Source organism: Urocitellus parryii, chromosome 11 (genome assembly GCF_045843805.1).
Source record: "Urocitellus parryii isolate mUroPar1 chromosome 11, mUroPar1.hap1, whole genome shotgun sequence".
Lineage (NCBI taxonomy): Eukaryota > Metazoa > Chordata > Mammalia > Rodentia > Sciuridae > Urocitellus > Urocitellus parryii.
The window spans coordinates 7,463,880-7,606,714 of record NC_135541.1 but is presented as its reverse complement, the minus strand read 5'-3'; the positions used below and the strand labels follow the sequence as shown (position 1 = coordinate 7,606,714).

Below are 142,835 nucleotides of genomic sequence, written 5' to 3'. Positions count from 1 at the left end.
GGTATCAGGAAAGAAAAAAGATTAGGAAAACAAGAACAAGATATAGCAGCACCAATTCAAATATCAAGGAACAGACAGACATGGGTTGGATTTTCAGAAGGGGTCACTGAGACAATCAAAATTACTGGGAAATCAGAAAGACCAGTGTGGGTTCCTCAAAGGCCCCTGACTAAAGAAAAGATAAAAGTAGTCCACGATCTGGTCAAACGACAATTAGCGGAAGGACATTTACAACCTTCCGTATCTCCCCATAATACTCCCATTTTTGTCATCAAAAAGAAATCGGGTAAATGGAGATTATTGAAAAATTTAAGAGCCATTAATAATGAGATGGTTATTATGGGACCTGCTCAATCAGGGATTCCTCAATTGTCTGCTTTACCAAAAACGTGGCATATTTTAGCTATAGACATTAAAGATTGTTTTTTTTTTTTATTCCAATTCATCCCGAGGATAATCTACATTTTGCATTTACTATCCCTGCATTAAATCATGAAGGTCCTGATGAGAGATATGAATGGAAAGTACTCCCTCAAGAGATGGCTGACAGTCCAACTATGTGTCAAATCTATGTTAATAAAGCAATCCAGCCACTTAGAAATCAAAATCCTGAACTAAAAATATTTCACTCTATGGATGATGTATTATTAGCACATAAAGATAAAAACACATTGCTGGAACGTTATGCCACACTTACAAACTTATTAAAAATTATAATCTAGAGATAGGAATAGACAAAGTACAATTAAATTTTCCAATTAATTATTTAGGAGTTCTATTATCCTCAACCATGGTCTGTCCACCTAAAATTCAAATACGAGTAGATCAACTCAAATCACTTAACGACTTTCAAAAGTTATTGGGAGATATAAATTGGATAAGACCTTATCTAGGCATACCAACAGGAGAGTTGGGACCTTTATTTGATATTCTAAAAGGTCCATCAGATCCAAATTCACCCCGAATGTTAACTCCTAAAGCTAGAAAGGCATTAAAAATTATTGAAACATATATGGAAAATATGCATTTAGATAGAATTGATATAAGTTTGCCTTTATTATTTATTGTACTACCAACAAAAAATATTCCTACAGGAGTATTTTGGCAAGAAGGTCCATTATTGTGGATACATTTATCTTATTCTCCTAACACTATTCTTACTAGGTATCCTGAGGCTGTAGGACAATTAATACTCAAAGGTATAAGAGCAGCAACGGGAGTGTTTGGAATTTCTCCCAATAAAATTATTACTCCATATACTATGGAGCAAATTGATGAGTTAGATAATGAGTTAAATACTTGGGCAATAATCATGTGTAAATCAAATGTTTCATTTGATAATCATTTACCATCTAATCCTTTGTTGTCTTTTTGGTCTAAGCATCCTGTAGTTTTTCCTAAAATGACAAGAAAAATACCTATTATGAATGCTCCAAATATATTCACTGATGGGTCTAATATTGGTACAGCAGCAGTAGTTACCCCTGATCAAACTTTTACATTTTTAGTACCCAAACAATCAGCTCAAAACGTAGAGCTTAATGCAGTTTTACAAGCTTTTGTGATGTTCAAAGATTCTGTATTTAATTTATTTTCTGATAGTCAATATATAGTTAATGCTATAATATCCCTTGAAGATGCTGGTAGGATATCCCCTTCCTCTACTGTTTTCTCTTTGTTTTCCATTATAGAAAGTCTAATCTGGGACAGAAAAGATCCATTCTTTATAGGACATATTAGGGCACATACAGGATTGCCTGGAGCCCTTAGTTTGGGCAATGATTTAGCAGATAAAACTACACATGACGTACATATTTTCTCTACGCTAGAAGAAGCTACAAATTTTCATAAGAGGTTTCATGTTAATGCTAATACTTTACAAAAGCGTTTTAAAATAACTAAGGAACAAGCCAGGCATATAATAAAACAATGTCAAAATTGTTGACCTTTTTACCGCAAGTTAATCTTGGAGTCAATCTTAGAGGACTGATACCTAACCATATTTGGCAGATGGAAATCACACACTTGCCAGAATTTGGAAAATTAAAATATTTACATGTTACAGTTGATACTTCTTCCAGATTTTTGATGGGCTCCCTTCATGCTGGAGAAAAAACTAAAGATGTTATAGCTCATTGCTTACAAAATTTTGCCACTGTGGGTGTTCCTAAACAGTTAAAAACTGACAATGGTCCTGGTTATACATCTAACTCTTTTAAACAATTTTGCTCATCATTTGGTATTACTCATATAACAGGAATCCCATACAATCCACAGGGACAAGGCATAGTTGAAAGAGCTCATCAAACTATTAAAACATACCTATTAAAGCAAAAAGAGGGAATTGGAAAGGGGTATATATCCCCCAAACATAAACTTAAAATAACCCTTTTTACTCTAAACTTTCTAAATTTGGATTCATCAGAACTTAGTGCTGGGGAAAGACATATGTTTCCAAAAAATGTACATAAGCCTAAGGTACTTTGGAAAGATATTCTAACAGGACAATGGAGAGGTCCTGACCCAGTAATAGTCTGGAGTCAGGGCTCTGTCTGTGTTTTTCCACAGGAAGAACAGCAGCCGATTTGGATTCCAGAGAGGTTAACCAAAACAATTTCTACAGAAAAAGAAGATGATTTGACTGAAATCCATAACAGGTGATATCCAGAGCTCCAGCTTGGCTATTCTTACATCTGCGACATTGATTAACCACGGTGCTTTTTTCAATATCTATTTTATTATTGCATTTTTCCCACATCATAAAGTTCATTTTATTTTTTGAGCTCATACAAACCTAGGTTAATGTTTTTCTGATCAGTTTTATTTTTTGACTGTGTTTTCTTTTTTGACTGTGGAGTTTTTAAACATTGCAATGGAAATTTCACCTAGGTATAGCTACAAGGCCTTTATTTACTATTGTCTTATGTGTTGTACGTTGTGTGCACACTTCTGTTTTGTGTTGTATGTCTGTATGTGTGTATGTCCATATTTCATATATGAGGCGCACTCATGAAAAAATGGATCCGAATTTTTTTTTATTCACGTGATTTAAGTGGTTTAATTTAAATTAGGTAAACAGCTGTTAATGATTGTTTTCAAAGGTGGTTAACAGATCTGTTTGCTTACTAATTTAAATTAGGTAAACAGCTGTTTAGGATTGTTTTTAAAGGTGGTTAACAGATCTGTTTGTTTACTTTCACCTTCCCTTTTCATTATATTTAATAAATCTGTTCAGGATAATGTCTCTTTAGCATCTTCGCCAGAATTCCCATCTCCATCCCAGTGCTGGTGAAGACAGACATAAAACCAAACTACAGCTTCTATGATAGCTATCACAGTAAACTGTATAAACTGATGCATCAATGAATATAACTCAACAAGTAATGCTCAATCAAGGACTTGATTTACTTTGGGAGGAAATGGACATATTGATATACTCCTCCGATTTGAACTGCTTGCAGAACTTGCCTGGACTATATATCAGTTGCATGCATTGTGAACTATCGTCTGGTGCAGCGAATTGTGGTACTGCTGGCATATCTTTGCTGATGGTGTCACCAGTGATGCAATTTCCTTGCCAGCGCACCCCATGTTAATTGTGGTAATGCTGGCATCTTTGCTGATGGTGTCACCAGTGACGCAATTTTTCCAAAGAAGCTGTCAATTGGCTTGGTGTCGTGGCATTTCTGTATCCTCCTCCCTTCTACTAGTGATGGTCTAAAATTTGGGGGCCAACAGAGGTGAGGCAAGAACCTCACCCCCCCACTGGTGCATAGGCCTAACCACAAGCATGGCTGAATGCTGGACCGGTAGTCAGTGATGGGTTGATCTGGTTGCAGTGGATTCAACCTAAGACAGGAAACTGACGCCTAAAGGTCAGTTCTCCCATGACAGGTAAGAACCATATGTTGAATTGGACAACCTACCAGGCACCGTCCTAAGCCACATTGCTTGTTGTTTAATTAATCAGAAGGGGGGAGATGCTGAGGGCCATTGTCAAGTAGGAATGACGCTTCAAAATTTCCTTGCCAGCGTACCCCATGTTAAATGGATTTCGCTGTTGACATTGCATGTAAGGTGACCTTGCTCAAGGACCAAGGCAGATCCGGGTTTAGAGCTGATCAGGTTTGAGGAAGTATCCCGCTCCTTAGGGTGTTCCCGGTTTAAGACAAAAGGAGTTTTAGGGAAGTGGGAGGTTGAAGATTATTGCTGCTGGGAGTAGGGCGTGCCTGCTGCCTGAGTTCCCGCTGAGTTCTCCTGGAGAAAAAGTATTTAGGACGTGTATTGTGCGGGAGATTGAGAATTTCCCCTGAGCATGTGTGGAGGCTGGTGTGAGATCGGGAATAAAGAATTTCTGTTTGAACCTACAAAGCTGTGTGGTGGCTCATGATCTTGTGCCAAGCCGAGACATTGGCATTTGGCATTGAGTGAGCACGGAGCCTCAGCGCGCTGGAATTGATCCCCAATAAATCCTCTTCTGCAATTGCATGAAGCCAGTCTCTTGTGTGGTCTCTCCCTCCGATGCTTCACCGGACCCTTACATTTGGTGCGTTGGCCGGGAACTGCACATCCTGAAGTCACCCTACTCCAATATGTGGATGATCTGCTGCTGGCAGCCAACACCAAGGATAACTGTGAGTCTGGGACCCAAGCACTATTATCCGAGCTTGCTCAGCTCGGATATAGGGCTTCTGCTAAAAAGGTCCAAATTTGTCAACAAGAAGTAATCTTCCTGGGTTATTCTCTTAGGGACGGCAAACGATGGCTTACTGAGCCTAGAAAATGAACTGTTGTGCAGATACCACCCCCATCTGATAAAAGACAGCTCAGAGAGTTTCTTGGGACTGCCGGCTTTTGTAGGTTATGGATTCCTGGGTTTGCCTCTTTGGTGGCCCCTTTATACCTATTGATAAAGGGGGATGTCCAATTCCAATGGACTCCTGAGCACCAACAGGCTTTTGATAATATCAAAAAGGCACTGTTATCTGCCCTGGCCTTGGCACTCCCAGATGTAGAAAACAACCTTCACTCTCTACATTGAGGAAAAGAAAGGAATAGTGCGGGGAGTGCTCACTCAGACTTTGGGACCTTGGAAAAGGCCGGTAGCATACTTATCAAAGAAACTGGACCCAGTGGCTAGTGGGTGGCCCCATTGCCTAAGGGCTATAGCAGCGGCAGCCCTTCTAATAAAGGATGCTGATAAATTAACGTTGGGACAGAAGCTAACCATCATAGCCCCCCATGCCCTGGAAAGCATCATCCGTCAGCCTCCAGACAGGTGGTTATCAAACTCCAGAATAACTCATTACCAGAGCCTCCTGCTTGACAAAGACAGAATAACGCTGGGACCCCCTGCTCCACTTAACCTGGCTACACTGCTGCTGGAAGAATCATCAGGACCTGTTGCTCATGATTGTCAACACATACTGGCAGAAGAGACAAGTGTACACCGAGACTTAAAGGATCAGCCACTGCCCCGCCCTGAGGTCGTATGGTTTACGGACGGGAGTAGCTTCCTCCAAGACAGTAAGCGGCGGGCTGGAGCAGCAGTAGTTATCTGGTCCTCTAGCCTCCCAGAAGGAACATCAGCTCAAAAAGCAGAACTAATTGCCCTTATGAAAGCACTGGAGCTAGCATCAGGCAAAAGAGCCACCATATACACTGATAACCGCTATGCTTTCGCCACTCTCATGTGCACGGGGCTATTTACCAGCAAAGGGGGCTACTAACCTCCGCCGAGAAGGAAATAAAGAACAAAGATGAGATCCTCCACCTTCTCTCGGCAGTAAAAGGCCCTAAAGAACTAGCTATAGTGCACTTTCAGGGGCACCAGAAGGGGAATGACCCCGTGGCAGTTGGAAACAGACAGGCAGATGAGGAAGCTAAGTTGGCAGCCCTAAACAGAGTGACCCTGTTAACTGTTTCCACACCAGGGGAACAACAACCGGGAAACTTGGCTGCACAGGAACATTCAGGCAGCTTATGGCCTGGGGACACAGACACCGAACTCCGGGATCCCACAGAGCCAAGTTCACAATTCCAAAAAGCCCAACTCTACTTCAAAGATGTATACCAGCTCACCCATTTAGGCTCAAAGAAGTTACAGGCACTCTTGAAGGACAAAAGAAAGGACTTATTGTTGACTGACTCGCAGAGGAAAGAAATAGCTGAGCAGGTGACTAGAGCTTGTCAAGTCTGCCAATTAGTTAATGCATACCCATCCAAGCTTCTAGTAGGAAAGCATTTGAAAGGGACCAGACCTGGATAGTTCTGGGAAGTGGACTTTACTGAAATCAAGCCAGCAAGGTATCAACTTAAGTATCTCCTAGTCTTTGTAGATACCTTTTCAGGATGGGTAGAAGCCTTCCCCATGAAGAAAGAAACGGCTCAGATGGTGGTGAAAAAGATTCTGGAAGACATCTTTCCAAGATTTGGACTGCCAAAGGTAATGGGGTCCAATAACGGACCGGTGTCTGGCTGGGCACAATTCAGGAGCCACTTGTCAAAAGAAACTAACTTTATTTTTAGAACTACAAACACCAAGCAAAACAGCTCCTCAGGAAAAAAAAAAAAACCTTCAGAGCCCAGCTGCCACCACCAGCTTCCACAAGCCTCTCACCCCCACCAACCTCACCACCTCCCACAATCCTCCTGCTCTTGAGGCCGATTGGCTGGGTCACGTGGGCGAAGCCAAAGAAGTCCCCCAATGAGCAGCTCCGTGGTCTGAAAGGGCAGGGAAACAGCCCAATGAGCAGCTCCGTGGAGGAGCCAATCAGCTAGATGTTGCTGGGGCCTCTGTGAGCCAATCATCAGCTGGCAGTCTGAAGGGCAGGGAAACAGCCCAATGAACATCACCGCAGAGGAGCTAATCAGCTAGATGTTGCTGGGGCAACTGTGAGCCAATCATCAGCCAGCAGCTGGAAGTTTGCTGGCAGCTGGAAGTTTGCTGGGGCCCCTTTGGCTGTGGCTCTCAACACCAGTGTTTGTGGCCCAGGTAAGTCAGGGATTGGCCAGGACCCTGGGGATTAATTGGAAGTTACATTGTGCCTATAGATCCCAGAGTTCAGGACAGGTAGAAAGGATGAATAGAACAATCAAAGAGACCTTAACAAAATTAAGCTTGGAGACCGGCATAAAAGATTGGACTATGCTCCTACCTTATGCCCTGTTTCATGCAAGAAATACCCCCTCCGTCTCTTTGTGTAACCTCACCCCCTATGAAATTCTCTATGGTGCCCCTCCTCCAATCAGGGACCTGACCTCAACCCTGAGACTTAATGATTCCTTTCACACCCCCTTGCTTAACAGACTTAAAGCCCTTGAACACACCCAGCGATACCTGTGGAAACGGCTGACCACTGCTTATCAGCCCGGAGACAAGGAAATCCCACACTGATATCAAGTGGGAGACTTCGTCTACGTAAGACGACATCAGGTGTCATCCTTGGAACCCCGCTGGAAAGGACCATACCAGGTGCTGCTTATAACGCCTACAGTGGTAAAAGTAGATGGGATCTCTTCCTGGATCCATGCCTCCCATCTCAAGCCTGCGCCCTGTCCAGACTCTGGCTGGAAACTGGAACAGACTGGTAACCCTCTCAAGTTGCGTGTCCGTCATTTGGTAGGGCTATGGATTCTTCCCCTGACCACCTGCAGCCCTAATCCCCATCAGCCTGTTCAACAACACTGGCAAATTATAAATCCCACTCGACAAGTAGTATGGTCTATTTCACATATAGCTCCCTTATGGACTTGGTGGCCATCTCTCCATCTGGACATTTGTCAACTGGCCATAGGCCTCTCTGACTGGGATCTCCTTGACATAGAGGACCCCACACAGATCCTGTTTGACCCCAAGCCAGGGCAACATTCCCCACGGGGTAACCATATGCATTATGGATGTCATCGCCCACATCATAGGTGTAGACTAGCCAGTCTTGATTATTATGTGTGTCCAGCTGATTTCTGAAGTTGCAAACAGGCACAAACCTGTGGAGGGCCTAATGACTTTTATTGCAAATCTTGGGGTTGTGAACAAACGGGAGCTGCATGGTGGAAACCAAATTCCCCAGACAGCATGATTCAGGTAGGGCGAAATAACACCTGGATAAACCCTAGAGACTGTGTAACTAGCCGAGTGTCGAACACTCACTGTGGAAAAAATAGTCTGTGTAACCCCCTCAACATAACTTTTACCTCCAAAGCAAGGGGCTACCTCAGGATGACATGGCTTATGGGTAATACCTGGGGAATGCGATTCTATGTTTATGGCCCACCTATGACATTGGTCTCCGGTTCACCATCAGACTTAAGCAGGAAGAAAATCCCATGGCAATAGGGCCCAATCCCCTTAAGCCAGGAATTAAGCATCCCAAACCCCCTTCGCTTAGAACTACTAGAACCCCTTTACTATCTCATTCCTCCCAGTTTCCGTCTTTGCCTACTTCCCCAGTCCAGAGTACAGCTGACTCCTCCCCCTGGGAATTAATTAAAAGAACCTTCGCGGTACTGAACTCCACACAGCCAGACCTCACCCAATCCTGCTGGCTATGCCTCTTGGCAGCGCCCCTTTATTATGAAGGGATAGCAGTTAATGGGACTTACACCATAAAGATGCAGAGTTCCACCTGCAGTTGGGGTGAAAATCCAAAGTTAACTCTCCCAGAAGTAATCGGGGCAGGTTTATATATAGTGTCCCCACCTAAAAGTAAACAACATATATGTACCCAGATAGGAGAAATTAATGTTACGCAGGGCTTTCTAGTCCCTGAGAAAGGAACCTGGTGGGCGTGTGACTCAGGATTAACCCCTTGCATTTCAGTCCAGGTGTTTGACAGCTCAGCAAACTATTGTGTGATGGTGCAAGTACTCCCCAGGGTGCTTTCTCATGATGGAGAATAATTTGAAGGTTTAGTAGGGGCACAAATAACCCATTTCCGCTGGGAACCAGTGTCCCTCACTCTGGCCATACTATTGGGGATAGGAGCTACTGCAGGAGTTGGTACAGGAGCTGCTGCCATGATCCGGGGGTTGCAACAAATGGCCCAGTTAGAGACAGCAATAGATCAGGACTTGAAGACATTAGAGACTTCTATCACAGCCTTGCAGGAGTCTTTAACCTCTCTCTCTCTGAGGTTGTTTTGCAGAATAGGCGAGGGTTAGATCTTCTTTTTATGAGGGAAGGAGGCCTCTGTGTAGCACTAAGGGAAGAATGTTGTTTTTATGCTGACCATACTGGAGTTGTAAAGGAGTCCATGAGTAAATTAAGAAAATGCCTTGAAGAATGCCAGAGAGAGAGGGAAACTCAACAAGGGTGGTTTGAGTCTTGGTTTGCCCAGTCCCCCTGGTTAACTACGCTCCTATCAGTTCTAGCTGGACCCCTGATCATTCTTATACTGTTACTGACTGTGGGTCCCTGTTTGCTTAACCGCATAGTTTCTTTCCTCCAGGCTCAGATTGGACAGGTGAAACTCATGGTAATCAGACAACAATATGCTCCACTGGCAGAAATGGAAAATGAGACCTCCAATAATTATGATTCAGTACTTTTAAGATTAAAAGTAGTCAGAAAAAGGAGTGGGGAATGTAAAGGTAAAATTTCTAAGCTGATTCTAAGCTGCAAAAGTCTGAGTTAAAGTGTAAAAGACCGGGCATTGTAAAGTTTCTAAATGGCAAGGCCTGGGCTAAAAAGTAAAGACTAGGTATTGTAAAAATTCCCCTGCTACCCTCGGAACCTGTAATCTCTGTAGCTGTTAGGACAATACTGGAACTGCCCAGTAAATATTTCCATTGATTCCCTGGTTGTTTAATAGCTAAGGGCTCCAAGTAGCTCGGCACATAAGCACCCAGGCCACAAAACCAATCAGTTTAAATGTGTACCCCACTTAGGAGTGACCAATCACCCCTGCCCAGACTGTTCCCGCCAATGAATGTACTAATCCTCAGAGTTGTTGTTCAATTTTCCTGTGCCTCATGATGATTTGTTCTGATGTATGCAAAGCCCCCCGCCCTCTCCAAAAAGTGTACTTAAGCTCTGCTTGACCTCTTCTCTGGGCTCTGGGCTGCTCTCCCTTCTTGAGTGAGCACGGAGCCCCAGCGTGCTGGAATGGATCCCCAATAAATCCCCTTCTGCAATTGCATGAAGCCAGTCTCATGTGTGGTCTCTCCCTCCGACGCTTCGCTGGACCCTTACAACATGTTGTTTAGCACATACACTCCTCATGGATTAAACCAATCAGTTCAAAAGAATCCCCCTCTTGAATTAACAATCACCCCTACCCAACTTGTTCCCACCAGTGATTGTGCTAATCAATGTTAAGAGTTGTTTGATTCTCCTGTGGTGTGTGATGATTTGCTGTGTGACATTGTGACACAGAGTATCCCCCAAAACCTATAAAATCTCACTGAACAAAGGACCAGTACTCACTCTCTGGGACCACAACGTCGGAAATGGTTGAGTCCAGGCTTGAGTTTGCAATAAAGACTCTTTTGTGATTGTATCTGGAAGTCTATTGGGGTCCCATGATCTGGCATTATACCTCTACTGTGACACATCAGTGTTATGCAAAATCCATAGTTGACTCTGGTTCTAGAGTCTACACTTCTGGGGTTAGAAATGCCCAATGACATGGTATTTACCATTATAGTGTCATGCAGAATAATTCACAGTTTACAGCCCCTGGGTGCTCCAGCTGTTCAGCCCTCTCTCCCACCCAAACCTGGCAACCACTGGGCTTTATCCTGTGCCCCTGATTTTGTGTCTTCAGGAATGTCTACAGTACACTACCCTCAGTTGGCTTCCCTCCCTGGTGACTGCACTTCAGGTCCCCTGAACCTTTTCACAGCTGTGTGGACCACTATGTGTGTCTCCATTCCCCAACTGCAGGACATCTTGTGCCACTGAACAGAAATGGGGTCCCCACCCAACCCCCGGGGCAGCTTCACTCATGTGGTGAATACCTGGAGCTCCAGGCTGGATCATGGGCTAAGGATGTTTTCCAGCTGTTTACTGGATAATCTCACCTGATAGATGGAGCTGCCCCTTGAAGGGCAGGGGCTGTGTCTCCATCTCCCTTGGAGCTGAGCATGGAACCTGAGGGCTATGGTCACTACATGAGTGCATGTGTGAGTGTGTGTGCGTGTGCGTGTGTGTGTGTGTGTGTGTGTGTGTGCATGTGTGTGTGTGTGTGTGTGTGAAAGTCCAGCAATCCTAAGGGGTCCATGTGGGCAACCTTCACTCGGTTTTTGTATGTTCTTTCCCCACGTAATGCAAAACCACACTCTCCCTGTAAAAGGTCCAGTAATGCAGACACCTTCCCTGGCCTTACCCTTCATCCTGTACCAAGCATGGGTACCTCTTGGCGTCCCAATGCCTTCTCCCTGTTTTTAGGTCCATCTCTCTTGAATCTTGTTTCATCTTCTCTCATAGATCATTTTTGCCAATTTAGAAACAATTTTCCATTGAAAACAAGGAAGAAAATGAAAACAAAGAAAAACCTTTCTCGATCTCCACGCCCCCCCCCCCCCGCCAGCCACCCATTCATTCCTGCCTAGGGGACCTTCTTAGTCTTCCCTTCTCTCTCTCTGAATATCCCATATATTTTTTGTGGGGTGGGTGGGTAGTTGGGATTTAATCCAGGGGTGTTTAACCACTGAGCCATGTCCCCAGCCCTTTTTATGTTTTATTTTGAGACAGGGTCTCACTAAGTGGCTGAGGCTGATTTTGAACCTGTGGTCCTCCTGCCTCAGTCTCCTGTAGCTGGGGTTAACAGGCATGCACCATCTTACCTGGCAGACAAATATTTCTCCCTGTGTCAATTGAGATGATTCTTATTTCTTTTTTTTTTTTGCTTTATTCCATTGATATGGTTAATCAATGAAATTGTTATTCAAATATGAAAGGAGATTTGCATTCCAGGTTTATTCCAAGTTTTAAGCCAATCTTGTAGGGGCTGGGGATGTGGCTCAAGTGGTAGCGTGCTCACCTGGCATGCGTGCAGCCTGGGTTCAATCCTCAGCACCACATACAAAACAAAGATGTTGTGTCCGCTGAAAACTAAAAATAAATAAATAAATATTAAAATTCTTTCTAAAAAAAATGTTTACTTATAAAAAAAAAGAACAATCTTGCATTCCTGATGGATTTTCAACCCCTAACCTGTCTTGCCTGGTCTTGGTCTGTATATTGCCAGAGACAATTTCTTTCTCCCCCTTCCTTCCTTCCTTTCTCCTCCCCTACCCTCCATTTCTTTCTTTCTCTCCTTTTTTCTCCTTTCTTTTCCTCCTCCCTCCCTTTCTTTCTTCCTTCCCTCCCTCTCTCCCTCTCTCTTTCCCTCCTTTTCTCCCTTCTTTCCTTTTCCCCTGTATGAAGGATTGAACTCAGGAGTCCTCTGTCACCAAGCTACATCTCTGCCTTTTTTTATCTTTTCATGTTTTATTCTGAGACAGGGTCTCACTAAGCTGCTGAGGCTAGCCTGGATCTTGCCATCTCCTGCCAGCTTCTCTGAGTTTCTGGGGTTACAGGGGGGAGCCACCTTGCCTGACTGTCAAAGGCAAGTTTACCCAGACCTCAAAGTCAGAAAAAAAAAAGAAAGAAAAAAAAAACTTGAACTCTACTTAAGAAGTTCTGCTAATATCAGAAACCTGCACTGGGACCCTCAGGCTTGTCTCAGGGCTGGCAGACTCCCAGCAACAAATCCAAATGTGAATCTGAAGATACTTCTGGAATCTGTAAGTCCCTAACTCACCACTTTCCCCAGAACTAACACAAGTGAAAGATTTAATGCTTGAGCCTCAGCTTTCTTCTTCAGTGATAAATAAAACTAGTGCCAGAGATTTTCTCTCCTTCTGGAGATAGCCTGAACTCTGCCTTTTTTATGCTTGATTTCAGGACCCCCCAAAGACCACCAGAGACCAAGATGAATGTAAACAGCAAAGAGGTGTTTTTTTGTGAGATAGCTTGGTCCTCTGCGTGCACACAGCAACTGGTGTCACTGAGAGGCCTCGAGCCCAGGGTTTGCAACAGTTTTATACATTCTTTGGAGAAGGCAGGGACCCCACATACATCATAGCATCTCTTAGCAAATCATCACACACCCTGGGAAAATCAAACAACAACTCTAAAACATGATTAGCACATTCACTGGTGGGAACAAGTTGGGTAGGACTGATTGGTTACTACCAGAGGGAGTTTCATTTGAACTGATTGGTTTAAGCCAAGAGGGGTGTTCATGCTGAATTACATGGTTTCCCAACACCATGGAGGGTCATCTGGCATCCCAGGTATTTCCCTGTCTCATGCTGATTGCTCGTTGCTAGGGGGTTGCTATGGGTCCCCACCTAGCCTGACTGAGTCAGGGACACCTGGCACAGCAGATCTCTCTTGTTATTTGTAGATAAACAACTTAGCAGGGTGGGAATGTGCCTAGGAGTGCTCTGTGGGTCTCTCCAAGGACAAAGGTCATGTCTTTTCCTTGGACAGGCTTTGCTCTGAGTTAGAGGCTGGTTTTTCAGTGTCTCTAGCAACTCTTTTCCAATTTCTTTTCTACTGAGCCACTTTTTGTATTTTATTTTGAGACAGGGTCTTGTTGAGTTGCTCAGGGCCTCACTAAATTGCTGAGGCCAGCCTTGAACTTGCAATTCTCCTGCCTCATCCTCTGGAGCTAGTGGGATTAGAAGTGTGTGCTGCCACGCCCGGCTTCATAAAGTATTTTTGTTTTTGTTTTTGAGATGGGTTCTCACCCTGCTGACCAGGCTAGCCTGGAGCTCCTTGCTTGAGGGATTGTCCTCCTTGATGGAAGTTAGGGCCCCACCTTCCTGTGAGGCTTGGAGGCAGAGGCCCCACCTTTCCTGAACACATGTCAAAGAGCTGGTCCCCAAGTCCTTGACAGAGACACACTTGAGTTGCAGGCATGAATTTCACACACATCTCAAAGGGCCAGAGGACACTGTGCTAACCCCTTTATGTAGATGCTCTGAGGAGGGTCGGCTTCCGGGGCAGGTGCTGTTTGAGTGCTCAGTGTCTCCACCACCCCTGGGCCTGGCCTCCCGCTACTGCAAGCCCTGCTGGAATCTGGCCATCTCCAGAGATTTCGACGGACCCCTTATTGCTGAGTATTCCACAGATCTCACCAGCGACTCTTTCCTGACCCCTGAGCCATGACCCTGGGATGGCTCCTGCTTTGGGACCCCTGATGTCATCATACCCGTGACAAGTGGTTGCTCCTGTCCTTGTCTTCTCTGGCAGGAAAGCACCACAGTGGAGGCCTGATGGCCTGCTGCCTGACCAGAGCCTGGCCTGGGGTGGCCACTTAACAAATCCTGAATGAATGAGCGAACCGGTCTTGCATACGAAGCCTCTAGGACAGAGAGGGCTTAGGCAGGAAAAGTGGAGGGAATGAGAGGAAAGAACAGACCAAAGAATCTGGTACCCGTAGGTAGTGGTACCCGCCCTCCACAGAAAACCTTAACTAAGCTTCTCCAGAAATCTTCACCATAATTGATTTTAGAACTATGGGCAAAAGAGTCTCTACAAAAGAGTTCAATGGAGGTAAACTTCCTATGTTCCTGCTGCTCTATTACTTGGCCACTGGCCTGGAAGAGATCAGCACCCAGGTCCTCGAGGCCTCTATACTTATTTTCCACAAACATGCATCCAGTAGAGTAGTACAGTACAGAAGTGTGTCCACAAATGCAAAATGTGATAATAAAAAGATAAATCCTTTCACAAGACCTCTGGCCTTGAGCTAGGCTTCACAGAGATGTCTACATTTCTAAGATCAGAGAAGTTACCACCTGGGCTGCATGGTAACAGCTGGCAGGGGAGGAGAGAAAAGGGAGAAGAAGCTCTCCCCTTCTTAGGTGTTGTCCTTGAAGGGTTAACCTGCCCAGCACAGGGAAAGAAAAAGCTGCTTTTATGTGAACTTCTGAGCTCCTCCCCTTACGTGCTGGGTATAAAGTTCTGAAACTGCCTGAACTCGGGGTTCAGGAAATTAATTGATTACAGTGAAAGCTGTGCCCTCTGAACCTGGCTGCAGCCAAATAAAACTGTTTCCTGCTATCTTTGGGGCCCTGCCTTTCTGCACTAGAGGAGGGGCCAAGATAGTAGCCCTGTGCATCAGGAGATGTTTGAGGGGTGGTAGGAGCTGCAGGCTTTTGTTCTTGTGAGTGTGTGTGTGAGTGTGTGTGTGTGTGTGTGTGTGTGTTTGTGTTGTGGGGAGAGTGCTGGGGATTGAACTCATGCATTCTGGTGAGTGCTCTACCACTGAGTGACCCCCCTAGGCCCAGCTGTGTCCCCCATGGACTTCTGTACAGGGTCAGGGCTGCTATAGGAGGGCCTTTCCTTGGTGGAAATCAGAGAGGGGGACCACAAGTAACAAGAGCAGTTAATTCCACACTGCACAGTGGACCGGGGCCTCTGCCCTCCCTCTCCCTCCTTCCCACTATCACACTCCTCCCCCCCTGGACAAGCAAATCAGTCACTTTAGAAGACACAGGATTAGCAGAGCAATGGGTCTTTGAGGGAGTCCATCAGACTACAGGCTGACCTGAGCCAGGCTCAGAATCTGCAAGAATCGATCTCTGGGGTATAAAATAACCTAAGCTGTGCCCAGTCACCTCTCTGGAGGGGCAGGTGGTGGACAAGGACAGATGAAGAACACTGATAGACCCAACCTTTCTTAAAATTGGGCATCTCGCCATAAAACCATGAAAAGATAATTTCGGCTTTACTATAAATTACTGCAAATTCTGAACCTACTTGGAATGCCTGCCCATGCCCTGAACTCACCCAGGTCCGGTTTTCCCTGACCATATAACAACCCTTTCCTAAACCTTAGTGACGCCTCATAAATTCTGGCCCTCCCTGGCCGGACAATGACCCTCTCTGAGTCTCTAAGATCTCCATAAATTCTGATGCCGGGGCCAGCAAAAATGTAAACTTGTGTTATGCTCCTCAGAGTTCTGTTATCTGTAACCCCCCCTTGTGTAACCTTTTGGGCTATAAAACTGGGCCACAAAGAAGCCTCGGGGCTGTCTTGTCCCCGCTGTTTTGGGAGGGAAAGGCAGCCCGGCCGGTCGAAATAATAAGCTTGCTTTAATTTGATTTTAATTGGAGTCAGTGGTCTTTTCTTGCGTCCTGGTCTAACATTTTGGAGTTCCCCAGCGAGATGACCCTGCCCGACCAGACCACAAAAGCAGACTGCTGGGAATTCTGAAGCCGGCCTTTGCTCCAGGGCTCCGGGCTGGAGAGCCACTCTAGGGGGTGCGCAACTTGAGAGGTTCCAAGGCCTTGGAGTGAGCCTTCGTCCCCGGAGCACTGCAGTGAACTGCCGCACTAAAACTATCAGCAAGCACCTGGGGGAGGAGGCCTCCATAGGTAAGTGGCGCCTTTATAACATCTGGTATCCGGTTAAGGGAGATCTCTTCTGATGACAGAGAGGTGGCCTGGCGAGGCTCACATATACTCCTGTCCGGACAGTAACGAGAAATCGTTCTGTCTTCTGTTCTGTTCTGTAGGGAATTCCTCTGGAAGGGTAGAGAGGTGCCAACGGGCACGCACGCGCTCCTACCCCGGAGCTTTGGCAAGACGTTGCATTGCTCCTCTGTTTTCTGTTTTGGCGCCGGGTTTCTGTTTTCTTGTGTTTTGTTCTGTGCTCTATATGTTTTTTGTTTGTTTGTTTTTGTGTGTTTCGTTGTGTGATTTCTGTGGTAAAAACTTTAGGATATTGGACGTGAAAATGGGTAATAAAGCAAGTAAGCCTGACCCCCTTTGGACTGTGTTTTAAGGAACTGCAATGAACTTTACCCTCCCCCCAGAACTTTTTGAGAACTGACTACTGAAATGTTAGGAGATGGAGTGTGCTTGGGGTGGAATCCTGTAAGTAAAAGGAGGGACTGAGGGATCCCCAGCAGCTGCCAAAGCCCTGTTGCTTCCGGGATTCCCTCCTTCCTTCCCTGTACTGTAAGGATTATGCCACCTCTGTCTTCTTGAAAAGAGAAAAAGAAAAAAGAGACACTTAATGCAGTAAAGTCGCCATGGAGACCCTTGATTTTATATTTCAGGTTGCCCCTCTGTGAAAACATCTGGTCCCCTTGTGGGGAAATCTATGGTGCCACTGGTGTAGGAGATTTTTCTCTTATCTGCTCTGTTTTAAATGGTTTCTGTCTGTCAGCCATAGTCTGGAGCTCCTCTCTGTCTGTCCTGTGTCTTTGTTTCTGACCCTTTAAGACATGTGCAATAGTGTGTTGATATTATAAATTGTTTCTTGGGAATGATCTTGGCTGAATGTGTGTCTAAAAGATGATGTTTTATTGTAACAATCTGGTATCTGAATGGGTTTTTAATGCATTGCACAATGCATTAAAAGTTGGGTTTAGGTAATTGTTTAGTTTATGATTTCAGATAATTCATGCCAGAGAACTTAAATACTTAGGATGGAAAACTAAAGAACTCTACTTCCAAGTTGGCAAGTAACTTCCTAATCATTCAGTCTTTTTTTTCACCAATTTTGAATTGGGTAGCCTGGGAAAATGTTACTGTGTGTACCAGTGCATTAATTTGGACAAGGATAGTAAATCATAGTATGGTATCTGTTGACAAAACAAGATGTAAAGATATAAAATTTTGTGAATTGTATCTTAAACTTGTATCATAATTTTCAACATTTGAACCTGAAAATTATGACTTATAGTTAAAATGCCTTAGGCCTGAGGTGTCTGCTCAGAATAGCAGTTTTTCCCTGCTCCTTCCAGACCTCAGCCAGGACTTATGTTGAAATGCAAATGAAAGAAGCCTGCAAGCTCAGTAGGAGACTGATCTGAGACCTAAGGGAAAAAAAAAGTAAATTATATGGTATTTACTAATTACTGGCCAGTCATTTTACTAGGACTCTTGTTTTTTTTCCTTAGATTCTGTATTTTTTTGAGCTCATGATTTTGACCCTACAGACCTAGGTTAATGTTTTTTCTGATCAGTCCTATCTTTGACCAACTGTGGAGTTTTTGAAACATTGCAATGGAGATTTCACCTGCAAAAAGTTACTAAGGCCTTTACTATTGTTATGTGTGCACACTTGTGTTATGTGTTATATGTCTATATATACATATGTCCGTATATCATATATGTGATATACAAATTAACATATATAAGGAGCGCTCATAAAAACAAATAAAAAAAATGGATCCAAAGATCTTTAATTCATGTGATTTAAATGGTTCAATTTAAATTGGATAAACAGATAAAAATAAATGTCTTTAAAATTTAAGCTTATAAGTTTTTCTAGGTGTTCAAAAAACTCATAAAATATTAATGTCTATAAAATGTCTAATATGCCTTGGTTCTAGGACTTTTCCTTCAACAAAAAAAAATGGTTTACACTGTTCAATACATTTGTCTAATATTTTGATAAAATAAGTAAAGTAAATTTGATATGGGATTACTCATTCATGAGTACTTTTGTTAGATATCTGATTGATTTACTAAGGTCTGTATAAGATTGTACTAAGATCTGTATAAGATTGTAAAAATCAGTCATGTGTTAAAGAGACAAAAATTTGTTAAAACATAAGTTTACCAATAACATTGTGTTTATTAAGTTTTATTTTTTTCCTAGAGCAAGCAACCATAAAAATTAAACAACTGGTTAAATAAGAACTGTTATTTTAGAGCACTGTACTTCCATTTCTTTAAAAGTTAAACTTGGTTAATGTAGAAACATCAATGTAATTGTGATACTATTAATGTGCTCATATCTTCCAGGTATACAAGTCTGTAAGGTAGAAACTTTGAAAGAGCATTATATCAAGCTGGTGTTCAGAAGTTGTATGGTAAAAATATATATTGGGGATTTATTTACCTGTTATCAATAAGATATGTAAAGCTTTGTTACTTCTTACATTGGGGAACAATTTAAATGTATTCTTAAGTTAATGAGAGCCTAATCTATGTAAAGGTTAAAAACTTTCAGCCTTTCTTTAATTCATGTTTTAAATGTGATATCATATGGTGTTAGCTAATGTTCATGTGACCTCAAACAATTTATGTAAACTTTGTAAAATGATAATTAAAAATACAAAGATCAGCTTTAGAACTAAAACACTTAAGATTTATAAAGAGCCCTGCCTTACCTGAGATGAGGCTCTGTGTCCCATCTTACTACATGTGAGAATGACTATGAAAACAGTAGGCCAGATTTTAGTTCATTTAAAGTTATGTTCAAAAGTTTGTTTTTTTGTTGTTGTTTTCTGTCAAGATTACTAGGATCTTAAACAGGGGATATAATGTATAACTCAGCCAAAAATTCAGGGTAGCTGTTACATGAACTAAGTGTTTTTATTCTTGTTAATTTTATTTTGTAATTTCCTTATAAGTGATCTAAAGATTCCCTGTTAGTGTTTTACAGAAGTGTTGCTTTAAGAACACAACATGGGTTAGTTTGAGATAATAAGCCATCAACTACAAGACAGATAGGATAATACAGATCCCAATTAATAAAAAGATGAATAATTATAAAGTTATAGACATTAAAGCCCAGTACTCTTAATATAAGGCTGTTAAAATTTATTTGCTGGATGTTTAAGATTAAGTTTTTAAATTAAAGTTAAATTAAAAGGGCCAGAAAAACCAATATTTGGCTCTTGCCCTCTGAGTCAGTCTGAATCCAGGGAACAGGGGACTTCTCTAAAGAGCTTTGCAACTCTGGGCCACATAACCTCCCCATCAGGGAGACTAATGAGACCACTGGAGAACAGAAAGCCAATCAGTGCATTTGCTATGAAGAGGAGGGTCATCAGAGAAGGGAGACATCCCTGATGCTTCCGAGGGAAGCCACATGGTCAAGCAAGGCCTGGACCCATCCTAGAGCAAATGGCACTAGCAGAACTGAGAAGTTTCCCCAGGAATGACTCCCATAAAAGCTCAGCTAACTGTTAATAATAGATAGAAACAAAAGTCAGTTTGACTGCTTCATCTTAAACACTTAGCAAAGACATTAAAACCAAAATACAGCCATTCCTGGGCATTTAAAATAATAATAATAATAATAATAATAATAATATTTTAAGGTATACACTTTATGTTAGCCTCCCAAAATAAGTAAGACTGGAGACTACAAAGAAGGATTCTCAGACAGAAATGCCTGATAACTATAAAAAGAGACTATGAAGAGTAGCTGCCAGAGACAGAAGTTTTTTTGTTTAAGGCCTACAGATATTCCTAACCTACACAGGTAGGCTTCATGTTTGCTAGTACGATTATCCAGCCCTGAGTAACAGAATTAAAGGTTTCTCTATTAGACACAGAGCTCAAACTAGTAAAAGAACTTTGCAAGATCAGATGACATTAAATTATTAAACTGTATCTTATGGGGAAGGACATCTGTAACACTAAAAGTTAAATGTTATGCTTATAGTCCTGATAACTGGAGATGTTAAAGCCTGGTGAGGGAACTTCTATACAGTGACACGTTCCAGCTGCTGCAACATTACTCAGTACTCAGTACTCATGGTTTTTGTTTTTCTCATAGAAGCACCCATCCCCAGATGACTTTACAACCTGTTCTTCCCCAACCAGACTTCAAACCGAACCGACTTCTAAAAGGCAACTCATGTCCCTCACGCCGTGCCCCCTCACATCACCCTCTCTCAGCTCAGAAGAAGCCAAAATGAGTGACGCCTCTCTTCTTACAACAATGGAGCCAAAAATAAAAAGATTATCAATATAAGTAATTAATTAAGTCAGGTAAAATCAGGGAGACCGGTTTTGGGTGAGTTCTAAAAATTTAGAGACTGTTACCTGAGGGATTAAAATTCTCTCAGTACTCTTCCCCTACCCTATCAAAGATTTGAAAGGGACACATAAGAAAAGGGGGGAATGATAGACCCAACCTTTCTTAAAATTGGGCATCTCGCCATAAAACCATGAAAAGATAATTTCGGCTTTACTATAAATTACTGCAAATTCTGAACCTACTTGGAATGCCTGCCCGTGCCCTGAACTCACCCAGGTCCGGTTTTCCCTGACCAGATAACAACCCTTTCCTAAACCTTAGTGACGCCTCATAAATTCTGGCCCTCCCTGGCCAGACAACGACCCTCTCTGAGTCTCTGAGATCTCCATAAATTCTGATGCCGGGGCCAGCAAAATGTAAACTTGTGTTATGCTCCTCAGAGTGTTGTTATCTGTAACCCCCCCTTGTGTAACCTTTTGGGCTATAAAACTGGGCCACAAAGAAGCCTCGGGGCTGTCTTGTCCCCGCTGTTTTGGGAGGGCAAGGCAGCCCGGCCGGTCGAAATAATAAGCTTGCTTTAATTTGATTTTAATTGGAGTCAGTGGTCTTTTCTTGCGTCCTGGTCTAACAAACACCCCTTCCCACTTCCCTAGGTTTTAAGCTGTAGATGGTCACAAATGAAAATCACCCAGTATCCAGCGCTGGTGCCAGGCCCGACAGTGCCAAGGGCGAGGGACTGGCCTGATGACGTGGCAGTCTGACCACGGCTCTGGGGGAAGGCCAGGTGTCCTAGCAGCCTGAGCTATGACAGAGAAGGGCACCTACCAAAGAAGGAAACAGAAGCAGCTCCCAGAGCCCCAGGCCCAGGGCCCTGCCCTTTGTAAGGCAGAGAGGGAAGTTTCCTTTAATGTCCTGAGTGTGAATCTCCCTGTCCCTGGGCCTCACACGGGATGTGCAGCTTTTAAATCCTTGAAAAGGGCAGGAATTTATCACCCATGCATTCATCCCACCCACCTGCCATCCACAACCCAGCCATCTGTTCATAACCCACCCACTTACCCAAACCCAAAAGAGAGAGAGAGAGAAGGAGGGAGGGACCGAGGGGTGTCAGAGGGATTCCTTGGGGGAGCTGGCTCAGGAGATCATGGAGGCTGGGATGTCCCATGATGTGCAGAAAGTTGGAGACACTGGGAAGCCTGTGCTTCAGTCCAAGGCCAAAGGCCTGGGGGCCAGGGGAGCCGGCAGCACAAGTCCAGTCCGGGGGTCAGAATGCTGGAGAACCTGGGGTCTGACGTCCAAGGTCAGGAGAAGGGTGTTGCCTCCAGAAGAATGTGCCAGTGAGTTCACCTTTTCTCTGCCTTTTTATTCTGTCCAGCCCTCGGCTGATGGGACAAGGCCTGTCCACACTGGGTAGGAGCCACCATCCACCAACTGAAAGGCCAGGCTCCACCAGACACCCCCAGAAAGGGCGCTGTTGCAGCCTGCTGAGTACCCCTTAGCCCAGGCAAGCTGATGCCTTAAACTATCCATCACAGAGGGTGACAGGGGAGGGTTTCTTTGCTGGGATTGGCAGGGAGGGCCTTTCTGAGAGGGTGACCTGGAGAGGAGATCTGGATGCCAAGACAGAGGAAAGACTTGAGGGAAAGCATCCCAGATAGAGAGGACAGCAGGAGCAAGGGTCCTGAGGCTGGGACCAGCTGGAATTATGCAAGGACCCCAAGGTGGGTGGGGGGCTTCAGGGTGCTAATAATGGGGAGAGGGACAGAAGCAGGTCCCTTTAGGACCTCAGGACAGCATCATGGGCTAAGGGCCACTGGGGTGAGCAGCCAGCCCCACTCCAGTGCCCCAGGTGCTCAGGTAGAGTGGAGATACTCTGCTCTGCTTGAATATTTTGTGACTCTAGCATCCTAACCCTTGGGTACAATATTCTCCCCACCAGTCCTTCACCTTCTATGGTTTCAGTTAGCTGTAGTCAACCATAGTTTGGCAATATTAAATGGAAAATTCCTGAGATAAACACTTCATGAGTTGTAATAACATTTACTCATTTGTTTGTTTGTTTATTTTGTACTGGGGATTGCTAGTACAAAATCTGGCTTTACCACTGAGCCTAATCCCCAGCCCTCTTTATTTTTTGTTTTGAGACAGGATTTTGCTAAGTTGCTTAGGGGGTTTCACTAAGTTGCTGAGGCTGGCCTCAAACTTGTGATCTTCCTGCCTCAGCCTCCTGAATCTCTGGATTACAGGCGTGCACCAGCACACCTGGCTAAATAACTTCTATTGTGGTATAATGCTAGACTGATTATATTTTATTTGGAGTATTGCTGACCTCTTACTGTGTCTAATTTATTTATTTATTTACAGTCCCGGAAATTGAATCAAGGGCCTCACCCATGCTAGGAAAGCACTCCACTGAGCCACATCCCCAGCCCTTTTTATTTGATTTTGAGACAGGGTCTCACCAAGTTGACCAGGCTGGCCTTGCAGGGGTGATCCTCCTGCCTCATCCCCCTGGGTAGTTTGGATTACAAATGTGTGGCCACTGTGCTGGGCACTATGACTAATTTATAAATTAAGGTTTTCCATAGGTGCGTATGTGCAGGGAACACATGGAATAAGTGGGGTTGGGCACCCTCTGTGGTTGCAGGCATCCCCTGGGGTCGCTGTGAACAAGGGTCTACTTCTCGAAGTTTCCCCAGATGCCCAGCTAGACGGCTGCGGTGCTTCTGAAAGGCCAGCACAGTGGGCTCTGCTGTGGACCAGCTGCACTCTGCCCCGCCTCCCCACTCCCAGGGACTCGCCCTCCAGCCAGGTCACTTGCTGTAGCTCTTGACCTGGGAACCCTGTGTCTGTGTCTTTGGGCCACAGTTCAGGGGCCCACCTGCCAGGCCTGGGCCAAGGTTGTTATTTAATGACGGGTGACCCCCTCAGTCTGGCCTCATCTGTGGGGACAGAGGATTCCACAGGGAGGAAGGGACCTGTCCCATGGCCACCATAGAGCCCCTGAGGAGGTCCCTGCGTTTCTCACCTCCGAGGCGATGGCTCGGGTGTGTGCCGAGTCCACAGCCTCCCTGGGAGCCCCAGGACTTTCCGGCTTCCTCGACGTCCATCCTGCGCCTGCTGCGGGGCCGCGGCTGCTCTGGCTGGGCAGCGGCAGCCCTGCCCCAGGGAAGCTGCTCAAGTTTCTAGACACGAGTGGAGGGAGCTGAGGAAGGGGAGGTCTTAGAGTCCAGGGAAGAGCCTGGAGGCAGACATTAGAGGGCTGGTCCTCAGCCTGTCCATGGGACTAGGCCTGGTCCCGGCAGCGGGCATGGTTCCCATTTCTGGGACAGGCAGGGTGGCCCTGTCGTTTGCTGGGGGCTGAAAGGAAGCTCAGTGTGTGAGCACCTCCAGAAACAGGCACTTCCCGATCAAGCTCCTGGGCAGGCAGGAATGGCCTGAGGAGGGCCCCCAAGGGGCCAGGCAGCGCCGGTGGCGGCCATGCTGTCCTGGGCCAAGCTGAGCAGACATGGTGGCCTCTCGATGGATGCCGTCAGACTGGCCTTCTCAAGAGGAAGTCTCTCTGTCCCCACCTATCACCTGAGGGTTGCAGCCTGGGCCAGGGGACTCTTGCATTCAGGCAGGAAGGGTGACGGTGGCCAGGACATTATTTAGGTGTTCGGCTGTCCTCATTTGCCTTCCTAGGCGAGTGGGCTCTGGGGGCGGGTGGGTCGCATGTGTGGAAGCAGCTCTAACATTCATCCAGATTCTGAGCGCAGAGGGGCAGCTGGGTCCTTAGGCCACCACAGCAGGGCTGGGACAGCTACGAAACGGAGAAGCCAGAGGCTGGTCTGCGGACTGACTCTGGGACTCTGCTCTGCTTCCCCAGAAGGCACTCTGGGACTCTCAGGGACAAGGGCAGGGAAGACAGTCGGCGGGCAGGGTGCACCCCTTGCTGCACGGGGCTCCTCCCATTCTGCCAAGAAGTCAGGGTCACTGACCCCCAAGGATCTGCAGCCCGCCAAGGCCACTTGGCTGTGAGGACCGGCTGGTCGCTCCCTGGGAGCTGCTGTGGAGACAGCTGGCATTCACTCACTCCACGGTGGGATTCCATTCAGAGGCCGAGGGGGCCTGAGCACGGTGGTCTGTGCCCGATGCTGAAGGGATGGTTCTTGGAAAACCAGCTCCTGGCTCGGCTTCCAACGGGACTCGGAGCAAAGCCTGAGCAGCAAATGGTCCCGACTGTGGGTGTGAGGATTTCCCCAAAAAGGACATAGTATTTTTCCAGGGCCAAAATATAAGTCACACCCTGGGAAGCTATGTTCATTAAAAAAAAAAAAAAATGATCCCATCTGCAAACAGCGGAGAACAGTGGTCTTTCTCATTTTTAAACTCTCTTTTTTCCACGGAAAAACATTTAAAGTTTGGACATGTGTTTATTAGCCTGGGGACTTAGGAACAAAGCTACCTTGTTGGTTGTAGGCAGGGTACACCCACAGGGGCCTGCAGATGTGGCTCAGGGGTAGAGCGCTGGCCTCACATGCAGAGCCCCGGGTTCTACCCCAGCACCAGAAAGAAAAAAGAAAAAGAAGAGAAGAACCCAAGGGGTTTCCTTCTCAGATCACGCACAGGGTTTGAACAGATCACTTATGCAAATAATGAGTCACTTCAACCTTGAGGCCGCTAAAAAGGAGTTTATAGCCAAGGTACAGAGATGGTGCCTATCTTAGTAAAAAATATTTTTTGACTGTGAGAGATTTTTATTGAATTTGTTGGTGTTTGGGGCTGGGGATAGGACCCAGGGGTGCTCTTCCACTGAGCTACAGCCCCAGCCCATATATGTACATACATACATAAAACATATATGTGTATACACACACACACACACACACATAGTTGTAGATGGACACAATACCTTTATTTTATGTATGTATTTTTTAATGCAGTGCTGAGGATCGAATCCAGCGCCTCATCCATGCTAGGCAAGCATTCTACCACTGAACCACAATCCCAGTCTCACCAGCCCTTATTTTTTATTGTGAGACAGGGTCTCGCTAAGTTGCTGAGGCTGGCCTTGAACTTGGAATCCTTCTGCCTCAGCCTTCTGAGTAGCTGGAATCACAGGCAAGTGCCACTCCACCCAGCTGTAATAAAAATAGTTTTAAGACAAAATATTAATACACTCTTAGAACATTGTTTTTTTTTTCACTTGACATTTTATCTGTCTGTGCCCGTTGTTATTACAAAAATCATAAATGTCAAAATTCAGTACAATATCTGCACCAGTAGTTGCTTAAACAAAAGTTAATTTCTATAAAACCATTAACTTAATGCAGTTCTATTAAAAGAGATTCAAAATTCCCTCAGTTAACAAGATATAAATAGTGGTATATATGTTTTAAAGCAGAAAAGCCCAAAAAAACAAGGAGAAAATGTTAAATATTTTGGTCTGACGGTTTATACAAGTGGTAACTTCCAATACGTATAAAGGAAATGTTCATGGTTAAAACTCTAGAGTGCAAGTAGAAAAACAGTCAACCAGAATTTACCCCAGGCTACATCGTTAAGTGGCATTAAGTGGGGGCACCATGTATGGCCCCATGTCACCGTGTTCTACATCGAAAGCCTTCCCTGCAAGGCAAGTTGCAAGTGTAAATGAGAAGACAGGAAAAAAGAAACTCTTTTTTTTTTTTAAAGCTGGGCATTGAGCCCAGGGGTGCTTTACCACTGAGCCATGTCCCCAGTCCTTTTTATTTTTTTATTCTGAGACAGGGTTTCCCTAAATTGCTGAGACTGGCCTTGAACTTTTGATCCTTCCTGATAGGAACAGGTGTGCTTTGCTTGGCTCTTTTCTTTGCACAAATCACTACTAGGCATCTCTGTGAGGCTACTCCGTGTGTTGGGAAGCAGCCACGTCATCAGGAACTCTACAGAGAAGAGCAAACCAGCTTTTCAAAACTACACCCATGTGTAAAAGGTAAATCACCACGCACCCCATTTATTGCCCCAGTTTATCGTGATTAGATATAACTCGAAAAAAGAAAAATGGCAATTTCTAGTGACAATATTAAATCATATATAGACACTGGCATAAGGAAAAAAATATGCATTTATTTTTTGTGGTAGTGGGGATGGAACCCAAGGGAATACCACTGAGCCTCATCCCCAGTTCTTTTAGGTTTTGTTTTGTTTTGTTTTGTTTTGAGACAGGGTCTTGCTAAGCTGCTGAGGCTGGCCTTGAACTTGCCATCCTCCTGCCTCAGCCTCCTGAGCTGCTGGGATGACAGGCGCGTGCCACCACACATGGCTTGTTCCCAGTTTTTCAAAGGAATTGTATATCCAGGAAGTAATGGTTTCACTGAGCATTATGTGAAAACCCCTCTTTTTCCCCCCAGAATAATGTTCATGCTAAAACTGTGGGATGTGAAAATACTGACCCTGCCTCACTCATGAACCCCTTCAGGGACTGCTGCACAGGGCTGGTACCATGACCCTCGGGAGGCAGGTTGAAAGACTAGAGGACACAAGGTGGGAACTTCATCCTCCAGAACCCACTAGAACAGGGCCTAGCACCATGTCCATTGCCTGGGCACCACCTCCTGAGGATTCTGGGAGAAACACACTCTTCAATGGGGCTGAGAAGGGTTCAAGCCTGCAGCTGTGACCCAGAGAGTGGTGCTCCTGGGGATGGGGAACAGGTGATGGCAGCTGCTCCACACAAGCCTGGCTGAGTGTGTGGCCAGGCTGGGAGCAGCAGGTGACCGAGAGGTGATGACATTAAGTAGTGTCTGACTCCCGGCTTCTGTGCTCCTCCACTGAGCTCTTCTAGACTCTTCTCCCCTCCCTGCATGGCCCAATGTGAGTGGAGCCCCCCTCTGTCCTGAGTGAATACCTTCCCCCAGGAGCCTCCATTCCCATCAGGGTGTAAGTGTCGACTGGAGCTTTCAGACAGAAACTCTAGCAGCGTCTCCTGGCTCAGGATGACCAGTTTCCGTGTGTCTACATGGTTTTCTCAATAGAAGTGCCACCTTCCCCGACATCAGAGCCCACTTGGCAGCTCCCTAAGGTGCTGAGGTGACCATGGAGACCAGGAGGAGGCTGCTCACTTCTCTACCTGCCCAGGGACTGTGAGAAGACAGCCCCTCTGAGCCAAGGATCTCTGTTGGCGACCATAATGCTGGACCGGGAGTCTCCTCAAGGTTGACAAGGGTAAAGAAGGGTAGGGAAGGAGAGTGGAAGAAGAGGAAAGAAAGGAGGGAGGGAGGGGAGAGAAGAGGGAGTCAGAACCCGGTTTGAAGGCTACTGATCACAGGAATACTGGGTTTATATATCAGCTTGACAGGGCTACAGGGTGCCCAGATATTTGATTAGTTCTGTGTGTCCACTGAGGGTGTTTCTGAATGAGATTAACATTGGAATAGGTAGAGTGACTTAGATGACCTTACCTTGTGTATTGGACACCATCCATTCCACTGAGGACCTGAAACGAACAAGAAGGTTGAGAAAGGGGACATTTGCTCTCTGTCCCCCTGACTGCTGAGCTGGGGCTTCTCCTACCCTTGGATCAAATGTCACCATTGGCTTCCGGCTCACCAGCCACGGCTCCTGCTCCTCAGCCTCCACAGCTATGTTAACCAATCTCTTATAGTAAATCTCTTTTTACACCTCCTATTGACTCTGTTTCTCTACTCCTCAGAGACCCCTGAAGAATATGCCCTCTACCTGCTCTACAGCAGCTCCCAAGTTACTCTCTATCACAGGAGTTCATTGATTTTCTTTGTGCAGAGTTTCTCTACATGCAATGATACTTTTGGCTCCTTGCTGGTCCTATGTCCTACCCATAGAAATATAAGGCCTTCCAAAGAGAGCAGGACTGTCTTTCTTAATTAAAGCAGTATCTGGCATTTAGCAATCACTCAATAATTACTAATGGAAGCAAAAATAGAGAGATGAAGGAAATATAGCAGATATATTATGAAGTTGGGCACATTGGTGCAGACTTGTGATCCCAGCTCCTCAGGAGGCTGAGGCAGGAGTTTCACAAGTTAGAGGCCAAACTCTGCAACTCAGAATCTTAAAAAGGGGTGGGGTTGTAGGTCTGTGGTAGAGCATTCCTGTATTCAATCCTCAGTGCTGCAAAGAGAAAATAAAAAGATATCTATTATGAGTAACAAAGGAGAAATGTTTTCCCCAAATATCCCAGGAGCTTCTTGAGAGCCTTCCATCCAAGACTCTGTCACAGCCCGTCCAATGCTGCTCATGTGATGTCTTGCATCAACCCGGGGACACAAAACCTCTCACATGGTCTCCAACCGAAGTGCTGCATTCCACATCCTGAAAAACGCTGCCTGTCACAGCCCAGTACAAGAAAAGTTTTCCAAAAGTTCCAGAGAGGACGAGTCGGGGTCTGTAGAATGGTCCAGTGGGACAGGCTGAGGAGGACTCAGGAGGGGCTGGGGGAAGGGGAGCACCGTGACTCCAAAGAGACAAAGTGACTGTCCCTCCTCTGCAAGTTGCTGCCTCTCAGGATGAGGGTCGGGGTTTGCGTTATACCAATGAAGGTTTTTCCAGTGACTTACCAAAACAACAGCACTGAACGTCCTGTGGCCAGTTCTCATTTCTTTCCTTGATAGCCATTTTTAAAAATTTATTTTTCAAGGTCCTAGGGATTGAACTCAGGGCACTTTAACACTGAGCTGCATTCCCAGCTCCACCTCCCTTTTTTAAGACAGGGTTGCTGAGGTTGGCCTCACTTGTGATCCTTCTTCCTCAGCCTCCCGAGGAACTGGGATTACAGGCATACACGTTGTTCCACCTGAGCTGAACGGGGTCTCCTAGTCTGCTTGGGCCACTATAACAGAACACCACACCCGGGGTGATTTATAAACAACACATTTATTTCCCACAGTTCTGGGAGCTGGAATTGGGAGGTGGGGGTGTCAGGATTGAGCTCCGATTCCTGGTTCATGGATGGCTGGTTTCTGGCTGCGCCTTACCTGCTGAGGGAGTGAGGGGTTCTCTGGCATCTCTACTCTGAGGGCGATCAGGAGAGTCCCACCCTCAGGACATCCCAAGGGCTCCACCCCCCTGGGGATGAGGACTCCACACAGGGAAGTGGGGGGGTGACAAAGGTCTATTGCACATAGGTTGATTTGTTCTCCATACAACATCCCAAGGCTGCGGAGGCCTATTATATGGAGAGAATCCTGCTTCCGTGGAGGAGGCTCTGAACTGGAGGCCCTGCTTGGGCAGCTTCCCGGCCTTGGGGGGAAGAGGTTGATGCTGGTCTCCAAGCACAGCTCGGCCCAGAAAGAAGGGCTGGAGATGCGGCTTGGCATCTCCTGCAGAGACCCCGGCTGGGTCCTCCCCGGCCCAGCAGCCTGCACTGAGAGTCGGCCCTGCTCAGGAGCGACCCACCCAAGCTCCCCGGCTTCTGGGCGCCGCGATGGGCGGGGCCATGGGCGCCCCAGTCCCCTTCACCGACGAGACTCTGTCCTGTTCACGGAGGGTGGCCGGTGCCTCCCTATCTTCGGTAGTTTCCCCTCCCTCTCCGAGAGGCTCCGCTGGCTGGGTGTTGGCAAGGGACGCGCCCGAGCAGGGGGCTCAGTCATCCTCGTCCTCGTCCTCGTCCTCGTCCTCCGCGTCCTTGTTGGGGGCGCATCTCTGGAAGCACTGCACGACGGTGGCCAGGAAGAAGCTGGAGATGATGGCCGCGATGGAGACCGCCACGCCCGAGAAGATGATGACGAACAGGTCGGTGAGCGACAGGCTGAACTTGCACTCGCTGAAGCTGGCCTCCGACAGTGGCCGCAGCGCCACCCTGCGGTTCTCCGGGGGCAGCGAGCACTGGATTTCGTCCAGGCCTGTGGAGAGGCGGTGGCCAGAGGGTCAGCCTCAGCCCTGCCCAGCGGGAGTCCCGCCCCACCCCAGACACGAGGGGACAGGAGCTGGACCGAGCGGAACTGGGACTTCTCTAGACCTCAGAGTCACCATCGTGGGGAGAATCAGGACACGGCTCTTCCCTGGGCTCCTGGAGGGTTAGGGGTCGTTTGGGTTTGGAGTTAGGGTGGCATGGGGGGCGCTACACTCCACTTAGGGTTGGGGACCTCTCTAGACCCGGTCACAGCCTGCCATGGCGGGGAGCAGGAGGTGGCAGCAGGTGCAGGGACTAGGAGCAAGGCCCACCCGGTGGCAGGACCCTCCAGGCTGCAGGGCCATGGCCCCACTGGATGCCACGCTCCTCTCCACCGTCCTCAGGGCAGACAGGAAGAGAGGCTTGCCACCCACCGTGTAAACCCCACCATCCCCACACAGGAGAGGGGAGGAAGAGGAGGCAGCTGGAAGGGGCCTTCCTGTGGCATCTGGTACTTTTTATTTTTTGTACTGGGGACTGAACCCAAGGTTGTCATCCACCACTGAGTTACAGGTTTCATAAGCTGCCGACTCTGGCCTTGAACTTGGGATTCTCCTGCCTCAGCCTCCTCAGCGAATCACTGGGACAACAGGCATGTGCCACCACCCCCCCAGATGGAGTATTTGGTACTTGGAACTTGGGTGAAGCTTCCATGTGCTGAAGAGTCACCAGAAGACTGTGCTTGGATGCAGGCTCCCCAGGGATCCTTCCAGAGGTCCTGGGGGGGGGGGGCGGGGGAGCTTCTCTGCATTTTTTTTTTCAGTACTGGGCATAGAAACTAGAGGTGCTTAGTCACTGAGGCACATCCCCAGCCCTTTTGTTTACATTTTACTGAGGGACAGGGCCTTGCTAAATTACTGAGTCTGGCTTTGAACTCCCGGTCTTCCTGCCTCAGCCTTCTGAGTCGCTGGGATTTCAGGGAGGCACCACTGCGCCAGCCCACTCTGCATTTTCTAATAACTGGGGGATTCTGTTGTGGCCGGAGGCAACTTTGAGAAGCTTCACTATCCAAACACCCAAGGAAGGGGCCTGAGCCCACCCCTGATACGACCAGAGGAGGCCTCTTGCACTCTGCTTTCTGTATTGGGTTGACTGTAGGATTTCACTTGAGTGTTTGACTAATTTAAGAAGAAGCCTCCAACCCTCCAGTCTCGAAAAATGTTAACAACAGAGCCCAAGCTGAGTAAGGGCTTGCTAATAATAGCCACCATCTCCACAAGGATGGCTCCATAGGACTCACCCAGGCTCTGTTCTGAGCACCTGACTTAGATGAACTCATTTAATCCTTACAACAACTAGAAAGGCCTCGATATCAGCCCCACTCTTCAGATGGGGAATGGGCTCAGACAGGTGAAGTCACTTCTCAAAGTGGGACAGCTAGTAAGTGGCCGAGCCCGGATTCAAACCCAAGCAACCTGGCTCTGGAGCCACTATGCCTCCAAAAGGAAGAGAAAGGGAGAGAAGCCAGGAAGAGAGGGCAGGGTGGGAACAAAAGACTCTGGCACTTCCTCCCCAGGGCTGCCATCAGGTAGCCACCTGGTCATAGGAGACGCAGTTTCCAGGGTAAACAGTTCATAGCATGTTTAGAGACACCTCTGATGACTCCCCCGCTTTGTGAGCTGTTTCTATTGGGGTCCCCCCGTCTGCCATCAGTGAAGTAGGAGGTGGTCAGAGTGGCAGGCAGGTGATGTCTGTCCATACCCTCAACTTAGATGAGGAAGGCAAAAATGAAAAAGGGAAGGATGGCACTCATGGTTCTGCAGTGTCCCCATGGTCCTCAGAGACCAAAGGAAGATTGGGTTTCAACCTTGGAGAGACGCAGCTTGAGAGGGACTGTGGGTCTCACTGTATAAGAGGGCAGAGAGGACTGTTTTAAATGGGGGTTAGGAACTCCATATGGGATGCCCTCAAGGTGGGCCACCAAACATGTGGTAAGAATGACCTGCTGGGTCCAGTCCATTTTGCAGAGAATTGAGAGGAGGTGGCTGGCTTTTGGGAGTGGGAAAAGTACCAGGTCACTAGAAGACAGAGTGGGAGAAAGAGAAGAGGCAGAATTGGCTTTGCCAGAACAACATCCCTGTGTTGCCAAAGAAGGATCCTAGTGTGTACAAGAAGGGGCCAGAAGAGATGAGGAGCAAGGGGTAGTGGAGAATCAGAGGGTGGTGAGCTGAGCAGGGAGGTCGGCTGTCCATATAGAAGCTCAAAGGGGAGGTGTCGAGTGGCTTCTTTGGGAGGGGCTGTGACAGAGGAAGAGCCAAGGAAGGAGTTTACTTCAGTCTAAATGTAATTCAAGGGGCAGTAGACATTGAGGGAAGCTCCCTTTGCCAAGTGAAGGCTCTGATGAGGGCCACAAGTTCAGCCTGCTGATATTGGGAGTGGAGGCTCCTACACAACTGAGGCTAGAGAGACTATTGCCTACCCTGCCCGTGAATTCCCTCCTGAAGGAAGAAGGAGCCATCTGGGAACCATGTGTAAGTTGCCTGGAGTGAGGGGCCTTCCTGTGTGTGGGAGGGGTGGGGAAGGAGCTTCTCCAGAGTTTCTAAGCATGAATGGGAAAGAGGAGAAGAGGTAGAAGAGTCCTGAGGAGGGGAAATAAGAGTCGCAGAGTTTAAGGGTGAGCAGGTGGGGAAATTAAGGGTAGGATCTTCCACCAGAAAAACCTATAGAGATATCTCTGCTTTCAGGGGCTAAGGAATGTCAGCCCTTGTAGGTGGGAAGTTCCTTTAGGTGAGGGGGAGCCAGGATGCTGAGTGGGGCCCCAACATTGAGTTTCTTTATCTCATTAATGAGTCCAGAGGCTGCAGCAACGAGGGGCCCATCTCCGAACAGTAGGGTCACGACCCTTCAATAGATAAATGATCAGGGGCAAAGGTTGGTCCCAGCATGTGTCCAAGGACATGTAGAGCAAACCCCTACTTTTCAACCATATAAAGGTGAAAAGGGAGTGTGAGGTCAGGGAGATGGGGAGAGAGAGAAAGTTTTCTCCTGTATTGTAGCCAAGGGAAAAGTTAAATTGACACTTTTTTTTTTTTTTTTTTTTTTTTAGTCTTAGGTCTCTTATCCAGCTGAGTCTGTCCTTTGTATTTCAATGTTAGCTTCAATGTGGCCTTGGCCAGGGACACTGCTGCCCAGGGCTTTACAATGTTCAATGCCAATAGAAGAAGGGAGGAGGTTTATGGGTCCTTGTTTGTCTAGAAGGAGGGTCTCTGGAGGAGTCCAGAGCTTTAGTGGCAAGTAGAAGCTGGGCGGGGAATCAAGAGGAGCCCGGGAAGGCTTAGATTGGACAGAGGAGAAACCTGCATAGAAGGGATTTCCTTCCATTTTCCTGAGTGCTTTCAAAAGTTATAAATATTCCATGAAATATTGGGCTCCAAGGTGCCATTAGGTGATCATTGTCCAAGTCATAAAAGGGCCAAGACTGAATGGAAGGTTGAAGTATTCAGGAGCCAAATGGAGTGGGGCTACGTGGGTGACGGGGCAGCCCAGAGGGGAGTCACATGGGATTCTGGACTAGGAGTTTCCCATGGCAAGTTGGATTGCTGGAGTGGCCACAGGGAGGTGTCCCCAGCTCTAGGACTAACCAGAGTGAGGGAGGGGACAGAGTGAAAAGGGGTCACCACCACACAATTCTCTGGCCCCAGAGCTGAAGCCTTCCTGGGACTGAGAGAAGGGAGTTCTCACCTGCTACTTCCCTAGTTCCAGGATGTGCCATAGAGAGTCTTGGTGCCTGGCCAGGGCTTTCATGAGCTCCACAGAGGAGCTGAGAACCAAGACCCAAGAGTGAACTCGCCAAGGGGAAGGGATGGGAAAGTCAAGAAACTTGGTGTTGGGCCAAGATCTAAGTTAACTTTCGTCTTTAGAGTGGAGACTTGTCAATGCCATCTCTAGGAAGTAGACTTGTGAGAAGGAAGGTTGAGGAAGAGCAAAGTCACTTCCCCAAGGGAGGCCAGTGTGTGGTAAAGAAGAGCCCTAGGTGAATGGAAGAAGGTGTGTGGTCATTGTCCTGGGCCCTCAGGCCAGGGACCAAAGCAGCCCAAATACCCAGAAGAAAGAGCAAAGCTGTTGGAAGAATGTGATCAAATCTGCTCTGAAAAGAGAGGGACAGCATCAGCAAGGAGGGAGAGCAGGTGTTGTGATTAGGCAGAAAATGGAGGAGGTTTTGAGACAGATGTGAATGGGCTCATGGTGTGAGGTGATAGAAGGACTGGAAACGTCCACCTCAGAAGCGGGTCATGGGAAGATACTGGCCAACAGAAGAGGGGATGGTCCTAAGGTAAGGGTGAAGGTCAGGGGACCAACAGGTGAGTCTGAATGGAAGCATCTATGAGGGGAGAAGCAGAGCATAGTCCCCAACTTTGTGAGGATGTCCCTTCCCATAAAGGGAACAGGACACTGTGGAATGACCAAAAAGGATTAAGTAAAAATTAGAGAGCCACAAGCACAAACAAGGCTAGGTGTCTCTAAGGGTTGGTAGTCGGCCCCAGAATACCCTGAGGACTGAATATGTAGCCCTGGTGTCTAGGAGGAAGGAGACGGGCCTACCTGACATACGCAGCATTACCCTGAGTTTCCATGGAGGGATGGTAGTGGTTGGGTGATGGGGACCTGGATCTTTTCAGTCCTCTACAGCCTGTTCTAAGACTTGGAAAGGGCAACCCAAAGGGCCAGGTGGCTGGGGCCCCCCATGTGCTCAGGGAATGTGAACAGCCCAGTGTCCCTCTTGATTACATTTAGGACAAAAATCCGAAATTATGAGGCTTGTGACATGTAGGAACCCAGTGACCCATCTGACCACATTTAAAACAGGGTCTGAGTGGTCCTGAGGAACAGTCCCATAGGCCAGTGACACCAGGGACAGATGGCTCTGCTTTCAGGCCTTCTCACCTCTCTCATTATACACCTTAAAGGTCACTTCCAGAACCTCAGCTTTGGGATTTAGAAGCCCCCTCTCAAAGCATCTGTCACAAGGAGACAAAATTCCAATGTATGCAGTCCAGGGGAGAAAAAAAGAATTTCCACGTGCTTCTGCCCCTTTGGATGCTTCATTTACTCAAATTACTCAATGCAATTTCACTCTATGGGTTCTTTTTTTTAATATTTATTTTCTAGGTGTAGATGGAAACAACAACATGCCTTTATTTTATGTGGTGGTGAGGATTGAACCCCTGTCTCGCCCATGCTAGGTGAGCACTCTATCACTGAGCCACAATCCCAGCCCTCTATAGGTTCTTAATGAAGAAAATGACAATCCTTAATGGTAGGCACCCCAATAGACATTATCAATTCACAGCAAACAATTTTAGATTAATTTTAAGCATTGCAAACACACTTAATCATGAGAGGCTAATGACAGACATTCCCTCTGCATGCTTATTCTTCTCAAGCCTCCTTGCTGTGCCAATCGCACCCAAACACCCTTTATCTTGTAGGGGAACCAAAGAGTCTTCTCCCTCCCTGTTCTCACAGGTAGGTTTTAGGAGTCTCTGCTGTGTCCAACTTTCTGTTTTCTTTTTAATACTTATAAAGTTCCTGGTTAGCACCCGGATGGCCATCTTAAATGACAGTTGCCATTTTAAGGAAAACATTTCACTTTCCTGACCAAAGGTGTTTCTGAGGAAGGCTCACCAGCATTCAAATTAAACAATGCATTTCATGGTGTTCATATGGGCTCTGTTCTCACAGTTAGATAATTTTCTTCAAATTAAAACTCCCCCCTGGAGTCACATCAGTATTGGATTTACTTATTCATTTATTTGTTCACATACATTTGTGGTTCTGGGGATGGAACCCAGGCCCTTCCACATGCTAGGCAAGTGCTTTACCATTGAGCTATATCCACAGGCCCTCAGTTATTTTTTATGAAGTTCACTGTTTCTGTAGAAAAGCATGGGTTCTGGGTCCCTAGATTGTACAGGTGAAATTGGCCAGTGTTCCAGAAGGGGATCTACACTGCTTGATGCAGATGCACAAAGAAATGTGCACCTTTCAGTGGCACTCCAGAGAGTGGAACCCAGTCCCCTTCTGACCCGGCCACGTTTACACACCCGGTCCTGTTTGTCATGACATCCTACAATTGTGGGCTGTCTCACAGCACAAATGAACCTAGAGTCAAAAGATGAGGAATTCAAAGAGCAGTCTGGGTGCTTTATCCCTAGGGCTGTGTGGGGACACATGCGGCTCTCAGTCCTTATACAAACCAAGGAGTCTGGACACACCAGAATATCTTCAAGTCCCTTTTTGTTCATGAAAACCCTTAAAACAACCAGTGCTGACACATCTCATATTGCAGATCTTCCTTGCCTTTATTTGATCCTAGAATCCAGCAGCAGAGCAGAATGAATGCTGTTCAGAACTCCCCACCCCACCCACCACACATGCAAGTTAGACATAGAGCCAGAAGAAAGGAAGTGTCATTAAGAGGGGTGAGGCACACAGATCCCTGTGTGGGGGACAGATGGGTTGGCTGTGTAGGACCTGGACTCTGCTACCTGTTCCAAGAGTGAGCTGCAGTCTGCATACACATCCAACTGGGTTCTAGTTCACTGTGTATGGAGAAGCCTTCAGGCCCAAATGAGAACACGTACACAGGCAGCTTTAGGATAACTCAAAAGAAGATTGGGTGGACCTCCTTCTCCTCCTTGGATGGGAAGCTAAGGCTAAGGTCACTGCATAATCCCACCAGCCTGAGTCCTCAGCAGGAGTCGTCATTTAGGGGATCTTGGTCTAGGACCAGGCAGCACAGGCTGGGCCATCCTTTTTGCCCACAGCCACCTCATCCTTCCTCATCCTCTGATCATCTGCTGATTGAAATCCTTGTGTCCCTGGGTAGGGAGAGATGGGAAGTGTTAGTGGATTTTCTGTCAGTTATGAGCAGCCTTCTCCTCCACCAGAAGGTGGTAATTTATAAAGTTTAATTTAGACACATTTGCAAGTGTGATCTACCTATATAATTCTACTATTTTGATGAAAGCTAATTTGGATGGTTTCATTGGCCATGATTACATTGTTTCAGGAAAGACTTTGAAGCAGGATGACAGGCAAGATTTTGTGAGGCGCAGAGACCCTAGTTTACTCTCATTCAATCCAAAGACCAAGTTGCCAACTTTCTAGGTCTATGTGGAGACCCACAAGGATGGGCGAACCTTGAGTGTCTGGGTGGCACTGAGAAGGGCTTTTTGAAATTTTACTGTCCACTTAGAATGCTCCAGGCCTCCTGTGTTCCCCTACATGGATAATGCCACAGTGTAGAAACAGATAATGACCTGATTTCAGTTGGATGCCTTGAGTTTCTGGTAATTAACCTCATTGATCACCAAGTACTTGGTGGTATTTCTCCATCAGACCCTGGAGAATTCCAGTGTCAAAATGAGAAAACTAGGTACAACCATCATGGAAGATGTCAGAGGACTAATCTTGAGATTCCGTTCTTTTCAGACTATTTCTTTATGCACCATCCATGAAACAAAATAGTTTCTTCATATGTGCATGAAGCCTAAATCCCATTCTAAAAATCCAGGCCCCTTGTGATGACTCTATACAGACACATATGGCTCTATACAGAAGGTCCAATCTTCAGGGGCTTCCTTCCAGTGTAGCCCCCAGCATCTGATTCCTTTCCCCATCCACACTTCAGGCAGTGTCTGAAATGCTGGGCTCTGAGTTTCTTTCATGATCCCTCTACATTCTGGTTATACATCCAATTGCATAGAGGGCAGCTTTTTATACACACCCAATTAGGAAGCTGTTCGACAGAAACAGTGATTGAGGCCCTGGTTGTAGATGAACATGTGGCCACATCGAGGACAGGGCAAAGTATAGAAAATAAGGACCTTTGGTTGCCTAAAGTCCTTCAATAGTGCCGTGAGCTCAGCACAGAGTTGGGAACATCTCCCTGGGTGGATGGCACCCTGGGCATTGTAGCTTTCCAGAGGGGCAGGGTATAGCTCTTTGCTCAACTGGCTCATCCTGGCAGTGTGACAGAGCAGGTCCCTGAGGACCGACATGGAGATGCCATTCCGGAATAAGCACAGGGTCCTGAGCTGAGAACAGTGGCTCAGGGCAGGCAGGATGGCTTGGAGCTGGGATTCCACGATCTCACAGGCTTCCAAGTCCAACCTGTTCAGGGTGGCTGCAATAGTCTCCAGCAGAATTTTGAGGGGCTCTGGACTGAAATTGGTCAGTTTGATGTATCTCAGATCCAGGTGTCTGAGCTGGCTGGTGTTTGGGCAGCGGGAGAGATAATTCCAGTCAGAATCTGAGAGCGGGCACTTGGTTATCGAGAGGGACTCCAGGGGTGTCTTCAGGTGCCTAAGGAGGAACCAGGCAGTTAGTTCTGAGGGAGAAGATGAATTGGCCCAAACCCAAGGTCACTGTGACCATCTGAACATGGTCAACATTTTGTAGAATCTGCTCATTCAGGTCACTCTATTTCAAACTGAAATTTTCACCACTACTTGTATGACCAGGTGGGTCCTCCATCTCTATGAATGTCATCCTCAATGACAAGCAGAAAGCCACAAATCTAGCCCCAGGAAGTTGGGAAGAGTCATGTGCCAAAGGCAAATCCAGGAAAGATGCATCAAAACACACTGGGGTTAACCCCTGCAGGGCTCACTCCCTGCCCCTCAGCAAGGTCTCACTCCCTGCTCTTCACTCACAACCCCTGAGTCCTCACCTGGAGCTCAGACCTGCCTTCTCCAGGAGGGCATTAGAAGTGGGCTCCTCTGCTCCCAGATGGAGGACAACAGGGCTTCCTTGTTGTACAGGTACAGGTGTGGGGGCTTCCCTCCTTTAAAATCCTTACCTGTACCCTGATTTGTACCCCTGTCGCTGGACAGGGCTCCCAGGGAAGGAACCTCACACTCATCTCACTACCTCCTGTCCTCATCAGCTGGCTTCCCAGCTTGATGTCACTTCCCAGACCATGAACCCTGGTTTAGCCCTTTGCTCTAACACAGGTTAGGAGATCGAGCTTCAGGATACAACAGGAAGAGATGATGGGTTATTTACCTTCCAGTGCCTTGTTCACCATGAGAGTGTCAGTGGCTGGCACACAGTAGGTGCCCTTTCATATTTACTGATACTGGTCTGCAGAGGAAGCTCATCCCCATTACTCACCCTAGCACCTGCTCCAGGTGGCCCTCGAGGAGGAGGACAGCATGCATACATAACTTCCTCAGGCAGTCCATCCTGAGGAACTGTGAGGTGAGCTGGGAAAGCAGCCGCTCCTGCTCCTCTGGGGAGGTTTGGGCAGGCATGCAGACCTCGGAGACAAGCAGCTTCCTCAGGTTCCTCATCTGGCCCAAGAAAGGAGCATAAGCAGCCAAGGTGGAGGGCGCCCAGGTGCAGTGCACTTCCACCTTCTGGACAGAGTCCAATTGCAGCAGTCTCAGGACCTTCCTGGTGTGGCCTGTGGGTTTCCCAAAGATCTTCAGCCTATTGCAACACAGGTGCAGCCTGTCCCTTCTCTGTGTGACCCATAGGAACAAAAGAGTTTGGAATTCATCCAGGGGCCCGTCTGTGAGGCAGGAGTCTATGAATATCTTCAGGGGCAGCTTAGCTGCCATTGCTGAACCTAGTTTCAATGTTCCATTCCTCTTAATGTCCTCTGGTGAGCAGGCATCGACCACGGCTCCAGACCATGTCCTCCAGAAGTTAAGTGGAAGCATCCGCAAATCCAGCACCTGTAGTTTCCACCTCCTGTGGGGACCACAGCAGAGTCTCAGCCCTGAGGCCCCTTCCTTCCCCTCTCAGCTGCTGCTCCCTGCTCCACCTCTTCCTTCTGTCTCACTTTTCTCCACCCACTTCCCTCCAATCCAGCCTGGTGCCCCCACTTGTACAGTCTGAGGCAGGGGCAGGTACAGCCTCATTTTGGGGTCAGCACAGCTGCAACAAGCACCTCCATATCTGGAAGCCTTTCCCAGATGGGGCTCAGCATGGCCAAGGCCTCTCCACCCCTCATTGCTGGCAGCACAGGAAGCCTATGGAGCACACTTCAGCACCCACTCTCCCTGCCTATACCCAATCTTTTCCTGGCACCGAGGGTGCTCCCTTCCAGGCCACATGGGTCCCCCTCACCTGGGGTGATCCTGCTGGGCAAGCAGCATGTCCAGCCCATCCAGGGCCACTCGGAGCATCTCAGGCTGTGGCTGCCTCATCAGGGCGCCCAGGGGCAGGCAGGTGAAGGGCCAGGCCTGCACCATTTTCTTCAGGACCTCAGTGTGTCCCCTGCTGAAGGCCTCCACAAAGAGTGGTGGGAAGAGTTCTATGGGCAGGTCCTCCAGATCCAGAATGGCCCTGGACTTGTTGCTCAGCAGGCTGCGCCCTGCCAGCTCCAGCAGCATGGGTGGGGACTGGATGCTCATCCTGGGGAGTCTGAAAGAAGAAGGATCCTGGAAAATGGCCCAGAGAAAAGGCCACTATCCCATCCATTGCCAGCCACTGGGAAGGGGGTACTGGGGATTCTAAAACTCACCCTAACCTTATTGGGGAAAGCCTTCGATTACTATTTTGTCCTTATAAAATGGGAATTTGGGACCTGTGACCCACCTGCAGAATAGGCCCAGCGGCCTGCTGAGGGGCACAGCCGCCCCCTGCCCCCGGGCTGCAAGGTAGGCGGAACTGTGACCACCAAAAGAACAGGCCCAGCGGCCCGCGGAGGGGCAGAGCCGCAAACGGAGCCTGCAAGGTCGGCGGACCTGCTACCGTCCGGCAGGTCAGGCCCAGCAACCCGCAGAGGGGCAGAGCTGCCCCACGCCTGCAAGGTAGGTGGACCTATGGCCCACCAAATGAACAGGCCCAGCAGCCTGCTGAGGGGCAGAGCCGCCCCCTCACCCTGCAAGATAGGCGGAACTGTGACCACCGCAGAACAGGCCCAGTTGCCCTTGGAGGGGCAGAGCAGCCAACCACGCCTGCAAGGTAGGCGGACTTGCGACCCTCCGGCAGAATAGGCTCAGCAACCCGCTGATGGGCAGAGCCGCCCCACGCGCCTGAAAGTTAGGCAGAATTGTGAGCCACCGCCAGAACACTTCCAGCAACCCGGGGAGTGGCAGAGCTGCCCCGCACCTGCAAGTTTGGCGGACCTGCGACCCACCAGCAGAATAGGCCCAGTGGCCTGTGTAGGGGCAGAGCTACCCCTCCCCCACACCTGCAAGGTAGGTGGAACAGCGACCACCAACAGAACAGGCCAGACCTGCAACCGACAGACAGAACAGGCCCAGGGGCCTTCAGAGGGGCAGAGCTGCTGCCCATGCCTGCAAAGTAGGCGGAACTGCGACCACCAACAGAACAGACCCAGTGGCCCGCAGAGGGGCAGAGCCACCGCCCACGCCTGCAAGGTAGGCGCACCTGCTACTAACTGGCAGAACAGGCCCAGCTGCCTGCCAGTGGGGTAGTCACATTGCCCCAATTGGAGGAGGAGCAGTGCCACCGCCCATGCCTCCACGGGAGACTTTGCAACCATACAAGAGCAATACAAATATATAGGGGGAAAATTCAATAACACAACAGTTTCACCAAGCAGAAAGAAACGCGAACAGTATGAAGAGACAAGGAAAGAAATGACCACAAGCAATTCAGGTCAACTCAATGTTAGAAGAGGTAATATCTGCAGCAGATGGAATGTCAGATAAAGAATTCAGGATATGCATGCTTCAGTTGATCTGGAGTCTCAAGGAAGACATTAGATAGCAAAATCAGACAATGAAAGATCACTTTGACAATGAATTACATAAACAAATCCAGGAAGCAAAAGATCAACTATATAGGGAGATAGAGGTTATAAAAAACAAACAAACAGAAATCCTAGAAATGCAGGAAGCAATAAACCAACTTAAAAACTCAATTGAGAATACTACCAGCAGAGTAGAACACTTAGAAGATAGAACATCACACAATGAAGACAAAGTATTTCAACTTGAAAAGAACATAGTCAGCTCAGCAAGACTGTTAAGAAACCAGGAGCAGAACATCCAAGAAATATGGGATAACAATAAGAGACCAAACTTAAGAGTCATTGGGATATAGGAAGGTATCGAGGTCCAAACCAAAGGAATGAGCAATCTATTCAATGAAATAATATGAGAAAACTTCCCAGACATGAAGAATGAGACAGAATCCCAAATCCTAGAAGCCTACATTTTGCCGAATGTGCAAAATCATAAGAGATCCACACCTAGACACATTATAATGAAGATGCCCAACATTCAGAATAAGGAGAGGATTTTAAAAGCTACAAGAGAAAGGAAGCAGATCACATTTAGAGGTAAACCAATCAGGATAACAGCTGATATCTCAACACAGACTGAAAGCTAGAAGATCCTAGAATAACATATTTCAAACACTGAAGGAAAATGGGTTCCAACCAAGAATTGTGTATCCAGCAAAATTAAGCTTCAGGATGGAAGATGAAATTAAAAACTTCCAAGATAAACAAAAGTTAAAAGAATTTGCAGCTAGAAAACCATCTCTCCAAAAAATCCTCGGCAAAACATTACAGCAAGAGGAAATGGAAAATAACAATGAAAGCCAATAGTGGAAGGTAGGACAGTAAAGGGGGGAAAAGAATCAAAGAGGAAAACAAACCATGTTTAGTAACATAAATAAACAAATATGGCTGGAAGTACAAACCATATCTCAATAGTAACCCTAAATGTTAATGGCTTAAACTCACCAATCAAGAGACACAGGCTAGTAGAATGGATAAAAAAAAAAGATTCAACAATATGCTGCCTACAGGAGACACATTTGATAGGAAAAGACATACATAGACTGAAGGTGACAGGTTGGGAAAAATCATATCACTCATATGGACTTCGGAAACAAGCAGGAGTGTCCATACTCCTATCAAATAAAATAGATTTCAAGCCAAAGTTAATCAAAAGGGATAAAGAGGGACACTACATACTGCTCAAAGTAACCATACACCAACAAGACATAACAATCATAAATATATATGCCCCAAACAATGGTGCAGCTATGTTCATCAAACAAACTCTTCTCAAGTTGAAGAGTCTAATATACCACCATACAATAATCATGGGAGACTTCAACACACCTCTCTCACCACTGGACAGATCTTCCAACCAAAAGTTGAATAAGGAAACTATAGAACTCAATAACACAATTAATAACCTAGACTTAATTGACATATATAGAATATACCACCCAACATCAAGCAGTTACACTTTTTTCTCTGCAACACATGGATCCTTCTCAAAAATAGATCATATATTATGTCACAGGGCAACTCTTAGACAATATAAAGGAGTAGAGATAATACCATGCATCTTATCTGAAATAATGGAATGAAACTGAAAATCAACGATAAAAGAAGGAAGGAAAAATCCTGCATCACTTGGAGAATGAACAATAGGTTACTGAAAGATCAATGGGTTATAGAAGACATCAAGGAGGAAATTAAAAAATTCTTAGAGATAAATGAAAACACAGACACAACATATCGGAATCTATGGGACACATTGAAAGCAGTTCTGAGAGGAAAATTCATTGCTTGGAGTTCATTCCTTAAAAAAAGAAAAGACCCAAGAAATAAATGACCTCATACTTCATCTCAAAATCCTAGAAAAAGAAGAGCAAAACAACAGCAAAAGAAGTAGAAGGCAAAAAATAATTAAAATCAGAGCTGAAATTAATGAAATTGAAATAAAAGAAACAATTGAAAAAATTGAGAAAACTAAAAGTTGGTTCTTTGAAAAAATAAATAAGATTGACAGACCCTTAGCCATGCTAACGAAGAGGAGAGAGAACTCAAATTACTAGCATACAGGATGAAAAAGGCAATATCACAACAGACACTTCAGAAATACAGAAGATAATCAGAAATTATTTTGAATCCTTATACTCCAATAAAATAGAAGATAGTGAAGGCATCCATAAATTTCTTAAGTCCTATGATCTGCAAAGATTGAGTCAGGAGGATATAGACAACCTAAACAGACCAATATCAATGGAGGAAATGGAAGAAACCATCAAAAGACTACCAACTAAGAAAAGCCCAGGACCAGATGGGTATACAGCAGAGTTTTACAAAACCTTTAAAGAAGAACTAATACCAATACTTTTCAAGCTATTTCAGGAAATAGAAAAAGAGGAAAAACTTCCAAATTCATTCTACAAGGCCAACATCACCCTGATTCCGAAACCAGACAAAGACACTTCAAAGAAAGAAAACTACAGACCACTATCCTAATGAACCTAGATGCAAAAATCCTCAATAAAATTCTGGCAAATCGGATACAAAAACATATCAAAAAAAATTGTGCGCCATGATCAAGTAGGATTCGTCCCTGGGATGCAAGGCTGGTTCAATATACGGAAATCAATAAATGTTATTCACCACATCAATAGACTTAAAAATAAGAACCATATGATCATCTCGATAGATGCGGAAAATGCATTCGACAAAGTACAGCATCCCTTTATGTTCAAGACTCTCGAAAAACTAGGGATAACAAGAACATACCTCAACATTGTAAAAGCAATCTATGCTAAGCCTCAGGCTAGCATCATTCTGAATGGAGAAAAATTGAAGGCATTCCCACTAAAATCTGGAACAAGACAGGGATGCCCTCTCTCATCACTTTTGTTCAACATAGTTCTCGAAACACTGGCCAGAGCAATTAGACAGATGAAAGAAATTAAAGGCATAAAAATAGGAAAAGAAGAACTTAAATTATCACTATTTGCAGATGACATGATTCTATACCTAGCAGACCCAAAAGGGTCTACAAAGAAACTATTAGAGCTAATAAATGAATTCAGCAAAGTGGCAGGATATAAAATCAACATTCATAAATCAAAAGCATTTCTGTATATCACTGACAAATCCTCTGAAATGGAAATGAGGACAACCACTCCATTCACAAAATCCTCAAAAAAAAATAAAATACTTGGGAATCAACCTAACAAAAGAGGTGAAAGACTTATACAATGAAAACTACAGAACCCTAAAGAGAGAAATTGTAGAAGATCTTAGAAGATGGAAAAATATACCCTGTTCATGGATAGGCAGAACTAACATCATCAAAATGGCGATATGACCAAAAGTTCTCTATAGGTTTAATGCAATGCCAATCAAAATCCCAATGGCATTTCTTGTAGAAATAGATAAAGCCATCATGAAATTCATTTGGAAAAATAAAAGACCCAGAATAGCAAAAACAATGCTAAGCAGGAAGTGTGAATCAGGTGGTATAGCGATACCAGACTTCAAACTATACTACAGAGCAATAGTAACAAAAACAGCATGGTACTGGTACCAAAACAGGCGGGTGGACCAATGGTACAGAATAGAGGACACAGAAACCAACCCATAAAACTACAACTTTCTTATATTTGATAAAGGGGCTAAAAGCATGCAATGGAGGAAGAATAGCATCTTCAACAAATGGTGCTGGAAAAACTGGAAATCAATATGCAACAAAAAGAAACTGAATCCCTTTCTCTCGCCATGCACAAAAGTTAACTCAAAATGGATCAAGGAGCTTGATATCAAATCAGAGACACAGCATCTGATAAAAGAAAAAGTTGGCTACGACCTACATACTGTGGGGTCAGGCTCCAAATTCCTCAATAGGACACCCATAGCACAAGAGTTAATATCTAGAATCAACAAATGGGACTTACTCAAACTAAAAAGTTTTTTCTCAGCAAAAGAAACAGTAAGAGAGGTAAATAGGGAGCCTACATCCTGGGAACAAGTCTTTACTCCTCACACTTCAGATAGAGCCCTAATATTCAGAGGATACAAAGAACTCAAAAAATTAGACAATAAGATGAAAAATAACCCAATCAACAAATGGGCCAAGGACCTGAACAGACACTTCTCAGAGGAGGATATACAATCAATCAACAAGTACATGAAAAAATGCTCACCATCTCTAGCAGTCAGAGAAATGCAAATCAAAACCACCCTAAGATACCATCTCACTCCAGTAAGATTGGCAGCCATTATGAAGTCTAACAACAACAAGTGCTGGCGAGGATGTGGGGAAAACGGTACACTTGTACGTTGTTGGTGGGACTACAAATTGGTGCAGCCAATTTGGAAAGCAATATGGAGATTTCTTGGAAAGCTGGGAATGGAACCACTATTTGACCCAGCTCTTCCCCTTCTCGGTCTATTCCCTAAAGACCTAAAAAGAGCATGCTACAGAGACACTGCTACATCGATATTCATAGCAGCACAATCCACAATAGCATGATTGTGGAAGCAACTTGGATGCCCTTCAATAGACGAATGGATAAAAAAAAAATGTGGTATTTATACACAATGGAGTATTACTCTGCATTAAAAAATGACAAAATCATAGAATTTGGAGGGAAATGGATGGCATTAGAGCAGATTATGCTAAGTGAAGCTAGCCAATCCCTAAAAAACAAATGCCAAATGTCTTCTTTGATATAAGGGGAGTAACTAAGAACAGAGTAGGGAAGAAGAGCATGAGAAGAAGACTAACATTAAACAGGGATGAGAGGTGGGAGGGAAAGGGAGAGAGAAGGGAAATTGCATGGAAATGGAAGGAAACCCTCAGGGTTATACAAAATTACATACAAGAGGAAGTGAGGGGAAACAGAAAAATAATACAAGGGGGAGAAATTAATTGCAGTAGAGGGGGTAGGGAGAGAAGAGGGGAGGGGAGGGGAAGGGAGGGGAGGGGGGATAGTAGAGGATAGGAAAGGAAGCAGAATAAAACAGACATGAGTATGGCAATATGTAAATCAATGGAAGTGTAACTGATGTGATTCTGCAATCTGTATACGGGGTAAAAATGGGAGTTCATAACCCACTTGAATCAAAGTGTGAAATATGATATATCAAGAACTATGTAATGTTTTGAACAACCAACAATGAAAAAAAGAAAAATAAATAAATAAATAAATAAAATGGGAATTGGAGTGTCATGTGACTTAAAGCACTAGGCTCCTCAGTTTCAACAACTACAGTGGCTCAGAAAGGAGTTGCGCTCACATGGGTGATGTCAATTTTAATTTCAAAAAAATTAAATGGGCAATTATAAAGCATGTGCCCATATTATAAAACACTTGGAAATTACAACAGAGTCTCATGGATGTCTGTTACACATGTGAGATTCTGCCACCTTAGGGGGGAGGTCAAGAGAACAAACAGATGAGAAGAACAGAGTCTGTGAAGTGTTGCATGAGATAGTTTGAAGCTTTTGGTTTATTTGTTTAAACCAATTATAAAATTACAAAACTACATAAGCCTTAAAGTATAATTTGGGGGATGAGGCAATATTGGGGATTGAATTCAGGACACTCAACCAGTAAGTCACTGCCCCCAGCCATATTTTGTATTTTAGTTGGAGACAGGGTCTCAATGGTTTGTTATCACCTCGTGCTGCTGTGGCTGGCTGTGAACTCTAATTCTCTGGCCTCCTCAAATTCTGGAGGTGTTGGGATTACAGGTGTGTGGCATCACACCCAACAAAACAGTATAATTTTAAGGGCACACAAAATAAATATTTTTATTATCAGGAAATAGTATTCCAATCAATTAGATGAAATAGGATTGCAATCCACTTCCTCGGTTAAGGACTTTTAGATTGGCTTTTCTGGAGCTCACTTTCCTAGGACATGTGAGGCACTGGGCTTGATCCTCAGCAGCAGGTAAGATTTATTAAATGTTGGGCTGGAGACATACCTCTGTTGATGGAGTGCTTGCCTCACATGCACAAGGCCCTGGTTCAATCAGCATACCACCAAATAAATAAATGGATAAATAAATTATACTGTCCATATAAACTTTAGAAAACAACAATTGAGAAAAAGAAAAAGTGCTGGGCGTGCATGCACAAGCCTGTAATCCCAGGGTCTCCAGAGAACTCAGACCTGGGGATGATGCGATCAATTCAGCCTCAGCAAGAACAGGCACTAAGCAACTCAGGGAGACCCTGTCTCAAAGTACAGCACAAAACATGGATGCGGATGTGGCTCAGTGTTTGAGTGCGCCTTGGTTCAATAGCCCATACGAAAGAAAGAAAGAAAGAAAGAAAGAAAGAAAGAAAGAAAGAAAGAAAGAAAGAAAGAAAGAAAGAAAGAAAGAAAGAAAGAAAGAAAGAAAGAAAGAGAAAGAAAGAAAGAAAGAAAGAAAGAAAGAAAGAAAGAAAGAAAGAAAGAAAACTGAAAGTAAGATAAACCAAAGTGTAAATCCTAGAGTTCAGGATCAAGGTAAAACTACATTAAGAGGCAAAATCGACGTTCTAAAGTGGTTCATGGGAAAAAACAGTGAAAAAAATTGTTTCTGAATCTGCACAGGTGAGGCAGAAACGGGGTGGTGCTCAGGGCAGTGAGGGACTTACGGGATCTGTCCAGGTGTGCAGGGTTCTCGGAGCCTCAGCAGGCCAGGCTGGTTCTCCTTGGGCTCCAGGACTCTTGTGTTTCTCCTCTGGCTCCACAGAAGCTTTTATGGACCTCTCTAGCCACGCCCCCTCTTCCATCTGATCGACTGGCATCCAATCAGAAAGCAGTATCTGATCAGGTTCTCCAGTCTCCACCCATTTAATCCTGATCCGATTTTCTTCCTCCAGATTGATTGATTGAATCCAATCTCATGAAAGTGCACAGAATCCGGGAGAGTGTGACAGTCAGGGTTGCGTCCTTCCAGGCACTGCACACCATGGACTCAATTTTGTCCATATGTGACCCTCCTGTTCCTCCCGTGAGACAGAAAAGCACTGAGTCCCTACGAAAAAACAACACCTGAAAATAGCTTTCAAATGGGTCTTTGGCCATATCAAAATTATTTGAATTTTTTTCCATAAAAACAGCTTTTTGAGGACAGTAGTGTCACCCACGAAGACCACAGAATGGGAACCATGTTGACAACAGTGACACAAGTGTCGAGTTACCTTGCAGCAAATCTGGGTACACTCAGAGAGGAAGAGCAGACAAGGAGGGTGGAATCAGTCTTCTAGACTTAGGGCAAGACTTCTCCTGTTTGTCTGTACTGTGGATTGAACCCATTGGTTCTCAACCACTGAACCACATCCCCTGCCCTTTTTATTTTTTGCTTTTATTTGGAGATAGCTTCTCACTAAATTGCGTAGGTCCTCACTAAGTTGCTAAGGCTGGCCTCAAATTTGGCATCCTCCTGCCTCAGTCTCCTGAGTTGCTGTGATTATAGGCATGGGCCAACATGCCCCTGATGGGGACTTGGAAAAGTCTGAAATACACCAAGGGTGGAAACTGTGGGCAACTGGAAACTGTGGGCAACTTGGGAATGGGAGAGAAAGACAGGGTTGGACAGCAGGTGTTCCTGACATCACGGAAGCCACCCACTGGAGACTCTTTTGCAGAATCAGGGACCCCCCTCAGGGCACATCTCCCAGGCAGCCTTTGCTCCAGGCAGTTTCCAGGGCCCTTTGAGAAGTTCACAGGCAAAGGAAAAATTGAAGAGCCTGAGTAAAAAGTGATTCAGGAATTGAGGAAGGAGGGACAGAAAGAGAGAGAGAGTGCTTGGATGATGAGCCATGTGAGGGGAGGACTTACAGGTAAGATGTAGAAGGAATGGTTTGATTGGCGGCAGATACAGAATTGCACATCTGCTTTGTTGTTCTGTCTTTGTGTTAGTCAGCTTTTTCACGCTGTCACTACAACACACAACCCCAACAACTACAAAGGAGGAAAAGTTTATCTGGGGTCTCATGGTTTCAGAGGTCTCAATGCACACACAGCAGATTCCATTTCTTGGGCCCTCACCTTCAAGGTGAGGCTGACCATTATGGTGGGAGATTGTGGCAGAGGAAAGGTGCTCACATTATTAGAGAACAGAGAGGCAGAGAGATGGCCCCTTGCCAGATACAAAATATACACCCCATATTCACACCCCCAATGATCAGCTTCCTCCAGCCACACCCCAGCTGCTCCCTGTTATCACCCAGTTAATCCCATTAGGAATTAACTCACTGACAAGGTTAAGGCTATACACCAATCATGTCTCCTCCCAAACCATTGTCTCACAGGTGAGCTGTTGGGAGATACAGCATCTAAACCGTGATGGTCTTCTTGGGTATCTTGTTGGAAAATATCCCTGCTCACAACACAGTTGAATACTTACAGTTGGCTGAGATGACCTTTGGTTTCTGTTTTACCTAATAACTTACCAAAAATGACCCACATTTAATCTCCTATGTGAGCAGTGAAGTAGGGCTAAGGCTATTTCATAGAACTCATTGCTTTTTAGGCTTACAACAATTGAAATCTGGTCTCTCAATTGAATTCTGAATTTCTCTGCCATTTGTCGGTGTGTATCCAGCTGAAAGGGTGACTTCACACCACAGCCCTGCCTTTTCTTACCACCCTTGACCTGGTGCAGGAGGCAGGTAGATGTTTCTGTAAACCTAAGTCACAAAAGACAGTGGCTCCCCAAAGAACAACGGTAGTCAGACATAATAGGGCAGGAATGCAGGACTCCCAAAGAAAGATGAGTTAGAGCCCCATCCAGGAGGCAAAGGGAGACAGGCTGTCAAAGGCAGCTTTGAGTCAATTACCACTGGCTCCACAGACTCAGTACCAAGGGTGGCCTCAGTTCAAGGACAACAGGCAGCGACTGGACAGGAGTCCTCCTAGAAAACATGGGGGTACAGCTTGGGATGGATTTTATGCACAGCTGAGGTTGTGGCTGAATGATTTGTGATAGTTCCTGCCATCAGACAGGGCTGCCCAGGGACCCTCCCTTCACAGCACCCTGCTTCCCCTTCATCAGGATTTGACACAGTTCCTGCCTGTTGATTTCAGCACCATTATGTTTCCCCCTTGGGATGAAGATTTTTTTCTCTGGATGCATCACACAATGGTTAGGGTTTGATTCTCTCTCGGTGCCAGGATGGACTTTTCCTGGTTGGTCCAGTCTCCCATTGGAGGGAATTAATAGATGAGTAGGAATCAATGTTGAAACTCATTCAGCCACATTTGAACAAGGTGGGTTTGGAGGGAGTGGCTCTCCACCAGGAAGTCACTGTTAAATACAATTTTGCCTGTTCATTAGGCCTTGGGTATCTCATCTCCAAGCTCCAGCCTTTATTATTCTATGAAGAGTTAGACTTTTGCAGAAATTTTATGAGTACAGGTGTTCATTTTTAAAAAATATTTAGGCCTAGAATTTATTTATTTTTATTTTTTATATTTTGGCATTGGGGATTGGACTCAGGAAAGCTTTACCAGTGAGCTACATCCTCAGCTTTTTTTCATTTTTTAATTCATTACTTAGTTAAATTATTAATTTATTCAGTTTGGGTACCAAGGTTTGAACCCATGGGAACTACACCACTGAGCTACATTCCCAGCCCATTTTTTAAAAAAAATTTTGTTTTGAGACAGGTTCTCACTAAATTACTGAGAAAGGCCTTGAATTTGAGATCCTTCTGCCTTGGCCTGCTAAGTAGATGGTGTTATGGGGAGTCCCTCCAGAAAGCACTCTAAGTCTGAATTTCAAATCAAAAGAGACCTCTACTTACCTGACTAGGGAATGTCACCCACCATAGAGACTCAGCTCTGTGAGAGGACAGCAGCTTCCTGGTCCATCCAAAAACAATATAAGCACAAAATCCACAACTCAGTGACTTGCTTATCGTCATGTAAGCTACCAATCATAGAAATTAAAACATGAATAATTGGGGCCTCTGGGCTCTAGGCAGGACCAGAATTTTCCAGTCAACAAGCCAGTACATTAGCTTTCAGTTCAGTTGAGCAGGGTTCTGGATTCAAGCAGGTGCTAGACCTTCACACCCTGAACTTGGGTGGGGGTCAGTGGGGCGAGAATGTACTTCAAATTCATGTAGACCCACAATAGCATTCAACCCCGGATGTAGCTCTCCACGACGACCACTACCTCCTGAGTAGGGTACAATCTGTGGGGTACAAAGGACAGAATGGCAATTTTTTTTTAAATAAGAAAACAGCTGTCATTTCAGTTTCTCAGAAATAGTTCTTGTAACAGTTGTTCATAGGAGGAAGCAAAATGGAGTCTCAGGCCTGCCTATGACAGTTCTTGCCTTATAATTGTCTTATCTCACTTGTCAAAACTTTATATCCATCATCCATATTTTTTTAATAATCTAGAACCTATAACTGACACACGTATTGATTATATTTATCAGTTCATACCATAGCAGATGGGATTACAAGTATTCACCACCACACCTTTTTTACATTATAATCTGTAAAGGTAGACAATTTGCCTAGCATGCATGAGGCCTTGGGTTTGATCCCTAGCAACAATCAATAAAGAATTGAATAAATAAATACATAGATAGATAGATGAGAGACCTGTGTTCAAGTAAACTTGTTAGAGGTTTTCTCTTCTTAATCAATTAATCTGATTTTAGTTATATTCAGGGAAAAAATCCAAATGATAGCTCTTGATGATAAAAATTTAGATTTTTAACATGGTTAAAAATCTGTTGGGAATTTACTATAACCAGCTATTAACAAGGTGATTTGATTTGCATACATTTTAATATAGAGTCCAGAATTATGTCTGAGAACATATGAGATATTTTATGAATTTTTGCCATTTTAAAGAAAATATTAATAAAATATCCAAATAAATATAACTTGAAAAAGTTATGTCATATTCAACAGGACTTCCTATCACATCAAATGAGGATAATTACCTTAATGTCTCTCTTCTAGAAATCCCTTGAGCAACTATGGAATTCTCTAGAACATACCAATGTTAGCTCAAGGTCAAGTGACAATCTAGACTTTGATCCTAGAGAAGTTACTAAATAATCTCCAAAGGTTTAAAGCACTTCATGAAACTTAGGGTCCTAGATCATTATAAAAGATAAGTCATTTAACCAGAGTCATGAAAGATATTTAAAGTGAATAAGGAAAGTTATGTCCTATGAAATAATACTTCAACTTTTAACGGAGATGATTCAGTTTTCCTTTTCCCATGTAATCAGAGAACTTGATAAAAATAACTTGAAGCCGAAAAACTTACTCTCCCCTCCTCCAGTACTGAGCATTGAACCAGGGGCACTCTACCACTAAGCTACCTGCCCAGTTCTCTTTGTTTTATTTTCAAACAGGCTTGCCAAATGGCCAAGTCTGGCCTGAATCTTGCCATCCTCCTGCCTCAGGCTCCTGAGAATCTGGAATTACAGGCATGGCCTACCTCACTTGGCTTAAAATGTACTTCTTAAAGAGCAGCTGTTTGAGAGATGTTCAACTGGAACATTCCACGTGGAAGCCATTACTGTTTTTAAATGTCTTTGGAATCATTTGCCCACCAGTTTCAAAATGTGCTTGAGAAGGAACCATAATAGACTCCTCTGCAGTGCAGAAGAAAGGCTCTCCTGGAGTTTCTTGGAATTTGCAGGTCCCATTCTGTGTTTTATTAATCTCTTGAGAGCCAATGATAAAAATCCTATGATCTTGTTTGGAGACTAAGCAGGTTAGAAGCATTTTTGTGTGTGTGTGTGTAATGTTGTGGTTTTGTCAGAGTCCTCCTGTAAGTCTATTATCAAACTTTCAAGCTCAAGGACCTTGTCCTGCATGGTCCCCTGCCCTCCACTTTTGTGAGGTTTTGGTACAAATAATTCCATTTTGATTTTGCAGTCTTTCACAGTAGCATCATCAGCTGGGACACTGTGGCCACAGAATATTCTAAGCCATTACATGGTCAGTATTGGCTCCCTTGAGTTGTCTAAATCTGATGACAATCACTTGGCATGCATGAGGTTGCTGGACTGTGTGTGTGTGTGTGTGTGTGTGTGTGTGTGTAGTACCAGGGATTGTGTTCTTGTGGCACTTTACTACTGAGCTACACCCCCCAAAACTTTTTATATTTTTATTTGAGACAGGGTCTCACTATGTTGCCCAGGCAGGCTTGGAATCTCTGATCCTCCTGCCTCAGCCTCCCAAGTTACTGGGATTGTAAGTGTGCACATTAGTACCTGGCCATAGAGCATTAAAAACTCTCAAGAGATTACATTGCATCAGGGATCAAGTGCCATAACTAAAAGGAGAATAATAGCCTCAGACTCAAAATTCCTCTGGATGAATGTTCTACCAATACGGAGACCCTCAAATAACTCTCAGACCACACATTGCCATTCCAATTAAGCCTTTATTGCTGGCCAGCAGCAGACACTCTACTCTCTAAAAGTGAGATGGTCAGAGTAGCACACCACTTTCAGTGATGCCTCATATTTAAGCCAAAAACCACAAAACGGAGATTTGGGGTCTAGCCAATGTAAGCAAGCACATTGAGTATGAAAAGAAGAGCAGGGCACTATAATGTTATTGATGTTTTTATACTAACCAGGTTTTAGACTCTGTAAGGTGGAACAATGTTCTAAAATAACAGTTGCTGTTTCACCAGAGATGTCCAAACCTTCATTTGTCCAGATAGTTGCCCTAGAGAGTAAAACTTAACAGATACAATGTAATTAATATTTTAAGAAGTGTTTGTCATTTTAATATGTAAATCAAACTTTGATTTATATCAGCATATTAATATTTGCTCTTAGGGAATAATCTTGAATACTTTTAACTATTTTTGTTACATATATAAACAACTTAGTATAAAGAAACATTGTAATATTTAACCTTTATTTATATATGTTTATATTCCTTACTTAGAGCCTATTGTTTACTTAGATGTATTATAATTATATATCACCACATAAAGATTTTCTGACCTGGAAACATGTTTTTTTTTACTAAATACGTTTTTTATATTTAGAACCTTTTAATAATTTTTAATCCATGGATCTCTCTTTTTGTTTATACCTTAAAATAACTCTTATCAATTTCTGACTTTAGATAAATTAATCCATTTTAATAATAGGAAATATATTTACAGTACTCTAATTGAAATGCAGTTGAAACCTCTTGACATTTTTGTATATAGAATTATACCCACTGGGACTTTTAACTTTTAGTAACCTTGTTTTTGTGATAACATAAAGTAATTTTAAATTTTTTAAATTTACCAATATATGGAAACACCAACAGTGCATAAATATTTTACCTTATGGAATTTAAGGAGTTAAGATTACTTGATATCATATTTAACAGTTAACATTTAAACTTTGTAAACCAATGAGATGTCTCTAACAACACATCCATGATTAATTTCATATAGGTCAGATGTTATTTGCATTTTTTTAAAACGTATAAGAGAAGTGCATAGAATAGCATTTGTAATTTTTTTCCATTGAAGAACAATCCTAGAAACAATCGATATTAGATACTTTATAGACACTAACATTTTATTAACAACTGTTTGACCACCTAGAAACAAATCTGTAACTTGTTTAAGTTGCATTAGTAACTTTAAAGACGTTTTTACCTTTATTTATTTACCCAATTTCAATTGAACATTTTAAATCGTATGAAGCAAAGGTATTTGGATCCATTTTTAAAATTTTAATTTATGAGGTCATATGTCAAATTTTAGTATCAAATATATGTAGACACGGCAATACATGTAGACGGAGAGTACACCGGTGCACCTACACAAAACAGACCGACAAAAGCCTTGTAGGTTATTTGTTAAAAACCTATTAGACTGAGAATAAACCCTTGTCAATTGGCCTTAGAACAAAGCAGAATGTAATCAGAAAATCATATTAACCTAGGCGTATCAGATCACAATTATTTAACAAATATAGACCTTCAAAAACCTTCCTGGCCTTCTTCCTGAGGTGGTCCTGCTGATTAAAGGTGAAAAGAATTCAGGGAACATAGACAAATGACAGGCCTTATTCCTCCCTGAAGGAACTTCCCAAAGAGGAACTCCATTGCTCTCCTCAGGAGAGTCACCCAGGTTGGGGTCCCATTGTATGGTTACATATGAGAGTCCAGTCTCCATTATCCACTGAGGGTGGGAACTGTGAGCTCTTTGGGAAGTTGGGGAGCAGAAGATATGAGTCAAAGGCAAGTGTCTCTGATATGGTTTGGATATGAGGTGTCCCCCAAAAGCCTCTGTGTTAAAGCAGGAGGTGAAATGATCAGATCATGAGAGATCTAATCCAATCAGTGGATTAATGCATCAAATGGGTATATTTCTTTCTCTCTTTCTCTCTCTGTCTCTCTCTGTCTCTCTCTCTCTCTCTCTCTCTCTCTCTGTGTGTGTGTGTGTATTCTGATAATTAGCATTTCCTCAATCCTAGATAACCATTGACAAAATGCGGTTTCAGAAGCCCTTTCTGGCTGCTGAGGTCGTCTGACAATGACTGGTTTTAGCTGGGTTTCCATAACCCAGGGAGGTGCCATTCCAACCAGAACACAGTTCAACTTTCCTCCTCAGGGGTCTTTTCCACAACATTACACACACACTCTCCAAACAAGATCATAGGATTTTTATCATTGGCTCTCAAGAGATTAATAAAACACAGAATGGGACCTGCAAATTCCAAGAAACTCCAGGAGAGCCTTTCTTCTGCACTGCAGAGGAGTCTATTATGGTTCCTTTTCAAGCACATTTTGAAACTGGTGGGCAAATGGTTCCAAAGACAGTAATGGCTTCCACGTGGAATGTTGAACATCTCTCAAACAGCTGCTCTTTAAGAAGTACATTTTAAGCCAAGTGAGGTAGGCCATGCCTGTAATTCCAGATTCTCAGGAGCCTGAGGCAGGAGGATGGCAAGATTCAGGCCAGACTTGGCCATTTGGCAAGCCTGTTTGAAAATAAAACAAAGAGAACTGGGCAGGTAGCTTAGTGGTAGAGTGCCCCTGGTTCAATGCTCAGTACTGGAGGAGGGGAGAGTAAGTTTTTTGGCTTCAAGTTATTTTTATCAAGTTCTCTGATTACATGGGAAAAGGAAAACTGAATCATCTCTGTTAAAAGTTGAAGTATTATTTCATAGGACATAACTTTCCTTATTCACTTTAAATATCTTTGATGATTCTGGTTAAACAACTTATCTTTTATAATGATCTAGGACCCCAAGTTTCATGAAGTGCTTTAAACCTTTGGAGATTATTTAGTAACTTCTCTATGATCAAAGTCTACATTGTCACTTGACCTTGAGCTAACATTGGGAAGTTCTAGAGAATTCCATAGTTGCTCAAGGGATTTCTAGAAGAGAGACATTAAGGCAATTAGCCTAATTTGAAGTGATAGGAAGTCCTGTCAAATATGAGATAACATTTTCAAGTTATATTTATTTGGATATTTTATTAATATTTGCTTTAAAATGGCAAAAATTCATAAAATATTTCATATGTTCTCAGACATAATTCTGGACTCTATATTAAAATGTATGCCAATCAAATCACCTTGTTAATAGCTGGTTATAGTAAATTCCCAACAGATTTTTAACCATGTTAAAAATCTAATTTTTTATCATCAAGAGCTATCATTTGGATTTTTTCCCTGAATATAACTAAAAATCAGATTAATTGATTAAGAAGAAAAAAACCTCTACAAGTTTACTTGAACACAGGTCTCTCATCTATCTATCTATGTATTTATTTATTCAATTCTTTATTGATTGTTGGTAGGGATCAAACCCAGGTCCTCATGCATGCTAGGCAAATTGTCTAACTTTACAAATTATAATTTAAAAAAGGTGTGGTGGTTAATACTTGTAATCCCATCTGCTATGGTATGAACTGATAAATATAATCAATACTTGTGTCAATTATAGGTTCTAGATTATTAAAAAAATATGGATGATGGATATAAAGTTTTGACAAGTAAGACAAGACAATTATAAGGTAAGAACTGTCATAGGCAGGCCTGAGACTCCATTTTGCTGCCTCCTATGAACAACTGTTACAAGAGCTGTTTCTGAGAAACTGAAATGACTGCTGTTTTTTTTTTTTTACTTTAAAATAATTGCCTTTCTGTACTTTGTACCCCACAGATTGTACCCTACTCAGGATGCAGTGGTGGTCATGGAGAGCTACATCCAGGGCTTGAATGCTATTGTGGTCACATGACTTTGAAGTACATTCTCGCCCTGCTGACCCGCTCCCCCCAAAAAAATTCACGATGTGATGGTCTAGCTCTGCTTGAACCCAGGAGCCTGCTCAACTGAACTGAAAGCTAATGTGCTGGCTTGCTGACTGGAAAATTCTGGTCCTGCCTAGAGCCCAGAGGCCCCACTTATTAAGTTTTAATATCTATGATTGGTAGCTTACGATAAGTAAGTCACTGAGTTGTGGATTTTGTGCTTATATTGTCTTTGGATGGACCAGGAGGCTACTGTCCTCTCACAGAGCTTGAGTCTCTGTGGTGGGTGACAGTCCCTAGTCAGGTAAGTAAAGCTCTCTTTTGATTTCAAATTCAGACTTAGAGTGCTTTCTGGAGGGACTCCCCATAACACCATCTACTTAGCAGGCTAAGGCAGAAGGATCTCAAATTCAAGGCCTTTCTCAGTAATTTAGTGAGAACCTGTCTCAAAACAAAATTTTTTTTAAAAAAATGGGCTGGGAATGTAGCTCAATGGTGTAGTTCCCCTGGGTTCAAACCTTGGCACCCAAACAGAATAAATGAATAATTTAATTAACTAAGTAATGAATTAAAAAAATGAAAAAAAAGCTGAGGATGTAGCTCAGTGGTAAAGCTTTCCTGAGTCCAATCCCCAATGCCAAAATATAAAAAATAAAAATAAATAAATTCTAGGCCTAAATATTTTTAAAAAATGAACACCTGTACTCATAAAATTTCTGCAAAAGTCTAACTGTTCATAGAATAATAAAGGCTGGAGCTTGGAGATGAGATACCCAAGGCCTAATGAACAGGCAAAATTGAATTTAACAGTGACTTCCTGGTGGAGAGCCACTCCCTCCAAACCCACCTTGTTCAAATGTGGCTCAATGAGTTTCAACATTGATTCCTACTCATCTATTAATTCCCTCCAATGGGAGACTGGACCAACCAGGAAAAGTCCATCCTGACACCAAGAGAGAATCAAACCCTAACCATTGTGTGATGCATCCAGAGAAAAAAATCTTCATCCCAAGGGGGGAAAAATGGTGCTCAAATCAACAGGCAGGAACTGTGTCAAATCATGATGAAGGGGAAGCAGGGTGCTGTGAAGGGAGGGTCCCTGGGCAGCTCTGCCTGATGGCAGGAACTATCACAAACCAGTCAGCCACAACCTCAGCTGTGCATAAAACCTACCACAACCTGTACCCCCATGTTTTCTAGGACCTGGCCAGTCACTGCCTGTTGTCCTTGAACTGAGGCCACCCTTGGTACTGAGTCTGTGGAGCCAGTGGTAATTGACTCAAAGCTGCCTCTGACACCCTGTCTCCCTTTGCCTCCTGGATGGGGCTCTGACTCATCTTTCTTTGGGAGTCCTGCATTCCTGCCCTATTATGTCTGACTACCCTTGTTCTTTGGAGAGCCACTGTCTGTTGTGACTCAGGTTGACAGTAACATCTACCTGCCTCCTGCACCAAGTCAAGGGTGGTAAGAGAAGGCAGGGCTGTGGTGTGAAGTCACCCTTTCAGCTGGCTACACACAGACAAATGGCAGAGAAATTTAGAATTCAGTCAGAGACTAGATTTCAATTGTTGTGGAGCCTAAAGAGCAATAATGGTTTAGATTCTGTGTCTCCCAATAGCTCACATATGACACTGTTTTCCAGGAGAAATGATTGGTTTAGAGCCTTCACCTACTCAGTGAATCAATCCCTGATGGGATTATGGATAAGTGGGGGTGGGTAGAGTGTGGCTGGAGGAAGCTGATCATTGGGGTGTGAATATGGGTGTATATTTTGTATCTGGCAAGGGGCCATCTCTCTCTCTCTCTCTCTCTCTCTCTCTCTCTCTCTCTCTCTCTCTCTCTCTCTCTCCTTTCTAATGAAGTGAGCCACTTCCCTCTGCCACACTCTTCCACCATGATGTTCAGCCTCACCTTGGAGGTGAGGCCACAAGCAATGCACTGCAGTCTGTGGATTGAGACCTCTGAAACCATGAGTCCCCAGATAAACTTTCCCTCCTCTGTAGTTGTTGGGGTTGGGTGTTTTAGTGACAGTGTGAAAAAGCTGACTAACACAAAGACAGAACAACGAAGCAGAAATGCAGTTCTGTAACTGCTGCCAATCAAACCATTCCTTCTACATCTTCCCTGTAAGTCCTCCGCTCACATGGCTCATCATCCAAGCACTCCCTCTCTTTCTGTCTCTCTGTCCTCAATTCATGAATTATGTTTTTCAGACTCCTTATATTTTCCTCTGTGTACTTCTCACAGCCCAAAGGGCCCTGGAAACTGCCTGGGGCCAATTTTACCTGGGAGATGTGTCCTGGGGGGTCCCTGATTCTAAGGGAATGCTCTCAGGTGGTGGCTGTCCTGAAGTCAGGGACACCTGGTATCCAAACCTGTGTCTTTCTGTCCAACATTCCAAGTTGCCCACAGTTTCCACCCTCTCTGCATTTCAATTTTTCCATCTGGTGGGGCATGGTGGCCCATGCCTGTGATCCCAGTGACTCTGGAGACTGAGGCAAGAGGATGGGAAGTTTGAGGCCAGCCTCAGAAACTTAGTGAAGACCTAAGCAATTTTGTGAGACCCTGTCTTAAAATTGAAAAAAAAGAGAGAGAGAGAGAAGCACTAGGATGTGGCTCAGTGGTAGAGCACCAACGGGTTCAATCCCCAGTTCAAACAGACAAACAGGACAAGTCTTGCCCCAAGTCTAGAAGACTGATTTCACCCTTGGTGTCCATTCTTCCTCCTGAGTGGCCCTGATCTACTACAAGGTAATGTCACACCTATGTGACTGTTGGACACCTGGTTTCCATCTGTTTTCTTCGTGCATAACGCTAGTATCTTCAAAAAGCTGTTTTTACTATGGAATCTTTAGGAAATATTTTTAAAAAATATTTTGGATATGGCAAAGATATCACAATGATATTTGAGGGTTTTGTTTTTTCTTACTGTAGGGATTCAGTGCTTTTCTGTCTTCCAGGCAGGATCAGGAGAGTCACATATGGGCAAAATTCAGACCATCGTGTGGAGTGCATGGAAGGCGGCAACCCTGGCCCTCACTCTCCCTGATTCTGCCCTCCTGCAAAAACATGGGATTCAATCAATTAATCTGGAGAAAGAAAATCCGATCAGGATTACGTGGGTGGAGATTGGGGAATGTGATTAGATACTGCTTTCTGATTGGATACTAGTCAAAAGGTGGAGGTGGAGGCGTGGTCTGGGGGGTCCATAAATGCTTCTGCGGAGTCAGAGGAGAAACACAAGAGTCCTGGAGCCCAGGGAGAACCATCACGACATGCTGAGACTCTGAGCACCCTGCACACCTGGAAAGATCCCGTAAGTCCCACACCGCCCTGAGCACCACGGAGTCACCTCCTCACCTGTGCGGATTCAGGAACAATTTTCTGTTTTTTCTCAAGAACCAAGTTAGGACTTAGGGTTTGCCTCTCAATGTAGTTTTTCGTTTATCCTGAATATTAAGATTTCCATTTTAGTTTATGTCTCTTTCAATTTTCATTATTTCTTTCTTTTTTTTTTTTTTTTTTTTGGTTCCAGGGATTGAACTCAGGGACACTCAACCACTGAGCCACACCCCAGCCCTATTTCATATTTTATTTAGAGACAGGATCTCACTAAATTGCTTAGCACCGCTCTTGCTGAGGCTGGCTTTGCATGCATGATCCTCCTATCTCAATCTCCGGAGCCCCTGGGATTATAGGCTTGTGCACGCATGTCTCGAATTTAAAAAAAATAAATAAATACATAAGTTTACATGGACTGCATTCTTTTATCTATCTATTTATTTGGAAGTGCTGGTGATTGAAACCAGGGCCTTATGCATATGAGGCAAGCATATACCAACTGACCTAATGCCCAGCCCACCATTTATTAATTTTTATGTGCTGCTGAGGATCAAACCCAGTGCTTCACACGTCCTAGGCAACTGCTCTTCCACTGAGCTCCAGCCCCACCCACTTTAAAACTACTTAAGTAGATTGCAATCCTGTTACAATCTAATTGATTGAAATTCTATTTTCTTTTATTTAAGGAAGATTGATTTATTTATTTGTATATAATATTTGTTTTTTTAGGTTTAGGTAGACACAATATCTTTGTTTTTTATTTTTATGTTGTGTTGAGGATCCAACCCAATGCCTCACCCATTCCAGGCGAGTGCACCACTGCTTCAGCCATATCCCCAGCCCTGGAATTCTATTTTCTGACAATAAAAATATTTATATTGTGCATCCTTAAAATTATACTTTTTGCTGTGCTTGGTAGCACATGCCTATAATCCCAGCAATTTAGGAGGTTGAGGAAGCAGGAGGAATAGTGTTCAAAGCCAGCCACAGCAAATTAGCAAGGCCCTAAGCAGCCTCAATATAAAAAATGATAAGAGCTGAGGATGTGGTTCAGTGGTTAAGTACCCAGAGTTCAATCTTTGGTATCAAAAACAAACAGGGCTGGGGATATAGCTCAGAGGTAAAGCACCCTGAGTTGAATCCTGTGCCACAAAGTTAATAAATACAAAAAAAACCCAAAAGGGGTAAGGGTGTAGCTCAGTGGTAAGCTACCCCTTGCTTCAATCCCTAGTATCACCAAAAAAACGAAAGAAGAGTATAAGTAAGCAAGTAAATTAATTAAAAATTGCTCATTTTAAAAATGAAAACCAATGACACCCACTTTAGTTATTTATTTACTGAAGCTAGGGATTGAACTCAGGGGCACTCTACTACTGAGCTACATCCCCAACCCTATTTTATTTTTCATTTTGCTACATGGTCTCACTAAGTTCTAGGCTGGCCTGGAATTTGTGATCCTCCTGCCTCAGTCTCCCAAGCCATGAGGTTATAGGCCTTAACCACCAGGCCTGGTTTGCCACCCAAAGAGTGAAATTGGATCAACCTATTGCCAAAGCATCCACTTGGCTGAGTGGTTTCCATGGGGTGGGTTTAAGGTAGAGCTATGGAGCTTGGCTGTGAATGATGTGTTTGGGTGGGGCATCCCCCAGGATCCCTCCATGCAGACTCCAAAGAATGAGCAGCGGACCCCACCCACACTGCAGGAGCTGGCAGGGCGCAGCCTCCTGAAGGACAAGTCCAGGGCCACCCTAGCTCTGGAGGACCTGCCCATACAGCTCTTCCCACCACTCTTCATGGAGGCCTTCAGCGGGGGACACACTGAGGTCCTGAGGAAAATGGTGCAGGCCTGGCCCTTCACCTGCCTGCCCCTGGGGGCCCTGATGAAGAAGCCACAGCTGGGGATAATCCGAGCGGCACTGGATGGGCTGGATATGCTGGCTGCCCAGCAGGATCGCCCCAGGTGAGGGGGACCCTGGAAGGCAGCGCCTGGGCTTCCAGGGAAGTGATGGCTGTGGGCAGGGAGAGTAGGTGCTGAAGTGTGCCCAGCAGGCTTCCTGTGCTGCCAGCAAGGGGGGGGTGGAGAGGCCTTGGCCATGCTGAGCCCCACCTGGGAGGGGCTTCCAGATGTGGAGGTGCTTGTGGCAGCTGTGCTGACCCCTGAAGGAGGTTGTGCTTGCCCCTCCCTCAGCTGGTACAGGTGGGGGCACCAGGCTGGATTGCAGGGAAGTGGGTGGAGAAAAGCAAGACAGAAGGAAGAGGTGGAGCAGGGAGCAGCAGCTGAGAGGGGAAGGAAGGGGCCTCAGGGCTGAGACTCTGCTGTGGTCCCCGCAGGAGGTGGAAACTGCAGGTGCTGGATTTGCGGAATGTTCATGGGAACTTCTGGAGGATGTGGTCTGGAGCCGAGGTTGATGCCTGCTCACCAGGAGTCATGAAGGAGAGGCAAACAGTGAAGGCCTCTCCAGACACAGGGCCTACTCTGCCCTTGAAGGTGTTAGTAAACCTGTGCTTCCAGCGAAGATCCCTGAATGCATTCTACTCCTTCCTCTTTCGCTGGGTGGATGAGAGGAAGGGTCTGATACAATTGTGCTGCAAGAAGCTGCAGATGTGCCCTTTGCCTGTCCGTACCATTGAGAAGATCTTGGAGAGGTTGGATCTGGACTTCATCCAGCAGTTGGACGTGCAGTGTCTCTGGAGCCTGTCCACCTTGGCTACTTTTGCTACCTATTGGGGCCAGATGAGCAACCTGAGGCAGCTCTTCTTCTCCCAAGTCTATGTGTCTGCCTGTGCTTCCCAGGAGGAGAGAGATCAGTTGATGGATGACATAACCTCACAGTTTGCCAAGATGGACAGCCTCCGGAGGCTGTACCTGGATGGTGTCTTCCTCCTAGAAGGCCGTCTGTGCCAGGTGCTCAGGTGAGGAAGCAGAGGGATCTGTCCTAGGACATCAGAGCAAACTCTTTGTCACATGAAACTTCAGCTGGCACCTGCTGTGTGCCAGCCATGGTGACTTAACATTGATGGAGATGTTAGAAAGTCAATGAAGTGTTTGTTTCCCTCTGTCCTGAAGCCAGGTCTCACCTAACCCCCCACACAGAAGCAGATCCTAAACAGGGGTCCGTGGTCTGGGGAGCAGAACTCTGCTGGGGAGCCCGTGGGGGGAGAGGAGCTAGTGAGTGGGTGTGAGGTTCCTTCCCTGGGAGGCCTGTCCAGCAAAGGTGGGGAGAAGCAGGGTGGAGGGGAGGGCGCTGGAGGAGGGAAGCCCCCACACCTGCACCTTTCAACAGAGAAGCTCTGTGCTCTCCAGCGGGGAGCAGAGGAGCTGCTGCCAATGCCCCCCATGGGGAAGGCTGCTCTGAGCCCTGGGTGGTGATTCTGGACTGGAGGGTGAGGAGCAGGGGTGGAGGGTACAGGTGTGAGCCCCGCAGGAGAGCAACCCCAGTTTGTGCGGCTCCATCTTACCTGGGTTTGTTATTTGTGCATGTCTCACCCTGACCCCCTCTGCTACAGCTGTGGCTTTCTGCTTGGCAGCCAGGAGGGGCACCTTAGAGGTGATGGACCCACCTGGTCACACAAGTGGGGGTGAAAGGCTCAGCATGAAACAGGGTGATGGGAAGGAGCAGATTCTGCAACAGGCAGAGTCCTGGATGGAGACCATCATCAGAAGGTCAGGGTAACCTTGGGCCAATTTGTCTTCTCCCACCTTGACATCACTCCTCAGAACTAACTGCTTGATCTTTGCTTAGGCTCCTGAAGACCCCCCTGGAGACCCTCTCAATAACCGACTGCCTGCTCTCAGATCCAGACTGGAATGATCTGTCGGGGTCTCCAAACCTCGACCAGCTAATACACCTGACGCTGTGGGGCAGCAAATTGACGAGTTTCAGTCCTGAGCCCCTCGTAATTCTGCTAGAGAATGCTGCAGCCACCCTTGAGACCCTAAACTTGCAGGACTGTGGGATCACCAACTCCCAGCTCCAGGCCATCCTGCCTGTCCTGAGCTGCTGCTCCCAGCTCAGGGTCTTGAGCTTCAATGGGAATGACATCTCCATGTCGGTCCTGAGCAACCTGCTGCTTCACACTTCCAGGCTGACCCGGTTGAGCCTAGAGAAGTACCCTGCCCCTCTGGAGAGCTATGATGCCCAGGGTGCCATCCACCCGGGGAGACTTTTCCAACTCATCGATGAGCTGATGGAGATACTGAGGGATGTGAGAGAGCCAAAGAACGTCCTTTTCTATACTAAACCCTGCCATAGATGTGGCAACTGGTTTATCTATAACCTGCCCTCCAGTCCGTGTCACTGTTGGCTGCCTGCCTAGTGGGATGCATATATGAGAAATGTTCTCCTGTGCACTTGAAAATAAAGATAAGACATGAGTGTCTCTCCAAGGGGAACTAGAAACAGGATGCCAGGGCACTTCTTAACATGAGTGGGTACAGAAAAGCTGATGCAGGAGGCCTGGGTCACAGAGGCTTGATTCCCGTCGGGAGACTTGGAACCCATGGGGACATGTGTCTTAGGAGTCAGAAACAGGAATCTGAATTTCTGGAAATACATTTGTGCTGAGAGATACACAGGGCATGACCCCTGCATGGATGGCTGCAAATGAGCGACTTGCAAATGAGCCCCTTGGGGAACTTGTGGCAGAGCCTCTGCTGTCCTCCAGGGGTTTCAGCTTTAAAAAGGTCAGGAAGCTAACTCAGTGGCTGATCAGTGCTGATCAGTGACAATGGAGCTGAGGACCTCATGGCCTCACAATAGTGCAGGGCCATTCTGAGTATACCCTCCATTCTTTACTTCTCTCTGGGTGTCATTCCTTCCAATGCATGTGGCTGTTCGATGGGGTAATGTGCCTGTGGTTCCCCATGGAACTGAGAACACTAACCTGCTCTCCAAAGGAGTTCATCTGAGGATAGTAGGAGACTTCCATCTGAGTTATTCAGGTCATAGTGGACCACAGCTTTATCCACAAGGGCTGAGGTTCTTGGAAAAATAGTCTGAGTCTTTGTGTGTGTGTGTGTGTGTGTGTGTGTGTGTGTGTGTGTCTGTGTGTGTGTTGGGGATTGTACCCAAGGGTGCCCTACTACTATAGAGAACTTCATAGAATACAACTTATAAATCCTTGTACAATTTAACAACCCATCAGTCAAGAAACCTAAAGGGAGGTTGGACATGTACACAAGAGTTAGGTGCAATAGATAAAATTATAAATGCAAGATTTCCTGCAATTCCAAACCCCAGCACCTGTCATCTAATGGGTCTGCAGACTCCAAATGGTTCGCAGCAGACACCTTCACTCTGCTGTCTCTGGTACCCAGGTGATAAGCAGAGCCAACACTGTTGCCTTCTGAAAAATCAGCAATAAACCCAGACTGGGAATCTACACGTGTGCCCTGAAACCCCACATCACCCCTCTCAGGCATCACGCCAAGACCTCTCAACCATACAATGTCCTAGAAATGCCTCTCACTCAATTTGCAAATGATTTGTTTTATGGTCTCCTACTGCACAGGATTCTAAAATAGTTTTTCTTCCCCTTTGAGAGTGGGTGGCAAATGAGAGCAATAAGACCTCCTTGGATAAACTTGTGTTCTCTGCAGAAGAAATCCATTATGCCTGGAGCAGTGGCACATGCCTGTAATCCCAGCAGCCCGGAGGCAGAGGGATTGTAGGTTCAAAGCCAGTCTCAGCAAAAAGTGAGGCACTAAGCAACTCAGTGAGACCCTGTCTCTAAATAAAATACAAAATAAGGCTGGGGATGTGGCTCAGTGGTCCAGTACCCCTGAGTGAAATCCCAGTACACCCCCCCCCAAAAAAAAAAAAAGAAAAAGTCTATTACTTAGGTTATGCTCTGATTATGTAGGAAATTTCCCTCTTACCTGAAGAAGAAAAGACATCCCAGGTCTCCCTAAACCCAGAACTGAGATAATTAAGAGGTTTCCCTTCCATCTCTAAGATTCAAATCCTCTACGATATTGTAACCCAGCTTTTATAATTTCTCTCTAAAAGTTTCTTTTTTCAGTTCTTGGGTTGGAACCCTGAGGCTTTCTAGCACTGAAATACAACCTCAGTCCTTTTAATAATTTTATTTTGAGGTAGGGTCAGTTGCCTGAGCTGCTCAACACAATGGCACAGAACTAAAAGCCCAGCAACTCAGGAGGCTGAGGCAAGAGGATCATAAATTCAAGGCCAGCTGCAACAATATAGGGAGACTTGCCTCATAAAAAAGGGCTGAGAATGTGACTCAGTGGTAGTGTACCCCTGGGTTCCATCCCCAGCACCATAAATGAACAAACAAATTGCACTTGCTATACCCCGGCCACTGGTGATGTCAGGGAAGGAGATACTGGAGAGTGACCGAGGGACCTCAGGGTCTGGTCCCCTGTTTAGTCCTGAAGGATGCACTCATCACCACCCACACAGAAGCAGAGGGCTAAACAGGGGTCTGTGGTATGCAGAACTCTGCTGGGAAGCCAGGTGGTGGGGACAGGAGCTAGTGAGGTGGGTGTGAGTTTCCTTCCCTGGGAGGCCTGTCCAGCGAATGTGGGGAGAAGCAGGGTAGAGGGGAGGGTGCTGAAGGAGGGAAGCCCCCACACCTGCACCTTGTAACAGGGAAGCTCTGTGCTCTCCAGCAGGGAGCAGAGAGCCACCTCCAATGCCCCCCTGGGGAAGGCTGCTCTAAGCATCATGTGGTGATTCAAAGTCGAGGGTGAGGAGCAGGGATGGAGGCCTGGCAGATGGTGGACCTACCTGGTGTAAGGCTTACCCTGAAATGGGTGATGTGAATGAGCAGATTCTGCAACAGGCAGAATCCTGGGTGTTGACCATCATCAGGGGTCAGGGTGACCTTGGGCTTGGGCCAGTTTGTCTTCTCCTACCTTGACGTTGCTCCTCAGAATTAACTGCCTGGTGTCTCCTTAGGCAACCCTTCCCACCAGATGCTCTCAATTACTAACTCGCTGTACTTAGAATCAGAGTTGAAGCATCTGTCCCTGGGCCTGGGTATCAGAAAGAGAACTGCAAATTCAAGGCTGACCTCACCAATTTATCATGGCCCTAGTAATTTGGCCAGAACTTGTCTCAAAGTAAATGAAAGGACTGGGAGGAAGTTAAGTGGTAAAGCATCACTGGGTTCCATCACCAGCATTTAAAAAGGGTGGGGAGAATGAAGATGGCAGGCCAGAGGGAGGCAGCATTCTGTGTTGGTCCCTGATCCAGATCTCACCTAGTTGGAATACTGCATCTCAGAGAGTGTTAGTGAAAAACCAGCCTCTACCTCAGAGCAAAGCCTGTCCAAGGAAGGGACATCACCTCTGCCCTTGGAAAAACCCACAGAGCACTCCTAGGCACATTCCCACCCTGCTAAGTTGTTTATCTACAAATAACAGGAGAGATCTGCTGAGCCAGGTGTCCCTGACTCAGTCAGGCTAGATGGGGAAGCATACCAACCCCCTAGCAGCCACCAATCAGCATGAGACAGGGAAATACCTGGGATGCCAGTTGACCCTCCCAGTAGTTTATGGTGGTTGATAACATGTTGGGAAACCATTTAGTTCAGCAGGTACACCCCTTTGGGCTTAAACCAATCAGTTCAAATGAATACCCCTTTTGTACTGACCAATCACCTTTACCCAACTTGTTCCCTCCAGTGAATGTGCTAATCATGTTTTAGAATTGTTATTTGATTTTTCCTCCGTGTGTGATGATTGGCTTAGAGATGCTATGATGTATGTGAAGTCCCTGCCTTCTCCAAAGAATGCATAAAACTGTTGCAAACCCTGGGCTCAGGGCCTCTCAGCTTCACCAGTTGCTGTGTGTGAGCGGAGGACCAAGCTAGCTCGCAATAAACACCTCTTTGCTGTTTACATCGATCTTGGGTCTCTGGTGGTCTTTGGGAGTCCTGAATTCGAGCATAACATTTGAGGACTCCTAAACAGCTGCTTTCCACAGAAATCACCAGCGCTGTGACCCCGCACAGGGCTCCAGGCCTCAGCATTGGAGCGGAATGAGTTAAAAAAAGTGCCCTATATACACAATGAAATTTTACTCAGCAATAAAAGAGAATAAAATCATGGTATTTGCAGGTAAATGGACGGCATTGGAGAAGATAATACTAAGTGAAGTTTGAAAATCCCCCAAAAAACAAATGGCATTCTAGTGTTTTCTGTGATATAAGGTGAGACACTCATAGTGGGGTAGGGAGGGGGAGCTTGGGAGGAATAGATGAACTCTACATAGGGCAGAGGGGTGGGAGGGGAAGGGAGGGGGCAGGGGATTAGCAAGGATGGTGGAATGTGATGGACATCGTTATCCAAAGTACATGTATGAAGACATGAATTGGCATGAACATAATTTATATACAACCAGAGATATGAAAAATCGTGCTGTATATGTGTAATAAGAGTGGTAATGCATTCTACTGTCATTTATTTTGAAAAAGCCAATTAAAATAAAAGAAGAAAAAAAGGGTGGGGGCTGGGGAGGCAGAGCCAAACTAAAAAAGCTTGGTTTCAAATGCCAGTACCATAAGTAAATAAATGAATCTAGTTATCATGGAGTTTTAAAAAGTAGTTACTATTATATAATATATGTTAAAAACAGTTTTTACCAGGTGCTGTGTCTTATGTCTATAATTCCAACAGTTTGGGAGGCTGAGGCAGGAGGATCACAAAAATGATCATCATTACCTCAGTAATTTATCAAGGCTCTCAGCACTTAGTGAGAACCTGTCTCAAAATAAAAAATAAAAAGGGCTAGGGTTGTAGCTCAGTGGTAAAGGCCCTGGGTTCAAACTCCAGTACCAAAAATAAATAAATAAATAAACAATGGTTTGTGTGGGTCTTGGTGGTGAATGCCTATAATCCCAGCTACAGAGGCTAGGGCAGGAGAATCCAGAGTTCAAAGCCAGCCTCAATAAAAGTGAGACACTAAGCAACTCAGTGAGATCCTGTCTCTAAATAAAATACAAAATAGGGCTGGTTATGGGGCTCAGTGGCTGAGTGCCCCTGAGTTTAATCATCAGTAGTCCCGCCCCGTTGCAAAAAAAAAAAAAAAAAAAAAAAAAACAGGCCAATTTGGGCAACTCAGTGAGATCTTGTGACTCGGTGTTAGAACACCCTGGGGTTCAGTCCTTGGTAGAGCAAACAACCAATCAGAACCAAACCAAGAAGAAACCAATTTGTTCTTGTACTGTATTTTATGAAGTTGTTTTTTAAAGGCTCAAACAGAAGTGAATATGTGAGAGAAGGCTGGAGACTGTCGGGAGCAATTATCATAGACCTTTCTCACTGCTTTAGGACTTAGAGCCAGTACCCCTGGTTGGGAGGGTTTTTTCCTTTCTTTCTTTCTTTTTGCTAAAACGTTTGATATTCAATGTACCTGAGCATGCCTCCTGCTTGCCCTGCTTCCAGAATGTTCTCAACTGAAGTCTTCCATTTCCCCTAACGAGGGCGAAACCTGCGAGGGAGATCTAGATGAGCTGCACAGGGGAAGCCACCGTGATCCCAGCAGCCGGGGACATGGCACCCTGTGTGTGAAGAGGAGTCCACTGTGGAAAGACATTGGTCTTCAAAAGAAGGCGGGAAGGGGAGGGCGGGGGAGGGGGCCAGGGGGTAGGAATGATGGTGGAATGAGTCAGACACCATTAGCCCAAGTACATGTATAAGACACGAATGGAGAGAAAATACTCTGTGTACAATCAGTGTCTTGAAAAATTGCGCTCTATATGTGTAATAGGGAATGACTGCATTCTGCCATTGTGTATAACAAAATAGAATTAAAAAATAATAAAATAAATGAACTAGACATTCCCTCAATATTTTCAAAAATTGTTCATAATATTAGCTTATTTAGAGAGTCTGCTGGGATTACGAGAGTCTGTACCTCAAGGTACAATTGACAGATATTTCTTTATAACTCAGGTTAAATATGCACAACTGGCTGAAATGCTATGAAATCAATTTTAAAAAGGCAGATCCGGGGGGAAACAGCAGAAGCAGCAGAGGCTGCGGCTCTGCAGAGAAAATAAATGCTTCCAAGGAAGGTAGCAGGAGCTCTGTGCCACCTGGCAGGACACTGTGGCTATGCCTCTGGTGGACAATGTGGGCTGCCACTGGGAAGGTTTCACATGGATTGTCCGAGGACTGGGGTGCACCAGAGATTCCCAGAACTGGCAGTAAAGTGGATGCCAGCCCCAGAGGCCGACCAGAGCACCCAGATATTTTCTGTAGTTCATTCAGGACATAAATTGTGATAAGGACCCATAGTTCCTGAGTTCCGCCCAGGTCCTTGAGCATTTTAATAATACTTTGGATGCTCTTCCAGCAGTGTGATCTGAGGTGAATAAATTGGGCTCATAGTATTTTTTGCTTTCTTTTATTTTATTCCATTCAACAGAAAGAAACTTGTACCCTAATTGATGAAAAGTAATGTTTTCCTGTCAACAAAGCAAGCATTACTACCCTCAATTTTATTTTATATTTTATTTCTTTTTTTTTTTTTTGTACTAGGAATTGAACTCAGGGGCATTCAACAACTGAGCCACATCCCCAGCCCTATTTTGTATTTTATTTAGAGACAGGGTCTCTCTGAGTTCCTTAGCGCAACAGCCTCCTTGCTGTTGCTAAAGATGGCGTTGAACCCATGATCCTCCTGCCTCAGCTCCCTGAGCCGCTGGGATTACAGGTGTGTGCCACCATGCTCAGCTTTTATTTTTTATTTTAAGACAGGGTCTTGCTAAGTTGCTGAGGGCCTCGTTAAGTTACTGAGGCTACCCATGAACTTGTGATCCTCTTGCCTCAGCCTCTCCTGTCTCTATGAAAACAGGCATGTGCCACCATGCCTGGCATCACCCCAAATTAAATCACCTTGAAGAACAAACTCGAGGTTTTGATCAGATAAGCAGGCCTCCACCATTGATTTATTAGTTGGTTAAATCATGTCATTTTTTTTAAAAAAAATTATAAAGTTGTATTTATTTGGGATATATTTTTTTTCTTTTTTGATATTATGGATTGAACCCAGGGGCTTGACCACTCTGCTACCTTCCCAGCCCTTTTTGCTTTATTTTGAGACAGGCTCTCACTAAGTTGCTTAGGGCCTTGCTAAATTGTCCAGGCTGTGATCCTCCTGCTCAACTTCCCCTGTTGCTGGGATTACGAGTGTGTGCCATCGCACCTGGCCAGGGAATGTCTTTCAATGTGGAGTTCCCCAGTTCATGGATTGCTTTTTACTCGAAGAAAGTTTTTTATCTTGTAAATGCATTCGATTTTAATATTGAACATTATGGCTTTAGGAATGTTCTTTCCTGAAACAAGAAAAGAGTGTTCATTAGATTAAAAGAAAATACCCATATTGGGTGGGGATGTAGCTACATTGTAGAGGAGTTGCTCACTGCAAAATGAAACAGAAAACTGAGCCTGATGGCGCACACCTCCCTGTAGTCCCAACCACTTTTGGAGGCTGAGGCAGGAGGATCACACACTCAAAGCCAGCCTGGGCAACTTAGTGACAGCTTTTCTCAAATAAAATTAAAAAGGATTGGGGATATAGCTCAGAGGTAGAGCACTCCTAGGTTCCACAAAAAAAAACAGTACCACAAAAACCCCCAAAGGCAGCAAGAGCAGAGCTTGAAGTAGATTGACAGTTTCAAACTTATTGTCCCTGTAAGGAGGGGCAAGAGGTGGAGCAAGAGAAAAATCACTGATTGGTTAACCCCAGACTACTTCAAGACACTTTTTTAGGGATTAAAAGATGAAGTCTCATACTCCCATACCCTAGACACCTCTTTTTCCTGTAGTTAAATGGAATTAAAGGTGTAAGGGTTTTCACACTTCTGCTTTTCTTAAAGCAATGAAGGTTTTCTAGTTTTGTTTTATTTTTTTTTCTGTTTATTTAGTTTACAGTGCTGGGGATCCAATCCAGGAGTGCTCCACCATTGAGCTCTCTATGCCCAGGCTTGAAAAACAAAACTGTTGTTGTGGGACAGGGTCTCCCTAAATTTCCCAGACTGTCCTCAAACTTGATATCCCCCAGTCGCAGTCCTCTCCCTGGACACCAATCTAATAACAAAGATAAGGTCTTGAGAAAAATGAAAAAGAAAGTTTATGGCTGTGATTTTACCTATTCACAGGAAAGGGGTAGGGGATATAGGTGATTCAGAGAAAAGGAGATTAAGGAGGAGAGATCAGGAAGAAGAAGGTCAGGGAGAAATTAAGGGAAAAAAAAAACATGTAGGTTTCAAAGCCCCAAGGGCTATATAGTCAAAGCATCAAGTGAGCCCCTGTTACGCTCCTATATAATTTAATGTGGCTACTTTGTGTCCTTCCCATATTTTCAAATAGAGACTGATGCAGTGGTGCACATCTCTAATCCCAGCAAACTGGGAGACCAAGGCAGGAGAATTGCAAATTCAAAGTCAGCAATTTAGGAAAACTCTGTTCAAAAGAAAACAAAAAACAAACTAGAAAAGGGCTGGGGATGTATCTCAGTGGTACAGCACCTGTGGATTCATTCCCCAGTATGAAAAATAAAAACAAACAACAAACAACAAAAAAGAATGAAAGGAAGGAAGGGAGGGAGGAAGGAAGGAAGAGAGGGAGGCAGGGAGAGAGGGAGGGAAGAAGGGAGAGGAGGAGGGAGGGAGGGAGGGAGAGAGGGAGGGAAGAAGGGAGAGGAGGAGGGAGGGAGGGAGGGAGAAAGGGAGGGAAGAAGGGAGAGGAGGAGGGAGGGAGGGAGGGAGAGAGGGAGGGAAGAAGGGAGAGGAGGAGGGAGGGAGGGAGGGAGAAAGGGAGGGAAGAAGGAAGAGAGGGAGGGAGGGAGAGAGGGAGGGAAGAAGGGAGAGGAGGAGGGAGGGAGGCAGGGAGAGAGGGAGGGAAGAAGGGAGAGGAGGAGGGAGGGAGGGAGGGAGAAAGGGAGGAAGGGGTATAACATTAAACTGAAGTCAGGCATGGTAGCCCAGTCCTATAATTTGCTCCCCCGAGGCTCAGCAGAAGGATTCCAAGAACACTGCCAGCCTGAGCAACATTGTGAGGCCCCTATCTCGAAACAAATTAAACTTAAGAATAATTGAATTATTTAAATGTGTCCGTACACAGGTGCACCATTTTTAATGATTCTAGACAGATGATTTTTCAGAAATTCTTTTTAATTTTAAATTATCTTTACATCTAGAATCAAGTGAAACATACCTTAAATACTGGACTTAGTTTTATTCCATCTGATAGGGCTTCATGAAACAAGTTGATCTAGTTAAAATAAACCTTAAATATTTCTGAGTGAGGAAGATATGGTAAAAAGAGTAGTTTGTTGGTTGGGCACAGTGGCACATACCTATAATCCTAGTGACTTGGGAGGCTGAGGCAGGAGGATGGCAGGTTTGAGGCCAGCCTGGACAAGTTAGACTGTCTCAAAATATGCTAAGAGCCACAGCCAAGTAATATGATGCATGGCATTTTTGGTTGAAAGGTGACACCAGCTAGCCATTGAGATGATATGATTATGTTAAGATTTGCATTCATATGGCTATTGGACTCCTGCTGTTCACCTTGGCCTGCTATGGGACTCCTGGAGAGTTCCCATTGGTTGGGGAAGTACAGTAGGAGGGAATTCCCGGGGAGGAACTTCCTCAGGGGTGCCAGGAGGTTAGGATTGTTCCCGGGCGTTGGGGGCATTGGCGGCATTTTCAAATAATAAAGTTTGTTCCTGCTTGAGTGGCTCGTGATTTTGTGTCTAGCCAGACTGCAGCAAAAATAAAAAATAAAAAAGGCTATGAATGTAGCTTAGTGGTAGAGCACCCCTAGATTAAACTCTAATAAAACACACACACACACACACACACACACACACACACACACACACACAGAATGATTTCTTTATCCATGTTCTTCAGTTATTCCCCTGCAATAGGTAATCTGTACATAAATGGGGTAGGAGACTAAATGTTCCCAGGAAACTGTGTTCCAAAATAGTGTGGAGGACCAGAGGGCTGCTGCTCTCCTAGTCTGGGCAACACAAGAGTGGTCATCAGTTTTTAAGAGTAGCCCTCACAATCCACAGAATTCTATCACAAAATAGATCATAAAGTTATATGGCTTTGGGGGAGGTACGGGAGATCAAAACCAGGACAGCACACATGCTTAGCACGTGCTCTACCACTGAGCTATACCCACAGCTCAAAATACTCATGATGTTGGTCAAATCTTATGAGACAAAGCCAGACATGATATCACACACCTATAATCCCAGCTTCTTAGAAGACTGAGGCAGGAGGATCATAGGTTCAAGGCCAGCCCCAGCAATTTAGCAAGACCCTAAGCAACGTTCTGACACCCTGTCTCAAAATAAAAAATAAAAAGAACTGGGAACATGGCTCATTGGTAAAGCACCCCTGGGTTCAATCCCCAGGATACATTAAAAAAAAAAGATAATAATTTTGCTAGCAGGTTTTTCTTTGTATATATATATATATACATATACATATTATTATTTTTTTTTTTGGTACCAGGGATTGAACCCAAGGTTTTACACATGCTGGGCAAGCACTGTTCCACTGAGCTTCTTCCCTATCCCTGTTATGGATTTTTAAAATTTATTTTTTGGTACTGGGGATTAAACTCAGGGGCACTCGACCACTGAGCCACATCCCCAGCACTATTTTGGTATATTATTTAGAGATATGGTCCCACTTATTGCTAAGAGTGCCTCACTATTGCTGAGGCTGGCTTTGAACTCAAGATCCTCCTGTCTCAGCCTCCTGATCCACTGAGATCATAGGCGTGCGCCACTGTGCCTGGCTTCCCCAGTCCTTTTCATTTTTAAACACGAACTTGATATGCTGCAGATGGTCTTACTAAATTCAAGTGCTGAGGCAGGCTCAAACTTGCAATCCTCCTGCCTCAGCTTCCCCAGTTTCTCAGACTACAGACCTGTACTACCATGCCTCGCTATTATCGAACACTCTTTAAAATGTCATTGTTCCTTAGACTTTGCTTTTATAGGATAAAGGACCCTGACACTGTGTGGGGCTCAGCATTGCCTGGGAAATGCCCCTGTAGGAAGAACCCTGACACTGAAAGGCTCCAGGTGGTGGCTGCCATGATGAGAGGGACCCACACTTTGACCTCCTTTTCTTGCTCCCCAACATCCTGAGAGGTACCCACAGCTACCACCCTCAGTGGCTTCAGACATGGAAAAGTGGCTTCCCAGGGCTGGAAGTTGAAGCTTCTCTCTGGTCTCAGGTCCCAGCTCATATTTGGTGACAATATTCTCAAGCCAGTTTGCTGAGCTGATCCCCCTGAAACACCCTTTACCTTGTAAGGGAACAAAAGACTGCTTCTCCCTCCCTGTCCTCCAGGGTAGCGAGAGCTTTTAGGAGTCTCTGTGGTGTCTCTAGCAACTCCTTTCCAATTTCTTTTCTACTGATCCACTTTTTGTATTTTATTTTGAGACAGGGTCTTGTTGAGTTGCTCAGGGCCTCGCTAAATTGCTGAGGCCAGCCTTGAACTTGCAATCCTCCTGCCTCAGCCTCCAGAGCTAATGGGATTAGAGGTGTGTGCAGCCATGCCCAGCTTCATAAAGCATTTTTGTTTTTGTTTTTGAGATGGGTTCTTACCCTGCTGACCAGGCTAGCCTGGAGCTCCTTGCTTTAGGGATTGCCCTCCTTCAGCCTCTGGGGCTGCTGGCATAGATGGGATTAAAGAAGTGAGCCATCAAACCTAAGAGGTTTTAACTCTAGAACATGTTCACAATATCAGTGTGGCCACGGACCCCTGAACAATGAGCTTTAAGGTCTTTCTCTGCGTCCAATATCAGATGAAGTCCTTTGGTGTCTCATGCTCAGAACTGAGAGTGACCCTGTGAATGAAGCTCTGTGAAAGAAATACAAGAGAGGATCTCCACCCCACCCAGAATCCCTTCCCCTTCCTGCCTGGAGATCTGCTAAAACCAATCAATAAGCTGAAAACCCAACCAGGATTAATTGGATGAGATTCAATAATCTAGTCAGATATGAGCTTCCGATTAGAAAGGAGGGGTTTGGAGAGGAGGAATAAGAGCTTCAGAGCAGCCAGAGATGATTCCAGAGAATCCTGGACCAAGAGTCACTGCCTGGATCTGTTGACACTTGGAGAGCCAGACGGTTCCATCCAGACGTGCAGAGAGGTTAAGGGACAGCCCCCCCTAAGGATGCGCCACCCTGTCTACCACAGCCAGTCTGCCCTGGTGACTGCAGTCCAGGTTGCCTCCACTGCTGCTGCCGAATCTTAGGGATTGAACCCAAGGATGCTTTACCACTGAGCCTCATCTCCACAGACCTGTTTTTTATTTTGAATCAGGGTCTACCTAAGTTGGTCAATGTCTTGCTAAGTTGCTGTGGCTGACCTGCAACTTGACTTTTTGTGCACTGGGGATTGAACTCAGGGCTGCTTAACAAATGAACCACATCTCCAGCACCTTTTACATTTTTTTTGACACAGGGCCCCAACAAGTTGCCTAGAATCTCCCTAAGTTGCTAAGGCTGGTGTTAAACTTTTGATGCTCCTGCCTCAGCCTCCTAAATTGCTGAGGTTAGCAGCATGCACCACTGCACCTAATATTTTTTTTTTTTTTGGCACCGAAGATTGAAATCAGGGGCACTCAACCATTTGAGCCACATCCCCAGCCCTATTTTTGTATTTTATTTAGAGACAGGGTCTCACTGAGTTGCTTAGTGCCTCACCATTGCTGAGGCTGGCTTTCAAGATCCTCCTGTCTTAGTCTCCCGAGCTGCTGGGGTTACAGGCGAGTGCCACTGCACCTGGCCCAGTGCAAAATTTTTAAATGAGAGCTATCTATTTGATTTTGAATTGTCTTGACAATTTTCATATGTAGTCTATATTCCTTTAAATGACACTGCATGGAATTTGTGGTATTGGGATTTTACAAGTTATTTTATATTTAGAGCTTAAAACAGGGTGAGGGTGTTGCTCAGTGTTTTTTAGAGGACTTGCCTAGTACGAGGACCTGGGTTCAAACCCCATCACCGTGAAACAAAAGGATATGTGTGCATGTATGTGATGTATACAGTTCATATCAATGTTTTATTACTGATTTCTTGTGTCACGGTTTGGATAGGATGTATTCTCCCAAAGGTTCAAGTGTTAATGCAAGGGATGAGAAAATTGGGTTATAAGATCCATAATCAGCACATTCAATTATTTAAAGGATTTGATAGGACTACATACTGGGTGATAAACTCTAGGCAGGTGAGGTGTGGCTGGAGGAAATAGGTCCCTGTGTGTATTTGGGTGTGTATTTGGGTTTATATTTTTTTATTAGTTGCTCAAGACAATACAATGACCTTGACATATTATACATTTGATTCAAATAGGGTATGAATTCTCATTTTTCCACATGTACAGATTGCAGGATCACATTGGTTATACATCCGACCAAAGGCTTGATCCCCATCCTCCATGCCAATCCAATAGCAATGACAAGATGTTGAGAAAAAGGTAAAAGGTTTATTGTTTTGCTAGCAAAGAAGAAATACAGGGACTAGTGTCCCAAAGCCTCTGCTTCTGCCTATCCTCAGGAACAGGGGGCTTTTAGAGAGGTGATTCAAGAAAATGGGATTAGGAAGGAGATCAGGAAGGACATCAGGGAGATCATGAAAGAGAAGGTTAGAGGAAAGAAGATGCGGGGGTGGGGGGAGAAACATGTAAGTTTCAAAGCCACAAGGGATATAGTGAAAGCATCCCGTGAACCCCTGTTAAAGTTTCTTGGCACTGTGCCCACCACCTCCAGGCTGCCCTGTACTGATCAGCTTTTCTGAGGCTCTGTTTGGTCATGTTCTTCTGCCTCTTGAGCAATGGAGCTGGCTGTCCATGGAATGAACCTCTGAACCCAGGAACCCCAAGTAAACTTCCTCTAAGTTCAGCAACCAAAAGTTCTGATTTTCATTTTTGGAGTCCAATGGGGATCTCACCCAAGGCTATATGTGGGCTCAGTAACCTCCTATATCACTGAGCTACCACCCTCAGCACAGCTCCTAAGCTATAGCTATATCTAGATTTACATCTGTACATGTCCACATATGTATATAGTTTTGTGTGTGCATGTGTGGTACTGGGAATTGAACCCAGGGCCTCACATGCTCAGCAAGCTCCCTACCACTGAACCACATCTTGAGCCTCAGACAAGGTCTTCCTCAGTTTCCCAGTCTGCCCTCGAACTTGAGGTTCTCATTTTTTAAAAAATCATTTTTTGGTAATGGGGATTGAACTCGGGGTGCTTTACCTCTTAGCCACATTCCAGCCCTTTTAATTTTTTTTATTCTGATTGGGTCTCTCACGAGGGCCTTGGGTCTTGTTAATTTGCTGAGGCTGAACTTGAACTTGTAGTCCTACTGCCTCAGTGTCCCAAGTTGTTAGAATTACAGGCTTGTGCCACCAGGCTGGGCATTGACCCTGTGAAATTTCTATTCTCTTTAAGGGGGGTCCTAAGTGAGGTTTAGGTTTGGGATGTGGATCAGTGGTAAGGCACTTGCCTGGCATGCATTCAGCCCTTGGTTCACTCCCCAGGATCTCAAAAGTGAGGATGAGTCACCTGTCCATAGGGGGACTGGTGAGCCTTCAGACTCCTTGATAACCAGTGGGATTGGAGTTGGGAGGACCAGAGGTGGATCTGGATACTGGGAATTTGATCCCCACCACCACAGAGCTGTGGCTTACCAGGATTTGAACTTCAGCTGGTTGAGGAGGGGTTTTTCAGGCTTGGCCTGAAAGGGAGCCTCTCTTCCCTGCAGATTCAACAGGATGAGCATCAGGATGGTACCCACACTCCAGGACCTGGTGATACAGAAAGTACAGCATAAGGAGGCCTTGCCCATCCCCAATCTGGAGTACCTACCCAGGGTGCTCATCCTGCAGTTGTAAAAGGAGGCTATAATGGGAGCCTCCTTCATAGATTTTGATCTGGAGATGCTAAAGAAGATGGTGCTGTCCTGCCCCTTGGCCTGTCTGCCTGTGGAGTACCTGCTGAAGACAAGAGATGTGAAGGCCTTAAAAACCCTACTGAATGGGCTAGACTTGTTGATTTCCCAGAACGTTTACCCCAGGTAAGGAAGAGACATCTGGGGGAGGCAGGGCAGGGTGAAGGGTGGACCAGGTGGTGCCAGGGAGGAGGCTGCCCTGCCCCCTCCACAGGAAGGGTCCCTGGCTGGATTCAAGGGAAAAGGGCAAGGAGAAAAATAGGAGAGCAGAGGAGCAGCCACCCAGAACAAGGGGTTCACTGGGGTCTAATGCACAGGTTGAAGTCGGCGGGTCTTTGTCTATTTTTTGAGCCTTCATTCTCCAGAAGTAACTCTTTGCTTTCTCTCCAGGAGTCGGACCCCCTTGAAAACACTCTCGCTGAGAGGTTGTCCGCTCAAGGAGAAGGATTTACAGCATCTGTCCATGTGTCCGAGCACTGATCAACTGAAGTGTCTGGATCTCAGCTCTTTTTGCATGAAAGATGTGAGTCCTGAGCCCCTCCGGGTCCTGCTGGAGAAGGTGGCACACACCCTTGAGACCCTGGTCCTAGAGTTTTGTGAGATAACAGAGTCCCAGCTAAATGCCATCTCAGCAGCCCTGGGTCACTGTTCCCAGCTCAAAACCTTCAGTTTCTGTGGGAACCAAATCCCCCTGACTGCTCTTAAGAACCTGCTGAGCCACACCGCTAGCCTGCCGCTGGAACAAGCGAAGTACCCTGCCCCTCTGGAGAGCTTTGACGAAATTCTCAGGGATTTTTGGACTGAGATCAACCCCATGAAATTTGACCAGGTTCAGAAGGAGCTGATGCAGCTGGTGAAGGACATAAGGCCTGTCCACGACATCCAGATTTATTCTTATGATTGTGTTCTTCACCTCAAACATACAGATTTTATTGCCTGAAACCCAGTGGCAATTCGGTAGGCAGGGGATTGTTGACATGCACAACATATTAGCTTTCTTGGGCTGGGGGTGAGGCTCAGGTAGAGTGTGCCCTTCAGGCATGAGGCTGTGAGTTTGATCTCCAGAACCTCAAGAAATGCTTCTTATAAATTTCTGATGGGGTTCATGTGTGCACATGGCCTCCAGTTTGAGTCCAGTCTTGACAACTCAGGAAGACCATCTCAAAATAAGGGCTGGGGATGTAGCTGTGGTCAAATACCCAGGCTTCAATCCCCAGTGCCCCTGGAAAATGGGTTAGGTTGGCCTTCAGGAAGATAGGTATAAGGGCCTTCATTTTATTATGCTACTTGGTTTTGGGCTCTATTATTTCATAATAAAAATGTATTAAATTTTCACTAATATGATGATTTTTGTGTGTGGGGGGGTATTGAACCAAAGGGTGCTCAACAATTAGGTCACAACCCCAACCCTTTTTAAGACAGTTTCCAAGTTTCCCAGGACATAATTAAGTTGCTGAGGGTAGCCTTGAACTTGATCCCCCTGTCTCAGTCTCCCAAGCTGCTGGGACCACAGGTGTGTGCTACCACACCCGGCTGCTAATTTGAAATCCTTTGGAAGCATGGGACATAACTGCCATACCTGCCTTGCTGGATTTGAAGCCCTGCTTTTTTTCTGTGCCTCTGCTCAGGGCCAAGAAGCAAGTCTGAGCTACCAAGACACACCAGCATTTCTGTAAGCCTGGTGCTGCCTGCAGATTTGTTCAGGGAAGTGAAGGGGGAGGTTAACTCAAAAAGATAGACAACCGTAGCCAAAATCAGAGGACAGAAATCGCAGGTACTTTAGAATTTTAGTCTGCACCGTGTTGCCAGGCTATTTAAAAGGACTTCCAGTTGCCTAATTCAGACACCACTGGAGGTTCAAGGCTACCTTCTGGCATAACTGAGGAACAGGATTCAAGACTAGGATTGTTTTCTGTTTGGTGGGAACTCAAAATAGATTTTTTTTATTTGGTCATTTGCTGACAATCTGCCCAGTGTGATCAATAAAGCAGGACACTCCTGGACCCCATTCCTGTGGATTTAACCAAACCATTTCTCGACTGTTCTTTTTGCCATCAAATAACTCTCTCCTTGCTCCAAGCATATGCAGCTTCCAGAATGAGTGGACGAGTGTTCTGAAGGGGCTCAGATCTGCAGAATTGTGGCCAGGCTGCCATTTGGGAGGAGTGTGGAGAAAGATCAAAGTGCTGTCACCTTCTGCAGCCAGCATGTTGCCAAGGTCACTCTCCTTCAAGCAGACTGGCTCTCTCTCCCTCTTGGGGTGAGAATCTGCTACTTGCCAGGCAGGAGCAGCAGCTGGAGAAGGGGTTCAACCGCTGTGGTGACTGGCTCTGGCTGTGGAAGGGGCAGGCAGGGGGCTCTCTGCTCTCCCCATATGCCCCCTACTCCCCAATACTAGACTGGCTCCTCCTCCAGGTCTCAGTTGGCATCACCTCAGAGGCCCTCCCTGAACACCCCGTCAACCACACCATGGTTGTTCCATAGAAGGAATGGATCACAGTTGGCCACATTGCACATTCTTGCTTCTTATAGGTGGCCAGCCCCAGAGACAGGGACTCACCTGCCATCTTCATCCATGTGGACCGTACCTGACCCCCTGCCTAGCCACAATGGTACTTAATACATAGAGTTACGACTGACCTACATCCCATTCCTTATTTTTTATTTTGAAACAGAGTCTCAAGTTGCTAAGGCTGGCCTGCAACCTGTGATCCTCGTGCCTCAGCCTCCTGAGTTGCTGGGTTTACAGCTATGTACCACAGTGCCCTCTGGTCTTCTCTGTATGTGGCCTATTGCCCACCAGGGCCACCCCCTGTTGGGTGCACTTCTCAGCCTGGTGGTCTCAGGAGGGCTGAGCTTCCTACATGACAGTGGCTCCCAAAGGACAGGAAGCACAGCCTACAGGAGTGTTAGGCTCCTCTCCAGGGCCCAGTTCAGCAGCACTCTGGCATATTCATATTCTATTCCTCAGAGCAGGGCTGGGGATGTAGTTCATTGGCAAATACCCCAGTCTCACTCCCTTATAGCAAGCTCAATCCCTTATAAATTAATAAATAATAATAATAATAAGGAGCACTGGGTGTGGTTGCACATGCCTGTAATCCTAATGACTGCTGAGGCCAAGACAGCAGGATCTCAAGTTCAAAGCCAGCCCCAGCTATTAGCATGGCCTTAAGCAACTTAGGGAGATCATATCTCATTAAAAATTAAAAGGCCTGGAGATGTGGCTCAGTGGTAGAGAAGCCCTGGGTTCAATCTCCATTACAAAAAAATGAAAAAAAAAAGTCAATTTCCTGTGGATGCCAGGGAACCACTGTGAAGCTTCCTGCCCGTCCCATCCAGAGCCCTTGGACTGGCTGTGTCTCACTGGGCACATGACTTCCCTTGTGAGCACCAGTGTCCATGAGGGAAAAGCAGCTAGTAGGACCAGTCTGGCGTGGAGATTTGAAAACTATAGAAAGTACTTGGCCTGTGCTAGGAGCTTATCAGGTCACCTGGTCACTGGGTCATCGTCAGCCTGACTCTGTTCATCCTCCATCCTCTCAAGGTTGGAAAGACCCCAGGGCACATCTGTAGTCACTTTCCTTGAAGGAGCCAAGGGTTCAAAGCCATCTGGATGACAGAAGTGCAGAGACCAGGATCTTACCCCCACTCCATGTGGACTTCTAACACTGGGCCCAGGGACTCTGCTGCCTTGCAACCTAAGGCTGGGGGTGCTCTTGCAGGAACTTGAACCCATGGCTGATCACTAGTGGCTATTCCCCTTGCCTGGGGAAACTCAGCCCACTCACTTCCAATGGTTAGAAATACCTAAAATCAGTCTGCACCACCTTGTGAGTGGGGAGAGGGAAGGGGCTGGAGATGGAGCCTGGGCCTTATGCAGGCTAGGCAGGTGCAGCACCCCTGAGCTCTGCCTGCAGCCCGGAGCCCTCATTTGCTACTTTTGGTTCTATTCTAATTTGTCTTCTGTGTCAATGTGTCTTTTTATTTTTATTTTTATTTTTTTTTACTTTTGAGGTGCTGGGGCATGCATGTCACTGCTGGACTCTGTGTGTGTGTGTGTGTGTGTGTGTGTGTGTGTGTGTGTGTGTGTGTGTGTGTGAAGTACCAGGGATTATGTTCCTGGGATACATTACTACTGGTGATGCAAATCAAATCAAGATGGCGTCTGGCAGTTTGCCAGGAGGAGTGATTTGTGAAGTAATGCCAGGGAGCCATTAAGATGATGAGGATTCCTTAATGACTGACTGCTGTATCTAGATGATGTTAATTAAGTTAAGCTGTGTGTAATTAGTTGGGTATATGTACCTCTGCTGTCCCGCAGAGAAGCGGCTCCTGCTACCTTGGGTGCCCGCTACTTTGAGTTTGCACTCAGTTCCCACAGAGTTCACTCACAATAAAGTAGTTCCTGTTTCAACCTTCAAGTCTCTGGTCACCTCCTGGTTATTTGTGCTCAGCTACACTGCAGCACTATACCCCCAAGACATTTTATATTTTTATTTGAGACAGGGTGTGACTATGTTGCCCAGCCTCACTTGAAATCTCCAATCCTCCTGCCTCAGCCTCCCAAGTTACTGGGATTGTAAGTGTGCACCTCAGTACCTGGCCATAGAGCATTGAAAACCCTCAAGAGATTACATTGCACTAGGGAGCAAGTGCCATAACTAAAAGGAGAATAATAGCCTCAGACTGCAAAATTCCTCTGGATGAATGTTATACTGATACTGAGACCCTCAAAAAACTCTCAGACCACACATTGCCATTCCAATTAAGCCTTTATTGCTGGCCAGCAGCAGACACTGTACTCTCTAAAAGCGAGAAGATCAGAGTAGCACACCACCTTCAGTGATGCCTCATATTTAAGCCAAAAAAAACACAAAAGGGAGATTTGAGGGTCTAGCCAATGTAAGCAAGCACAATTAACATGAGAAGAAGAGTAGTATACTACAATTGTATTAATGTTTTTTATATTAACCAAGTTTTAGACTCTGTAAGGTGGAACAATGCTCTAAAATAACAGTTGCTGTTTCACCAGAGATGTCCAAACCTTCATTTGTCCAGTTAGTTGCCCTAGAGAGTAAAACTTAACAGACACAAATATGTAAATCAAACTTTGGTTTATATCAGCACATTAATATTTGCTCTTAGGGAATAACCTTGAATATTTTTAACTATTTGTGTTACATATATAAACAACTTAGTCATAAGGAAACATTTTAATATTTATCCTTTTTTAAAAAACATTTTATTAGTTGCTCAAAACATTACAATGATCTTGACATATCATACATTTGTTTCAAATGAGGTATGTAATCTTATTTTTCCACATGTACAGATTGCAGGATCACATTGGTTATACAGCCATGTTTATACATAAGTTAACTCTGAGCACAGCAAACACTTAATCATGCCAGACACATTACAGACATTCCCTCTGCATGGCTCTCAAGAGATTAATAAAACTTAGAATGAGATGTGCAAATTCCAAGAAACTCCAGGAGAGCCTTTCTTCTGCACTGCAGAGGAGTCTATTATGGTTCTTTCTCAAGCACATTTTGAAACTGGTGGGCAAATGATTCCAAAGACAATTAAAGAAAGGCTCTCCAGGAGAGCCTTTCTTCTGCACTGTAGAGGAGTCTATTATGGTTCCTTCTCAAGCACATTTTGAAACTGGTGGGCAAATGATTCCAAAGACAATTAAAAACAGTAATGGCTTCCACGTGGAATGTTCCAGTTGAACATCTCTCAAACAGCTGCTCTTTAAGAAGTACATTTTAAGTCAGGTGATGTGGTCCATGCCTGTAATTCCAGATACTCAGGAGCCTGAGGCAGGACGATGGCAAGATTCAGGCCAGACTTGGCCATTTGACAAGCCTGTTTGAAAATAATACAAAGAGAACTGGGCAGGTAGCTTAGAGGTAGAGTGCCCCTGGTTCAATGCTCAGTACTGGAGGATGGGAGAGTCAGTTTATAGGGTTCAAATTGGTTTTATCAAGTTCTCTGATTACTTAGGAAAGGGAAAACTGAGTCATCTCTGTTAAATATTGAAGTATTATTTCATAGGACATGATTTTCTGTATTCACTTTAAATATCTTTTAACACTCTGGTTAAATGACTTATCTTTTATAATGATCTAGGACTCCAGGTTTCATTAAGTGCTTTAAAACTTTTGAGATTATTGACTAACTTCTCTATGATCAAAGTCTACATTGTCATTTGACATTGAACTAACATTGGGATGTTCCAGAGAACTCCATAGTTGCTTAAGGGATTTCTAGAAGAGAGACATTAAGGCAATTAGCCTAATTTGATATGATGGGAAGTGTTGTCAAATACAACATAACTTTTTCAAGTTATATTTATTTGGATATTTTATCAATATTTGCTTAAAATGGCAAAAATTCATAAAAAATCTAATATGTTTTCAGACATAATTCTGGACACTATATTAAAATATATGCCAATCAAATCACCTTGTTAATAGCTGGTTATAGTAAATTCCCAACATATTTTTAACCATGTTAAATATCTAAATTTTTATCATCACGAGCTATCATTTGGATTTTTTCCCTGAACATAACTAAAATCATTTAATTGATTAAGAAGAAAAAACATCTAACAAGTTTACTTGAACACAGGTCTCTCATCTATCTATCTATGTATTTATTTATTCAATTCTTTATTGATTGTTGCTAGGGATCAAACCCAGGGCCTCATGCATGCTAGGCAAATTGTCTACCTTTTCAAGTTATAATTTAAAAAAGGTGTGGTGGTGAATATTTGTAAACCCATCTGCTATGGTATGAACTGATAAATATAATCAATAAGTGTGTCAGTTATAAGTTCTAGATTAGAAAAAAAATACAGACGATGGATATAAAATTTTGAAAAGTGAGATAAGACAATTATAAAGCAAGAACTGTCATAGGCAGGCCTGAGACTCCATTTTGCTGCCTCCTATGAACAACTGTTACAAGAGCTGTTTCTGAGAAACTGAAATGACAGCTGTTTTCTTATTTAAAAAACAATTGCCATTCTTTACTTTGTACCCCACAGATTGTACCCTACTCAGGATGCAGTGGTGGTCATGGAGAGCTACATCCGGGGCTTGAATGCTATTGTGGGTCTACATGACTTTGAAGTACATTCTCGCCCTGCTGACCCCCACCCAAATTCAGGATGTGATGGTCTAGCACCTGCTTGAACCCAGGACCCTGCTCAACTGAACTCCAAAGCTAATGTGCTGGCTTGCTGACTGGAAAATTCTGGTCCTGCCTAGAGCCCAGAGTCCACACTTATTCATGTTTTAATTTCTATGATTGGTAGCTTACATGACGATAAGCAAGTCACTGAGTTTTGGATTTTGTGCTTATATTGTTTTGGGATGGACCAGGAAGCTGCTGTCCTCTCACAGAGCCTGAGTCTCTGTGGTGGGTGACAGTCCCTAGTCAGGTAAGTAGAGGTCTCTTTTGATTTGAAATTCAGACTTAGAGTGCTTTCTGGAGGGACTCCCCATAACACCATCTACTTAGCAGGCTAAGGCAGAAGGATCTCAAATTCAAGGCCTGTCTCAGTAATTTAGTGAGAACCTGTCTCAAAACAAAATTTTTTTTTAAAAAATGGGCTGGGAATGTAGCTCAGTGATGTAGTTTCCCTGGTTCAAACCTTGGTACCCAAACTGAATGAATGAATAATTTAATTAACTAATTAATGAAATAAAAAAATGAAAAAAGCTGAGGATGTAGCTCAGTGGTAAAGCTCTCCTGGGTTCACTCCCCAATGCCAAAAAATAAAAAATAAAAATAAATAAATTCAGGGCCTAAATATTTTTAAAAAATGAACACCTGTACTCATAAAATTTCTGCAAAAGTCTAACTCTTCATAGAATAATAAAGGCTGGAGCTTGGAGATGAGATACCCAAGGCCTAATGAACAGGCAAAATTGAATTTAACAGTGACTTCCTGGTGGAGAGCCACTCCCTCCAAACCCACCTTGTTCAAATGTGGCTCAATGAGTTTCAACATTGATTCCTACTCATCTATTAATTTCCTCCAATGGGAGACTGGACCAACCAGGACAAGTCCATCCTGGCACCGAGAGAGAATCAAACCCTAACCATTGTGTGATGCATCCAGAGAAAAAATCTTCATCCCAAGGGGGAAACATAATGGTGCTGAAATCAACAGGCAGGAACTGTGTCAAACCCTGATGAAGGGGAAGCAGGGTGCTGTGAAGGGAGGGTCCCTGGGCAGCTCTGCCTGATGGCAGGAACTATCACAAACCAGTCAGCCACAACCTCAGCTGTGCATAAAACCTACCACAACCTGTACCCCCATGTTTTCTAGGAGCACACCTGGCCAGTCACTGCCTGTTGTCCTTGAACTGAGGCCACCCTTGGTACTGAGTCTGTGGAGCCAGTGGTAATTGACTCAAAGCTGCCTCTGACACCCTGTCTCCCTTTGCCTCCTGGATGGGGCTCTGACTCATCTTTCTTTGGGTGTCCTGCATTCCTGCCCTATTATGTCTGACTACCCTTGTTCTTTGGAGAACCACTGTCTGTTGTGACTCAGGTTTACAGAAACATCTACCTGCCTTCTGCCCCAAGTCAAGGGTGGTAAGAGAAGGCAGGGCTGTGGTGTGAAGTCACCCTTTCAGCTGGCTACACACAGACAAATGGCAGAGAGATTTAGAATTCAGAGACTAGAGTTCAAATATTGTGGAGCCTAAAAAGCAATGAGGCCTCTGAAATAGCCTTAGCCCTACTTCACTGCACACATAGGAGATTAAATGTGGGTCATTTGTGGTAAGTCATTATGTGAAACAGAAACCAAAGATCATCTCAGCCAACTGTAAGTATCCAACTGTGATGTGAGCAGGGATACTTTCCAAGAAGATACCCAAGAAGACCATCACGGTTTAGATGCTGTGTCTCCCAACAGCTCACCTGTGAGACAATGGTTGGGAGGAGACATGATTGGTGTATAGCCTTAACCTTGTCAGTAAGTTCATTCCTAATGGGACTAACTGGGTGATAACAGGGGGCAGCTGGGGTGTGGCTGGAGGAAGCTGATCATTGGGGGTGTGAATATGGGGTGTATATTTTGTATCTGGCTAGGGGCCATCTCTCTGCCTCTCTGTTCTCTAATAATGTGAGCACCTTCCCTCTGCCACAATCTCCCACCATAATGGTCAGCCTCACCTTGAAGGTGAGGGCCCAAGGAATGGAATCTGCTGTGTGTGCATTGAGACCTCTGAAACCATGAGTCCCCAGTTAACTTTTCCTCCTCTGTAGTTGTTGGGGTTGGGTGTGGTAGTGACAGCGTGAAAAAGCTGACTAACACAAAGACAGAACAACAAAGCAGAAATGCAATTCTGTAACTCCTGCCAATCAAACCATTCCTTCTACATCTCCCCTGTAAGTCCTCCCCTCACATGGCTCATCATCCAAGCACTCCCTCTCTTTCCGTCTCTCCTTCCTCAATTCCTGAATTACTTTATACTCAGGCTCTTCAAATTTTCCTTTGCCTATGAACTTCTCACAGCCTAAAGAGCCCTGGAAACTGCCTGGAGCAAAGGCTGCCTGGGAGATGTGCCCTGGGGGTCCTTGATTCTGCAGGAAGAGTCTCCAGTGGGTGGCCTCCCTGATGTCAGGAACACCTGCTGTCCAACCCTGTGTCTTTTCCTCCCATTCCCAAGTTGCCCACAGTTTGCATCTTTGGGGGAATTCAGACTTTTCCATGTCTGATGGGGCACAATGGCCCACATCTGTAATCATAGCAACTCAGGAGACTGAGGCAGGAGGATGGCAAATTTGAGGCCAGCCTCAGCAACTTAGTGAGGACCTAAGCATTTTAGTGAGACCCTATCTCCAAATAAAAGCAAAAAATAAAAAGGGCAGGGGATGTGATTCAGTGGTAGAGAACCAATGGGTTCAACCCCAGTACAGACAGACAAACAGGAGAAGTCTTGCCCTAAGTCTAGAAGACTGATTTCACCCTCCTTGTCTGCTTTTCCTCACTAGTGTTCCCAGATTTGCTGCAAGGTAACTCAACACTTGTGTGACTGTTGTAAACATGGTTTCCATTTTGTGGTCTTCGTGGTTATCACTACTGTCTTCAAAAAGCTGTTTTTACTATGCAATTTTTGGAAAAATATTTCAAATAATTTTGATATGGCCAAAGATCCCTTTGAAAGATATTTTCAGGTGTTGTTTTGTCTCAAAGGATTCAGTGCTTTTCTGTCTCATGGGAGGAACAGGAGGGTGACTTATGGACAAAATTCAGTCCATGGTTGGAATGCATGGAGGGAGGCATCCCTCACTCTCATCCTCTTCCTGATTCTGCACTCCTGAATGAGCATCAAATTCAATCAATCAATCTGGAGGAAGAAAATCCAATCAGGATTAAGTGGGTGGAGATTGGAGAACCTGATCAGATACTGCTTTCTGATTGGATGCCAGTCAATCAGATGGAGGATGGGGCGTGGTCAGAGAGGTCCATAAAAGCTTCTGTGGAGCCAGAAGAGAAACACAAGAGTCCTGGAGCCAAAGGAGAACCAGCCTGGCCTGCTGAGGCTCCAAGAACCCTGCACACCTGGAGAGATCCGGTAAGTCCCTCACTGCCCTGAGCACCACCCTTGTTCTTTCCTCACCTGTACAAATTCAGGAACAATTTTGTTTCTGTCTTTTCTCATGAACCAATTCAGAACTTCGATTTTGCCTCTAAGTGTAGTGTTACCTTGATTCTGAACACTAGGATTTCCACCTTGGTTTATGTCACTTTCAATTTTCTTTCTTTCTTTCTTTCTTTGGTTTGGGCTATTGAACCCAGGGGCACTCAAACACTGAGCCACATCCCCAGCCCTATTTTGTGCTTTATTTAGAGACAGGGTCTCACTGAGTTGCTTAGTGCCTGCTCTTGCTGAGGCTTAGTTGGATCCCATGATCCTCCTGTATCAGTCTCCGGAGACCATAGTATTACAGGCTTGTACACACATGCCCCACACTTTTTCTTTTTCTAAATTGTTGTCTATATGTTTTTTTTTTAAAGGATTGTGAGTACTTTATTCAACAAGAATATGAAACTGGAAAGTAGAGTTGTACAGTCACTTATCAAAGACTAAAGGATGCATTTGGTTCTAAGTTCAAAATAGGAGTCCCCCACACCCTATAATGGAAAATGTTTACATTATGTTCATTAAAAAACAAAACAAAAAACCATGCACATATACTTTATAGTTTTTAATTACTAAAGCTGAAAGAAAATACTTTGAAGTGATGTTCAGAACCCCAAAAGTTTTTTTAAGGCTAATTTTTTTGGGCTGGGGATGTTGCTCAAGCGGTAGCGCGCTCGCCCGGCATGCGTGCGGCCCTGGTTCGATCCTCAGCACCACATACAAAGATGTTGTCTGCCGAAAACCAAAAAAAAAAAAAAAAAAAAATTAAAATTCTCTCTCTCTCTCTTTAAAAAAAAAGGCTAATTTTTATTTATGTAGTCTTCAGTTTTGAAGAAAACTTCCTTTGCATAACTCTATTTTTTTTTTTTTTTTGGAATCAGGAATTGAACCCAAGGATGCTTAACCACTGAGCAGAATCCCTGGCCCTTTTTATTTATTTATGTTTTAATTTTGAGATAAGGTCTCTGTAAGTTGCTTAGCGCCTTGAACTTGCTGAGGCTGGCTTTGAACTTGCAATCCTTCTGCCTCAGGCTTCCAAACTTCTGGGATAAAATGTGTACCACCACCACTGTGTCTACCTACAATTCTAATTTCAAAACCAAGTTTCTCCAATATTTTTCTTTTTTTCTGGTACTGGGGATTGAACCAAGGGATGCTTAACCATTGAGCTACATTCCCAGCCCTTTTTTATTTTTATTTAGAGACAGGGTCTCACTGAATTGCTAAGTGCCTCACTAAGTTGCTGTGGCTGGTTTTGAACTCACAATCCTCCTGCCTCAGCCTCCAGAGCTGCTGGGATTACAGGTGTGTGCCAACACACCCAGCAAGTTTCTCCAATTTTGATGAAACTGGAAAAATTTTCCAAATTGGTGATGGAAATGGATTGGTGCTACATGCATCTAGTTAAACTAGCAGCGACATGTCAAAAACAAATAGATAAGAAGAAAAAAAGCCCATAATGGTTATTTTTTTTAAGAGAGAGACAGAGAGAATATATTTTTTAAATATTTACTTTTTAGTTTTCTGTGGACACAACATCTTTATTTTATTTTTATGTGGTGCTGAGGATCGAAAAGAGCACCCTGTACATGCCAGGCGAGCGTGCCACTGCCTGAGCCACATCCCCAGCCCAATGGTTAATTTTTAATTTTACTTTTTATAAAAAGTTTCTTGCTACTCACAATAGGGTATCATAAAGAACTATAACTTTTATTTTCAGTAACCATCTTTCTTTTCCTGCTCCTTTGTTTCTAATATTTCCCTCTTTCTCTGGGGAAGTTTCCTCTCCTGATCAGCTCAGAATGTGATCCAATAGAGGCAAAATCAAAGTAGATCTCCAAAATTTTATATAGCTTACTGTTATGACTTAGTTACTATCAAGAAGTAAATCTGAAACTGTCACTTACTATCACCTTCACTGCACTATCCCTTACTCCAAACAGAACATCCCCAATGAGAAAGTATTCATGGAAGAGAAAACCAATCTAGAGAAAAAAAACAAAACAACAACAAAACCAGAGTCAAGTGTGAGGGATGGCAAGATGTTTGTTTTTTTCCTCTTTTTTTTTATTAGTACCAAGGATTGAACCAGGGGTGCTCTACCACTGAGCTACATCCTCAGCCCTTTTGATTTTTTAGTTTGAGACTGGATCTCGTTTTGCTAAGTTGTGTAGGGCCTCAATAAATTGCTGAGGCTGGCTTTGAACCTGTGATCCTCCTGCCTCAGCTTCCTAGTTGCTGGGGATTAGAGGCATGTACCACTGTGCCTCACAAGTACAATAATTTCTTTGGGTGTCTGGATATAGTAATGTCTGTACTTCCCTAAAAATAAGCCAACAAGTTATTCTTTATGTTGATAATATTTTGAGTTTCTATAACTTACATCTGAAGGAGGATTGATTAATAATCAAAAATGCCTTAATGGGCTGCGAGTATAGCTCAGTGTTACCATGCTTGCCTAGCATATGAAAGGCTCTTGTTTGACCCTCAGCATAACCCCCTACTTCCAAAGTGCATTAACATCTACATGAAAATAAACTTAACACATTGTAGTACAGTAATGTACAATTAAATAAAAAAATATATCTTTATGTAAAACTTAGGAATATTAAATCAGGTAAAACATGAGATAAAACAGTACAATATACTGTGTATTTCAACCTAATTAAACATAATATATAAAGGAAATTTCTGGTGCAACAGTTATATGCTTATCATTTTATCATATTTTTAAAAACATGGATCCCACTATTTGTACAGGGAAACAAATTAGCTTCATTGGCTCAATGATACTTTAGAATCTTAAATATCTATTATAGTAACTCTGTATTTATATTTATAATAGGAACAGATGGAAGATTTGTATAATTTATGGCTACTAATCCTATATGAATAATTAATGATTATGGAGAGCCTATTTTCCCTTAGAAAATCACTGTTTAAAAATAAAGATGAGGTGAAGTTTTACTCATCTTAAAATGTGATTAACAAATAAAATGCAGGAGTTGAACTTAACGTGTGTCAAGGAGTTTGTTTACTCACTAGAATTTGTCAAGAATTCAAAAGGAGGGGCTGGGATTGTGGCTTATCAGTAGAGTGCTTGCCTAGCACGGGTGGGACCCGGGTTGGATCCTCAGCACCACATAAAAATGAAGGCATTGTGTTGTATCCATCAAAAAAAAAAAAAAAGAATTCAAAAGGAGAAGGCCTCTTTAAAAAAGAAATTGAGTCTTAACACTACAAACTTGCAGGACTCTCAGTGAATTATTTAAATTCTACCCCCTCCAAACCTTTGATACCATCATTCACTAAAACCATGTTTATTATAAAACCTGCAGGAATAAATGTGTATATTAATCAAATGAGTTGAGAGTTATATTTAGGTGAACTCTGATAGCTAAATTCTTTCCTGAGAAATAGCCTATTGCTGGAAAGGTCTAATTCTAGAAAACCGAGATGGCAAAGATGCGAGCAGGGGGATTTTCTTTCTTTTTCTTCTTGGGCTAAAGGAAATTAGATGATAAATTCTTTGGGTTTTGTCTAGTTTTCAATTTAAAATCTAGCAGAGATGGAGCTCAACATTTTTCTTAGAAATGGGACTGTACCTTAATAGATTCACCTTCTGGAAATTCCTTTCCACCCCAATATTCAGATCAGGTTTTTTTTTTTTTGGGGGGGGGGGTACTTTGTTCCACTTTTCCCCAAAACTGTGTAACACATTTGATTCAATTCATCCTATCTCTTCCCTGCTTTAATAAGACATATTACACTTTTGGATAAAACTGAATCCCTTAAAATTCAATTTATCTGTCTATCTAGTAATATCATAAACAACACAATTCTATATAAATCTTTTATCATATCAGATTTCTGAAGTTGCTTTAGAATGTAAATATTTTTCTCAAAATGCATTTTTATGAAGCACATTTCCACTGGTACTTTTATACCAATGGTCTTTTTGGCACTATTGTTTTTGGATTTTCTTCTTTAATTTCTATGCCAGGTTATATGGACATTTGTGTTCTTCTAATTTTTCCTATACTCATTACCTTTTCATATTTCTAATCCTTCAAAGTCTCTTTAATGCCTCTGATTTCTTTCTGGTCTAAAACTTATTTCAACTGTAAAATAAAAATGAATTCCATTAATGTCCAATTTTATCATTGTTTTTTAAGCCATATATATATATAAATACACACATATATGTTTTAATAGCACATCAAAGAATTTCAAGTGATTCTCCCCTTCTTTACTGCTAGATGTAGCAAAACATAGCATCAATATGGTCATCATAACACCCACTTATGTGGTAATGAGAGTGGACTGGGACTGAGATGAGGCATGGAATTCATGAAACATAGCTCATTGAGTGAATAGGTGGCAAGTTCATTTGCACTGAGCACTGACTGTTCAAACAATGTGGAGATGCTGATTTTATGAACTGAATATAAGAAATAGTAGTTAACAGTACTTATTTAAGCCTTTCCACAAGACAACATATTGGGAGTTTCCCAAGTATAAAAGCTGTCTTAAAGAGGTGAAAAATGGCATGTATATTCCAAAGACAAGAATGGCAACTAATGGAAGATCAGTTTTCCTTGACTAGACGGTACGTAGCACAGCGGTTCTCTTTAGTGAAGTTCCACTAGAGAGAATGCCAACTTTCAATGCACTTGATGAGTCCGGTGATCTTAGGTGCGGTCATGCATCAAACTAATAAAAAGTTTCCAGGCTATAGGAAGGAGTAAACATATTAAAATTTGAAGCCTAATAAAGTCTATGTTGATCAGGCTCAAGAGGGGTTCATACTATGAAAAAAAGGGTCCTTACATAAAGTCAACAAAAGGTTTAGATTGTGTACTTGTCAGACAAATCAAAAAATTCCAACTGCCCATTAATAATACCCCAATTATCCAAAAGCCCATCAATGCATAATTCTCTGCAACTGTTGGAATTTTCACCTTCTTCTTCCAGAAGAAGTGCTCAATTTTCACTGCCAAGGTTCTTGGTAGATTCATTTTTCACTCGGTGAAGAACTTTCATGTCATCACTAGATCCTTTCAACACAACATATAACGTTGGGTATTCAATGATCACTTTGTTCTTCAAATTGTCTAGGAGACTTTTATAAGGATCCAGTTCATAATATTTTACTAGGTTTTGCTGCATATATTCAACCTTCATTAAAATTTGGACCTCAGTCTGAGAGTGAGTGTAGGCTTTCAACCTTTGACGAATAACAGGATCAGACTTTTCAGGATCAATGTAAGGTTTTAGAATTTCATTAGTAGTTTTATCCTCTGGTACTCGTTTTTCTATGTATTCAGCTTGACTTTGAGGAAACTGGAGCTTTACATGCCAACAAAACTTTTGTTTTTTCTTATCAAAAATTGTTGAATTCTCTTTCCTCTTGGTGAATCCAGTAGGTAGAAGTTTTAAGTCAATACCTTGCTTTCGAGCACGATTTTTCAAAAAGCACATATGTTTATTGCTTATTGGTCTTTTCAAGAAAACATCTCTAGAAATATAGTCTGCTGTTCTTGCCACATCTTCTAAGAATCGGTAATCACTTAGGAGATTCATTTCAGTAAACTGTTGTATTGAAACAAAAGCAGTTTTATTTCGAACTCCATTACAGGTCAGTTCTGCTTTGTGTTTCTTTACACAGGGCATACTGCAGGAGTATCGCATACAACGTGGACATCTGTACTTTGCTTCTTCTGTACCACAAGTTTCACACCTTGACATGGCCAGTTTCCTCTTGCAGCCCAATGGGGGACTGATCTCAGGCTCTTCTTTCACTTTTGTGTCTTCCATCATTTCTTTCTTCATGAAATCCTTCTCTTCTTTTACACAGGCTCCATCCATCATCTCCTCCTCTTTTATATCCTGACCAACAAATACCTCCTGTTTTATCTCCAAGTAATCCTCCGTCTCTTCCTTCACTTCTGGCCAGTCCATTACTTCTTCCTTCACCTTCACCTTCTCTTCCTTTACCCCTAGTTCATCTACCTTCTCTTCTTTTACCACCAAACTACTATTATCCACTTCCTGCTTCACCTCTAATATGCCAGTTTTCTCATCCTTCACCTCAGGTCCATCCTCCACCTCCTGCTTTACCCACTGGCCATTCAACAAGCCGCCTTCTATATCCGACCAGTCCATGACTTCTTGCTTTACAATTGTTAAGTCCATTCGCATCTCCTCTGCTTTTTGCCCACTTCCTTCTTTTGCATTCTCTGTCTTCTTCCTTCCTGTAAATCCTTTCCCCTTCTCTCCACCACTGGCCTCCTCCATCCCTGCTAAGTCCCTGACTCCCTCCCTACCGGACTCGGGACTCAGGCGCACCCCCTCAGCTATCCTCTGGAGAACTCCTCCCGAAGTCTCTTCAGCTTCCACGGCAAACTCCATCAGCTACGCTGCCACTCTGTTCTTCGATGTAGCTTAGCACCACGCTACCAGTAAGAATTACTGGGCAGAACTACAACAGCACCACACGTGTGGAGAAAAGAAGTCGGAAGCTGCGAATGCAGCCTGGCTCGCTGGCCTGTTGTCTATATGTTTATATGGACAATATAATTTATTTATTTATCCATTAATTAATTTATTTATTTGGTGGTATGGTGATTGAACCAGGGCCTTGTGCATGTGAGGCAAGCAATCTATCAACAGAGGCATGTCCCCAGCCCATCATTTAATAATTTGTACCTACTGCTGAGGACCAAGCCCAGTGCCTCACATGTCCTAGGAAAGTGCTCTTCCACTGAGCTCCAGGCAATGCCAATTTAAAATTAGTTAACCAGGGAAGTGGATTGCAATCCTATTTATTCTAATTGATTGGAATTCTATTTTCTGATAATAAAAATATTTATTTTGTGTTCCCTCAAAATTATACTGTTTTGCTGGGTGTGGTGGCATACACCTGCAATCCCAACAACTCCAGAGTTTGAGGAGGCCAGAGAATTAGAGTTCAAAGCCAAGCCACAGCAGCACAAGGTGCTACACAAATCAGTGAGACCCTCTATGATTAATATCCAAAATGTGCTGGAGCAGTGACTTACTGGTTGAGTGTCCTGAATTCAATCCCCAATATTGCCTCATGCCCCAGATTATACTTTATGGCTTATGTAGTTTTGTAATTTTATAATTTTTTTAAACAAACTAAACAAAAAGCTTCAAACTATCTCATGTAACAGTTTACAGACTCTGTTCTGATCTGTTTGTTCTCTTCAACTTCCCACTAAGGTGGCAGAATCTCACATGTGTGAGAGACATCCGTGAGACTCTCTTGTAATTTCCAAGTGTTTTATAATATGGGCACATGCTTTATAATTGCTCATTTAATTTTTTGAAATAAAAAATAACATCACCCATGTGAGGGCAACTCCTTTCTGAGCCACTGTAGTTATTGAATAAGAGGATCCTACTGCATTAAGTCACATGACACTCCAATTTCCATTTTATAAGGAAAAAGTAATAAGCAGAGGCTATCCCCTTTAAGGATGGGGTGAGTTTTTGGACTCCCCATTACCCTCTTCCCAGTGGCTGGCAATGGATGGGATAGTGGCCTTTTCTCTGGACCATTATACAGTATCCTTCTTTCAGAATCCCCAGGATGAGCATCCAGTCCCCACCCACACTGCTGGAGCTGGCAGGGTGCAGCCTGCTGAGCAACAAATCCAGGGCCATCCTGGATCTGGAGGACCTGCCCATAGAGCTCTTCCCACCACTCTTTGTGGAGGCCTTCAACAGGGGACACACTGAGGTCCTGAAGAAAATGGTGCAGGCCTGGCCCTTCACCTGCCTGCCCCTGGGCGCCCTGATGAGGCAGTCACAGATGGAGATGATCCGAGTGGCCCTGGATGGGCTGGACATGCTGCTTGCCCAGCAGGATCACCCCAGGTGAGGGGGACTTAGGTGGCCTGGAAGGGAGCACCCTCAGTGCCAGGGAAGGGATGGGTATAGGCAGGGAGAGTGGGTGCTGAAGTGTGCTCCACAGGCTTCCTGTGCTGCCAGCAAGGAGGGGTGAAGAGGCCTTGGCCATGCTGAGCCCCATCTGGGAAAGGCTTCCAGATGTGGAGGTGCTTGTGGCAGCTGTGGTGACCCACCCAGGAGGGTGTACCAGTCCCTGACTCAGACTATAAATGGGGGGGAACCAAGCTGGATTGGAGGGAAGTGGGTGGAGAAAAGTGAAACAGAAGGAAGAGGTGGAGCAGGGAGCAGCAGCTGAGAGGGGAAGGAAGGGGCCTCAGGGCAGAGACTCTGCTGTGGTCCCCACAGGAGGTGGAAACTGCAGGTGCTGGATTTGCGGAATGTTCCCCAGAACTTCTGGAGGATGTGGTCTGGAGCCATGGTTGATGCCTGCTCACAAGAGGACATTAAGAAGAATCAAGCATTGAAACTTGGTCCAGCAATGGAAGCTAAGCCACCCTTCAAGATTTTTATAGACTTGAGCCTCAGACAAAGACCCCTGGATGAATTCCTGACCCACTTGTTCCTGTGGGTCACACAGAGAAGGGACATGGTACACCTGTGTTGCAATAGGCTGAAGATCTTTGGGAAACCCACAGGCCACACCAGGAAGGTCCTGAGACTGCTGCAGCTGGACTCTGTCCAGAAGGTGGAAGTGCACTGCACCTGGGCACCCTCCACCTTGGCTGCTTATGCTCCTTTCTTGGGCCAGATGAGGAACCTGAGGAAGCTGCTTGTCTCCCAGGTCCGCGTGCCTGCCCACACCTCCCCAGAGGAGCAGGAGAGGCTGCTCTCGAAGCTCACCTCGCAGTTCCTCAGGATGGACTGCCTGCGGAAGTTCTGTGTGGATGCTGTCCTCCTCCTCGAGGGCCACCTGGAGCAGGTGCTGAGGTGAGTAAGTGGGATGAGCTTTCTCTGCAGACCAATATCAGTAAATATGAAAGTGCACCTACTGTGTGCCAGCCACTGACCCTCTCATGGTGAACAAGACACTGGAAGGTAAATAACCCATCATCTGTTCCTGTTGTATCCTGAAGGTCTATCTTCTAACTTGTGTTAGAGCAAAGGGCTAAACCAGGGTCCATGATCTGGGAGGTGTCACCATGCGGGAAACCAGCTGATGGGGACAGGATTTAGTGAGATTGGTTGTGGTTCCTTTCCTGAGAGGCCTGTGTAGCTACAGGGGTGCAAAGCAGGGTAGAGGAGAGGGCAGTGAAGGAGGGGAAGTCCCTACTCCTGTACCCCCAACAGGGAAGCTCTGTGCTCTCCAGCTGGGAGCAGAGATACCCACCTCTTACACCCATGTAAGGAAGGTTGTTCTGAGCTCCAGGTAATAATTCTGCAGTCCAGGGTGAGGAGCAGGGATGGAGGCCTTGCTGAGGGGGGTTAACCTCAGTAGATTTTGTTACATCTTGCCTGGATTTGAACTCCTACATGACTCCCCTTGACCTCCTCTGACCAGAGGTGTGGCTTTCCCCTTGTTATTGAGGATGGGGTTCTTAGAGATGGTGGATCCACCTGGTCAAAAAGTGGTGGTAAAAGTCTCAGATGGAAATGGGGTTACCTGAACTGGAAGATTCTGCATAATGTCAGCCATGTTCTAATGGTGACATTGGATTAGGGACAATTCATCTTCTCCCTCAGAACTAACTGCCTTGTTTCTCCTTAGGCACCTGAAGACCCCCCTGGAGGCCCTCTCAATAACCAACTGCCCGCTCTCATATTCCGACTGGAATTATCTCTCCCGATGCCCAAATACCAGCCAGCTCAGACGACTGGATCTAAGGGGCATCAAACTGACCAGTTTCAGTCCAGAGACCCTCCAAATTCTTCTGGAGACAGTTGCAGCCACCCTGAACAGGTTGGACTTGGAAGCCTGTGAGATGACAGACTCCCAGCTCCAAGCCATCCTGCCTGCCCTGAGCCGCTGCTCCCAGCTCAGGATCTTGTGCTTTTTGGGGAACTGCATCTCCATGTCAGCCCTGAGGGACCTGCTGCTTCACACTGCCAGGCTGAGTCAGTTGAGCATAGAACTATACCCTGCCCCTCTGGAGAGCTATGATGCCCAGGGTGCCATCCACCCAGGGAGATGTTCCCAACTCTGTGCTGAGCTCACAGCAATAGTGAGGGACTTTAGGCAGCCAAACGTCCTTGTGTTCTGTACTGTCTCATGTCCTCAATGTGGCCGCATGTTCCTCTACAACCAGGGCCTCATTCACTGTTCCTGTCCAACACCTGCCTAGTTGGGTGTGTGTAAAAAGCTGTCTTCTAGGCAACTGGAGGTATAACCGTGATGCAGTGTGATTGTGAAGGAAACTGAGAGCCCAGCATTTCAGACACTGCTTGAAATGTGGATGGGGAAAGGAAACTGAACCAGGGGGCTACATTGGAAAAAGCCCTTGAAGATTGAACCTTCTGTATAGAGCCATATGTGTCTGTATTGGGTCATAACTAGGGATCTGGATTTCTAGAATGGGATTTAGGCTTCATGCACATATGAAGAAGCTATTTTTTTTCATGGATGGTCCATAAATAAATAGTCAGAAATGAACAGAATCTCAAGGTGAGTCTTCTCATGTCTTCTGTGATGGATTTACCTGGATTTCTAATTTAAACCTTGGGATTCTCCAGGAGCTTATGGAGAAAGATGGCCCTGGGTTCTTGGTATTCAATTAGGTTCAGCCCTGGGAACTCAAGGTATCAAACTGAAATTTGGTCATTATATGTGGCAGCTATTCTGTGGCTTAAGGCATACAGGTGCCCACAGCAGGCCTGGAACATTCTAAGTGGTCAGTGAAATTGGAGGAAAACCATCCCTCAGGGGACTTCAGTGCCATCCAGACACTCAGCGCTGGCTCCTCCTTGTGGGTCTGTGTAGACCCAGAAGTCTTGGATCCCAGGCTTTGGCTGCACTGGCAACAGGCCAGAGCCTCTGGGCCTCACCAAACCTTGCCTGCCATCCTGCTGGTAGTCTTTCCTCAATTAAACTAGCAATGTGTACCAATACAGGTATCCAGATGACCCCTGCTGTGACAAATCTCCCCTATGAGGTTCACGGAGTTTTCCTGGGCCCCAATCTGGATTCCATTATGGAACCTGCTTCTTCATTCTGCCGAAGGCCCTCATTGCCCCCAACAGCAGACATTTCATCTCCAGTCAACCTAAAGGACCTACAGTTCCCAGGAAGTGACGGTTGATCATCTGGCACTCTATGTGGTTGGGGGCACCCCAAGGCACAACATTCACAGCTACTGCTGATCCCTCCTATCAACTCAGTGTATAAGTGGTCATTTATTTGGGTCCTGGGTTTTGATAAAACACCACCAAGGATGATTGGGAGCTGTTCCTGGTGAGACTACCTCTCATCCTTGGGTTATTCTCTATGGACTTTTCTCCCATCTATGGGTATCTGTACCTTATAGAGGCTTTTGCCCCAAATACACTGTCCTGACTTGGTCCCAAGTACCCCTATGGGATCCTGGTCTTACGCTTACCCAGCGGGGTTGACAACCACTTGAGCATCACCATGCTCTCAATAGGTGATACTCAAGACTGGGGGATGGCCCATGTTTAAATTCACACCCTATGTCTCATGGGTGGCTCCTCATCTATTCCCTCCCAGAGTCCTCTAGGCTGCCTCCTGTCTGACCTATGGTCTCTCTCACCCCAGATCTAAACCCCGCAAAACTTATCTGCTTGTGCAATCAGATCTGGCTTCAATATCCTTTGAATGATGACTCTTAATTGCCACTTGAGGGCACTCTAGAGCCCAATGTTATCAGGGATCTCTTCAACTATTGTGAGTGTTCAGGGAAAATGGAAAGAGATGTCATATGCTCAGGCCTTCTCCTTTCCATGTCCTAATCCCTCTCTCTCCAGCTCTTGCTCTCCCACACAAGTTCTCTCAGGCCTCACCTCCCCTACACCTTCTTCCAAAGGGACAGAGGATTCTATCCAGGACTTCTCCTTTCACCCACTTGGTGAGACACCCACCATGACACAGTTCTCTTTCTGATGAAGCTACCACAACAACTGTCCCCTCGGCACCTCCACCTTCTCTTCTCCTGCCACACGCTCACAGGCTGCCACTGCCCAACCCACATCTCTGTGTCTGATTCACGAGGTGGCTGGGGTAGATGGTATAACCCGGGTTCATGTGCCTTTCTATTTGTCAGATCCTTCCCAGACATAAAAGTGGGTTAGTTCATACTTCAATCCCCACCACATATATCAAAGAGTTTCAATATCTGGCTCAATCATATAATTTGACCTTCCATGATGTCCATATGTTCTTGTCTACCACCCCCCTGCCTGAGGACCATAGGCGAGTTTGGGAGCAAGCTAGAAATTATGCTGATGAGGTACATCAGACCTCCCCTGCCCATCTGATTGACATTGAATTGTCCCTACTGGGACCCCAACTGGGATTAGAATTTTCCTGGAGGAATAACTAGTAGAAACCAATGCATTACTTGCCTCATGGCAGGACTTAGAAAGGCAGCCATAAGGTTTTCAAATATGAAACACTCCAAGAAGAATTCCAAGATAATAATTTAAAAATTCAGCATTTTTTGATCGCCTGACCAAGGCTTTATTACACTATATTAATCTGGACCCTGAGGGTCCAAATGGAAGACAACTACTGAGGACATAATTTTTCTCCCAGATTTTCCCTGATAATAAGGCCAAACTAAGGCACATTGAGAGGCAGCTCCTGACTCCCCAAGAGAGGCTCTGGAAGTGAACCCTTTAAGGTGTATAATGAGGGAGACAAGAAGGCCTGAAAGTAGAGATACCAGATGCTCCCTCAAGCCATCTATCTGGCCTCAGCATCTATGTTTGGTTCCACTGGCCCAAGGAAGTGTCCCTCAGGTCTGCTCAGACCCTGATTTAAATGTGATTAGATGAGTCATTAGGCTTGTACGTGTCCTAAGCCTTGTAAGTCTCTGGGTCTTTGTCCTAAATGCCATCAAGAGGGACATCGGGCCATTGACTGTCCCCAAGCTCATAGGAGCTCCCAGATATCCAGCCTTCATGGTTCCCCTTTTCAACTCGTGGAGTGGCTGCATAGGATTCACAAGACCCAAATCCCCATCACCCAACCCCACTACCATCACTCCATGGAAATTCATGGCACTCTAGATCCCAATGTTATCAGGAATCTCTTCAACTACTGTGTTTTTAAGAGATTACTTCAGGGTAACTCTGCTTATTTCAGGTAGGCCCTTCTCCTTCCTCCTAGACACTGGGGCTACATATTCAGTCCTCAAGGTGTTCTGGATGCCAACTACCAACCCTTATAGACACCTAGCCTTGTTTGTGCTTGTGGCTCTCTAATTTTTACTCATTCCTTTTTGGTCATTCCACAGTGTCCTGTTCCGCTTATGGGAAGGGACATACTCACAAAGTTGTAAGCCTGTGGGTCTTTGTCCTAAATGCCATCAAGAGGAACACATGGCCATTGACTGTCCCCAAGCTCATAGGAGCCCCAAGACATCCAGCCCTCTTAGTTCCCCATTTCAACTCTTGGAGTGGCTGAAGAGGATTGACAAAACCCAGGTCCTCATCCCCCAACCACTACCATCACTCCACGGAAACTCAGGGCACTCTAGATCCCAATGTTATCAGGGATCTCTTCAACTACTGTGAGTGTTGAAGAGATAACTTCAGGGTAACTCTGTGTATTTCAGGTAGGCCTGTCTCCTTCGTCCTAGACACTGGGGCTACATATTCAGTCCTCAAGGTGTTCTGGATGCCAACTACCAACCCTTATAGACACCTAGCCTTGTTTGTGCTTGTGGCTCTCTAATTTTTACTCATTCCTTTTTGGTCAATCCACAGTGTCCTGTTCCCCTTATAGGAAGGGACATCCTCACAAAGTTGGGGGCTATGCTCTCCTTCTCCCCTCATAGTCTCTTCCATGCAGACTCACCTGCTGCTCCCCTGACCCTCACCCTTACCTTAGGGCCATCCCCTACTCTGTTGGCCAGTACCTTCCCATGACCCACTTCTGAGGTGGACGTTTCCAGTCCTTCTATCACCTCACACACGAGCCCATTCACATCTGTCTCAAAACCTCCTCCATTTTCTGCCCAGTCACAACACCTGCTCTCCCCCCTTGCTGATGCTGTCCCTCTCTTTTCAGAGCAGATTTGATCACATTCTTCCAACAGCTTTGCTCTTTCATTTGGGTATTTGGGCTGCTTTGGTCCCTGGCCTGAGGGCCCAGGACAATGACCACACACCTTCTTCCATTCACCTAGGGCTCTTCTTTACCACACACTGGCCTCCCTTGGGGAAGTGACTTTGCTCTTCCTCAACCTTCCTTCTCACAAGTCTACTTCCTAGAGATGGCAGTGACAAATCTCCACTCTAGAGATGAAAGTTAACTTAGATCTTGGCTCAGCACCAAGTTTCTTGACTTTCCCATCCCTTCCCCTTGGCGAGTTCACTCTTGCGTCTTGGTTCTCAGCTCCTCTGTGGAGCTCATGAAAGCCCTGGCCAGGCACCAAGACTCTCTATGGCAAATCCTGGAACTAGGGAAGTAGTGGGTGAGGACTCCCTTCTCTCTGTCCCAGGAAGGCTTCAGCTCTGGGGCCAGAGAATTGTGTGGTGGTGACCCCTTTTCACTCTGTCCCCTCCCTCACTCTGGTTAGTCCTAGAGCTGGGGACACCTCCCTGTAGCCACTCCAGCAATCCAATTTGCCATGGGAAACTCCCAGTCCAGAATCCCATCTGGCTCACCTCTCGGCTGCCCCCTCACCCACGTAGCCCCACTCCATTTGGCTCCTGAATACTTCGACCTTCCATTCAGTCTTGGCCCTTTTATGACTTGGACAATGATCACCTAATGGCACCTTGGAGCCCAATATTTTATGGAATCTTTATAACTTTTGAAAGCACTCAGGAAAATGGAAGGAAATCCCTTCTATGCAGGTTTGTCCTCTGTCCAATCTAAGCCTTCCCGGGCTCCTCTTGATTCCCCGCCCAGCTTCTACTTGCCACTAAAGCTCTGGACTCCTCCAGAGACCCTCCTTTTAGACAAACAAGGACCCAGAATCCTCCTCCCTTCTTCTATTGGCATTGAACATTGTAAAGCCCTGGGCAGCAGTGTCCCTGGCCAAGGCCACACTGAAGATAACATTGAATTACAAAGGACAGACTGGCTGGATAAGAGGCCTAAGACTAAAAAAATAAGTGTCAATTTAACTTTTCCCTTGGCTACAATACAGAAGAAAACTTTCTCTCTCTCCCCATCTCCCTGACCTCACATGCCCTTTTCACCTTTATGTGGTTGAAAGGCAGGGGTTTTCTCTACATGTCCTTGGACACATGCCGGGGCCAAGCATTGCCCCGGATCATTTATCTATTGAAGGGTCATGACCCTACTGTTCGGAGATGGGCCCCTTGTGGCTGCAGCCTCTGGACTCATTAATGAGAAACTCAATGTTGGGGCCCCACTCAGCAACCTGGCTCCCCCTCACCTAAAGGAACTTCCCACCTACAAGGGCTGACATTCGTTACCCCCTGTTGCCTTTAATGTCTACAGGTTTTTCTGGTGGAAGATCCTACTCTAATTTCCCCACCTGCTCACATTGAAACCCTGCCACTCTTATTCCTGCTCCTCAGGACTCTTCTACCTCTTCTCCTCTTTCCCATTCATGCTTAGAAACTCTGGGGGAGCTTCCTCCCCACCCCTCACACACACAGGAAGGCCCCTCACTCCAGGCGACATACACATGGTTCACAGATGGCTCCTTCTTCCTTCTGGAGGGAATTCACGGGCAGGGTAGGCGACAGTCTCTCTAGCCTCAGTTGTGTAAGAGCCTCCACTCCCAATATCAGCAGGCTGAACTTGTGGCCCTCATCAGAGCCTTCACTTTGGCAAAGGGAGCTTCCCTCACTGTCTACTGCCCCTTGAATTACATTTAGACTGGACTAAACTCCTTCCTTGGCTCTTCCTCTGTTACAGCCCCTCCCAAAGAAGCCACTCGACACCTCCCCTTTGAGCTTCTGTATGGACAGCCCACCTCCCTGCTCAGCCCACCACCCTCTGATTCTCCACTACCCCTTGCTCCTCATCTCTTCTGGCCCCTTCTTGCATAAACTAGGATCCTTCTTTGGCAACACAGGGAAGTTGTTCTGGCAAAGACAATTCTGCTTCTTCTCTTTCTCCCACTCTGTCTCCTGGTGACCTGGTACTTTTACCACCCCTAACAAGCCTGCCTCCTCCTATCAATTCTCTGAAATATTGACTGGACCCTATCAGGTCATTCTTACCACTTGTTTGGTGGCCCACCTTGAGGGCATTCCATATCGAGTTTCTAACCCCATTTAAAACAGTCCTCTCTGCCCCCTTATACAGTGAGACCCTCAGCCCCTCTCAAGCTGCGTCTCTCCAAGGTTGAAAATCTAATCATCCTTTGGTCTCTGAGGACCACAAGAACACTGAGTGCCATCATTCCCTTTTTCATTTTTTTAAGAGAGAGAGAGAGAATCTTTTTTAATATTTATTTTTCAGTTTTCGGTGGACACAATGTCTTTATTTTATTTTTATGTGGTGCTGAGGATCAAACCCAGCGTCCCACACATGCCAGGTGAGCGCGCTACCACTTGAGCCACATCCCCAGCCCCCCTTTTTCATTTTTGCCTCCTCCCTCACTCTGCACTCACCTCCCAGGGGTGCTGCCACCAGGGATTACCATTCCAGTGTCCAGGAGACTTACAGCAACTTGCTCAAACCATACTAGCCATACAATGCCAGCTTGATTCTTTAGCTGCTGTGGCTCTGCAGAATCCAAGGGGCCTTGACCTTTTTGGGGCCAAGAAAGGTGGATTTGTCTGAACCTACAGGAGGAATGCTACTAACATGGCAATCAATCTGGTCAGTAAAGGACAAGATAAAACAACTCCAACAAGACCTTGAACATAGGAAAACACAGCCCTCCTCTGCTGAAGGAATACCAATCCCTCACCAAAACTGGGCCCCCTGGACAGCATTGCACCACCACTCAACCTCCCTCATTGTCCCAGTGATTCAAACACTGCCCCTTCCCAGCAGGAGGCAGTTAGAGAAGATTGACCTACATCCCTGTTCCCCATGGGGCCCAACAAAAAACAAAAAAGAGGGAATATAAGGTCCTTCCTTAGCACCTCCATGGCCATCTTAACTGCCAGCTGCCATTTCAGGAAAAAGCTTCACTTTCCCACCCAAGGGTGTTTCTGAGAAAGGCTCACCCCCCACACACACCAACCCGACCCTTAACCACCAGCTTTGGGACCCGCTCAGCTCTGATTTCCTGAGCCTCCCCCATAAAGGACCCAGAACTCAAGGCTGTTTTGCCCTCTCTCCATAGAGAGATGGCCTTTCCTTGTCAAGTCTGAAAAGTAAACTCCCTTATGTATCTCTGCCTGGTCTCCATGTTTCACTTCTAACTTACCCTTCAATCTCTTCCATTAGGTTGTATTTCCTGAATTGAAAAAGACTAGAAATATGGTTCAGTGGTTAACTGTCCCTGGGGTCACCCCTGGTACCAAAAAAAAAGAAAAAAAATAGTGACTTGTGGGCTAGGGATGTGGCTCAAGTGGTAGCACGCTTACCTGGCATGCATAGGGCACTGGGTTCGATCCTCAGCACCACATAAAAATAAAATAAAGATGTTGTCACCAAAAACTAAAAAATAAATATTCAAAAATTCTCTCTCTCTCTCTCTCTCTCTCTCTCTCTCTCTCTCTCTCTTTAAAAAACAGTGACTTGTGTCATATTCTTTTACTGAATAAAATTTGGGGGTGGGTGTTTAAAAACAAGTGGTTGTAGTGGACACAGTGGCACACACCTGTAGTTCCACCAACTCAGGAGTTGGGGCAGGAGGATTGCGATTTAAGGACAGCTTGGGCAAGTTACTGAGACTTTGTCTCATAATAAATACATAAAGAACTGGGGATGTGCTCAGAGATCAAACAACCCTGCATTCAATCCCCAGTTCCTCCAAAAAAGAGGGGGTTGGGAATGTGAAACAGAGGTTCCCTTGATGCTCTTTTACTATTGATATGCTCAAGTTTGTGACCCCCAAAAGACCGCCAGAGACTGAGATCGATGTAAGCAGTAAAAAGGCATTTGTTGTGAGCTAGCTCAGTCCTCCATGCACACAGCAATCGGTGACTCTGAGAGGCCCCAATCCAAGGGTTTACAGCAGTTTTATATACTCTTTGGGGAAGGCAGGAAGTTCACATATATCATAGCATCTCTTAGCAAATCATCACACACCAAAGAAAATCATAAAACAACTCTAAAATATGATTAGCACATTCACTGGCGGGCACAAGTTGAGTAGGGGTGATTGGTGAGTACAAGAGGGGGATTCCTTTGAAACAATTGGTTTAAACCACCAGGAAAGTAAGTTCTGAACTACATGGTTTCCCAACACGTTATCAACCACCATAAACTACTGGGAGGGTCATCTGGCATCCCAAGTATTTTTTCTGTCTCATACTGATTGGTGATTGCTAGGGGTTTGCTAGGGGTCCTCACCTAGCCTAACTGAGTCAGGGACACCTGGTGCCTCAGATCTCTCCTGTTATTTGTAGATAAACAACTCAGCAGGGTGGGTATGTGCCTAGGAGTGCTCTGTGAGTTTTTCCAATGACATGGGTCATGCCCCCTTCCTTGGACAGGCTTTGCTTTGAGGTAGAGGCTGATTTCTCAAAATTGGAGTCACATCAGTTTCTCACTATATCCTTGTGGCTTTGAATCTTACAATTTTCCCCAAAAAATTTCTCCCTAACCTTCTCCTCCCTGAACTTCCTTTCCCTGATCTTCTCCTTCCTGGTTTCTCCTCTCTAATCTCATTTTCTCTGAAACACCTTTTTAAAAACAACCTGTTCCTGCTGATGGGCAGAATCACAGCCTTTGGGACAGGAGTCCCCTGGGTTCCTCCTGTGCTAGCAAAGTAATAAACATTCTTTTTCCTTTTTCTGAAACCTGTGTCCTGTTTATTGGATTGACACTGGGGAGACGGACCTTTTACTAACCCTTATATAGTGCCCCTGGGTTCAATCTTCAATACTAAAAATAAATAAATAATCAGGCAAGCAAGCAGGATGAGCATGCCTATCTCTCCATCATTGGCGATTATTCCTTTTATAGTCCCCATGCTTGCCTTCCTGGCTTTAAAGGGTTTTAAACACTTTCCTACAACCACAAGCACTCCAAACTGTTGCCATCAGTTTCAGACAACTCAAGGAAACTGGTTGTGTCCTTGCTGAGGATGTCTATCAGCTGTGAACTCCTGTACACTTACAGGTGGAGCTAATGGTGAAAGTTTTCCATCAAAATGACACCATTCCATGTCAAACTCTGACAAAACAGGGCTGAGGGAGGTGCTAGGAAGAGGGCATCTTGAACTACCCAAGTAGCTGGGATTTTAGGGGCAGGTCACCAAACCTGGTACTACACAATATTTTTAATAGGCTGGGCTCTTCTGTTTATTTCCCTGGATTTCACTCTAGTGACATGCTTTCACATGTACAAGACACACATGACCATCGATCCTCATCTCAGAATTAGCATTTTCCATCTCTTATTTCCAAATGCTCTCAAATGCTATATGTGGCTTTTAGCATTGTTTACATTTTAAACTGAGCATGGTGGTACCTGTCTATAATCCAGCTATTCAAGAGGCTGAGCAGGAGGATCATGAGGTTGAGGCTAGTCTGGAAAACTTAGCAAGATCCTGGCTCAAAATAAAATATGACTGGGAGCCAAATATGGTGGCAAGTGTCTGTAATCCCAGTGGCTTGGGAGGCTATGGCAGAAGGATAGTGAGTTCAAAGCCAGGCTCAGCAACTTACCATGGCCCTAAGCAGCTTAGTGAGAACCTGTCTCAATAAAAAATAAAAAGAGCTGGGGATGTGGCTCAGTGCTTAAGCACCCCTGAGTTCAATGGCCAGTATGAGGAAAGAAGGAGATGAAGAAGGGGGAGGAGAAAGGGTGGCAAAAAATAATAAGGAGGAGGAGGAAGAGAAGAAGGTAAAGAACAATAAAGCTAAGGGCAAATGGACAAGCCAGACCAGAGGCAGAGTCACCCTCGAGCTGACCATTCCCTCTACTGGGCACAATGAAATCTGGCTCTAGAACCCAGCAGTGGGAAATTGCTTGGAGGAGATGGGACACACTGGAACAAGCCTGCCCCCTAGTGGCTGATTTACAGGTGGCTCTGGCTTCAGATTTCATTTTTCTGTGTTTGGTGCTCACTCTGGAGAGCAGACTTGAAAATTAATTCAAAGAAGGAGGAGACTCAACATGGCAGTGGGCGGGGAGGCAGCGCTTTCAGTACCTCCTCAACCACGGGGACAGAGAGACGCATTACAACGTTCAGATTCTACCTGCTGAGAAACTCCTAGAAAAATTCCACTGAAGTAAGACCTGCTGGGGAATTTGGGGATTATTGGAGGTGACAGTTTGCCCCAGATGGGTGAATCTCTGCCTCGTGGCGCAGAGGTCCGGCCCACCCGCCCGCCGCTGCCTGGTGACCAGCACAGTAGGAGGCAGTTCAGCAAGGTGGGCATAGAGACCCTATGAAGAGGTTGCTAACCAATCCTTCATGAAACAGCGAACCAGAACTGAAATCAACCGAGACTGGGTCAGACCAGAGACAGGCCAGACCCACCCCTCCCATCGGACACTCTGGCAAGGAGCCTGGGGCCCGCCATAGCAGAGAGCTGACATCACCAGATTTCAGCGGATGGGATCCCTTCCCAGCAGAATCGGCTTTAGCAGGTGTGTGACTCCCACCTCCACCAGATACATACAGCTGGGAAACCTCAAAAATCTCACCCCAGAGCTCCGTGGGCGTGACTGTAGCGGCCAAGGGAAGCAGAGGGGACACCCCACCCCCAACTCCCTCTACCGCCAGCAGCATGGGCGTGACTGTAGGGGCTGAGGGAAGCAGAGGGGACTCCTGACCCCCAACTCCTACTACGGCCAGTGGCGTGGGCATGACTGTAGGGGCCAAGGGAAGCAGAGGGGATTCCCGATCCCCAACTCCCCCTACCACCAGCGGCGACACCCAAGGTCTTAGCCACCAGTTCCCGGGGGCGTGCCCACCAAAGGGGTCCGGACAAATTAAACTGTCAGTTCCCAGATCACCCCTCCACGGCCCTGGGGTTTGGATGAATGACAGAGAGTGCTCAGTCGTTCAGGAAATAGGTCACGCAGTGGGGCTGCAAGTGTAACCAGATCCTTGGAGATCAAGAGCTATGTAATGTTTTGAACAACTAATAAAAAAAAGAAAATTAATTCAAAACTAGATCTCCCCCACCCCAGAAAGTGATTTTCTGTTTGTTTATTTTTGTTATTAGACACAGTGGTGGGGGAAGAAGCACTGTTGGTGCACCTAGGTAGTGTCCTGATGCTTGGAGAGCTTGAACTTGAATGCAATCTGATGTTGGTCTTCGAGTCTTTTAGGGCTCACTTGAGGTCTCTGTGAGCTAGATATGAAGGTGCTGGCCCCAAGGCCTTGGTTTCTGCACCTGAGATATGGGGCATCTTGGAGGTCGCTGGGTAGATGAAGCTGGAAAACTGGATCCTAGTTGCTGGTGAATCTAGCTTTCCTGCTGAGTTTTGCTTTTCCTGGACTAGAGATCCCCTGAGTCCTGCTGTAGTCAGAGCCTGGCCTCATGTCATCTCTGAGAATCAAGGGCCTCAACTCCCCATCTGCCTGCATGGCCAGTCTTGCTACCCTTGTCACTACAGAAATATCCCTGACCCAAGAGAAGCTTTACTCCTCTGTGTAGTGCAAATCATCAGCCTTCAGTCAAGTTGCCCAGGGTGCCAAGCTTCCCAAGGTCACAAGTGCAAGCCAGTCTTTCCCACCTGGTGCCACTGAGTCCTCTGATAGTGTCCCTATTTCTTGTTAATTCACTCTGGGGAACTTGGTCCTCTCAACAGCCTTCTGGAAATGAAAACGACCTCAGGCCATTTGCAACATTATGCAAGCCTGCCAACTGGCTCTTGGCAAGCCCTGCCCTGGGGGCACCTCTCCAGCCCCACCTCCCTGCTCTCCCTAGTTCAAGGTGATGAGTTGCCATTACCCCACCTAAAACCAGTCTTGTCAGAGGACCTTAGCAGGCAGAGTCCAGTCTCTATAATCCACTGAGGGTGGAAGCTGTAAACTCTTAGAGAAGTTGGGGAGAAGTGGACATGGGTCAAAGGCATGTGTCCCAGTCATGGTTTGGATATGAGGGAGGTGTCCTTTAAAAGCTGCTGTATTAAGAAGGGTTACTCTCCCTTTACCTGGGAAGGACGAGGTCACTGAGAAAGCCCAGAGGCCCCGTTAAGTCACCAACCCCCGGGCAACTTCAGTGTTTAGGGGAGGATTCCTCTCCCTGCCTGGGCGGAGAATTTAGGAGCTTGTAGGTGCTTTCTATGGCTCATCCCTTGGCGAGATGCCTTGGTCCCCTAAATTTAGCATGCCTGAAAAGCCACCAAGGAAATTGTTCAACAAAGATTCCTGGGTTCCACTCTCACAGACTCCGGGTCGGAGAGGAGAATTCGCATCTCCAGCAGCTCCTAGGCACTGGGATCTGTCAGCATTGATGGCTCCCCCTATGGCACTGCCCTGTCTGCTCCTGGGGCCCCACTTCCTTCGAGGTGGACAATGCAGGAGCCGCCTCAACACAAGCTCTTTTTGTGCATTGTGATTTCTGGAACAAGACCTTAGAAGGGCCCTGGATCCCTCGGACTAGGGAAGCATGGAAAAAGTTGGAGAAGCTGGCGGGGCGGGGGAGGGGTCAGAGCAAACCTGGTGGAGAGCCAGGAAGTGCCCTTCTGTTCTGATGGGGAAGCTGTCTGTCCTTGCAGGAGGCACAGACTTCCTCAGCTGCCCCAGAAAGCCACCTCTGACTTCAGAACGCCCAGGTCTGCAGGGAGAGCTGGTGGGGAACCCAAGGGCACACCACAGAGAGCGCCCCTGGGAGGAAAGCTACCTGCAAGGACTGGCATCTGCTCCCACTGTGCTTTGGGTGTTCCCCTCAAGACCTTGGTCACTTTGCTCCATTAGAAAAAATTTACAGGAAATTTACTTACAATTTTAGGGGCCGTTAGCAAAAAGCCTGATTCCATCTGAAGATTGAGAACCATCTTGTCACAAAGCCATGAAAAGTTCATTTCTGTTTTACTATAAATTACTGTAATTTCTAAACCTGTTTGCAATTCATGCCTATGACTTGAACTCACCCATGCCTGGCTTTCCCTAACCAGACAACAACCTTCTCTGGAACCTCAGTGGCACCTCATAAATTCTAATATTGGGGTTTAAATTTACACCCTACTTTGAAATATCATGCCCTGTAGATCATTAACCTAATATCCACCTTTGTATTATACTTGTCAAAATCCTGTTAGCTGTAAGTTCTCAAGACATCCCCTTTGCAACTTTCTGTGCTATAAAACTTTGTTCCTGGATGCTGATGCGCTGGTCTTAAGCCTGTGTTCGGAGAGACAGCCGCTGATCAGTCTCATCATGTACACAAACACAAGCTTGCTTTAATTTAATTTAAAATTGGAGTTGGTGGTCTTTTTTGTGTCAGAGTTCAATAATAGATGCTCAGGTTATATTTGTAGAGGAACTCAATCATGCTTAGTTGGAGATAACATATGGGGTTTACTTTATCAAATTCATAGAAATGCTTTTGTTTGTATCTAACTTAAACTACACACTCCTCCTGTCAATGTGCAGAGGCAGATTTGGTAAAGGACTGTGACATCCTACCACCACCAAGGGTTGGATAATGGGATTCACTTTGACCCTTTCCCTCATGAATGCTAGATGATTCACCTTGTATGTAACAACAACAAAAATTAAAAATAAAATAAAAGTTTCCACCTAAGTGGGTCCAGCCCAGTAGCTCAGCCTGTCTCCTACCTGAAAAGGCCAGAGACTCTGAAAGGGTAAAGTTTCTAAGCTGCAAAGCCTGAGTTAAAATGTAAAGGACCAGGCATTGTAAACCTGCTTCTAAACTGCAAAGCATGGGTTAAATTCCTGAGGCAGTTAGGACAAGGCCCTACTGGCCATTTAGTTGATTTATAGCCTAAGATCCTGTGCAGCTTGTCATGTAGACATTCAGGGCCTAAACCAATCAGTTTAAATGTAACCCCCTCCTTGGGAATGACCTATCACTCCAGCCTGCCCTGTTCCCACCATTGAATGCACTAATAAAGTCTAAGAGTTGTTGTTTGATTTTCCCGTGGTGTATGGTGATTTGTTAAAGGAGACTGTGATGTATGTAAAATCCCCGCCCTCCCCAAAAAGTGTACTTAAGCATTGTTCAACCCCTGCTCTGGGCTCTGGGCTGCTCCCCTTTCTTGAGTGGGCACGGAGCCCCAGCATGCTGGAATCTCAATAAATCCCCTTCTGCCAATTGCATGAGTGGTCACTTGGTGGTCTCTTCCTCTGACGTTTTGCCGGTCCCTTACAATGCCTCTTAAAAAGCTGGTGACATCCCTAACGGAAGGTCCTACATAAATTGACCTCTGATTAATTAGTCTGTCATGTGTTCCCAAGCCCAACTGCTTTGTGCTTCAGAGAAATGTGGCCCTGTACTACACTCCAGGACGCTTGTGGCCCTTGATAATTGTCTCAAAGCAACTTATGTAACCTTCCCAAGGAAGGTGGGTCAATGAGACAATGCTAAGGACAGATAGACCCAGGATTGCATCCAGTGCTATTTATTGGAGTCTAAAGGACAGAAGCATGTCTCAGGCAGCAGCAAGACGCTGGACTTCCACTGGGATGATACCTGGACATTCTCAAAAGCGATAATGCGTCTGACACGTCAGTGGATATTAAGAAACAGGTCAAGACAGGCCTGGTGGGGGCCCACCTGTAATCCCAGCAGCAGGGGAGTCTGAGGCAGGAGGATGGCAAGTTCAAGGCCAGCCTGGGAACTTGGAAAGATCTTCAGCAACTTAGAGAGATCCTGTCTTAAAATTAAAAAATATAAAGTAATGGTGAGTAAAACATCCTTGGGTTACATCCCCAGTACAAAAGAAATGGTGAAAGAAAAGTAAAGTTCTGGGTATCAGAGACTGGGACAACATGTTTCTGTGATTGTTAACAACCTTGTTGGCCTCTAGGGCTTGGGATGTGTGTCAGGATCAACTGGTGGGTAAAATGGTGGTTATGACTGAGATGGCTCTGGTCACATCAAGCTGTATCCCTATGCTATGGTTTGGCGCAGTTTCATGTATTAGAAAGATTCATGTATAGGAAAGATAAGCCTCATTGTGGTGATTTTAGGAGGCAGAATCTCCTGGGAGGTCGTTGGGTGTGTGTTTTTAGAAAGGAATGGCTCTCCTGGGATGCTGCGTCAGTCCTCCTGAGAGCTGTTTAGAAGCCTGAGCCTGAGCCTCTGGGTCTCTTGCCTGTCATCCACCTAGGTAGTCTGTCCTCAGTTAAACTAGTGGTGCCCATTGAAGGTATCCAAATTCCCTTTCAGCAAAATAGTAGAATCATTTGGGTGGATAACACTTGCAAATATTTCAAAATGAAACTGAACAAATTACAAGCTCTGGTGGCGGGGGTTGCACATAACTGACAGATCTTCCCCTAACACTTCCCTCAGCTGAGGACTGGGCTAATGGGATTGTGCAGTGACCTTAGCCTTAGCTTCCCAACCAAGGATGAAGCGAGATCCATCCAATCTTCATTTGAGGTGTTCTAAAGCTGCCTGTGGACGTGTTTTAATTATGGCTTGAGTAATTCTCCACACACAGTGAATTGAAACCCACTTGGATGTGTAAGCAGACTGCAGCTCGCTCTTGGAACTGGTAGCAGAGTCTGGGCCATGCACAGCCAGCCTATCTGTCACCCACAGAGTGATCTTTGTGCCTCACCTTCTCTTCATGGAAGTTCCTTTTCTGTGGCTCTAAGTCTAACTTGCTCATGTGGTGGGCAGAAAGTTCTGAGCGGCATTTGTTCTGCCCTGCTGCTGGACTCTAGGTTCAAATAAAGCCAAAGATCTGTAAAATGAAATCTGTCATCATTTGTCCTTTTAAGAGTTATCATGACTAAAAAGGGACTTGAAGATATCCTGGTGTCTCCACACCCCTTGAACACTGGAAGGGCTGTGAGGGCTCTTAGTCTTCCCAGAGCCCTGGGGATAATATCACTCACCTCTCTTTGAGCTGCTCATTTTTGACTCTAGGTTCATTTGTGCTGTGAGACAGCACACAAATGTAGGACGTCATGACAAACAGGACCGGGTGTGTAAGGGTGGCTGGGTCAGGCAGATGGGACTGGGTTCCACTCCTTGTGTTATAGTCCAGCCAAAGTGACTCCATATTGTTTTGTGACTCCATCTTGTAAAACAACCATGCCAAGTAGAAGGTCATGACAAGGGCAAGATGTTCTTTTCCTTTTGCTATAGAAACCTTTAAGAACATGGAACTACCTAATGGGGCATTGTTTCTGTAATTAGGGGAATGGGGCTCTGTTTCTGTAACTGGGGTGACTGGGCTAATTGTGATTGGTTGAGCGTCCCTCCACCTGACTGCATTCTCCTGCTTCTGTAACTTGGCTTGCTTGCATTGGCTGGACCCCCAAACACCCCTTTTGTGGTTTTCAGGCTTATAAGGAGCAACCTTGCAATTGTTCGGGGCTGATCAGGGGAACAGCTTTATGTCGTGGTCAGTCGCCATCTGTGTGCTTCCATAAAGGCTTGATTCAATCACATGTCAGTGGTCTAGAAGTCAATCTGTGAAACCCCGGGATGATGCTTTAACTATAACACTTGGAGCGGCTACTGAAAGATGCAGAGTCCTTTGTGCACCTGCATCAAAACAGTGTAGAACCCCTTCTGGAACACTGGCCAATTTCACCTGTACAGTCTAGGAACCCAGAACCCATGCTTTTCTAGAGAAATGAGTGAACTTCATCAAAGCTAATTCAGGGGGCTGGCAACATTGCTCCGTGGTAGAGCACTTGCTAGCATGTAGAAGGGCCTGGGTTCCATCCAAGGCATCACAGAAAGAAGTAAACAAATAAATAAGTCCAAAAATGATGTGAACACATTGGGAAGGTTTAATTGGAATAGAACTATCCACCTGGTAGAAATATTCAAAAAGAAAGAACCAGAACCCACATGAAAACAATGGAATGCATTCTTTAATTGGTCTGGACAGGTGGATCAAATTGATGTACTGAAAGATTCTCTTCCAAAAACGACTGCAAAAGATGGCTTGGTGGTGTTCAGCTGTAGTCCCCGCAGCCCAGGAGGCTGAGGCAGGAGGATGGTGAGTTCAAAGCCAGCCTCATCAATTTAGTGAGGCTGTAAGCAAGGCTACAAGACCCTGTCTCAAAATCCCCCCTGAGGGTGTGGCTCAGTGGCGAAGCACCCTTGGGTGCAATGCCTGGTCCCCAAGACAATAACAAGTAGGAAAAGCTGGTTGAAGTGGCACATGTCTGGAATCCAGCTACTTGTAAAGTTTAATTAACTCATATCTTCTCCCAATTTTACTAATTGGGGGCATAGTCCATGCTTATTTTTTCCAGTCCCTTGACATGCAGCACTGGGCCATTTATTTGAGATTTTTTCCTAATGTAGGTATTTCTTGCTGGAAACTTCCCACTTAGAATTACTTTTGTTGTGTCCACAGGTTTGAATATCTTGTGTGGCCCTGTTCATTGGTCTGCAGGCATTTTACACTTTCATTGTGATTTCCTCAATGACCCATTGTTTGTTGGGGAGCACGCTGAAGAATCCCCATGTTTTGTAACTGCCCGGGGGTTCCTCCTGCTATGGACCTCTCATGATATTCTGTTAGGATCAGGGGAGAGACTAGGAATGATTCCATTCCTCTGAAATTCATTGAGATTTATTTTGAGAATAAATGGAGAATGTGTCATGTGCTGTTGGAAGGCTGTTTGCTCTGCAGTGTTGGGTAGGTGGTCTGTAAATGTCTACTGTGTGCAGAGATGATCTGTCCAGTGCTGAAAAGGGGTGTTGAAGCCCCACTGTTATTACTGTGTTGTCGTCGACTTCGTCTTTTACATTCCAGTAATATCTGTTTTGCACATGTGGGTGCTCGGGTGTCTGGTACATGTACGTGTACAATTGCTGTCTCATGTTGCTGAATTGACCCTTGATCATCGTGTGATCCCCTTGTCTCTTTTTATTGTGTTTTAGTCTCTAGTCTATTTTATCTGACAGGAGTCTAGCCATTCCTGCTCTAGGTTGGTTCCTTCATGTGGAATATCTTTTCCATCCCTTCACTGTCACTCTGTGTGTGTCCTGAGGTGAAGTGACTTTCTTGTAGACAGCAGGTAACTGAGTCCATTGAAACAGAAAATCTATTCAGTCACTTTATGTGTTGTGATGGAGAGTTTTATCCATTTACATTCAACATTTATGTTGAGAGATGCAGGATTATTTCTGACTGGTCTTACTTGGTTTGTTTTTCTGATTGCTCTTTAGGTCTCTTTCTCTCTTTTCCTCTCTCACTCTCCCATCTGTCTCTGTGGGTTGGTGTTTTCTTCTGGGATCAGCTTTGATTTCCTTCTTTGTCATTTGGGAACATGCTGTCATTTTTTTTCTTGGTGGTTACTCTGAGCTTTAGAAATATTTTATAGTTTTAAAGACTCTTTTGAGCTGAACACAGCCTAATTCTGTGCACACACAAGTGCTCTGGATATGGGCCTTTCCCCTGCAATCTGTGCTCTGGTTTCCTTGATTTCCTCCTTCTGTTTTTGTGCATTGTCATCTTCTTACTGTGGCTCTGCTTAACACTCACCGTTTTGCCTTTAACACTCACCGTTTTGCCTTTAATTATCCTATTAGTGATTTGAAAGTCTAAATAACATTGTTATTTAAGCCAGGCACAGTGCTGTATGCATGAAACCCCTCAGGAAGCTGAGGCAGGAGGACCCTGAGTTCAAAGCCAGCCTCAGCAATGGTGGGGTGCTAAGCAACTCAGTGAGACCCTGTCTGTAAATAAAATACAAAATAGGGTGGGGATGTGGCTCTGTGGTTGGGTGCCCCTGAGTTCAGTCCCTGGTACCCCTCTAAAAATAACCATGGTTGCTGGGTGGAAATATGGAGGGCTCCAGCTCCCCAGAGGTGAAACCCATAAGTGGAAGATATAATCCATAGCCCCAACACGCCCCAAGGCCAGTCTTGAGACCCTTGCCGCTGCAGCAATTTTCTCCTCCCAGGAGAAGCTTTACTCCTCCGTGTGGTGCAAAACACCTGAGAAACTGCTGTGACTCCATTTCTGAAAACAGCTTCTACTCAAAGCCTGTCCAGAGGGAGGGGGTGTGACCCTTGTCCTTGGAAAAACCCACAGAGCACTCCTAAGCACATACTCACTCTGCTGAGTTGTTTGTCTGCAAATAACAAGAGAGATCTTTGTTGCCAGGTGGCCCTGACTCAGTTAGGCTAGGTGAGGACCCATAGCAACCCCCTAGCAACCACCAATCAGCATGAGACAGGGAAATACCTGGGATGCCAGGTGACCCCCCAGTAGTGTATGGTTGTTGATAACATGTTGGGAAACCATGTAGTTCAGCACGTACTCCTCTCGTGGCCTAAACCAATCAGTTCAAAAGAATCCCTCTTTTGTATTAACCAATCACCCCTACCCAACTTGTTCCTGCCAGGGAATGTGCTGATCAATGTTAAGAGTTGTTTGATTTTTCACGGTATGGAATGATTTGCTGTGTGATGTTGTGATGCATAGAGTATCCCCCCAAAACCTATAAAATCTCACTGAACTAAGGACCGGGACTCACTCCCTGGGACTGCTGCACTGGGAATGGTTGTGAGTCCAGGCTCCAGCTTGCAATAAAGACTCTTGTGTGGTTGCATCGGATTCAGCTCCTGGAGGTCTATTGGGGTCCCAGGAATCTGGCATTACACACCAGCCTCGGGTAACATTGCCTAGGGCTACCTCCTGGGTGTGTCAAGCTGCCCAGGGTCATTCAAGTGCAAGCCAGCCTTTTCCACCTCAGTGGCAGAGTCCTCTGATGGTGTTCTTGTTAATTTCTTATAGTGAACATGGTCCTCTCCACAGCCTTCTGGAAATGGAAAGAGGTCTCAGGCCATGTTCCAACACTACCCAAGCCTGCTGGTGGTTTCTTAGCAAGCCCTGCCAGGGGCACCTCTACAGCCCCACCTCCCTGCTCTCTCTCTCCCCTAGATCAAGGGGATGAGTTGTCTCCCACCTCCCTTCTGTGGAAACCTCCAGCAGAAAATTCTGAACATCTCCCCACACCCCTTCCCACTCTAGTGGCTTGCTCATAAGATTATTCCGAGAGACCTGACAGAATGTCAGACTGAAAGACTGTAGGACAGAAAGGACAGGACTCTTTGAATTTGGAAAAGCCCTTGAAAAAGGAAGACCATTGAGGAGGAAAGTTGATCTGTGTCCTGGTTGGGATGGCACCTCCCTGGGTTATGGAAATCCAGCTAAAACCAGTCATTGTCAGAAGACCTTTGCAGCCAGAGAGGGCTTCTGAAACTGCATTTTGTCAATGGTTATCCAGGATTGAGGAAATGCTAATTATCAGAATATACTTGGAAAATACTTGAGTATGGGGAAAAGGGCTAATTAATCCATTGGATGGATTAATCCACTGATTAGATTACAGCTCTCATGATCTGATCATTTCACATCTTGCATTAATACAGGAGCTTTTGGGGGACACCTCATATCCAAACTATGACATGCCTTGGACCCATGTCTACTTCCCCCAACTTCCCCAAGAGCCCATAGCTCCCACCCTCAGTGGATTATGGAGAGTGGACTCTCTGGCTACTAAGGTCCTCTGACAAGACTGGTTTTAGCTGGATGGAAAGGAACTCATCACCTTGAACTAGGGGAGAGCAGGGAGGTGGGCTGGAAAGGTGCCCCCTGGCAGGGCTTGCTAGACAATTGATAGGCTTGGGAAGTATTGGAACATGGCCTGAGCTCTGTTTCCATTTCCAGAAGGCTGTTGAGAGGACCATGTTCCCCAGAGGGAATCAACAAGAAGCTGGGACACCACCAGACGACTTGTTGCCACTGAGGTGGGAAAGACTGGCTTGCACTTGAGTGACCTTGGGCAGCTTGGCAGACCCTGGAGGTGGCCCTGGGCAACTTGACCCGAGGTTGCCCTTTTGCACCACACAGAGGAGTAAAGCTTCTCCTGGGCAGGGAAGAAACCTGCAGTGGCAAGGGTGGTAAGACTGACCTTGGGGGAGTTGGGGAGTTGAGGCCCTGGGTTCCCAGGGGCCACAGGCAGCCAGGCTCTGCCTGCACCAGGGGTCTCAGGAGCTCTAGTCCAGGAAGAAACAACACCCAGCAGGAAAGCTAGATTCACACACAGCCGGGGTCCAGTTTTCTAGTTTCTTCTCCCCAGAGCCCTCCAAGATGCCTCATTTCTCAGATGGAGAAACCAAGGTCCAGAGGCATGGTGAAGTGTGCCAGCACCTTCATATCTGGCTGAGACAGACCTCAAAGTGAGCCCCACAAGAGTCAAGGCTAACAATGGTTTGCCTTCAAGTTCAAGCTCTCCAAGCATCAGGACACTGCCCAAGTGCACCACCATCACCTACCTGCTGTCCAACAACAAAAACAAACAAAATCACTTTCGGGGGTTGGCGAGGTCTGGTTTTGAATTAACTTTCATGTCTGCTTTCCAGAGTCAGCGCCAGTCACAGAAACCAAATCTGAAGTCAGAGCCACCTGTAAATCAGTGTCAAATGAGCCACTAGGGGGCAGGCTTGTCTCAGGGTGTCCCCTCTACCCCAAGCAATTTTCTACTGCTGGGTTCTAGTCTAGAGCCAGATGTCATTGTGCCCCTAGAGGGAATGGTCAGCTCGTGGGTGGACTCTGCCTCAGGTCTGGGTTGTCCACTTGCCCTTAGCTGGTTTATTTTTCTTTCTCTTCTTCTCCTCCTCCTCATTCTCGTTCTGTCCCCCTTTCTCCTCCCCACCCTCTTTTTTTTGGTACTGGGGAATGAACTCAGGGGTGCTTAACCACTGAGCCACATCCCCAGTCCTTTTTATTTTTTATTTTGGACAGGGTCTCCCTAAATTGCTTGGGACCTTGCTAAGTTATTAACGCTGGCCTTGAAATTGCAATCCTCCTGCCTCAGCCTCCCAAGCCCTTGACTGCTCTCATGCCCACTCTGTTGTCTTTGAATGTCAAACAATAGCAGTCACCATGCACGGAGGATATATTGTGCATAAAGTTGGGGCTTATTATTTTTATCTGAATTCGACATTGCCACATTACCATTGTACCCATTTGATAAGAGGAAGAGACAGATTCAGAGATGGGCAGTGACTCCTTCAAGGCCACACAGCCTAGGAGGAGTGGGACTGAAATTCCCACGTCTGTCAACACTCTTGGCTGTTACATTATACTGTCCCTGTCCTCAGCGAGGTCCAGTAGCAGCACCACCTCCTCTGGGAACTTGTTAGAGAAACCATTTCTGTGCCCACCTCAGACCTGCTGATCCACTCCGGTGGACCAGTGACCCTGGGTTAACAGGCCCCCGGGGGGAGTCTGGTGCTGACGGAGGCTGAGTGAGGTGGGACGTAGAAAAAGCTGCCTCCTGGGGGAGATGGAAAACCCTCCCCTCACTCAAATGGAGCTGCTGCTGCTACTAGTTTTGTACCCAGATTTGTTGATCGGTGGCCATGTCGACTTTTGGACATTTGCTACTCCAGCTCAAGTACTTCTGGCGCCTTGGTGTTCACGGTCCCTTGTAGCGTGTGGGTTGAGTGTAAGACCAAGGAGAGCTGACCACGTACAGAAAGACATAGTCCTTGGGCTGCACTCATGGCCTTCCCACTGCCCATGACCATCCCAGCTGCCCAGAATGGACAGAGTGTAATGGAGCCTAGCAGACCAACAATGTCAAGTGCAGACAACCCCCACCTTGTCCCTTCTATGATGTCCGCATCCTCATCCCTAGAACCTGTGAATATGAGCTTATGTTCAAAAGGGATTCTGCAGGTGTGAATCACTGAGGGATTGTGGGTGCATGGGAGGATTTTCCTGGACTGTCCAGTGGGCCCAGGGGGGGTCCTTGTGAGGGGAGGCAGAGGGAGAGGAGAGACGCCCCTGCTGACCTCAGAGGTGGATCAGCCATGAGCCATGGGAGGTAGGTGTCCCCTAGGGGCTGGGAAGGCAAAGGAAGAGTCAGCCAAGACCCTCCAGAAGGCAGGCAGTCCACAGACCCCTTGTAGACTTTTGGCCCTCAGGACCATACAAGAACAGACCGGTCCTGCTTTAAGGTGCCGGGACTGTGGCATTTTGTCACAGCAGCCATAGCAAACTAATACACACTCTTGCTGGGCTTCTAGCATCTGCCAAGTGACTCAGAGCCCCACATGTGCTATTCCAGGGACCTGAGCCATCCTCTCGCCTTCTGCCTGTCCCTTCAGCTTTCCCACCTTGGCCAGAAGTCTATTCCCAGGTAGGCCCCCCCAGCCCCTCCTGGCTGGACCAGGCCTCCCCGCCTCCACTGTGGCTCTTTGCTCTGAAGAACCACCCGACCTGATCTTCCTCATTCCGTCCTTCATGGCCTCAAGGTCTCTAGTCCCCTATGCCTGTCCCCAATGCCTCTGCCCTATATTTATTGACTGTTCCTCTGTATCGTTCCAATTTTAGTATATATGCTGCTGAAGTGGGCACATATTGACTGTTTCTCTCCTCCTGCTGGGCTGAGGCTCCATGAAATTAGGCCCAGCCTAATCAGCACCACAGCTGTGTGTGGAGCCATTGGATGGGGCTGGCCAGGTGAGGAAGGCCAGGGCCACTCTATGCTCAGCTGTTTCCTGGAGCTCTTCTGGCACAACCTTCCTGCACACCCCACTTCTTCCTGTCATTTACTCAGTCAACAGACATTTATTGAACACCTAGTATGTACCCACCTCTTACTTCCAGGCCCAGGGGACAACAGTGTCCTAAACAGATGAGGACACTCAAGGGAATAAGGAAGGAAATGGAGTAGGTGCTGAACTAACCTCAGAGCCTGAGGCCAGCAGGTGGCCTGCCAGCGGATGACACAAACCCAGGCTTCCCAGCTCTGAGTCATATTATTGTCTATAGCGCAAAATCATCGCTGAGACACGCTCATGCCCACGAGCCAAGCACACAGGGGGCTGAGGGCTTCCTCTGCCGTGAGGCACGAGGTACAAGGGTGAAGCACGCACACCAGTGACCACAGCTCCTGGACCCAAATCCCGGCCCTGGGCCTCAGTAGCTGTGCAACCTCAGGCCACTCAATCTTTATGAGCCCATTTCCGCATCTGAAGACAGAGGTGACCCAGTAACCTTGGTTCTACCTTAGATAATGGGATCCGATGAAGCATCAGCCCCTGCGGGCCCAGACCCTGACTCCAGTGCGTGCTCAAGCTGCAATAAATGCCAATCTTGGCTTTTTTTCCTGCTTATGTTTCTTCTTCTTTTGGTCATTTGCTAGAACGCAGTAGCAGGTCCCAAGGAGGTAGGAAAGACATTCACGGTAGAATAGTTCCCTCCATGATCTATTTGTTGTTTGGTTTTGGCGGCAGAACACATCGGCTGAGCTCATCATCAGGTCTGCTTCTCCCATTGGACCAGAGGCTCCCTGAGGGTCTGGGACCTGACTTACAAGGACACAGGACCTGAGTTACACGGACACGCTGGGGTGGGGGGTGGGGGGTGCTAAGGACGGGAAGGCGGACAGCTGCCTTCCTCTCTGACTCTCACAGGAGGAATCCACGGGAGGCACTTTGCTCTGAGTCTGGAGGGCGAGACCCTGAGCCCTGGGAAGAACAAGGATCTTCCGGAACCAGACTGGCTGGGCCTGGACATGAAGGTCCAGTGGAGTGGAGGCTTATGGGGCACAGTGAGGCAGAGACTCAGGGGCGTGGAGTGAGGGTCCAGAGAGGAGCCCTTAGAGAGACCGTAGGCCTTTCACACACGCAGCCGATGACCACATTGGGTGGACTCCTGGCCTGGGAGAGGGCAGCGCCTGAGTTCTTCTGTCAGTAGATCCCCTAATGCCCTGACCTCCTACCAGAAGGCTCCCCCTTCCCCAAATCCCTAAAAAGACTGGAGAGCACAGAGGCACAGGGGGCATGGGACGTGTCTTCCCTTGCTGGGAGCCAGCGAGGCCCTCCACAGCCTGGGCAGCGGTGGAAGGATGAGCTGGACTCCAGCCTCACTGCCAGCTCTCAGGGTGGGCTGCCTTCCTCCTGGCCACACCAGCTGCTCCCGGGGTCTTCGTGGTGGGCTCATCATCAGTTCTGCTTCTCCCACTGGACCACACGCTCCCTGAGGGTGGGAGCCAGCTGTGAGAGCCTCGGGGAATCCATCCCTCTCTGGGCCTCAGGTTGCCCCTGTCCTTGTGAAACAAGGGGTAGAGCTTAAGGGCCCCCTGGCCTTCTCTGACAGCAGAAGCCTGTTTCCTGCATGAACCCAGCCCTGCAACTGCATCAAAGAGCTTTAATTGTGGGATGGAGAAGACAGAACCGTGGGTTGGGGGACATGCCTGATTCTAGGAGCTGCTCCGTGGGCGAGCTCCAACACTCCACGCTGGCCCGTCCAGGGCTGCCTGGGCTCTCCAGGTGGCTCCTGCGAGCTGCTGGTGGGGCGGCAGTTCTCAGAAGTGTGGCTTCAGGCGAGGGGGAGGCACGGGGATGGCATGCTCCCGCCTGGACATAGCACTCAAGGGTGGTCTGGGGTAGGAGGAAGTGTAGACGCTCTCCCTCCAGCCAGTCTTGGGGAGCATCCACTGCTGCTTCAGCCGCTCATAGAGTCCGTAGTTTGTGGGCGGAGCTGCAAGAGAAAGCGCATCTAGGTGACACGGTTTGGAGCAGACTTGTACAGACTGACCATGGAGACACTGGAGGCTTACCCAGGCTGTTGTACCAGGGGCAGAAGCTGGCAGGGCAACCAGAGGGTAGGGCTTCCTACCCGTGGCCCATTTTCTTTTGCCCTCTCTGAAATTATCTTATTTACCTGAGCATCAGCTGTTTGGGTCATTAATGGTGTATTATCTTTCTCCCCACTGGAATGTCACCTCCTCAGGGGCAGAAATCCTCTGTGCTTGTCACCACTGTGTCCCCAGGTGCCACTACAAGATAATGCCAGTGGGGAAATAGTCCCTGCTTGCTGAGAGAATGACCTGGGGAGGCTCCCTGCCACCTGGCTCCAGGTAAATGCCGCCTGGGCTGCCCAGGTGAGTGTCATTAGGAGCATGTCCCCAGGTTCAAGAACAGCGAGCAGGTGGAGGCCCTGAGCGGATGATAGGACTCCCCCTGCTGCTTGCTTTGAGCCAGAGGCCTCAGGTAATCCTCCTACACAAGCCCTGTGCATCTGTGACCCTTTCCAGGCCAACACAGGGCGGGGGGGATTCTGAATTTTGAAAGTACCAAGGAGGGGGAAGTCGACCTTCTCTGGAAGCCACAGCAACTTCTGTCTACTCCAGGTGCGGAGAGCGGGCAGGACCGGATTGTAATTATGTCTGTTGTAATGGTCGTCATAAGAGCTGATCAGGTAGCGGTGGGAGGGCTCCTGGTGGTGGGTGATCAGGTGTTTGTACGGGATCCCCTGGAAGGACAGACAGAGCAGGCACATTAGCCATCAGAGCAAGGTGTCCACCTGACCACGGACGGAGGTAGGAGCAGCCCTTCATGAAGCTGTGGCCTTGATGGAGAGGAGCCCCCACTCCGGTTGGCAGTAAGTCGCAGAGGCCCCCACAATGGGAAATACAAGTGTTGGTCCCCCTCTGACGCGGCCTTCCTTCCAACACATGTCCCAGCTAGCCACAGGCAGCCTATGCCAAGCCCATTCATCCCTGGAATGAGCGATGGTGGCAGATTAACGTCAGGACCCTAGGTGAGCGGGAAGACTCAGATACTCACTGTGCTCCCTCGTGATCCGAAATTACACCCTTTGATTTGTCTCAAGTTCACCCACCCAAGTGCCTATTTCCAAGGCCAGCGGCAGATGCTGGGTGCCAGCCTGGCGGCCACGCCTCCCATTTCAATCAGTTATACCGTGGGAAGAACCCGAGGGGGTCCGTAAATCGCCTTCACTCCGAAGGATTTACAGCTCCCTCGGCTAGGAAGCAGGGGCTCCGACTCTGTTGGAGAGTTATTTACGGGGAGAAAAAGTCCAAATTTGTATGGAGATGGAAGGTTTGACTGAGTCAGTGGATTTCTTGAAAGAGTCCCCTAGGTCCGGAAGGGAACCCTGGGGAACTGGGATGATTTACGGGGGGTGATAATGTGGATTTCCATGTCTATCCTCTTGTCTGGAGCAGACAGGGAGGTCTGAGTCGCCCACGGTTGGCTACACCCAAGAGTTCAAGGGGTGGCTCCATAAATAAGCCAGATCACAATACCAGAGGGGACAAATGACAGTGGGCACAGACACTAAGCAAGGTTCCCAAGATCTACACCATCAGGTGCCGGGAGTATTTCCAGTGCCAGGACAGTGAGCTGGGGGTGTCCCCCCAACAGAGTGAGTGCAGAGGAGGCCCCAGAGCAGGGTAAGGAGAGGCCACGGTGGGGGTTCTGGACACTTCGTTTGGTTCAGGCGTGGCCTGCTGGCTTCACTGTGGCTTGTTTTAATCAGGTATGATAAGGAGGCAGACATGGGAACAACCACCTCTGAATGAAGAATCCAGTTTTCATGTGGAGGGGACAGGTCATAACCATGCAGGGCCACTGGGGGGCAGCACCGGGCAAGGCAGCAGGTAGGTGTGGGGAACCCCAGCTGCCTTTGGGGTTCCTGTGGGACGGAGGCAGCTAGGCAGGGTAGGCACCTTCAAGCAAGTTTGGGATTGGATAGTTTAAGTTCAGAGAGCTCTGGGACACAGGGGTGGTCTCTAGTTTTCCAGCCCTGGGTCAAATTAGAGCAGAGGAAATATTGACCTGGTGTGCAAGAATTAGATAAGTAGGGGAGGTGGGGATGCGGGCGTGGGGTGGTTGGTGTCCACAGGAGAGGTGTACGAGAGGTGTACTCATAAGCAAGTGGCTTGTTAGGGTTAGGAATTAGCTAACCCGGGGCCTCTCTCCAGGATTCAACAGGCCCCTGAGATGTCAAACCAGCATCAAATACAGGCAATTTAAATGTGATTAGTACACCTGCGGGGGGGTGGGTGGGGTCAGGAATAGGGCCCTCCCTGGGCAATGACTCCACAGTCTATGGTCATTTTGGAGACCATAGAATTTGCCTAAAAAGGGAGAAAAGTAAGGTGGGGGTGGCAGAGGAGAAAGACGCTGTCCTAGGAGGAGGGATCTAAATGAAGCTTGGAAATGAAGGAGCTGCTTGGGGCGGTGCGTGGACACCCAGGGCCCTGGCACACAGACAGGCGATCATACACTTAGAAATGAGTGGACGATTTTTTTTTCTATTAATGTGTGTTGGGTTCGGGGGGCTTTTTAATTTTAACCAGACTTCCTTAAGCTCTTGAGTCTAGGTTTGTGTGGGTCCAAAGGTCTTTAGGAAAGGCCTCCCGGTGCTCTGTGTTGAGAGAAAATCGACCCCACACGTGGGCAGAGGGGACTGGGAGCCCCTGATGGTGGGTTCTAAGAGTGATCTGCTGAAGTTAAGGGGCACTCCTGTCTTCCGTGTACACTAATGGTGACAGCCAGCGGCTGCAGAGTGTCAGCACCGCTTGGAGATGCCAACATTCTCAGCTAGAGATGCCGTGTGATTCAGGGGTGCCCACAGGGCCTGGGGGTGTCAGTGTGGCCCAGGGATGCCTGCAGAGAGCTGAAAACCTGACACTATTTATCCTGACATGGGTCCCCAGGTGCAGAAGACACGTGGTTGCTTTGCCCAATTTACAGAGCAGCCACCTGCTTGTCCCCTAACCAACAGCCTCACTGCTTTGGTAGATCCCACCTCTGTGTACTGAGCGGAACCATCTCTTGGTCCCTGTGAGCTCTAAAAGGCGCTGATTGTGACAGACTTCCACCACCGTGCTCCAGGCCTCCCCCTCCAGGTTTAAGCAGGTCAAGGTTCGGGGAGTGGGAGACTAAGATGACCTCCAAGCGGAGAGGAGGGCCAAAGAAGCCACTTGGGATTCTGAGCATGATAGAGCTGGTGGGTGAACGGGGTATGCCTGGCAGGGACTCCCACAGCGGTTGATGGAGGAGGCTCCCTGCTGTTCCTGGAGAAGCCAGGATCTCTGTGCCCTGAGGCGTCTCAGATGCCCCCTGTGTTGGCATGTGTCCTGAGGTTGCTTCCTGCTCCCAGAGAACAATGAAAGCCCTCCGAGCTTTGGAGGGGGCACTCCTAAATGTGGGGTGCGCTCCCTCTTACCTCATTTTTCCTCTCCCTATACCACCTGGAGATCCGATCAGGCTTGTGGCCAGGGAAGGGGACGTACTCCTTTCTATGAAGGCTCTGGGGTGTCTTCTCGGTGGCTTTGATGAACTAGAAAAGACAAAATATTCAAGAAAATATCTGAGATGTGGCTTCTCAACCTTCTGCTGAGTTCCCTCACATCCTGGGCCATCAGAAGATGGGCCGAGGAAGACAAAGTTCAAAGTCAAAACATTCCAAAGTCAGGACACAGGAAAGACACGCTCCGGGACTGAGCACCTCCTCAGCACCCCTGGAGAGCAGCTGCTGCTCCCCGGCTGCCTCTCAGCCTCACTCTGTCCTTTCCCACTTCCTCTCCTCTCTTCTTCTCCTCTCTCCTCCTTCTCTCTTCCTCCTTTTTTCTTCTTTGTTCCTCACTCTTCCCAATTCCACTGTCTCTCTTTTTGTTGTATCATGTTTTCTAATTAGTTTTCTTAAAATTTCATGTGGCCAGATATTAAACATTTACAACTTTGGGCCATTTGATGGCATTTCAATGGCATTATGTGTGTTCCCGTTGCTGTGTAACCATTACTGCCCTCCAGCTCCAGAACTTTCCATCCCAAACTGAGCCTCTGCCCCTGTCAAACACCCCCTCCCCATCCTCCTTCCCCAGCCATTCTACTTCCTGTCTCTATGAAATTGCCTGTTATGGGCACCTCAAGTAAGCAGAATCTTACAATATTATCCTCTGTGTCCAATTTATCCACTTAGATGCTATTAGATTGGTTGGCTGGTTGGCTGGTTGGTACCATGATTGAACCCAGGAGTGCTCAACCACTAAGCCCCATCCCTGGCGCTTTTTGTTTTTGTTTTTTTTTTTTTTTTATTTTGAGACAGGGTCTCACTAAGTTGCTTAGGTGCTCACCAAGTTGCTGAGGCTGGCCTCTAACCTGTGATCCTCCTGTCTTACCCTCTGGAGTCGCTGGGATTATAGGCATGCTGTCTTCAAGATCCACTCATCTTGTTGCATATTTCAGAGTTTTCTTCCTCTTAAAGGCTGAATAACATTTTCTTGTGTATATATGCCATATTTTGTTTTTCTGGGCACCCATTAATGTGTACCTGGACTGTGCCCACTTTTGGCTGCTATGAATAACATTGCTATGAACATGGAGTCCCTGCTCACCATCTTCTACAGATCCAGAGAATTCCCGGATCATATGGAAATCCTGTGCTTAATTTTTGCTACACCCTTCCACATTCCCACCAACAATGCACTAGAGTTCCCATGTATCCATGTCCTCTCACCAACACTTGTTCTTGTCCTTTCTTTCTTTCTTCCATCTTTCGTGTGTGTGTGTGTGTGTGTGTGTGTAGGTGTGTGTGTGTGTGTGTGTGTGTGTGTGTGTGCGCGCACATGCACCCATGCTGCTGGGGGTGGGACCCAGGGCCTCGCCCTTGCTCTACCACTGAGCCACTCCCAGCCCCATTATTTGTCAGTGAGTATGGAGTGGTAATTTCATTGTGGTTTTGTGTTATTCTAATGATACTGGTGTTCAACAGTTTCCATGTGCTTATTTCATAGCCATTTGTCTATCTTCTTTGAAGCAATGACTATTCAAGTCCAATGCCAATGTTTAACTTGGGTTGTTTGGATTTTTGTTGTTGAGTTGTAGGTAGCCCTACCTGTATCTTGGATGTGTAATTGGCAGATGTGTTCTCCATCCTGCAGGCTGTCATTTGTCTCTGCTATTAGTGTCCTCTGATATTGACTCTTTTTTTAAAAATTTTGATGACATCCAACTTAACTGTTTTTGGTTTTGTTGCCTGTGCTTTTGTGGTGTTATACTCAACCACTGCCAAATCCTATCTCATGAAAATTTCCCCCTATATTTTCTTCCAGGAGTTTTATAGTTTTATAGTCTGGGTCTTTGCTCCACTTTGAATTAATTCTTATCTGGTGTTAGGTAAGGGTCCCACCCCACTGTGCTGCCTGTGGATGTCCGGTTTTCCCAGGTCCCCATGGTGAAAAATCCTTTCTCCAGTGAACAGAGTTGGCAACCTCATTTGACCATAAATAAAATGGTTTATTTACAGGCTCTGTCTTGTGTTCCATTGATCTGTGTACCCATCTTTTTGCCAGTAAATCATTGTCTTGATCACTGTAGATTCATAGAAACCAGGAAATGTGAGTTCTTGAGTTTTGTTCCTCTTTTTCAAAATTGTTTGGGCTATTTGAAATTCCATGAGTTTTAGGATGGATTTTTTTCCCCCTATTTCTGCATCTACTGTGCTTTTCATAGGGAATTCATTGAATCTATCTAGATTCTTTGTATAGTATTGGCAATTTTTTTTCAGTGCTGGGGATCAAACCCAGGGCCTCACACATGCCAGACAAGTGCTCTGCCACTGAGTCACCTCCCCAGCCCCATACTGGCATCTTAAGTATTCTGTTCTTTTCAGTGTTCCATTATATGGAATTGTTTTCTTGATTTCCTTTTCCGATTTCTCATTGTTCATATATAGAAATGCAACTTGACTTTTGTGTGTTGATTTTGTATCTTGCAACTTTGCTCAATCAGTTGATTTCACTGTGTGTTGATTTCACATGACAGAGAGGGAGAGAGGACAAGGGGATCTTTAGGGTTTCTACATATAAAAATCACATCATCTGCAAAAACAGATAACTCTACTGCTTCTTTTCCAATTCAAATGCTTTTCTTTACATTTCCTAATGGCTCTTGTTAGAACTTCCAAGACTGTGTTGATTAGAAATCTTTGTCTTATTCCTGATCTTGCAGGAAAAGTTTGCAGTATTTCCCCACTGGTATCAGGCTAGCTTGCTTTTCACATAAAGTCTTTTTATTTTTTTATTTTTTTAAAAGAAAGAGAGAGAGAATTTTTTAATATTTATTTTTTAGTTTTTTCGGCGGACACAACATCTTTGTTTGTATGTGATGCTGAGGATCAAACCCGGGCTGCATGCATGCCAGGCGAGTGCGCTACCGCTTGAGCTACATCCCCAGCCCAACATAAAGTCTTTTTATGTTGAGTACTTTTCTTCTGTCCCTAGTTGGTTGAGTGAAAGTGACTTGAAATGTGCCAAATGCTTTTTCTGCACCAACTGAGACAATCATGTGTTCTTTTCTTCATAATAATGATTGATTTTCATGTGATGAGCCCTCCTTGAATTTCAGAAATTCCAGAAAATTCCTCACTTGGCATGAATAATGAACAATCCTTTCACTATTTGATCGACTTCAGCTTGGTAGTGTCTTCTTGAAGATTTGCATTAATATTCTTAAGAAGGACTGCCTGTACTTTCTTTCCTTGTGATGTCTTTGGCTTAGCATCAGGGTAATTCTGGCCTCATAAAATGATTTAGGAAGTGTTTTCTCCTCTTCAGTTTCTTGGAATGTTGGAGAAGCATTAAATGTTTGATAAAATTCACCAGTGAGGTCTTCTAGTTCTCAGTTTTACTTTCATTTTTTAAAAATTGGTTCTATTTCCTTATTTATGATAGAATTTAATTTGCTATAATTGTACCAGCATGGAGTATATCTTATTCTAGTTAGGACCCTCATTCTTATGAATGTACATGATGGTGGGATTCGCTATGGTGTATTCACATAGAAAAATGTGATTATTAATTTAATCTCTCCACTGATTATAGATCTGTTTATATTTTCTGTTTCTTCACAATTCAGTCTTGGTAGATTGTATATTTCTAGATCTGTCCATTTCACTACCCAATTTTTTTTGCACACAGGTGTTCATGGTACTCTCTTATAATCCTTTTATTTAGGAAAACTGATAACAATCCCCTGATTTAATTTCCAATTTGATTTATTGAGTCTTTTCTCCCCTTTTTTTCCTTAGTCAATATAGCTAACAGTTTGTCAATTTTGTTGATTTTTTTTCAAAGAACCAGCTCTTGCTTTCACCGTAAATTTTCTTTTCTTATTCTCTATTCTATTTATCTCTTCTCTAAAGTTAATTATTTCCTTCTTTGCTCTGAGATACTTCTTTTTAAAATGTATTTGCAGCTAAAAATTTTCCTCAACACTGTTTACACTGTATCCCATAAATTTTGGTATGCTGTATTTTCACTATCATTTGTCTCAAGATTTTCTTTCTACTTTTCCTGTGATTTGTTTATATATATATATATATATATATATATATATATATATATATATATTTATATATATATTCATATATATTTATTTTACATATATATTTTATTTTACATATATTTATTTTACACACACACACACACAGACACACACACACATATACATACATTCCAAATGGTCTGTAGTGTTATTCATGTCCCCTGTTTCCATATTGGCTTTCTGCTTGGTTGTTCCATCCAAGATTGAAAATGGGGTCTTGGGTCTGGGGTTGTATATCAGCAGTAAAGCGCTCACCTAGCATGTGCAGGGCACTGGGTTCTATCCTCAGCACCACATAAAATTAAAATAAGGTATAGTGTCCAACTTCAATTAAAACAAAATATTTTTAAAAAATAAAGGGGCCTGGACATGGTGGCACACACCTGTAATCTCAGCAACTCAGGAGGCTAAGGCAGGAGGATGACAAGTTCAAGGCCAGACTCAGCAACTTAGCTGGCTCTAAGCAATTTAGTAAGACCTTGTCTCAAAATAAAAAATTAAAAAAGTGCTTTGGATGTTGCTCAGTGGTTAAGCACCCCTGGGTGTAATCCCAGCTATTAAAAAAAGTGGGGTACTGGTCCATCTTACTATTAATTTAAAGCCATCTCTTTTCCCTTCAATTCTGTCCTTTTTGCTTCATATAATCTGGAGTTCTGATATTTGGTGCATATGTATTTATAATTATTACATTTACTGGGTGAGTGGGCCCTCCTGTTAATATTTCATATCCTTTTTTGTCTCATAGCAGTTTTAACTTAGAGTCTGTTTGCCTAACACCATTACAGCCACCTGTTCCCTTTGGCTACTGTTGCACCAACTATATTAACATCCTTTCCCTTTCAACCCATGGTGTCCTTACACTTAAAGTCAGTCTCTTGTGGACAGCATAGAGTTGGATCCTGTTTTTAAAATCCTTTCCTTTATCCTGTGCCTCTTGATTACTGAGTTTTAATTCATTTACATTTAAAGTGAACTGATAGGGGTGGATTCACTTTTGCCATTTTGCTGTTTTTCTGTGTGTCTTGTAGGTTTTTATCCTTTATTTCCTCCTCCTTGTTTATTTATTTATTTATTTATTTATTTATTTGCATTGCTGGGGATTGAACCCAGATCCTTGCACACATTAGGCAGGCACTCGGCAACTGAGCTACACCCCCAGTGTTTAGTACCTTTTTTGTGTTAGTTGATTTTTTTAAAAAAAGATATCTTTATTATATTTACTTATTTTTATGTAGTGCCGAGGATCAAACCCAGTGCCTCACGTGTGTGAGGCAAGCAGTCTGCCACTGAGCCACAACCCGAGCCCTGATTTTTTTTTTTTTAGTGACATGTTTTTATTCCCTTTTTACTTCCTTTTTTGTACACTCCACAGATATTTTCCTTGTGGCTACCATGGAGATTACACATGGCATCCTAAAATTATGACAATGTAGTTTAAACTGATACCAGCTGAAATTGCATAAATAGATGCTTAAGGGAATTCTAGAAGGAGAAGAAAAACAAAAGTGTAAAGAGATTATTTGAAAAAATAAAGACTGAAAACTGCAAATTTGAGTAAATACATGGCTCTACAAAAGTCTACTTCTTCGTAGCTCTGCCTCCCTTTATGCTACTGATGTCACAAATTGCATCTTTCTATATTGCCCTATATCCATTTACATAAGTTTTATAAATTTTTACGTTTGTCTTCTAAATTCTACAGAAGGTAAAAGGTAGAATTACAAATCAAAATTATAATGACACTGGTTTTTATGTTCGTTCATGTATTTACCCTTACTAGAGAATCTTTATATTTTTCCGTGGTTCAAATTTCTAACATTCTTCCATTTCAACTTGAAATATTCCCTAGCATTCCTTGTAAGGCAGGTCTATGGAAGATGAACCCCCTCAGCTTTCATTTATCTGGAGATATCTTAATTTCTGCCTCATTTTTGAAGGACAGTTTTGTGGGATATAGAATTCTCAGTTGTTGGTTTTTCTTTCTTTTTTTTTTTTTTTTGTCTTCCCACTGCCTTCCAGTCTTCAAAGCGTCCCCTGAATAAATCACTGATCATCTTTATCTTTGACAAGTTACATTTCTTTTGGTGTTCAAGATTCTCTCTATCTTTAGTTTCCAGTGGCTTGATTATAATGTGGGTCAATGTGGAACTCTTTAAATCTATCCTATTTGGAATTCACTGAGGTTCTTGGATTTGTAGAGACATGTATTTACTCAAATTTGCAGTTTTCAGTCTTTAATTTTTCAATAATCTCTTTATACTTTTGTTTTTCTTCTCCTTCTGGAATTCCTTTGAGGCATATATTTACCTACTTGATAGGGCCCCACAAATCAATGTCCTGGGATCCATTCACTGTCTTCAAGTTTTCTGCTTCTTTTTTCTGTCTTTTCTAGCCTGCTGTTGAAAAAAATCTATTGATTTTTTTTTTCAATTAATTTTTTTTTGTGTTTTTCAGATCTAAAATTTATTTCTTTTTTTATAATCTCAATCTCTTTTTCAATATTCTCATTTCGCTCAAATACTGTTTTCTTAATTTACTTTTATTTTGTTTTAGTACTGGTAATTAAAAACAGGGATGCTCTACCACTGAACACGTGACCACTGAACACGTCTTCAGCCCTTTAATCTTTTGTTTTGAGACACTGGCCTCAAACTTTTGATTCTTCTGCCTCAGACTCCCAAGTAGCTGAGATTAGATCTTTTTGCATATAGGTATGTGCTATCACACCTAACTATCTGTAGTTTATTTTTTGTTTTGTTTTGTTTTATTTTGTTTTCTGTACTGGGGATTGAACCAGGAGTGCTTAACTACTGAGCCTCATCTCTAGCCCCTTCTATTTTTTAATTTTCAGGTAGGGTCTCACTAAGTTGCTGAGGCTGGCCTTGAACTTGCAATCCTTCTGCCTCAGCCTCTTGAGTCCCTGGGATTACAAACATGTGCCACCACACCCAGCTTGCTTTCATTCTTTGAATATACTTTCCTTTAGCTCTTTAAGCATATTTAATAGAGTCATTTTAAAGCCTTTGCCTAGTACTTTGATGCTTGTGTTTCTTCAGAATTTCTTTTTTTTCTTTTTCTTTTTTTTTTTTTTAATCTTTTTTTTTTAAATATTTATTTATTTATCAGTTCTCGGTGGACACAACATCTCTGTTGGTATGTGGTGCTGAGGATCGAACCCAGGTTGCAGGCATGCCAGGCGAGCGCGCCACAGCTTGAGCCACATCCCCAGCCCATCTTTTTTTTTCTTTTTCTTTTCTTTTTTTTTACAGAGAGAGAGAGAGAGAGAGAGAATTTTTTAATATTTCTTATTTTAGTTTTCGGCGGACACAACATCTTTGTTTGTTTGTGGTGCTGAGGATCGAACCCAGGCCGCATGCATGCTAGGCGATCACGCTACAGCTTGAGCCACATCCCCAGCCCTCTTCAGAATTTCTAATGCTGTATTTTGTTGCTTTAACTGAGCCATGTTTTCTTGTTTCTTTGTATGTCTATCAGTTTGTTGTTGTTTGATTATAATGTGACTCAATGTGAAAGTTGAAAAACTGAGCATTTGAAAAAACTGCAAACCCTCTCAATTTTCATAGCCTGGATCTGAGCAAGGGAAGACCTTTTTCAACTAGCAGGTCATGTTCTGAGACTGAGGTCAGCCCTTCATGAAGGAAGTATCTGGGAGACCAACCTTACATGTGACTGGGTCACACTCCTGGCTGGGTGCTGAGTTACTCAGTCACAGAAATGTGGTCAGTGTCTCTCTTGCATGGGTGTGTCTTGCTAAAGCCTAATGGGTGAAGCTATGGTCACCTGTTCCTTTGTAATATAACCCCTTGCCCTGTTTAGGTTAGAATCTCCCAAGGAAGTGCCTTGTGTGTGTCCCCTCCTCTTACTGTGCCCTTGGGTGCGGCATACCCAGGTGTCAGTCAACCTGCTGACAGTGGACATCATGAAGATTCTCAGCCCCCTGAAACCTGACCCCTTGCCTCATTTGAATAGATTCCTTCAATAAAGGGGGTCAGCGTGTGCTCTCGCTCTCTCTCTCTTTCTGGGGACCCTTAAGGTCAGAGAAGCCATCACAGTGACCCCAAAGACAAAGGTATTTGTGTCTCTTCGTGGTTATTTCGTGCTGCCCAGTTAGCCCAGTTTAACTGGAGTGACCCCTGAGCCTTTTAGTCGCAAACAGAAACCCGGCAAGTATCCTCAGGCCTTTTATTGGCACACAACTTGCAGGGGTCTGTACATACTTTTCAGATCCCCCAAATACGTTTCTCCTTTTAGATGTTTTAATTTCCCAAAGAGTCTCACCCTTCCCTGCTTCTTCTTGGGGCCTTGTGTGATCTACTCTACCCACAATCTCTTGCCCCAGGCTTATCCAGGTTTGTAGCCCCCTGGCAGTTCACTAGATATGCCTGCCACTACTTTCCCTGGCTTTTCCTAGCCTGGGCTGTGAATGAGGCTACTCTTTGCCATCTGGGCTCCAAGTTCAGTGAAACAGAGGCCAATCTCCCAGGCAGGTTAGAACATTGCTCCCCTCCTTCAGATGTGAGGGCAGGAAGTGTAAACTGGGTTCTAGACCCCAGAGACTACAGACTGCACCATGCCATGCTGGGAAGGGGGTAGGAAAAGGGCAAGTAAAAACCTCACAGAAATTCTTTTCATTTGAATGTCTCTTTTTCTTGATTCAGTAATCAATTTGTTGCTATAGACCTTTGATTGTTTTCAAGAGCTCCTATAACATTTTGACCAATTTAAAAAATGTTTCCATGAGAAATGAGGCCTTGAGTCCTCCTAGTCCACCATCTTCCTGACATCACCCCAACTCTGCTTCCTATTTAATATCCCCTAGGTGTAAAAGCAGACCACACTATCACTGAGTGCTGCATCCCCCACACATACCTAAGTTTATTGCTCAGTCTGTCCTTCTTGCTCTTGCTTTTATACACACCTGCTTTCCCAAGAAAGCCATGTGCCATTGAAATATGATGGCCACAGTCCTTGTGTCTGGCTAGAGGGATGGTGACTGCTAATGTTCTCCATGAAAACAGCCCTTTCTGGTACTCCGAAGTCACTGTCAAACTTCCTTGCACCAAAGCTGCCAATTCTATCTTATCCTCTGTTATGATTTGGATACAAGGTATCCCCTAAGACTGTTCAGAGGTGAAATGGTTAGATTATGAGAGCTGTAACTTGATCAATGGATTAATCCATTTGATGGATCAATAATATGAATGGACTTCTGGGTGGTAACTGGGTGGGGCATGGCTGGAGGAAGTAGGTCACTGGGGGTATGATTTTGAGGATTATATTTTGCCTTTGCTTCTAATGAGTTTTCTTCCTCCATGATGTTCTGCCTCACCTCAGGCCCAGAGCAGTGGAGTCAACTGACCACACTAAACCTCTGAAGCCATGAGCCCAAACAAACTTTTCCTACTCTAAGGTTGCTCTTGACCCATAGTTAGGTCACAGTAAGGAAAAGCAGACTAATGCATCCTCTTTTCCTTGCCCATCTACCAAGAAGATTTGAGAATGTCTAGATTTCTCTGGAAGAAAAAAAAAAGGTAAGTAACTTTTTTTCCTCTAGGGAAAAAAAAAAGTTAAAATGTGGTGGCCATAAATGAAGATATTCAGTTCCAATTTATTTCCCAGTGGCCTTGAAAGCACAAAGGATAACCAAGAGCCCATTTGTTCTGTTTTGAAAGTAAAAAACTGAAATAGACCTATAGGGCAAGATTGTGGCTCAAGTGCTGGAAAGTAGGAGCACCCAACCTTGGACGTCCCTGCAGGGTGGGCCAGGCCTGCCGTGGAAGAGGCCACATTCAGGAGGAGTGGACTTTCTTTCAACAAAAGTGCAGAGGAAATTGGGACTATCCAGACACCTAGAAACACTCAATTGAGAGACATAACCATGTTGGCACCTCTGCTGTGGTGTTTTCAAGCTGTAAAGGGGCCTTGTTGATTGTTGGAATGAAATTCCTTATGGAGAGCACAAAGACCCTATTGACAGTTTCTTCAGTTGCAACCACCTGCTGCCTTTGATTTGAAAATAACAATGAACATTCCTCCTACCTCTCCCTCCCCATCCCTCCTGAGCCTTTCCTGCCCTCCCTCCCTCCTTACCTTCCCCCTCTCTTCCAGCCAGTTTCCAGTGAGCACTCTGGTCGAATACTGTTTCTCAATCTGCCAGCTTGGAGTAGAGAAGGACTGTGGAGCCACCCCCAAAAATACCATGGTAAGGATCTCTCCCAGCCTCCTTGGATTTGATGGGTTTAGGGGGAGGCAGAGGAATCACAGAGTTTCCACACTATCTTCCAAGTCACCCTCCTGAGTGGAATTAAAAAAAAAAAAAAAAAAACAACTCTGAGAGTTCACTTTCAGCCTCCAGGGAAAAGGACTGGATCTGGGTTCTCTATTGTTTACTGTCTCCATGGGGACAGACTCTAAGTATAAATACTCTCCTTCAGGGAACAGCTGATTCTGCAGGCACAAAATTGACCCCATAAAAATAAACCAAACCAACAAGTCTCACCACAGAAACAGTAGTGGAAAGACCTGGTTTCTGTGTTAAAACCCCAAAATGGGCATCAGCCTTGCCACATTTCTCCAATGGGGTGAGTTGAATTCTGCTTCTTAATGAGTGTCAATCAATGAGCTAGACCCAGGCTGAGATATTGATATGTCTTCTCTCTCAGCAGTTTCTGAGGCAGGTGCAACTATTGTACCCATTTTCCAAGTGAGAACACTGAAGCAGAGAGAGATAAAGCAGTTACCTGAAGTCACACAGCCACCACATTAAGCTTAAACCCCTGGATTCCATTCACTACCTGTCTGCAGCTTTGCTCAAGGGGTTTCTGTGAAGAATCTTGTATTTGTGTTTGTAACCGATACAACATGGTTCCCTCAGTCTTCATTCACTCACTCCACAGTCGTTTCACATTGTATGTTTGGTGTGGAGCTGCAGCTTCCGTGTATTAGTGACTAGACCTCACCCGAGCCCCCAGGTCTAGTCATGAATACATCTCTAACTGAGCTCAGTTCAGCAGGAAAAAGTCCACTCTCTTGCCAGTTTGTTAGACAAAAAAGGTCAAGACCCACCTAGATGTGTATTGACTGAGGGCTGGTTCAATAACCTGTGCTCCACCCATATGATTAAATTCTCTGCAGCTATTAAGAAGGCTGATGCAGGAAGATGCCTGTAATGCTGGTTAAGTTGAAGAAGCAGAACCCTGCTGCTGTGGGCTTGCTTGCTATAAATGGAAACACTGGATTTCAGTAAGTGATTCGGAGAAAGTGTTTTCCAACTTCCTTTGGCTAAAAGCAGGAGAACTCCTAGAAACTGCTGGTTTCATCTTGATGCCAAATTTGAAGACCAGGAAGATGTGTCACTGAGCAGAGCAAGCCTCTGTCAGGGGCCACAGTGTGGGCATGGCTGGTGTGAGGAAGACAGGGTCCCATCTTTTTAATGAAAGTTCCAGGGAATCATGTATTCTGTGTAATTCCACTTGTAAAACCTTTCATTGTAAAATGTGACTTAAACATGAACAGTTTCAGCAAAAATAAATCTACAGATACATATGCTGGAAAAGCAAACTCTCACAAAACCACTGAGTAGGTCAAGGAAACATTGCCCACACCCCACAGTGTTCCACACGCCTCCTGCCACTCAAACCCATGCCCCCCCCAAAAAAACTACCGTCCTGGCTTTATGACAATAGCTTCCCTGTTTATTGCTGTATGCCCAGCACCAAAGTCTATCTTCCTAAATGCTAATGTAAAGCTGGGGGTTGGGGTGTAGCTCAGTGGTAAAGTGTGTGCTTAGCATACAGGAGGCTCTGGGTTCCATCCCCAGCACC

General features: G+C 45.4%; 5 protein-coding genes across 7 annotated transcripts; 2 read left to right on the top strand and 3 right to left on the bottom strand.

The window, feature by feature from the left end:
* Positions 1 to 30,308: 30,308 nt before the first annotated feature.
* Positions 30,309 to 40,982, bottom strand: LOC144249154 (PRAME family member 12-like). The gene is made up of 5 exons (XM_077791362.1): positions 40,696 to 40,982; positions 40,188 to 40,317; positions 39,736 to 40,010; positions 38,375 to 38,925; positions 30,309 to 30,568 (listed from the first exon to the last, which is right to left on the bottom strand). The coding sequence occupies exons 1-5, from the start codon at positions 40,980 to 40,982 to the stop codon at positions 30,309 to 30,311; spliced, it is 1,503 nt and encodes a 500-aa protein (XP_077647488.1).
* A 22,588-nt stretch (positions 40,983 to 63,570) lies between these two features.
* LOC144249153 (PRAME family member 12-like) lies at positions 63,571 to 80,822 on the top strand. Its single transcript, XM_077791361.1, has 6 exons — positions 63,571 to 63,735; positions 63,979 to 64,109; positions 64,244 to 64,825; positions 65,656 to 66,118; positions 79,481 to 79,590; positions 80,693 to 80,822. Exons 1-6 carry the CDS (start codon positions 63,571 to 63,573, stop codon positions 80,820 to 80,822), a joined length of 1,581 nt encoding a protein of 526 aa, XP_077647487.1.
* Positions 80,823 to 96,216: 15,394 nt separating this feature from the next.
* Positions 96,217 to 98,081, bottom strand: LOC144249102 (box C/D snoRNA protein 1-like). 3 transcript variants are annotated; one of them, XM_077791253.1, is made up of 2 exons: positions 97,903 to 98,081; positions 96,217 to 97,443 (listed from the first exon to the last, which is right to left on the bottom strand). In XM_077791253.1, exons 1-2 carry the CDS (start codon positions 97,963 to 97,965, stop codon positions 96,538 to 96,540), a joined length of 969 nt encoding a protein of 322 aa, XP_077647379.1. In that variant the 5' UTR covers positions 97,966 to 98,081; the 3' UTR covers positions 96,217 to 96,537. The 3 variants fall into 3 exon arrangements, with proteins under 3 accessions (XP_077647379.1, XP_077647380.1, XP_077647378.1); XM_077791254.1 differs by having other exon boundaries at positions 97,881 to 97,953; XM_077791252.1 differs by having other exon boundaries at positions 96,217 to 98,081.
* Positions 98,082 to 99,169: 1,088 nt separating this feature from the next.
* Positions 99,170 to 126,431, top strand: LOC144249152 (PRAME family member 12-like). Its single transcript, XM_077791360.1, has 4 exons — positions 99,170 to 99,292; positions 100,301 to 100,416; positions 101,195 to 101,595; positions 126,265 to 126,431. Exons 1-4 carry the CDS (start codon positions 99,170 to 99,172, stop codon positions 126,429 to 126,431), a joined length of 807 nt encoding a protein of 268 aa, XP_077647486.1.
* A 726-nt stretch (positions 126,432 to 127,157) lies between these two features.
* On the bottom strand, positions 127,158 to 141,213 carry Cfap107 (cilia and flagella associated protein 107). Its single transcript, XM_077791359.1, has 4 exons — positions 141,103 to 141,213; positions 130,832 to 130,945; positions 127,930 to 128,107; positions 127,158 to 127,333 (listed from the first exon to the last, which is right to left on the bottom strand). Exons 1-4 carry the CDS (start codon positions 141,211 to 141,213, stop codon positions 127,158 to 127,160), a joined length of 579 nt encoding a protein of 192 aa, XP_077647485.1.
* Between the last annotated feature and the right edge of the window lie 1,622 nt (positions 141,214 to 142,835).

Excerpts from the sequence above, each read along its gene's own strand:
- LOC144249154 (XM_077791362.1), bottom strand. The coding sequence starts at position 40,982 with ATGAGCATCCAGTCCCCACCCATGCTGCTGGAGCTGGCAGGGCGCAGC. Across the intron at positions 40,318-40,695 it reads GCCCAGCAGGATCACCCCAG|GAGGTGGAAACTACAGGTGC; the intron begins GTGAGGGGGACC and ends TGGTCCCCACAG. Across the intron at positions 40,011-40,187 it reads GAACATTGAAACTAGGTTCA|CTGAGACTGCTGCAATTGGA; the intron begins GCAATGGCAGCT and ends ACCAGGAAGGTC.
- LOC144249153 (XM_077791361.1), top strand. The coding sequence starts at position 63,571 with ATGCAGACTCCAAAGAATGAGCAGCGGACCCCACCCACACTGCAGGAG. Across the intron at positions 64,826-65,655 it reads CGTCTGTGCCAGGTGCTCAG|GCTCCTGAAGACCCCCCTGG; the intron begins GTGAGGAAGCAG and ends ATCTTTGCTTAG. Across the intron at positions 66,119-79,480 it reads TGATGGAGATACTGAGGGAT|GAACAGGGGGCTTTTAGAGA; the intron begins GTGAGAGAGCCA and ends GCCTATCCTCAG.
- LOC144249102 (XM_077791252.1), bottom strand. The coding sequence starts at position 97,965 with ATGGAGTTTGCCGTGGAAGCTGAAGAGACTTCGGGAGGAGTTCTCCAG.
- LOC144249152 (XM_077791360.1), top strand. The coding sequence starts at position 99,170 with ATGAGCATCCAGTCCCCACCCACACTGCTGGAGCTGGCAGGGTGCAGC. Across the intron at positions 99,293-100,300 it reads TCTTCCCACCACTCTTTGTG|GAGCAGGAGAGGCTGCTCTC; the intron begins GAGGCCTTCAAC and ends ACCTCCCCAGAG. Across the intron at positions 101,596-126,264 it reads GGAGAGCTATGATGCCCAGG|GAGGAATCCACGGGAGGCAC; the intron begins GTGCCATCCACC and ends TGACTCTCACAG.
- Cfap107 (XM_077791359.1), bottom strand. The coding sequence starts at position 141,213 with ATGGTATTTTTGGGGGTGGCTCCACAGTCCTTCTCTACTCCAAGCTGG. Across the intron at positions 130,946-141,102 it reads GGCTGGAAGAGAGGGGGAAG|TTCATCAAAGCCACCGAGAA; the intron begins GTAAGGAGGGAG and ends TGTCTTTTCTAG. Across the intron at positions 127,334-127,929 it reads GGTCGACTTCCCCCTCCTTG|CTCCGCCCACAAACTACGGA; the intron begins GTACTTTCAAAA and ends TTTCTCTTGCAG.